The sequence below is a fragment of the Leucopleurus acutus genome, assembly GCF_964270905.1.
Source record: "Leucopleurus acutus genome assembly, chromosome: 16".
Lineage (NCBI taxonomy): Eukaryota > Metazoa > Chordata > Mammalia > Artiodactyla > Delphinidae > Leucopleurus > Leucopleurus acutus.
The window spans coordinates 5,236,731-5,380,909 of NC_139158.1; the positions used below are offsets into that span (position 1 = coordinate 5,236,731).

Consider the following 144,179-nt stretch of genomic DNA (forward strand, 5'->3'; position numbering starts at 1 on the left):
AAGCCAGTGATAGGCACTGTCCCAGCTGCCTGACCCTCACCCAGTTATGCAAAGTCATGTAAACACAGCCAAGTCAAGCGTTCATTTGACAGACATTTTAGGAGTGCTTACTATGTGGTAGGCTCCGTGCAGGCACTGTTGGGAGTTCAGACTGGTCAAGAGTCCTTTTCACCTGGAGCTGAAAAGGTCCAAGAGGGGAGAGAGAAATACCTTAGAAGGCAGGAAAGACTGTAACCCGTAACGTTTTTTTTGAGTTGTGTGTATAAAGGCAATTAATTAGGGGTTAAGCAGGAGAAACTGATAAGGTCGGGGGTAAAGTACAAGGGTCAGGAGTAGACCAAAAGAAGACCCAGGGTAATGTGCTTAGCATAAGCTGTGCGCCAGGAAGCAAAATAAAACTTGTACTCATACATTCAATCCCTAGTGTTTATATACCTGTAGGTCTCTGTATTTATCTGTTATCTGCCAGAAGCTTCTTAGGATCCACCTTCCGCTCGCTTTATGTGTTACCCTGCGCTACGCCACATGACGGCTACTGGTCGACAGCAGTTTGAGGAGCTTCTAATGGCACTAAACTCGCACCGAACGTTCAAAACCAGACCACCAGGGGCTTCCCTGGTGGCGCAGTGGATAAGAATCCTCCTGCCAATGCAGGCGACACGGGTTCGAGCCCTGGTCCGCGAAGATCCCACATGCCGCGGAACAGCTGAGCCCATGAGCCACAACTACTGAGCCCGTGTGCCACAACTACTGAAGCCCGCGCGCCTAGAGCCTGTGCTCTGCAACAAGACAAGCCTGCGCACCGCAATGAAGAGTAGCCCCTGCTCGTCGCAGCTGGAGAAAGCCCGCATGCAGTAACAAAGACCCAACACAGCCAAAAATAAATAAATAAATTTATATTAAAAAAAAAACAGTCGTCCTGTAGACCCATTCAGTGGCAGGGCTGAGACTGATGCCCAGGGCTATGTACATGAATTTTACTGTCCCTTCCATCATGCTTTGGACCCGGGGGATGGGACAGGTGGTGAACACTGGTCACCAGTGGCAGCATTCTCACCCCCTTGCATGGTTGCTGGTCTCAGATCCCACATGAACAGAGAGCTCACCCTGCCTGGACTGGAGACCCCTTGCAGGAAGCTCCTGAGGTCCCCTTACAAGAATAAGTCCCAGCAGCAGCTCTTCAGTTACTTTCAAGCCAATAAATGTGCAGGTGCAGAGAGGAAAAACTCCAGGCTCCTGCTCTAAAGAGCTTGCTGCCTACCCTCCTAAAACACCAGCTGGATCTTACTGCTACCGCGAATGCCTTTCATGTGAAATTCCCGAATTCCTCTTTCTGGTCCCCCATTGTATTTCCAAGTATATGTTTTAGGGGTCAAGTACTCTGTGTGAAACCTCTTTTCCAATTTATGTTTTACAGTTATGGTCACGCCTCTTTCTCCCCAAGTGATAAAGCTCATCTATTAAAGGAAGCTTTAGGAATGCGAGTTTCGGGATTGTTTGACAAGCTACTTCACTGCCTGGTATAGTTCTTTGGGCATCATGGTAAGTACTTGACAGATACTAGTGAACGGCGAGAGGTGGGGCAGCAGGTCGTGGAGAGAGAGGATGAATCTGATTTAGGTATCGAGAGGCTTCCATAGGTTACCTAAGATAAATGTCTCCTGATCCGAAGGAAGTCAAATTAAGGGAAACTTCATAAAGGAAATTCCTCCAGAAAGTGGAAAGGACCAGCAAGGGGTCAGGAGCAGCATGGGATCCCCAACCAGGGCCTCTGACCACCAGGAAGGCAGGCGAGCTTGCCCTGAACCCACACAAGGAGCCACTTTCATCCCAGGTAGAAAGGAGTCAGTTGGATAACTGTGTATGTGGGCCAGGGGTCTATGAGAGCCCAGACCCCCGTCCGCACTTGACCAAGGACGACCCTCGGGCTCAGGGTGGGAGGTCACATGGTGGGTCCAGAGGCAGCTGGGGTTCACCCTTCAGAGCCTGGCTCCTGACCCCTACACTGCTGCCTCTCTGAGCGGTTTTCTGATTTCTCTGATGGGGCGACAGTTTAGCAGAGGCTGGAATACAGTAAAGGAACGAGGATGTGGCTCACTCAGGGGAGAGGGAAGTGGACAGAGGGAATGTCAAGTGCAAAGGCCTGGGACCAGCAGGCAGGCCAGGTGGTGGGAGACCCGGCACAGGACACGTTGAGGGAGACGGCCTCTGGGTCTGCGGCAAAGCCACAAGCTCATAGTGAAACTCCAAAGGGAACCGTTACTATGATGTGTGCACAAAGGTAGTTGTAACTGCAGAAGATGGGGGAGAGCGGCCCCCGAGATCTCGACCCCCCATATAGCCCCCTCCCTTGAATGGGGGCTGACCCGTGACATCCTTCTAGCTGGCAGAACACTGCAAAGAGAAAGGGATTTTGCAGGTGTAATTAAGGTGCCCAATTAGTTGATTCTGAGTTAATCGAAATGAAGATTATCCTGGTCGAGCTTGGCTTAATTAGGGAAAAGTCCTTTGAAGAGAGACTTGGCTCTTTGAGGCTAGGAAATTTCTCTCCTGCTGGCCTTACAGAAGCAAACAGCCAGGCTGTGAACAGCCTCCGGGGACCGGGGGCAGCCTCTAGATCCCAGGGCAGCCAACAAGAAGCCAGGACCCTCAGTCGTCAGCTGCGAGGAAATGAATCCTGTAAGCACCTTGCATGCGCCTGGCAGCGGATTCTCCTCACTGAGACCTCCAGGTAAGAATGCAGCCCGGTCGACCCCTTGATAGCAGCCTTGTGAGACCCTGAGCAGAAGACCAGCTAAGCTGAGCCCAGACTCCTGGCCCACGGAGACTGTGAGATAATTAATGGGCATTGTTTTCAGCTGCTAAACCTGTGGTCCTCTCTTGTGTAGCACAGAAAACTAATACATTGGGCGGCTGCTAATGTATAGGTATGCTGTCCACCCCCCGCCCTGCCCCGATTATAGTGATGCTGTGCATTTGTTTCTGTCTGTGTAAGTAGAAACGGGTAAATGCATGGACCAAGGGACAAAGCTAGTGGCTCCCAAAAAGCAGGAAGTGTCCACACTGGTGGTCGCTCATGAGAGCCAGGAGGGGTCTGCCCCAGCACTCACACACGGAAGCCAGGTAACGGGCAGGCTCAGCAGGGTGTTCCCAGATCCTGCACTCCCCAGGTGTCCTGAAGAGAAAACTTAACCACGAAGATTCAACCCTTCATTTCTGGGCGATGGAATTTCTAGATGGCCTTGCTAATTTTAATGCAATACTAATAAGACACACATAACTCTTTAATAATGCTAAACAGATAAGTCACTAATTCATAATGACAGGACCAGGTTAGTTGATCAGAAAAACCCAAAGATGGATTACATAATACTGTATTACCAAGCAAGACTTTACAAATGCATCGTTTTAGGGGAAACACGGGGCGGCAAGGAATTAAAACCTATGCGAAGGGTTTGAGCTTTCAAATCTGATCGATGTAGCAAATGGCATTTACTTATAAACAGCAACTTTCAACTGATGGCCTTGGGAAGAACCATCTAGATCCAGCCCCATCCAGGAATTACTCCATCTATAACCAAAATGCCTTAACTCGGCTGATTAGAGATGGTATTCTTCTTCCCTGGGGCCGTCAATCCTGGAAGAATATCAGAGTAAAGATAGCTGTAACCCGAAAAAGGTATTTGAAAAAGAAATAAAGGAAATAACGAAGATGTTAGTTAAACCCATGATGTTGATATTTGGAGTAAGAAATTGGTTTTGTAGTCATCACATTAATACAAGCTTTATTTGCTGTCTGAGGTGTTTGCAGTATTCGAAAGAATCAACCATGCCATACTTACAACTGCAGGTTACATCGTTTAAGAGAATTACTTTAATGTACTTGTAATCGTTGTTTAGATGTGCGAAACAAAGGAAGATGTGTAAAATTTGGTTCATTGGACATGAGCGTTACATTGAGCGTTAAGCAAAGTGCAGGGAGCGTGGATGCTCCTGGGACAACCGGGAGCCCCAGCAGCAAGCGCAAGGGGTCTGGGTGTGGGATCCCAACTGGGGGCCTGGCCTTCCGACGAGAGGGACACACACCGATCAGACAGAGGACAGAGATCATGGGTATCGCAGAGGAGGAGCAAAGGTCTCCAAGTGGAAAACACAAATTACACAAGACAGAACATGTCCCCACGTGGGGAAAAGGCAACCCTAGTATTACGTATGCATGTAACTGACAGGAAAGATGACAAGATCCACTCACACCATCCACCAGGATTGCTGGGTGGGGGGCAGCAGGGGGACGGTCAGGCCCCACCGACTGTCAGTGCCTGATGTGCCACTGCCCTGTGCAGGGGCCCCAGGCAGCAGCCGGTGCTCAGAGGCAGTAACCACGCTTGGCTGATGGCCGCTCACTTGGTGCCGCGTGCCGTGTCCTGGACCTCTCACAAAGGTCGGGTGAGTGCGTGCTATTAATGCCTCATTTTACAGTTGAGGAAACTGAGTCACGAGTCGGCTCCTCCTTAGCAGGCTATGGAGACGGAGTAGCGGATCCCAGACGGCCCGGCCTCCTGGCGCCTGCGTGCTGAGTGTGGAGGCTCTCAGGCATGGTGTGAGGGGCGCCTGGAGAGATGGGAGGCCTGCAGGTGACAGAGGCCAGGACCCGCAGCCCCGAGATGGAAAAGCAGGCTGTGTCGCCTTTAAAAGAAAGACCACACGATTACACCTCCAACAGGCTACAGGTAGGAAGACAGGAAGGAGACCTGTTTTCAGTAAAGGCCACTCCTCCTAAATGAAAGGGATAAGGGTTACGTAGTGGGTAGCGCCAAAGACCAAAACTTACGCTACAGCACCCAGCTCTGCTTGCTGTAAGGATGTGAACTGCAGGTAACAGCTCGGTTTGCCAACGGGTTCCTTGGGCAAGGCGGTTCGTGGTAAGCATCTGGGAACCCTCCCACACAGCACACCTGTTACCGCTTTCCACCTGCAGCAGCTGAAAGTACGGGCAGCCCAGGGAGCACGGGACATGCCCTGAACAGAGTGCACGCCTCCGGGGTCCTCCCACCAGCTCCCCGCACAGACCCCGGGTACCCGCTCCTCCTGGCGGAGGTGCACGACACCACTCCCCTTTCCTTGGGTCTTTGTCAAAACTGCAGAAGGAACTTGTCCACAGAAAGTAAAGGGAGGAACCGGTGAAAGCAGACGAATGAACAGTGGCCCCGTCTGAGGGGGGCGTGGCTCCTGGAATTCCAGGGGTTATTCGTGTCAACATTCCCCGCCCCTCCAGTCCCTGCGGACACTTTCTAGGGACACAGGAAAAACCCTGACGCTGGGCCTTTGTCTTTGGTGCCGGTCACATTTTGTCACCTGAGTGGCTTTCCCGCCCCTACAGACCATAAGTCATGGTTTTCATCAAGGATCCCCTGGGCAGTGCTCTTAAACGGGCTTCTCACCGAACCCTCCCAGCTCCCAGAGGTGAAATCTGGTTGGTGGCACCTCGAGCCTCTTCCTAGTGGCGGGACTCCAGGCTCAGAACCTGAGAATCTTGGATTGTGAGCCAGCATTCTGTCCCCCCAGAGACCCGGCCCTTCCTGCGATGGCCCCACCCCCGTGGCCTTCTCCATTACCCATTCATGACGGCCCCTGCCCACCTTCTGCTGGAGCGTAAGCGGACTCTTCCTGGCTCCCGCCCTCAGGCTCCCGCCCACCGCCTGGGGGCATCTCACTGAAGCCAGCCATGTCCACCGTGCAGGGAGCAGGTAGGAGCCACCGAACAGGGCTGGAGAGGGGACCCAGGGTGGGCCTGGCCAGAGGAGGGTACGGGGCAGAGGGGCCCTCACGGCAGAGGCGGCCTCTCCTTCCTGAGGACCCCTGCCCTCTGCAGTCTTCCAGGCCGCTTGTTTTACAAAGCCAGGGCCCCATGACGACATGGTTTCTTCTGCTTCCCTTTGCCGCCTACAGGAAAACTGAGGTATGTGGCAGAATAGACTAATGACCGAGACAGCAGGAGACCAAGACTCTCCCAGGCCCCGCAGGGCCCCTTAAAAATGACTGACGATGAGGGGAGGCGTATGGGTGACCCACAGAGGTCCCGCCCTGACCTAAGGAAGTGACCTCTCCCCTCAGCTTGGGAGTGGTCATTTGCTTGCCCCCAACCAAAGAAGATGCCTGCTGTCACCAACTTCAGTGCTCTGGTAAATGGGAACGAGTCCACTTGGCGGCAGATTTCAAAGGGAAGTACTTGCTGTAAAGCTGAGTAACTTTCACTGATGCCTGGCAGGGGGTAGAAAATTTGAGCGGTCCATCATTTCCCCTGAATGATACTCTGTAATCACAAAACACCGAGTGAGTCCCAAAGAGCCGTCATCGGCTTAACGAGTGTCTCTCCTACTACCTGGGCACTCTTGATTTTATAAAACCAGGAATGGCCTTCTGGAATGGTCCAGACCTATTTCTAGCCTGAAGCGGGGGTGGGGGTGGGGTGGGGGACACACCTCACAGTCTCTGGGCTGGAGCTCAGTCTGGAGGCAGAAGGACCTAGGTTTGAACCCTCACCTGGGCAAGTGACCCTGAGTTCCTCCATTAGACATTCATTGAGCACCTACTACGTTCCAGGCACTGGGGATGCAGAGATAAGTTACAAGGCGTTCAGTGGACCCAGCTCAGTGGGGAGGTGGCCTCTTTCCTCCAAGTTGGGGGTGATACCTGAGTAGCACGGCCTTGATACGAAGTATGAGTCCCTACAGCGTCCAACGCATAGCAGGAGCGGGATACACGTTGGTTTCTCTCTTGAAGTTCCATTTAGAATTGACGATTCTGTCATTCTGGAAGGTGATGGGGTAAAACTGCCCCCCACAGAAGAGACGTTGTTGTATTTCTGAAAGGATGGTGGGTATCTTCGTGTAAGGAAGCCTGGCTCCCAGAGGTGAAGTGACTTGTCCGAGTCACATAGGGAGTTTGTAGAACCGTCAGGATGGGGACCACATGCCGCCTCAGCATCCAAATGTGGCTGCAGTTTTCTTGGACCCCCCCCCCTGCCCTCAGTCAAGAAGTCCTGGAGAAGCACCCTGTTCTGTTACTCTGAATGTGGCAGATGAAAAAGGCGTTCAGTTCGTCTTGCGCGTGGTTGCCATAAATGTGTGGACTTTTGTGTTTTAGCTCATCGTTAGTCCAGATACATCACTGACATCTATTGATACTGCAGTGTTTTCAGAGGTTTTGAGTACAGCTGCTTGGTAACTTATTTAGCTGGAAACTTTCTATTCAGAACTTACTCTCTGTTCTTGCGAGAATTGCTAGAAAATGTTGACTTAAGGAGATGCTTCTGTGTTTCATTGCACAAGTAAGTGTGTTCTACTGGGCAGGATTATGCAGTGAGGACCACCTCTTAGAGACTGAAGGGCGTAGTATGGATTTAAATATAGTAAAACATCCAGGCAGACCTCGGAGGTATTTTGGGTTTGGTTCCAGACCACCGCAATAAAGCGGGTCACACAATTTTTTTCTTTTCCCAGTGCATAGAAAAGTTATGTTTACAGCACACTGTAGTCTGTTAAGTGTGCAAGAGCATTAGGTCTAAAAAAAAATGTGCATACCTTAATTAAAAAATAATTTATTGATAATACTAATCCTCATCTTAGCCTTCAGTGAGTCGTAGTAGTAACATTACAGATCGCTGGTCATAGATCACCATCACAAAGATAATAATGAAAAAGCTTGAAACATTGGGACAATTACCAAAATGTACCACGGAGACATGAAGTGAGCAAATGCTGTTGGAAAAGTGGCGCCGACAGACTTCCCACGGGCCTTCAACTTGTAAAAAATGCAGGTCTGCAAAGTGCAGTAAAGCAAGGTGCACTAAAACGAGGTCTGCCCGTGTATTGTACTTGCGATAAGACAGACCTTGTGATTTGCATGAAATTGTCGTTTGTGTTGTGTAAAAACATCTGTGCTTAATTTCTAAAATATTTAGAAAGATTTTCCTGGTAGAACTGTAAGGCTTGCCATCAAATGGAAAACTCGGTGTTCATCTAAGATAAACATTTAGCAAATATTTGGCAAGGGCTTTCTCCAAGCCAGGCACTTGTAATCAGTTACAGCCTTGAATTTGGAAATGATATTTGCTTCCTTTTTAAAAATTTTACCTTATTTTTGCCACAATCCCAACCCCGTGAGGTGCTAGCTTCTCAGATGCGCAAGCAGCCCATGTGACGGGTTATCAGCACTTCTCAAAGCCTGCCAGAAAGGGCGCAGTCCCGGTTTTGGTTTCCTTTGGCTATACCTGAGGACAGTCCTTGGTGACAGTCAAGGTCTGGAGGACAGTGGCACCTTCCCTGGCCCCCTGGCCAGGGGCCAGCACGTCCCCTACCCGACAAGGTCCCCTGCTGAATGCTCCCAGCAAAAACATGTACGGATAGCAGTTAAAATCATATTCTCATTTCTGTGGAACTGGCAATGCTAAAAAAATTCTTCTGTTAATGTATGCATGATATAAAAGTGGATTGGGAGGAGGATTTCAGAGACCTGAAAAATACGCACAGAGGAAGGTATGTTTCCAAGCCTTCTTCAAGAAGGAAGTGTTTCTGTTAAAATCAGCACACAGCAGCTGGCTTTCCTCTCATGCATTTGCCATGGAGGCCACGTGCCGGGATCGTTAGGGTCACCTGTGCTGGATCAGGGATCCAGAGATCCACCTTCTGTGGCCGGGAGACGGCGGAAAAGTCACGGAACCTCTGTGTGCCTGGGTTTCCTCGTCAAGCGATTGGGGGCTGTTGGTGACTACTTCTCAGGATGGCCCCAAGGATGAACTGAGATAGGAAGTAGCTTGGAGGTGAGGTTACTCCCGGAGGCTGGACTTGCTTCCTGTTTCATATAGAAAACAAGCAATCGAAGCCAGCGTCCCCTCCCTCCTCCTGCCCACCTGCCCGAGTGCCCACATGCTCCACCTTCTCCCGCTTCTGTGAGTGGCTCGTCTGGGACTCTGCCAGGGACCCCACATCCTTTTTCCTCCTCCCCCCCTCTTTCTCCCACACCCCCCTCGTCTGCATCCAATTGTTCCCACCAACTTACAAACTGTGCTGTTACTTCCCCTTTCCCTTAAAACACCAGCAAACTGGCAAACACGCAAAAGCTGGTCCTCCCGGCCTCCTCACGGCTGGCTCTCCGACCTCCTTCCAGACTCTGCCCACCTACTGGACCAGCCCCTCTGAACAGCAAAGCAAAATCACACACCACTCACTGCACCGCCTTGCCTGCCTCACTCCCTATGCCCTTGACCTGCTCATTCTGCACCCCCCACCCCCGCCGACTTTGCAGCACCGGCCCCACCCCATTGGAGTATCAGCTCCACAAGGCAGGATGTCGCCAGTTTTGTTGCCTCCTGGGGCAGAGTGTCTGCTCCAAAATACTTGTGGGTGAACTGCCACTGAGACGGCGCAGGTCTTTACCCGAAGGCTAGTGCTTCGGGGATGCATACGCTTTCCTTTGGTTAAGTGTTGCTTCAGGATGTGCGCGTTCTGGGTCCACCCGGGCCGCTCAGCCTCCCCGCCCGCCCCGTCCCCTCCTGTTGGCTCCTCCCGATCCGCATCCAGGTCCTGGCACCACTGTCACCTGAGCCCGAGACCCTAGCGTCCTGAGTCTCCCATATCCAGCCAGGCGGTCGCCAGGCCTTAGCGGGCTCTCCACCTCACGCACCTGGCCTCTGCTCCCTGTCCCTGCAGCTGTCCCTCCTCGTTGATCCCCCTGCGCCTCTCACCCTTCACGCTGCTGCCGAAGTCATTTTTCTAATAGGAGATCTGATGCTCCTACTTCTGTTTCAACTCCCAGCGGTTCAGCCCCCTCGCAGGGCTCCGGCCGCACCAGGTGACCTAGAATCTCGGCAGGTAGTGGGCTGCTGCTCTCTGGGACCGCAGTTCACTCTGCCTGGAATGCTCGTCCCCTGGTCCCTCGGGACCAGTCACTGCTGGCCATACTTTCAGGTGGGGGCACTCCTGGGGCACCCAGCGTTCAGAGGCACCTCCAACTCTCCCCCCTCAAGCCTCGATTGCTGCACTGCTGTAGTGAGGCTTCCTACTGGACCGCTCCTTTTCCGTGGCCAGTTATCTTTGTTCCCCTCAGGCCTTGCTTGGGGGAAGCTTGGCGAGCCGGTCACCCTCGGCTCAATGAAGGAATGACAGGGAGGGGCCTGCTTTGTTGGGAAGTCCCACATCCTGTCATTCACTGAGACATTTCCAAGCGGGGGGGGGGGTAACTGCTGGGGGCGAAAATCTATTATTGGACGAGAAGGGAGCCTGAGGCTATGGGTTCTTCGGAGTTTGATCTGTAAACACAGACACGTGAGGAGGGGAAAATTAACCATGAAATTGAACACATCTGCCAACTTAACTTGAGTCAGATAGGAAAGGCTGAGGGGTAGGCGGGGAAGGATGGGGTCCCGCAGGAGTGTCCACAGCTGACGAATCTTAGGAGGCCTGCCCCGAGCCCGCTTTTCCTCGCTCCTTGGTGAGGCTTGGGGCCGTGCCCCAGTTTCCCCTGGGGCGGGGGGGCGGGGGGGGGGCGCGGTCTTGATTTGGGCTGCTCTCACCCTGTGGTTGGTCAGAGCTCACGGCTGCCCCTTGGAGCGCAGGGCCTCCCCACCGCAGACAGGACCTCTGCTGGCCGGAAGTCCTTGGCCACTCGGGGCCAGCCTCCATTCTGGACCTGGCTCTCCCCCATCAGTGCCAGCCAGGCCCTTACCCGGCCGCCCCTCCTCCCTTCCCACCGGATTGTTGGGCTACACTTGCGATAAAGAATCTCGATGGGCTCTTAAGAGAAGTTAAAAATGAGGCGGGGTCTGAGAGTTGTCCCCGAGCTAGATCAAAGTGCGGGTCACGTGAGAAAGGCTGGGAAACCCCAAACGCTGCAGAAGGCCCGGGAGGGGTGCAGGGCCTGAAGCTCACACATCTGTCTGTTTAAAGTTTTATTACAAAACCATTAAGCTCTTAGCATGTGACATAGTGCTTCCGTGAGGGCGTGGGACTGAGCGGCCTTGGTGGTACAGCCTAGGTCACTCCCCTCTTCGGAGCCGTCTCCGGACTGTGGACCAGGGGTCAGTACTTCCTTGGGTTGCCGTGAAGATTACCGAACCGAGGAGCAACAGTGGGACAGAACCTGCCACACAGCGGTGCCCGATATTTAGGGTTTGTTCCCAACAGGGGAGTTAATTTGTAATCAGTGGCCACAACCCCTATAAATTACCGAATTTAGTTTGTCAAAAAGAAAACCGAGGAATTGAACACCAACTGAGCACGAGCAGGCACGATTCACAGGGTCGCTCAGAATGCGGAGGCCCCGGCCCCTCTGTCCGGGGCGGTGACAACCAGGGGGCGGCCTGGGGACTCGTCCGGCCAAGCGCCTCCTCCGGGCCGCCCCTGCCCCCCAGGCCTCAGCCCTCCTCAGTGGTGGGTGGGCTCGGGCCCCCGAGGCCCAGCGGGCCAGGAGCGCCGGGAGGGACAGGTCTACAGGCCATAAGGTCACGCCCCTAGTGCGGCGTCTCTGGGTCGGCGTGGGGGCGGGGGCTCTCCTCGCTGTGTGAGGTCTGGGGTCGCGGATGCAGGGTGGGGACGCCCGGACTGGAGGCCCGCGGGGCGGCTGAGAGCGGGCGCGGCTCCTTTAAGACGCCGCCGGCCCCGCCCCACCCCGCCCCACCCCCCCGCGGGAGCCGCGCCACGTGACCCGGGTCTTGTGACCGGCGGGGGGAGGCGCGGGGGGAAGCCCGCGGCACCCGCCTCCAGGGGGCCCAGCCCCACCGCCGCCACCGCCGCCGCCGCCGCCCGCGAGGAGCGGGGCCCGCCGCCGGGCGTCCGGGCGTCCCCGCGAGTCCGAGTCGGAGCGGAGTCAGAGCGCGAGCGGGAGCCGGGCCGGGCGCGGTGGGCGCCGCCCGCCATGGACCACAAGCCCCTGCTGCAGGAGCGGCCGCCCGCCTACAACCTGGAGGCCGGCCAGGGCGACTTCGCGTGCGGCCCGCACGGCTACGGCGCCATCCCCGCCGCCGCCCCGCCGCCGCCCTACCCCTACCTCGTCACAGGTGGGCCCGGGGCCCGGGGAGCGGGTTGGGGGTCGTCCCGGGACTGGAGCTGGCCGAGCGGGCGGGGCCCGGGGCCCCGGGAGCAAACTTTGGGCGGAGTTCTGTGGCGACCTTTAACCCCGAAACCAACTTTTCTCCGGACGCGGCAGGGGCGCGGCCGAGGGGAGACCCGGTGGTGGGCAGTCTCCGCTCGGCGAACCTGATGTCGGGACCCCGAGTCTGGGTGTCGCCCGAGGGCCCTCAGCCCACCTGCGCGGTCGCGCGCGCCCGGCTCGCCCTTCCCGGGAAGCATCATTATCTCCCTGCAAATTAACTTTATTAACGAGATGCTGTCTGCAAGTTAACACCTGATAAAGCCCATAGTAGGCACTTAGTGGACGCTGTTGTCTTGATTTTGAAAAGGATGCGAGTTTTTGGTGGGGAGTGGGGAAGGGCAGGAGAAGTAGATCTCTGACTCCCCGCGTTTTCCTGCCTGCCCCCTTCTGATGTGCTTTCCTGCCCACAGGGTTACCCACGCACCACCCCAGGGTCTACAGCATCCACAGCCGAAATGTCACCCGGTACCCTGCCAATTCCATCGTTGTCGTTGGAGGCTGCCCTGTCTGCAGGTATGTCACGGGCCTGGGGGCCCCAGAAACCTCTAAGAACACACTTACTGAAACTCATAAAACCAGGATCGTTTGGAGACACGGTCAGTCTTGGGACAGGCTGCTCACTGGGGTATGGGAGAGAATGGGTTTAGTGGTCCTTGGGTCCACGCACCTTTCATGGGGCAGAGGGAGCTGGGTTCTCTTTCCTGGGGGAGTTACGTGCTTTGGTGGCCATTGAGTCCCGAGTGGGTGGGATGAAGAAATGGTAGCAGTTCGACTGGCAGCCTCTTATCTCCGATTCTGGGAGCTGCAAGTTTGCTCTGCGGTTGGTTCTTGAAGGTGGCAGAAGGTTCTCTTCTCCTGGGAGGGTCAGTTTGACGTGCGTGGGCAGGAGAGCCCTGACTCAGGTGGCCCATGTTGGAGGAGCTGGAAGGCCAGGGGGCCAGGGGAGCGGCCGCTGTCAGGGCTGCTTCATGCCATCAGGGCCCTTAACCTGCATAAGGGCAGCAACGCCGAGGTTCTTTGGGGTGGGAGCGATATTTCAGATTCTCAACCTTGAGCCTCCAGAATTTTCTGTTTTTGTAGGGCCTGAGAAGCAGCTAGTATATGCTTGTTCTGTGTGGGTCTTGAGGATTCAAATTCAGATAAGATTTGGTTCTTGCCCTTGGTGAATTCGACTGCATGGACAATTTAGAAAGTCAGGGCAGACTTGGCAAGGACTGGGCTTTCAGCCTGGGTGGGGAGGTGGGTGGCGGAGGAAGTTGGAGTTCGTGAGATGGAACTGAGAAGCCGTGGCTTACACTTAGGCTTAATTTCAAAAGCGTATCAGGGATGCCCAGAGTGGAGTCGAAGGGAAGTTAACAGTTTGAGTCACAAGGGTCAATTGTGTGGGGAGACAAGGGCCTGGGAAGAGGGGGAACGTCCGGAAGTGGGGGCAGGAGGCTGGACCCGTGAAACCAACTGTGAGTTTACTAAAGGGGTTGTGGGCAGGGGAGAGTCCTCTGGGTTGCGTGCCGGCCAGGTGGACCTTGATATGCAAACCCTAAGCAGGTGTCTTTTCGGACACATCTGGTGATACTCTAGCCTTTGGAGAATGTGAAGGGGGAGGGGAGACAACTGGCTGCCTCCGGAGAGGAGCGCTCTGCACCCTGCACTGGGCACCTGTGGGCGGCAGAGTTCTTGGGGTTGGGGGCATGTGGGTGGGCTTGGAGATGGGGGGCACGGTCTGGGAGGCTGGTCCCTTGCAGAGAGAGCCATTGGGAATCCTTTTGGAAAGTTGCACAGAGAGGTGGGCGACGGGAAACCCGCTGTGCTTGGCTTTGAGGCTGGTTCAGGGTGCCCAGAGCCTTGCTGTGTGCACGGCCCTTCTGTCCCCAAGGAGCCTAGCTGGGCGATTCCAAGGGCCTGTTTCTGGGCGGGAGGGGTTCCGAGCAATATCCTAAGTGTAAGGAGGGGTTTCAGGCTGGCAGCTGAGGAGGCGCCGCACCTGGAGCAGAGCCCTCTGGCTGGGGTTTCAGCGTCTCCCCGCAGGGCCCAGCCTGCCAGACGAGCTGGGCTCAGATCCTGGCCTTGCCAGCTGCCAGCTGGGCCCGTTTCCCCATCTGGGAGATGGGGTGTCTGATGGGATGGTCCAAGGCTCTTGCTGGCCCAAGGCCCTGAGCGTGGGGGGAGGGGAGACCAGCAGTGGAGTTTACGGGCACGGATCCCCGAGGGTTGTGAGCTTCCAGGCTGCTGCAGGACGGGGAGCATTTCCCCTGATCCCTCCCTTTCCCGGGGGTGGGAGCGGTCACAGTGGAGGCCCCGGCTTCTGCCCTCAGCCCCCAAAGTGCAGAATGTGGGTCACCATCTCTGTGCTCTTCGGAGGAGGGGCTTGGGCTCAGGGCTGCTCTAAGGCTGAGGGAGGGCGCCTGCACCGGAACAAGTTTCTTCCCTTCTGTCGGGATCGCTGGCCTCCCGGCCTCTGGGTGGTGGGCGCAGCAATGGGGAGCAGGTGCTCTGAGAACAAGTTTGGGGGCCCGGGTTGGGAGCACACACTCTGACGCCCTCCAAGGCGTGTCCTCCATGGGCCCTTCTGTCAGCTTGAGGACAGATGCCGGCGGTTAGGGCCCTCCCGGCGCTTGGGCTCTTACACAGGGGTGTCCCGGTCCCCTGCCTGCAGTGCCCTCTGCTGCCGGAGTGGGCCGGGGGCCCGGGGAGGTGGGCAGCAGGGGAAGGCCGGGTGCTTCCAAGGAAGCTCCGCGGTGGTTTGGGGAGAGGGTGCCTAGTCCCTGGGGACAGCCGGTGTGGCCCCTGTCCAGCGTCATAGGGTTGGGAGACAGGCGGCTTCTCATGTGACCACACTTCCTTCCTTCCCAGCCAGCCTGCCAGGCTCCGTCCCTCCCTGGGAGCTTGGCAGGAGTTTGCCGAAGTCACACGTCTGTGATTCCCTCTGAGTGAGGCCTGGCGTCAGAGGCCTGTGCCACTTGTCACTTTGCCACCGTCTGAGCTTTCCCTTAAGCAGCCTGACCGCATCTTCTCTGTTTAGGCGCTATGAGAGCATTTCTTTCTACCCTTGCAGACAGCATGAGCCTCACCCCACCCCTGCCCACCCGCGGCCCCTGTGGACTGAGCACCGCCTTGGCTGGTGGGGCTTCGGCCAGGCCTTGGGCCTCTCTGAAGCTGTCCTCCTCTGGGGCGTGGGCTGTCCCTGGATGAGGCCACCTCGAGTCTGGGGGCCCGGGGCTGCAGTGGGAGGGCCTGTGCAGAGGGCGCTGGGCAGCGCGGGTCGGAGGCTGGAAGGCACGTCGAGGCGTGGGGCCTGGCTGCACCCGGCTCCCAGCTGGGCGTCCGGTCTTGGGGGTGACCAAAGAGGTAGGAGGGAATCCAGGAACGGCTGGGGTCTTGGAAGCCAAGACGGGCTCAAGGAACAGCTGTGGAGGTCAGGTGCTGCGCAGAGGTCAGGACAGTGATGAGGCTGGGGCTCCGGCCTCGCCCCGGGAGCGGGCTCTCCCCGGCCCAAGCACTGATGAGCCGGCCCCGGCTCCCGGGCTGCCGCGGGCAGGGCATGCCGACCGTGGGGGCCTGGGAGTGCTCGGGGCCTCTCTGTCCAGCTGTGCCTGGACTGAGCCTGGGGTCCGGGGAGCCCCGGGAGCCCCAGGCAGGCCTTGCCACCTTGCAGGCCCTCCCTCAGCATTTGTTCTGCTTGGGGAGGCTCTGGGCTACCCGGCCGCAGGCTTGCTCAGAAGCGCCCCTGGAGTGGCCGGCGGCTCCCTGCCCCCGTGGGACCCTGGGACAGCTGGGGGCGAGGTATGACCTGGTCTCTGGAGGGGGCTGGCCAGGTGCTGTGGGGCACCATGCCCCACCCCCGCCTGTCCGCAGGCTCGTGGCCACCTGCACGAAGCCCTCTGCTCCCCTCTCCCGGCTTGTCTGGGGTGGTTCTGCGGCAGATCCTGACCTGAGGCCTTGTGCTGGGAGCAGTGGTGGCACTAACCGGGGGGGCTCAGAGGGTAGGGAGGCCCTGGGCTGGGGTCTGGATTGTTCCCAGCCAGGCCACTCGCTGCCTGAACAAGGCTCCAGGCTCCAGCTTCGTGTAAGGGGGACGCGATGGGACGGGGAGGACGCTGTGAGGAAACGGGGGGTGGTGAGGATGGGATGGGACGTGTGTGTTGCAGGGTCTCCGCCGCGCTCGTCCTGGGGCCCCACCCAGCCCAGCTCCCTGAGCAGATGGGTGTCAGTGGAATCGAGTGACCACTCTCCCCGTAAGGTCACAGTCCCTTAAGGAAGTGTTTTCAGAATCAGTTCCCAGGTTTCTGCAGCCTCCGCATCCTCCCCACCCCCGTTTCTCAGGAATGGGGGAGGGGCCTTTTAACCTGCCGCCGAGGCCGCTTGCTCAGTTTGGACTCTGAGCCAGTGGATGAGGAGATGAAGCTCACTCTGAAACGGTGAGGGCTTCTGAGGGGCCTGGAGAGAAGGAGAGGCTGGCAGGACGGGCAGGGGGTCCCCTCCCTCCTACGTGGCCCCAGAGGGACAGGTTTGCTCTGCAGCCTGCTGTTGCTGCGTCAGGACTGGCCTAGAGACCAGGTTGTGTTCTCAGTTCAGAAGATTTTGGATTTTTAAAAACAGTAAACCATGCTAGCACTGCTTTTGAGGTTTGGGCAGTACCCATGGTCAAATATTAACATTTCTGCAGCAAGACACAAATATTCCCATTAAGGGGACACATTAAGACTATAAATGGCCACACTTCAGTTCAGGTCACGTGTGGCTGCCAGCTGGGTTTGTTACAAACTTACAAAAAAGTTCTGCGTTCAGAGCTTTTGGCATTTGGAATTGTGGGTAAGAGGTGTGGACTGCGATGCGGGTAGCAGGTCCCTTGGGCTGGGAAGCCACGTTGGCGGGTCGGGCCGTGGTTCTTCATGGAAGGTCTGAGTGTGGAGCAGACCTGCTAGCAGGGCCCGGATTCTGCCCACCTCCCTGGCTGCTGAAGGGAAACGGCCTGGCTCTGCCGCCTTCTTGGGGTGGGCTGGAGGTGAACGGGGGAGAGGGCGTGGGGTCTCATCCCATCAAACCTGGACTCCTGACTGAGGGTGTTGGAAAGGTGTTGGAAAGGGGAGGCCCAAGCTGCCTGCTTTGCTCTGGCTTGAGTGAGTGATGGATCTGGACAGAAAGCACTGCAGGTTTGTGGAATGAGGGAGCGTGTTCCTCCTGCCTGGGGTGCCGGGCCTCCCCCGGCTGGTCTGACTGCTGCTGGGAAGCTGTGCTTACGCGGGGCCAGTCCACTGGCCTCATGGTGGGGAGGGCCCGGATGAGGGTGACCAGCCCTCCTGGGCTTCCTCTAGCTTTAGACAGTGTTGACCAGGGTCTGGGTGGAGAATTAGGGAAGAGGCAGATGGGGGGCTGTTGCTGTTTGACCCCTGACCCCAGAGGACAGGAACAAGTCGCAGACGGGCCAGTTCACATGGGCGTGGGCACCAGGCAGCCCAGGGCAAGCCCCGCTCCTCCACTGTGGGGAGATGGCCACCACTCGGAGGGCTTCTCCAGCCAGGGGGCACTGGGTGCCCTCGCAGCAGGGCAGGACCCACCCCGCCTGGCCCTAGCCTCCTCCTGGAGCCTTTGAGTGGACACCCTGGGTTCTAAGCTCTGCCTCTGAACAGCCTTGATCCTTAAGTGAGAGAGTATGGAGCATCTGGTAGTCACTCTTCTCGGGCCTCAGTGGCCCCTGGAGGGGACACGAGGCACCCTGGTGGCTCAGAAGGTTCTCAGCTGGTGCAGGTGACACAGCTGTGAGGCCTAGTTCAACTCTGTCCTGTGCTTCTCCTCCCTTGGACGTTCTAACCGAACGTACAAACCGGTGTGAGTCTGGGGATTTCAGCTGTAGGTGGAACCTGGTTCGGTGCCTGGAGGAAGCAGGGAGTTGGGGCCATGGCTCCCCGAGTGGTCCCAGGCCGTCTGGCCGCCTCCAGTTATTCTCAGGTGGCCTGATTAGTACCAGTAGGTGTAGGAGCTGTCAGCAGCGACTGCACAGAACAAGCGTGTTCTGGGCCCGGGGCAGCCTGTCACGGCCTCCTTTGTGTGGAGCCACGGGTGGTGGTTCAGGGCCTTCTGGAAGCCCCCGCTCCCTACTTCGGCCGCGTGGCCTCGGGTGCTCTCTCAGCACGTTCTTCTGCCACCCAGTCTGAGAGGGCCTCGAAGCTGGGGCAGGTGGGGTCTGGACGGGCACGGGGCACAGCGTGGTGACCCGACAGCCTGTGTTGTACTGTCTGTGCCGGAAATGGCGGCCCTGCTGACAGATGCTGGCCAGCTGATGCGCTTTCCGTTGGGGCGGGCCTGGCCTGTGGGCGGCGTCCGTGAGCCTGGGCTCAGCAGGTGTCTCCGCTGCAGGGCTGCTCAGAGCCTTTCCTCAACTAACTCGGGGCGTGAGGCAGGTCCCCAAGACCCCCCCGCCCTTGGTCTCTCTGCAGTGTTCCCAGGGCTTCCAGTGGCCAGGCCCGCTGGGAGGTGCTGCGGGAGTGGTGTGTCCACCACGTGCTCTTCTCTGGGGCAGGGCTTGGAGTCGGTGTCCCGGCTGAGCTGCCCCTCGCTGGGCCCCCACAGCCCTGTTCGCCCGCCCCCCCACCGCCGCCCACGCTTGTTGGTTGGGCTGAACCTTCCTCTCCACACAGGCAGCCAGAGGAGGGTCGTGGGCATAAAGGATCCTTACTGTGTTTGAGGACAATAAGGTGGCTTCAGGAAGCCCAAGGACCTTGGTGTGTGCGTTGGGGGACAGGCTGGGGTCCCGAGGGCGGGGCACTGGTTCTGCACTGCAGCTGGCGCGGGGCTGGGCCTGCGGGGCCCGAGAGACACGCTTCTTGGGGGGGCGGGCATCATGGGCGTCACCCGAGGAGCTGAGCACATGGCTCCTTCTTCCCCCCTTCGGGGCCTTTGAAAAGGACCTGACCCGGGGTGGAGCCCTTGTGGGCACACAGTGCGGGGATGACCCCTAGCGGTCCCAGGGATTATGTACTGTGCACGTTGAAGGTTATCATGACTTCTTCCGAAGAGGAAGCTTTGAGATTAAATTTCTCAAGATAAGTGACATGGTGTGAACATAGTGTGAACACGGCTGCTTTTAGTCTTTCACTAGAATCTGCTCCCCCCACCGAAACCAATAAAAATCACACAAAATCCAAACTCTGTCGCTATTTTCGGAAGTTCCCTGTAGGGAATGGGAAAATAAGTCTAAAGCTTTGCAGCGTTGGGAAAATACCCCAAAGTGATTTGGATTTCTTGGTTTTGTTCTCAGACATAAGAATTTTTATAGAAACCAGCATTTGTCTCTTGTTCCTCATTTTGTAAGAGAAAACATGTGGCAGGTTATATGGCAGCCGGATGTTCTTGCCTTTATCAGTAGGTGCTGGTGCCTCCCAAGCGGCTCTTCTCTCCTCTTCACGTTTTCTGTGCAGCCACCGGTGGCAGCTGGCCGTCCCCTCCACGACCAGCGCCCCAGCTCTGGAGGCGCCTAGGCTTGCGGACGTGGGTGGAGGGCGCCTTGGGGACAGGGGTCCGCTGGGCTGGCAGGCCTTGGGTCTGCGAGGGCCCTAACCCGCGTGCCCCCTCTCTCTCCGCAGGGTCGGGGTTCTGGAGGACTCCTTCACCTTCCTGGGCATCTTCTTGGCCATCGTCTTGTTCCCCTTTGGGTTCATCTGCTGTTTTGCCTTGAGGAAGCGAAGATGCCCCAACTGTGGAGCAAACTTTACTTAAAGGGAACAGCACACCTGGCTTCCCCACACCCAGCTCTCTTTTTCTAATGTAAATGTCGTGTACAATAGCTTCATGGGATTCAGCTTCAGGACTGTTTTGTAAAGGGAGGTGGGTGGACTGGGCGCGGGAGCCACAGGGAGTGTGGCCGCGCACGGCTCCCAGGTCAACGACAGCTCAGTAAGGCACTGCTTTTATTTTTTGCAGTCTTCAGTTTGGGAAAGGTGAGACATACTGCTTTAAATAAATGAGATCCATACCGTTGTTCACCTGGTTTCGCTTATTCAGTGCACACTGCCACTTACAGAAATCTGCCACTTACAGAAATCAAGTTTTGTTATGAAAATTTCAAACATATACAAAATAGAGAAGAGCGTTACCTCTCCTAACTCAGCTTCAACATTATCCAGTTCACACCGACCTTCTGTTATTCCTCATTAGGCATTTACAGCTCAAAAACTGTGCTTGTTTTCAAGTTTGTATTATTATAATGAAACCTAATACCTTGACATTTACAGAGCACGCACCCCAGTGCCCAGGACCTAAGGCAAGGCCTCCCGTGCTGTGTGAGTGACGCAGGTAAGTGACGGCTGTCGTCCCTTCTGTGGAGGTGTAGAGGGTCTGGGTGAGCCAGGTGGGCCTGCAAGTGGCGTCTGATAATCCCAGGACCTGTGCCATCCCTGTAACCAGAAGACCCCCAGCAGCAGAGCTCTGGGGGCCGGGGCCACGGTGTGACACCCCCTGCCCTTTTTCCCTTAATTAACAAGTCTCTACACCTCACTCCCTCCACACTGTTGAAAATAAAGGGCTTCTGAACCCTACTCTTATTAAAGGGTGAGAGGAGCAATGGGCCATGTGACTAATTTGATTGTGTTTTCTTGGCTGGTGGAAGGGTCTGCTCTCAAAAGACAAGTGTGCTGCTTGACAGAGGCCCTTAGCCTGCGGGTCCTGGGAGCCCTCACACAGTCCCAGACCCCCACCACCAAGCGGTCATAGCCGACCAGCCAGGAGGAGGACAGGACCAAGAACCCAAAGCGTCACACGCTTACACTGGTTTACCTGCATTTGACCTTGACCAATTTCAAGCTTATAGAAAAATAATATTCATGGCAAAGCCAAAAGCGGTGGTCAGCAACAAGCCCCCCTCCCCTGCCCCCATACAGTGGATGGCCTGTGGTGTGAGTTTTCATCACCACTCCCCACTCCTCCAAATTGGGCGTAGTCCCTGACAGCCAGAGATAAACCCTGCCACTGGCTCTGCCTTGCCGCGCCGCTGCAGAAGCCCAGGTTCCGGGTATGCCGGCGTGGGGCTCAGCCGAGGTGCAGCCTCCCGCTACCCTCCCCCGGCTCCCAGAGGTCCTCCTGGCTTCAGCAGTGCTGTTTGCAGTTTCAGCACCTGACTGAAAAGTGGAGAAACTTGCACCCCAACAGGTTTCAGAGTAAATCAGTGATGGAGGCAGCTTTGGTCAACTAGCTTAGTGAGAGGAGCCTGGGTTTCTACGTGTGGAGTCCCCAGATGCATGTGTTATTACCCTGTGAGCCAGGCCCGCATGTGGCATGGCCTGGCATGTTTTCATTGGTATCCCAGTTGGTAACTCAGAACGCCGAATTCAAATTCAGTACCTCTTAGAAAAAAGTATTCAAGTGCTAATATCATGGCTGTGATAGGAGAATTCTCAGTGCTCTTAGCGCTGTGTCTAAATCACGAGAACTTGCGGGATGCTTCATCTTGGGTAGGGCTGCATTTGACTTAAGCAAACATTTAGAAGTTTTGAAGTTAAAAAGTTAAATTTTATACAGTATTCTCATAATTTATATTGCTTAAGGTTATTTGCATGCTGGGATGCAAATCTACACAGTGATTTCTTTAAACATCGTAATGCTATTTAAGAGCACATGCTTTATAAAATAAAACTGTGATCTTATCTGCGTTCAGGTGCAGAAAGCCAGTCACAGAAGCATCAACTATCCCTTATTCTGGCTATTAAAAAAAAAAATCATAGAATATTAAAAGAAAATGATACAATAGGATTGGAACCAAATTTACAGTTCTTGAAAATTTACAGTTCTTGAACAGAATAGGAAGAAAATACTTTAAATGATTGAGTTGTATCTAAACTATGATGTAGTTACCTTGAAGACAGAAATATGTAAACCCAGCTATGTTAAATTAGAAAATGCACTGATTTGCTCGAGTGGAATACATGTAAAATCAGGCACCCTCCGGTGAAGCTTTACAACAGGACAGCACTTATCACAAACGTATACCTATCATTTCCCAAGCGAGAACCGAACGGGGAACCAGAAGAATCTGGGGCCACCTTTTCATCGAATGACTGGTGCTGAGCGATCATTTGTCACTGTTGGTCGGAGTTTCACAGTAGCAAAGGGATTTTCTCTGCTGGGGAGGCGGGGGGAGAAAAAAATTGTAAGACAGGGATTTGGTTCAGAAAAAGAGCTAATAACTCTTGCTCTTGTTCTGTAAAATTATATAGCTTATATAAATCCCAGACATTTTCTGAACATGAAAGTTTTGTTCTGTGACAGTTCTCTCCATGCGCCCATTATAAGCTGCTAATTGTTTCGTTTTGGCTGCAGTGAGAAAGGCCTCAGGCCTGGGGGTCCTCTGGAAGCGGGGCCTGGAGGGCCTGCCCAGCATCTGCCCTGATCCAGAAGGGAGTTCCCCTGGCCTCATGTTGCATTTGGCACTTAATAATGCAGCCGCTGTCCTAGAAGGCTCTCCCACCACCACCTTCCCACCCCACACAGGACTGCAGAGAGGTACGCTGCCCTCTGTCTGAAATGTTTAAAGCTCTGGACAGTTCTGTAATGGGCGGTGGGCTTCCCTGCCGGTCCAGTGGTTAGCACTCCACGCTTTCATTGCTGAGGGCCTCGGTTCTGTCCCTGGTCGGGGAACTGAGATCCTGCAAGCCCAGTTCTCCTAGGCTGAGCAAGGGGGAGGGCCCTGGTGGAGGAAAGTAACATACCTGAGAAAAGGAGGCTTTGCAAACCCATTTGCATCATTCTGTGGGAAAGAAAAAGAAGTTTATGGAAGGCTCATGAAATTAGGACATTTTTAATAAGACCTGAAGGTAAAGACATCTAAAGCATAAGGGACTGCTTAAAGCTATGCATGTTTCAAAGTGCCTTGGAGTCTCAATTCATTTGTCTCATTTATCTAAATTCACTCGGAAGCGTAAGGGCAAGAACAGAAGACATTCTGAAACACAGTGAGGGACCCTTACAAATGCTGGAACATCTTAGAGGGAAACGCAAGGTCTGCTGCTCCCTGCCTGTGGCCTGAATTCACGTGCAAAACTGTAGTGATTAAGGTTGGCTTTTTGCGAGCCCGATCCTGAACGATGCCATGAGAAACAGTAAAAAGAAAACCTTGCTGGGTTTCGGTGCCGTAGACTGGTGCCAGCTGCCAAGCAGAGATCTGATCTTGCAGAAGTTCCGTAATTGCGGGAGAGAGAGGACAGAACAGTGCAGGCACTGTCTTTGCCTTCAGGAATTGCCAGAGCCCTCTCGGAGCCCCGGCCTCTGGCTCCCAGGGGTTCGGGGTCTCCCAGTGTGGCCGGGGACCAGGTGATTGTGTGTCCTCTCCTTCATTCCACAAAGAATCTGCTTTAAATCTGCTCTGGCTGTTGTAAGAAATCACTGGCCCAAGCTGGCGGGCTTATTCAGATGGCTGCCCAGGAGAGGGCAGTGTCATGCCATCTGACCAGGGCCACCAGGCCAGCTCCGAGGATGCCCCATGGTCTCAGGGCTTGCAGGCCTCTGAGCTGCTCTCACTTCCCGTTGCCAGTTGCCAGCCTGGGGCTGAAGGCCACGCCTGGAGTAAAAGCCAGGCCAGGGCTCCCTTGGGATGGCCTCTCCTGGGTGCTGGATGTACAGACTCAAGGCAGAAGGGGGCTGGGGGCACCAGGGCTACTTCGCAGACCTGCGCCTGCTGTCTCCGGGCCTCTGGGGACCTCACACCTTGACCTTGAACCTGGGGCCAGTAAGGTCATCCCGAGGGGGAGCCCCAGCACCAGGGGCAGCCAGCCCGATGTCCGGATTCAATGTCTCCCTCTCAGGATTGAAGCACAAAGCAGCTGCCCTGCTCGTTAGCACACCCTAAAAGGGCCTGTCCCCGCAGGGCTGCCGGGCTTGCTCAGCAGGCCTCGGAGTGAGCAGTTTCTGGTGTAACATTCATGTTACAGGATGAGTAAGGGCTAACTTAGATTTATTTTAAAAATACCCCAGAATGCCTGTCGTGCAGTCCCACACATGCTCAGGGTGCTGGCATTAACCTGCTGCCCAGAGCAGGTGCCCCCAGGCTGGGGAGGCTGAGTCCAGGCTGTGACTGTGGCTCAGGGGGAGGCCGGCTGCATCCTCCTGGCCTGGAAGGCCCACGTCCTGCCAAGCTGGACTCCCCGGATGCGGCCTCTGCAGGGCATGTAAGAGAAACCACCTTCCTGCCTGTCCTTGGGGCAGGACACTGTCCCCCTCTCCTGTGTGTCCTCAACTTGAGGAGTGCCCCCACTGCCTTCAAGGCAGAAACCTTGGAGCCTGACTAAACTCTGAAACGAGCTTAGCCATGGTTTCACAGGCTGTGTTATCTGGGTGACACGACATGGTGAGAGAAACAAACACTGGAGGAGATGCGCTGAAGTCCAGCCCTGGCGGTAAAGTGGCAAGAAGTAACAACTTGTGCTATGAGGAAAGAGAGCAAAATGACTCCTAAGATGGCAGCCCGAAGCTACCGGGCCCTGGCACATGCCCCAGCGAGCCCACTCCTGGTTGGTACAAGCAGCATGCGTGCACATTAGCACTGAGACACCCGCACACAGGAGAGATGTCAGGCAAAACGTTCTCTGACATAAATCGTAGCAATGTTTTCTTAGGTCAGTTTCCCAAGGGAATAGAAATAAAAGCAAACATAAACAAATGGGACCTAATCAAACTTACAAGCTTTTGCACGGCAAAGGAAACCATAAACAAAACGAAAAGACAACCTACAGACTGGGAGAAAATCTTGGCAAACTATGTGACCGACAAAGGCTTAGTTTCCAAAATATACGAATAGCTCATACAGCACAATAACAAAAAAACATTCCAATCCAAAAATGGACAGAAGGCTTAGACATTTCTCCAAAGAAGACATACAGATGGGCAACAGGCACATAAAAAGATGCTCAGCATTGCTAATTATTAGAAAAATGCAAATCAAAACAACAGTGAGGTTCCACCCTCACACTGGTTAGAATGGCCATTATTAAAAAGTCCACAAATGCTGGAGAGGGTGGGGAGAAAAGGGAGCCCTCCTACACTGTTGGTGGGAATGTAAATTGGTGCAGCCACTATGGAGAACAGCATGGAGGTTCCTTAAAAAACTAAAAATAGAATTGCCATATGAATCAGCAATTCCACTCCTGGGCAGATATCTGGACAAAGCTCTAATTCAAAAAGATAAATGCACCCCAACGTTCATAGCAGCACTATTTACAATAACCAATATACAGAAACAACCTAAAGTGTCCATCAACAGATGAATGGATAAAGAAGATGGGGTACATATATACAATGGAAAGAGTGAAATAATGTCATTTGCAGCAACATGGATGGACCTATGGATTATTGTACTAAAAGAAGGAAGTCAAAAAGAGAAAGACAAAACCAATATGATATCACTTATATGTGGAATCTAAAATATGACATAGGGACTTTCCTGGTGGTCCAGTGGGTAAGATGCCACGCTCCCAATGCAGGGGGCCCGGGTTCGATCCCTGGTTGGGGAACTAGATCCCACATGCATGCAGCAACTAAGATCCCACGTGCCACAACTAAACATGCCACAAAGATCCCACGTACTGCAACTAAGATCTGGTGCAGCCAAAATAAATATTTTAAAGAAATAGAATATGACACAAATAACTTATTTACGAAACAAATAGATTCACAGACAGAAAACAAACATGGTTACCAAAGGGGAACACGGGGAGGGATAAATTAGAAGTTTGGGATTAACAGATACACACTACTATACATAAAATAGGTAAACAAGGTTCTACTGTATAGCACAGGGAACTGTATTCAGTGTCATGTAATGTACTGTAATGAAAAAGAATAGGTTTAAAAATGCATACATATGTATAACTGAATCACTGTGCTGTACACCTGAAACTAATGCAACGTTGTAAATCAGTTATTCTAACAGGAGGTATGACAGCCTCTGTTCAGACACCAGTGGAACCACAGGAGGACACAGTTCTGTCTACGCAGGGCCAGACCAGACAGGCACCCAGCGTCCAGAGGAGGGCAGTCTGGACTGTGAGATGGGACAGTTGGGGGGACTCCTGGAGGGCCGGTAATGCTCCAGTTCCTGATTGGGTGTTGGTTATATGGAGTCACTTTGTGAAAAGTGACTTTTCTTGCACTTTTCTGTATATGGTATTCAATATTTACCAAAAAAAAAAAAAATAGGACCTTTTCAGAAAGGTGTCCTCTTTAACACACCTGCCAGCGAGCTTATTGCCACGGCCGCCCTCCTCCCAGCTCCCTTCTCCGCGAAGGCACATCGTTTGCCCAGCGAGGAGCTCAGGATCCGCTGGCCTCAGACCCGCCCGCACGGCCCACCCCCCGCCGCTGAGCCGGGAGCCGCCTGTCCCTCTACTGCCTCCCCGAGCCTACTGCCCTCCCCGGTGAGGGGTTCGGGGTCTCCCCCCACACCCCATCTTGCCCTCCTCCGTCGCCTGGCACACGTTGCCCTGTCCAGGAGCACCGAGGGCTCTGGAGGCCCTTCTTGGTCGTTCTGTGACCCATCTCGGCACAGCTCCTGGCGTGCCCGGGGCACCTCCTCTGTCGCAGTGTGGGCCACACAGCATGCGCTCGGAAGAGCCCCGCCCCGCCCGCCGTCGGGGAGACACTGGTCCTCACCTCTCGGGTTCTGCTCGAGTTCGCAGCACGCGTCCCGCCCCCACTTCGCTCAGGCTTCACAGAGCACGACTCCCAGGTGCTGGTCCCTCTGCTTGGCTGTACCCGTGGCCACGGCCTGTCGCGTGTTCTGTGTCCCCTCTTGGCAGCCAGCATGCTTCCCTCCCCACGAGTGGCCAGGCTGCCAGGGGACAGCGGGGCCGGGGAGGCCTGGGGACTGGATGGCGAGACAGCCCACAGGTGGGAACAGGCATGGGACATGCCTGGTGACTTCTCCCGAAAAACCCCAAACCCCAGTCCACCTGGAGGTGGCCCTTGCTGGCTGTCACGGTGTCCGCATCGCGCCCCCTCCCCGCCACCCCGGAGTTCTGCCTGGGTGTCTCCTGCGTGCCCGTGTGCCTTGAAGATGACGCGGTCCCAGCCTACAGGTCAGCTCAGACCCGCAGCCACAGGGAGACGCACAGAGGTGATGGGACCCGCGGCCCGGCCAAGGCTCTGTTGAGAAGCCTCGCGGGGAGTCCTCCACGCCCCTGGGGACCGAGCCATCCTGCAGACAGCAGGGCCTGAGGGACGGGCCCTAGGGCTTCCTTGGTGCCTGCCCTCCTGCACGGATGCTTCCTCGGACAGAATGTCCCTTCCTCTCCACCGCCAGCTGGAGAGCAGCTTCGCGTGGCCCGCGGTGTGAGCAGCCCTGAGTGACACTGCTTTACGTGTTAACAACTAACTCAGTCCTCAGCTGCAGGCTGGACTCTCCCAGTTCACAATCTCTGACCCAGTTCAACCCCTTTATTATTTTTTTTAATTTATTTTTGGCTGCATTGGGTCTTAATTGCTGCACACAGGCTTTCTCTAGTTGTGGAGAGCGGAGGCTACTCTTCGTTGCGGTGTGCGGGCTTCTCATTGCAGTGGCTTCTCTTGTTGCGGAGCACGGGCTCTAGGTGCGCGGGCTTCAGCAGTGGCGGCACGCGGGCTCTAGAGTGCAGGCTCAGTAGTTGTGGCACACGGGCTTAGTTGCTCCGCGGCATGTGGGATCTTCCCAGACCAGGGCTCGAACCCGTGTCCCCTGCATTGGCAAGTGGATTCTTAACCACTGCACCATCAGGGAAGCCCAACCCGTTTATTCTTAAATGGGGAACTGAAGCCCAGACGGGGAAAGCCAACTGCTCTGGTCATGGAGCTCTTTTCTGAAACCAACGTGCCCACTCGGTGAGGCGGGGGGTAGGGGTGGGGGGTGGAGGCAGCACCCACTCAGCGCAGCTCCTACAGGTCGCCAGATGCGCTTTGAAATCAAAGTGTGTGGGTTTGAGGGCTTGGTTTCTCAATAGCTATTTAAAGCCCAGTTATCGGATTACTTAAAAGCTACTGCCACTAAGGCAGAGAGCACGTGACCGACCCCCAGCCCCTCGGTACTGAAAAGACGGCATCTCATCTCTTGAGATGGGACGTCCCAGGGCAGCTGGGTCCACCTCACTGGGTTCAGGAACATTCTCTGGTGGGTGGCTCCCAGGTATACCCTAGGTATCCTGGTGTTTAAACAAAACTCGACGTGTAACTGACAGTATTCTGATGGTTGTGTGTGTGTAAAAACTACATATAAAAGTGTTGGGGGGGCCTCCCTGGTGGCGCACTGATTGAGAGTCCGCCTGCCAATGCAGGGGACACGGGTTTGTGCCCTGGTCCGGGAAGATCCCATGTGCCGCGGAGCGGCTAGGCCCGTGAGCCATGGCCACTGAGCCTGCACGTCCGGAGCCTGTGCTCCGCAAGGGAGAGGCCACAACAGTGAGAGGCCCGCGTACCACAACAACAATAAAAAAAAGTGTTAGGCTGCTTTACCAGCTCCCACGGACCCCAGAGTCTGGCTGAGACAGAACATACTTTTCTCCAGTGTTATCAGCTGGTGTAAACAGTTTAGGAAAGATAAATGACCAGCCCAGTTGGGCGTAAGAACCTCTGAGATACGAAATTCCAGGGCTGTGTCTCCAGCCCTCAGGGAGGTCCTGGAAGGGCCTCATCGTGGTACCTGCTTCTCGACCATCACCCTCTGGATCAGGTTTCTAAATGAAATCTCGTTCTCTCTTGTGTGATCTGTACCTGGCCGATTGATACAGCAGCCGCTCACTGTATGACTAGATGAAAATACAAATTTAAAATTAAAAACTCAGCTCCTTACAGTTGCACTCTCCACTTTTCAAGTGCTCAGCAGCCCGTGTCCAGTGGCCACTCTGCTGGGCCGCCCAGTTCCGGAACATTTCTGCCTGATCCATAATCTCTCCGGGTTTGTTTACCGACGCACAGATGTTGGATCCTGTGTCTGCTGCCTTTGCAAGAGGCCACGACGACTAGGTGGCCTATTAAAAACAGGCCTTTTCACCTGCTCCCCAGGGGCTCTCTTTGGGGCAGAGCTGGTCCTTCTGTCCGCTCTGCTGTGCTCTTGGACTCCCACTCTGACTTGGTAGCGATGAAACGCGGTAGCTTGTCTAACGGACAGGTTGTAGGCAGCGGAGGCATCTGAGGGTGTACACCGCTGACAGTTGCAGCTTTTTCTTTGGCACTTTGCAGAGGATACTGAAATATTACTTCAAAAGATGAAGCGATAGAAATGGAATACGAATCAGTCATTATACCTCATGATGCGTCTGTGAACGCCCTGTACTTACTTTTGGGTTATTACCGTCTTCAGCCCAAGGTTAGATGCACGTTTACAGACATGGAAAACTGAACATCCAGAAGAGTCAGGGTGACTGGGTGAGAGGCTCTGAAATGACGGATGGCAGCGCCTCGTTCAGGAAGTGCACGAACCTTGTGGCCTTTGATGATTTTTAAAAGCCAATTAATATTTTCTTGTGGCCTTTATTAATTAGCATTTTCCATTATTCTCCAGATCAGAACATAGTAACCTATTGGTACGTCTTAAACAGCACACAGGTGACGGTGGTACTTGTCTCATCAACGGAGTTCTGATGGAGGGACACCTACATGCTGCTGATCCGTGAGGATGAGAGGGGCGCAGAGGTGCTATTCATGGGCTCACAGGGTTCCTGCCACAGGCCTGCAGCTCATCACAGCCCAGGCAGCAGTGCTGGGGCTCGTTAGAAGCATAAGTGCTTCTAAGGTGATATGAGAAAATGCTATGATCCCACCATGAGGTTGGGTGCTGGGGAGGGAGGGGAAAATATCTATATATCTAAATATATCAATATTTATCTATATCTCAAAGGAAATATAATGAAATGTTAACAGGAGTTATCCTAGAAGTGAGATTATAAATAGAATTTTCTTTTTAATACTGTTGTATGTTTCCCAAATTTTCTACCCAAACAAAAATTCTCTGGATTATTTTTATGAACAGTGTTATTTTTAGAAGTAGTATTTAAAATGAGATGTAATGATTAGATGTTTTAATTTTTACAAGGAGACCCTGACCAAACTTGGACTTTGCTGTTTAGCCAAAACCTGTAGCTTCGACTGCCCGCCGGATTTAAAAGGAAACCTAATTTCAGCATATGTTTAATGTACCCAGCAAATGGCAACATTTGAGGTGAAAAAATATTAAAACATACTTTTGTTTACTTAAAGCATGGGATGGATAAATATTAATTTAAGAGTTCATCCTTATTTCTGTCTCAAGAGTGGGATAATTTATCAGTTTGATTATTTGCAAAGTAGAATTTTAGATAAAAATTTTACCATAAAGCCATTCCTTAATATAGTAGTCAAATCATAAAATATATAAATACCTCCATGAAAGGCAACTTTTATCTGTTTTTTAATCAAAAGTGGGAAGGGGGTGGTTTCTCAAATTGTAGGTACTTTAACAAACCATAAGTAACTTCGTCTTTAATTAATACAATCATACTTATGGGACGCTGATTATTTTTAATTATTCAGAACCTCCAAAATAAATATTTATATTTTTCTAGTAGTTAAATGTGTAAGAATGTTTTTTCTTTCTAATGCTGGCATGTTAAAGATCTAATGTATGTGCTCGTTATATAAATTATCCAAAAAAAAAAGGCTCCAAATATGTAAACATGAGTAAACCAGACCTGCTCCCAGAGTTGAGACAGAACAGCACTCTCTCCCGTGTAGGTACCAGCAGTTAGTCACTAGCTCTATCAGTTCTTCCCCTTAAGTACTGACAGATCCTGTCGCCCCATCCCCAGCAGTGGACGGGACTCCTACCGTCCCCTCCCTGGATGAACGAATGCCGCCCGGAAGGATGGGAAAGGACGCGGTACAGCTCAGGCGGCCCGGCTCGGGGAGCGTCACCCCTGGCCTGCCCATCCCGCCGCTTCTCCGCCGTTGCCCCAACCGCGCCCAGCCACGCAGACCCCACGACACCGTCTGAAGGCTTTGGGTTTCATCAGAGCTCTTCCTTCAGGACTCGGCTCAAATGCTTGCCTCCAAGAAGCCACTTCTGATGCTTCCCAGGAGCCTGAGCCAGGGCCTTCCCCGCCTCCTGTCACCTTGCACCTTTTCCACAGCCCCAATAAACAGCGCTCACTGGACTCAGTTCCGGGGTTGATTCCTATTTGTTACCCTAGAGCCTAGCCCAGGGCCTGGACTGTAATAAGCTCGTCAATAAATGTTCCATGGACGAGTTCCAGTGCGACCCGCAGATGCCCTCTACAAAGTGTACCTTCACGTGCCATGTGATTGGGTTTAAAAAAGTTTCGTTGGTCACAGTAGTCTGATACCATAGAAATGTTTGTTGCCAACGTTATAAATGTGACCTCACTGTAACTATCGACTCTATACCTGTTCCCTTTTACTGCAAGGTTTCACTTATTATTAAGAAAAGTGTTCGTCAGCATTCATTATTCTGACATTTGCAAAATCAACGCCAACTAATCGCCATTGGAATCACAGAAGGAGGGCGTTTTCATTACATATTTAGAGCTTTTTTTTTTTTTTTTTTTTTGTGGTACGCGGGCCTCTCACTGTTGTGGCCTCTCCCGTTGCGGAGCACAGGCTCCGGACGCGCAGGCTCAGCGGCCATGGCTCACGGGCCCAGCCGCTCCACGGCATATGGGATCTTCCCGGACCGGGGCACGAACCCTTGTCCCCTGCATCGGCAGGCGGACTCTCAACCACTGTGCCACCAGGGAAGCCCTGTTTGTAGATTTTTTGACGATAGGCCCCCTATTTCTGTCTTGCAGGCTGGAAGGCCTTTTTCAGTCTTTCATTTTAGTGGCCTTTATTTTTTTATTTCATATAAGAATATTTAAAAGCTCTAGGGCTCCCCTGGTGGTGCAGTGGTTGAGAGTCCGCCTGCTGATGCAGGGGACACGGGTTCGTGCCCCGGTCCGGGAAGATCCCACATGCCACAGAGCGGCTGGGCCCGTGGGCCATGGCCGCTGAGCCTGCGTGTACGCTGTGCTCTGCAACAGGAGAGGCCACAACAGTGACAGGCCTGCGTACCAAAAAAAAAAAAAAATCTACAAACAATAAATGCTGGAGAGGGTGTGGAGAAAAGGGAACCCTCTTGCACTGTTGGTGGGAATGTAAATTGATACAGCCACTATGGAGAACAGTACGGCGGTTCCTTAAAAAACTAAAAATAGAACTACCACACAACCCAGCAATCCCACTACTGGGCCTATACCCTGAGAAAACCATAATTCAAAAAGAGTCATGTACCACAATGTTCATTGCAGCTCTATTTACAATATCCAGGACATGGAAGCAACCTAACTGTCCATCGACAGATGAATGCTTAAAGAAGGTGTGGCACATATATACAATGGAATATTACTCAGCCATAAAAAGAAACGAAATTGAGTTATTTGTAGTGAGGTGGATGGACCTAGAGTCTGTCATACAGAGTGAAGTAAGTCAGAAAGAGAAAGACAAATACCGTATGCTAACACATATATATGGAATCTTAAAAAAAAAAAAAGGTTCTGAAGAACCTAGTGGCAGGACAGGAATAAAGACTCAGACACAGAGAATGCACTTGAGGACACGGGGAGGGGGAAGGGTAAGCTGGGATGAAGTGAGAGAGTGGCATGGACATATATACACTACCAAATGTAAAACAGATAGCTAGTGGGAAGCAGCCGCATAGCACAGGGAGATCAGCTCGGTGCTTTGTGACCACCTAGAAGGGTGGGATAGGGAGGGCGGGAGGGAGACGCAAGAGGGAGGGGATATGGGGATATATGTGTACGTATAGCTGATTCATTTTGTATACAGCAGCAACTAACACAACATTGTAAAGCAATTATACTCCAATAAAGATGTTAAAAAAAAAGAAATAGGGGGCCTGACCGGAGTGTCAGGGCAATGCTGGCCTCACAGAATGAGTTGGGAATTCTCTCCTCTCCACTTTTAAGGAAAGTCTGAGTAGGATTGGTATTCTTTAGACGTTTGATAGAATTCACCAGTGAAGCCATCGGGTTTTGGGCTTTGTCAGGAGACCTTAAGTTACCGGTTCGGTGGGGAGGGTCTTCGGGCGTGGAGCTCTGCCTGGAGGCAGCCCTGGGACCTCGCAGACCAGGATCCCCAGGGTGTGAGCTGAGGACCCCTGCACCTGATCCGGGGGGCAGGGCAGCAGCTTCCACGAGGGCCTGCCACAGAGGAGGCGGCCCCAGGGCAGCCAGGCCACCCTGGGCCTCGGGAGAAACCAGTGTGCTTGAAGCTCTGCTGCCCAGCAAGTGGGAAGGGATAAAAAGGTAGGCACTGCGTGCGGTGCTGCTGCCTAGCTGGTCTCCATGCTTTTCAAGACAGCCTCCCGATACTGACAGTCTATTATGATCCAGCCAACAGAGAGGTTTAAAAATAAAGTTAGAGCTCATTTAAACTGCCAAATGCTTAATAATGAATATCATTACTGACTATATTGATATCTAAAACCAGGATTTTTCAATCTATCCATCCAGTGTGGTAAGAAGTACACCAATGCTTTCTTCATTGAGCTTTATCCACGTGGTAAAAATACTGAAAATTAAAACATGTTATTTTCTAAAATCGGTGCTGTTAGCTAAAATGTGTTTTCATTTGTAATTCCAGTGCTAGCTATGATTTGGGGGCAAGATCCTTCTACCCTAAAAGGCACTATACAGGCAGACCTCATTTTATTGCATTTCACTTGACTGTGCTTCACAGATGCTGCTCTTTTTTTTTTCCTTACAAATTGAAGGTCGTGGCAAGGCTATAGGCATCATTTTTCCAACGGCATTTGCTCACTTCATGTCTGCACCACATTTTGGTAATTCTTGCAATATTTCAAGCTTTTCATTATTATTATAGTCACAGTTATCTGTGATCAGTGGTCTTTGGTGTCACTACTACGACTCACTGAAGGCTCCGATGATGGTTAGCATTTTTTATCAATAAAGTATTTTTAAATTGAGGCTTTTTGAGACATAATGCTATTACACACTCAACAGACTACAGTATAGTGTAAACATAACTTTTATATGCACTGGGAAATGGAAAAGTTCCTGTGACTTGCGCTGTCGAGATGGTCTGGAACCAAACCTGCAACATCTCTGAGGCCTGCCTGTACAACCTACATCCATGGAGCCGGGCGGTCATTATCAATGGCTGCTGACATCACGGAAGGAAACAAGCAGACGCCTATACCCACCACCACCGCTGATGAAATGCTCTACGAAACAAAACAGGCAAACTAACAAAACAACAACAGACTCTGATCAAGGCGGGAAATACAGAACAAAGGGGAACTCAGTAAAGGACACCATGTGCATGCAACCAGCAAAAATCCAGACTGGGGACACCCTCCAGGACCAGTAACCTGGGTTTTCTACAGAGAGATTACAAGGAAAAAGAGACAGGGGAGACCTCTAGATATGGAAAGACTCATCACGAGACTGAACCACCAATTACAATGTAGGGAGCTAGCCTGGGTCCAGATTCGAACAACTGTACTGTCAAGAAATGTTTAATGAGACAATCAGAAATTTGAAGTGACCAGGTGATGATATTCAGGAATTATTGTCAATTTTAAAAGATATGATAATTGGCATTGTGGTCATGTGAGAGAAAAAAAGAGGATCTTTAATATATTTACAGATGAAATGATATGTTGTCGGTCATTAGCTTCAAATTGATCTCGGAGTGGGTGGGGGAGAGATGAAACAAGATTTATAAATGAATTGTTGAAGCTAACCTGGGGGACCAGGTCATTAGATTATTCTGTCCATTTTTATGTTCGCATTTTTCCATAAGAAAAAGTTGCAAATCAAAGCCAGGAGAAGGCACTACAGAGGGACAGGTCCCACCGGAACAACGGGCCTCATGTGCCTGGATTCTGAGCTTTGTGACGTGCAAATTGCAAAGTTTCTTTTTCCCCAGCAAAAGGAATTGTTATGCTTTCAGAAATGCCTTAAGATCATTTCCAAAGAGTTTGAATACTGTTTTAAAATATACTGGGACCTTTAATAAAATAGCATTTCACATGTGCCCTTCCCAAGCAGTTTGTCCAGTTTTGACATCTACTGCTAACAAAATGGAAAAGCTCCATTTTCTTCTGAAAATAATTTTTGGAGTTAGTTGGGGTGATCTGCAAACAATCATGCAGCATGCTTATTTAAGAGGAGAAGCCAAAGGCATTTTTGAATGAGATTTCAGAACAGTGCATTTCCTGGACCAAAACACGTGCTTCGGCCTGTGAGGGGGCCGGCACGGTCCCCGACACCTGCGCTCGCACTGTAGCAACGATGGGCCCATCGTTGGGAGCACTCCCATCTCCTGTAAGCGACCCCGCCCCCGCCCCGCTCAGAGCTGAACAGAGGCCCCCACTAGGGGTGACAACACACCCCATGGGAGGCATGGCTTCTGCACGCACCACAGGAAGGAGCACACGATAACGAAGGGTAACGGAAAACAAGCAGAAACATCGGCCCAGGCTTACTGCACCGACGGCTCGTATCCCACTCCTCTCCGGAGCACGCTCACTTTCTCACTCTGCAAAACACCTCTGGCACCAATTCTCTTCTTTTGAACTTGTTCAGCACCTCCCTGCCTGCCCCGTCCGCTGGTGATCCGTCCTTCGGCACTGACAGACGTCCCCCAACACAGCCCTTGAGTCTGTCCTCCCAGCTGCACCCGGGCCCCGGCCCTCGGCCTTCCCGTCGGCACAGTGGACCCGCATCCCTGCCCCGGCCAGCCGGCTCCTCCCCGTGTGCTCTTCTTCCTTCTCAGTCAGCCCCTTTCCTCCATCCTTTCCCCCTTTCTCTACTGTATAATCTACACTGAAAATAAAATTTAAAAAAAGATGAGAACCCCTCTGGAGGCTCCGCCACCCTGGAATCCTCACCTCCCTCCTCTGCTCCCTGAGGGTGCCGAGTCCACCACCCTCAGGGCTTTTAAACTTTCTGCTCCTTCTATCTGGGAAGCTCCTCCCCTTGACCCCTGGGTCTCAGATGTCACCCCCCAGAGAAATGCTTCGTTGCAGGCTCTGTCATGTGCTGCCCAGATCCCCTTCAGGACTGGGACTGATTCTGGCTGTGGGGAGATGGCCCTCGGCTGGCAGCGCTCCTCGGAAATCGCTCTGGCTAAGACCCCGGCCCCCAGATGCTGCCCCAAATCCAGGCAGCTCCAAGGGCCGTCCCAGCCCAGAGGTCTCGGCGGGGACAGTGGAGGCTCCGGGCCAGCCTCTCCCTTCCATACGGGGCCCGGGCGGCTCTCATCAGCACCCGCACTCGCTCTCAGAGTCAGCTTCCCAGAACACCCAAACCCTGACCTCCATCCAAGAGGTCACCCGTTCCCTCATCACCTCACCTTGCTACATTCCTCCATGTAGCTTCTAGCATTGATATTTGTGTTAACTTCTCATCGTCTGCTTCTTATCACTAGAACCTAAGTTCCAGCAGAGCCAGGGGCTGGTCTTGTTTATCTTTGCGTCTCCAGAGCCCACACCGGGGCCTGGCCCAGAAGACAGAGTTGTCAGAGGAACAGACGAAGTGACTCACAGCCTCTGTGCCTCTTACCCGCTTGTTTAGGATTACAGGTAACATACACACAGGGTTTACACAGCACACTTTCTGAAGGTGTAATGATCAGATCACTATGTTCAACCTTAAGTCTTCCTTCAGAAAACAATATGAAAACTGAAGAAAATGCAGAAAAAGGTCACTACAGGTCTAAAGGACTGCAGCCATGAACAAAAGCAAGGAGAGCTTAAAACCTGATACAGTCTGGCAAACGATGGGCCTACTGTGTGTAAACTGTCATTTACAGATAAACTAAAAACAAAAGGGGGACTGAAGGTAAGGAAGCTGAAAGGCTGTGTGGCAGGGGAATCTGCAGGCCCTGGGAGGGAGTCTCCACCCCGCCTGGGGGTCAGCACCTTCCTGTGTGGAGGGAAAAGCACCCCGCGTCACCAGAGCCTGCTGTTCAGGATCGTGGTACACTGGGCCTTACTCACAGGAGACGTGGTTTCTGGTTTGGACACTGGTGCTTTAAAGGTAGAAGCGTTTTGGAAAACCGCTCCTTTCTTTTCTGCAGCTGCCCCCATGGACGAACATTCTAAGTAATCCGGTGGGGGGATGACGACGCTGCTTTTCTCAGATAAGTTCATCGTGCTCACGCTCCGTACTGATACCGAGCTAGCGAACAAGAACCAGAGGATACAAGTTAGATGAGACCTGGCCCCTGCACCCCAAACATCCCCAATCTCCTATGGCCAGAACTGCGGTGGATTAATAATCTAATACGGTGAGGGAGGAGGAGATTACCCCCCCACACACACACACACTGTATATGACACTGCAGTGTTTCTGCTGACTTATAAATGTACACTCAAAAGAAATCCTTTAAAAGACATGACAAAAGAAAAGGAGAGGAAAACTGGCTCAATTAGGGGCTGGCTCTTAATTCAAGGAGTTCAATAAGAAAATACAGCAAATGCCTTAAGCAAAAGCATCGAGCACTTCGGACTAAAAAGTCTCAGAATTTTAACATCCTAAAGATATTTAGGGGTGTCCCTGGTGGCGCAGTGGTTGGGAGTCCGCCTGCCGATGCGGGGGACACGGGTTCGTGCCCCGGTCCGGGAAGATCCCACATGCCACAGAGCAGCTGGGCCCGTGAGCCATGGCCGCTGAGTCTGCGTGTCTGGAGCCTGTGCTCCACAACAGGAGAGGCCACAACGGTGAGAGGCCCGTGTACCGCCAAAAAAAAACAAAAACAAAAACAAAAACATATATATATATATATTTAGTTTCATTCCTTGGCCACTGGCAGCTGAGCTATTCTGCAAGGGACAGAAACACACAGATGGCTCGGAGCAAGTATAATGGAAGGACTTGGGGGGGGCATCAGGTGCGGCATCCGCGGTCTGCTGGGGACAGAGGGATGGGTCAGGACGGTTGCTCTGACATGGGAAACACTGTGGCCAAGGTGGTTTGTGGTCAAGACGATGCCACGTTCAGTTTGGACATGTTTCTGAGGACCCACACCACATACAAACATTCACGTCTTGGCTGGGAGAGACCTGCCTGAGTTAGTCTAGTCTTGGGTCCACCACTTCCAGCTTCCTGAGCAAGTTATTACACCTTTCCGTGCCCCCATCTTCTCAATTTTCAAGCAGGGACCTATCTCACAAGGTTGTATGACGATTCAATGACCTGGTCAGTGTAAGGCACTTTGGACAGTTCCTAAGTGATGGTGATAATGATCATTATCTGGATGGGATACAGACGTGAGGGGGTGGTGTTGGCACAGAGGTGCTGAGTGAAGCCCGTTGATGTAATTCAAGCTTAGGGGGCAGACACGGTGGCCCAGGAAGCACCGAAAAGGAAAAAGGGACTGAGGGCAGATCCCGAGGACACCTATGTCTAAGCACAAGGCAGAGGAGAGATCTGAAAGGGTACTGAAGATGGATGGGTGGTGAGGTGGAGGGAAAATAGAGTGCAAGGTCAAGAGAACATTCCAGATAAAGTGTTCATCAGTGTTAAAGGCTGCTGAGTAAGACCAAGACAGAGCACAAGGGCCTTGGATTCAGCTGCAGTAGGAGGTGGGAAGAGTGCTTCTGAGGCTAAAGGGGGGTTCTGGGGCGCGTCTCTTTCCAGCAGATGGTCAGTGAAGCGCGTGGGCAACAGAAGTCAGGAAGGAAGCAATCACGGAGCAGCAATCCCCCGCAACCCCCCACTACTCCACACCATCTGCGGCTTCCCCGTGGGCTCTGCTACACATCCAGATTAATTCCGACACGCCTGAGAACACGAGGTCGAGGTGCGTTTGCTGCCCCTGGGCCATCTGAGCCACAGGCAGGTCCTACCTTGGTCCGGGCACGCTCACGGTCTCCTTCTCGTTTTCCTCCAGCAACTTTGTGTATGACGACGGGAACCAACCCCTCCTGCAGGTGAAGAGTGGGGAGAAAAAGACCTTGCTGGGATGCTCCCAGCAGACAAGCAAAGCATAAACACACCCAGGAACGCTCGGTCACAGCGCAGGGGCCGGAACGGCTCGGTCACGGCGCAGGGGCCGGCCGGGCCACTCTCATCGCAGTCTCTCATATACAGAATTACTCTTATTTGGATTCCCTTTTTGTCTTTGGTTTCCATATTGGTTTTACTTAATACCTGAATAATCTACACAGAAACTTGATTTAACTTACTTCCTGTAAAGCTTATGCACGTCCAGTTGAAATGATGACACTGGCATTTAAACTATTCACATGCTAAATCTTAACAAAGTATATCTTGAGAAATCTGAAGTCACGTGAAAAAAACATGTAAAACTACTTTCAGAAGTGACTCCTATTTACTTACGCATCAAATTCATCTATATACGCACACACACACAGAGAACAGTTGGGGAATGACTGGGAATAGAACAACTGCAGTTAACTGTAACTGTCACTAAACTATGAACCTAACTGTGGTGAAAATGCTAATCTGCCCACAAGGAAGACCTGCTACGAGGAGAGACAGCAGCCCTCTCGGCGTGGGACCACTGGACCCCGTGCGGAGGCCCCTCCCGAGACCTACACTTTGGTGTCCTCATGCTCTCCATACAGCCAGCCGTCCTTCTCCTCGGAGATGAGCAGCGTGATGACATCTCCCTGCGCGAAGCTAAGTAAGGTCTGGTTCGTGCCGGCCGTGTGCGGAAAGATGGTTTTCACTTTCTGCTTTTTTACCCTGTTCAGTCCAGTGGCAACAGAAACCGATCGCTGTAAACTGGGGTCATCTGAAGAACCTGTCAAAAATGAACCGAGCAGTGATGGCTTTTCAAGGAAGGATGATCAGGCAAGTTCAAAGGAGCCAAGCCCAGGAAACCACCCGCCCCCATCTCTCCAGCACACTCATTCCACTGAGACACCAATCGGATTATATTTCCACACCTCCACCCATGTCTGGATGGACAGGGACAGCAAGGGACAGCAGCAGAGCCATGGCCCGAGGCCTCTCAGAGGAGGATCCCTGTGGCTAAAGGCTCTTTTCCAGACCGAGAGGATAAAGTAGTGTAGCCAAGCTTCATCTGCACTGATTCAATCAGGACGGCTCTTAAAGAGGCAAAGTTCTCCACCACCAAGGGGCCCACTGCTTTCCTCGCTGCACTCCCCCAGAACAAATCACAAGGCCTGTGCCACAAAAAAGAGAAACTGGAAATGTAGACGTTCTTGCTGCCATGGCTGCTCACCTGCGAGCGTGGCAGGGATGTAGTGAGGGTGAGTCACGTGTATTGACCCCTCCCCCTAGGTGCCCGTGGCAGAAGCAGGAACCAGATGGAACCAGATGCGGGCGGCCTGGCTCCACGGCCTAACGCTGCACTCCGTCATGTCTCAGCTCAACGCAGGCTGATATCTACCGGCACTACCCGCCGCCACCCCAAAATTGGAATGGAAAAATTTTTTTCCATATTTCTTTTCCACTCAAACTTTGCTAACCCACTATTTACTATAAAATAATGCAAAATCTCTTTCTGCATCATTCTCACAAATTCTTAATAAGTACAATGTAAACTTTGCTATCTCTTCAACATGCCGCATAGTCTAATTACCTCGGCTGTATTGAATTCAATGATTTTCATTTAGCTTTTACCAATAAGAACCAAAGAATCATTTGAATGATTGGGCGGCACACAGCACTGTATATTTTAACTTTATATTATATATAACTTATAGTTCTTCAAAGGCAAATGGCTACAGAGTATCATCTTTCCAGCTGATGGGATTCTGAAAATCCCATCTCTTCCCCAAGAGCTGCACGTGCTAGACAGCCCGTGGGCTCTCGCGAGCAACACACTGTGTGACTGCCACGACTTCACACCCAAGGGGCCCGTGAGTCCCCCCCAAAAGAGACGGGTCTGGCGCCACGACAGTCTCGAGGTCCTGGGTGCCAAAGACTCTGTGTAGGCAGAGTGGAGCCTAACCAAAGCCACCTGAAATGCCTGCAAACAATAACTGGTCCCAGTCTACTGAAATAGAGTCAACCGGGTTAAGAAATGTAAGCAGTTAGAACCTAAGCCCCCAGAAACCATGAAGTGCTCTGTTAGAGACGATGAAAACACTGATTATAATTTAAACGAAGCTTACTGGTAAGACTGATAACCATTAATTTTGTCATGTGAACTTCTACAGTTTGTTTCATTGAAAAAAAAAGAAATTTTAGTCCAATTGCCACAAATACGTAACACAGCGTGAGGCTCTGTAAGTTATATCCCATTTCTTTTAAAATATAACACCTTTCAATAGGAATGTTCACTGTATGTAAACATCAATCTGTATATAGAATTGGCATGTGTCAAAGCAACGTGTCTTATGGTTTCAGAATAAACCTAGACCCCATCACAAGGTGTGAGTTCCTCCAAGCCAGTGTGGAGGGGGTGCTACCATACATGTGTATTTACCTCTATCTCAAGGCACACTTATCCTAAATATTTAAAAAATTTTAAAGGTACTTTAAAAGAAATCCAACTAAGTATCTTACCTGTTGAATTATTTTTTCTTTCTGAATTCTGTGCGACTGTGGCTGGGTTATTAAACATATCAATCAAAGGGCTGGTTAACGCTCTGGCTGAAGGAGCGGAGGGGATCTTTGGTGAATATTTAGAAAGGGTGTCATAATCTCGCCCAACCTGTGAAAAATTCGTTAGTAGTTTAACATTAGTGTAACACAGCAATGGCATTAGACAGATCCCCGGACTGTTTTGCATTACATGCTTTAAATTCCATTTTTCCCCCAAATTTTTTGTAGGGCAATGCTCCTTTTTGAATTATTTCAAGAACACCATGTCCTTTTTCCCATTTTTGTCTTTTTTTTTTTTTTAAAGCAGTTACTCCCCATTTTCCCCACCCCTTGAAAAGCACTCATCTCCTTCCTGTCTATATGGATTTTTAGGCTCCCTTTTAAGTGCTGCTTGGCTAAAGTCATCTACTTTTAAAATTATTTTTCCACAGAATTTTGAGTGCATTACTCCATTACTTTCTAACATCTTGTTTTCCAGTATCAGTGGGATTCTCTTTTCTTTGTGAGTAATCTATTTTTGCCCTCCCTGAAAGTTTTCAGAATCCTCTCTTTATCGCTAGCATTCTGCCATCTGTTGAGGTTCTGGTCTTTTCCATTCAGCCAGGATCACCCTGCCTGCTGTGTTAAAGCCCAGGCTACCGCGGTCATCTCTGCCGGACCTCGGTTAGAGCAGGGTGGGGGTAGAAGTGGTGGGAAACAACAGCGTGTACCCACGGGCTAGCCGTGGCCTAAGAGAGGGAGAGGGTCGATGTCCGGTGTCCGCGCTGCTGGAAGGATGGAGTCGCCATTTACTGGACGGGAAAGACTGAGGAGAAGCGGGGTTAGAGTGAGAGAGCCTCAGGTATGTGGTTTTGGACACGCTGAGCGGGAAGATCCCCACTAGACATGCGGGCGGTGAGGCCCCAGGCGGCAGCTGGACGTACCTCCCACGTTTCAACCCAGCTAACATTGATAACCTCTTTGATTTTTTTTTTTTTTAAATCCTGTTTTTGCACTGTATTTTGGGAGAGTTCTTTGGCTTAATTTCCCAAGCTGATTCATTCTGCTAAGGAGCCCAGCTCTTGTTTTGGGGTGTTTTTGGAGGGGACGAGGGGGAAATGAAAAACTTTAATTTTAGAAAAATTTGGAACAGGTACAAAAGTAGAGAAAACAGCACAATGAATCTCCATGTACCCAACACCTAGCTTCGACAATTACCAATCCACGGACATTCTCGTTTCCTGTATGCCCCATCCATCTTCCTCCACAACTGGATTATTTTGAAGCGAATCTCAGACATACCATTTTAACTAGAAATAATAATCCTTTTAAATTTCCAAGACAGCTGACTCTTCTCTGTGGTTGTAATAGCCTTTCACCTCTTTTCTCCTCTGCCCTGTTGGCTCTGTTGCCCCCTTTACTCGTCATTCCAGTTTTTACTTTGGTGCGTCTTTTTATGACACTGGTTTCCCCCACCTGTTCAGTGACCGCTGGTTGTCTGTCCATCTTTGTACCCCATTCTTTTTACTGTACACGACAGTCTGTGTTTTCCCTGTGCTCCTGATCGCATGCAACGTGGGGAAGAGGCAAGACACACCCCCAGGAGTGGGCCCCACCCTTCGGTCCACACATGCTGTTTCAGTTCACAGACGAAAGCCCGGGCTGCCTGTGATTTAGCACAGGTGGGACAAGCGGAGGGACCAAGCAGCCTGGACAGTCTGAACCAGCTCCCCAGCCGACAACACTCAGGACACCCCAGCTTCTTCCCCGCTTCTTGGATCCACTGGCTCTGAACTGACGGCTCCACCCTCTGCAGGAACCTTGCCCTGCACATCTCCCCTGGGGCTGACATGTCCTTCTATTTTCATAGAAAATATTTCTATTTTCTCCACACGCTGACCTTGCCTTTCTCGCTCTGGAGACTCCTTCAGTGTTTCTGGTCCATTGACAGCACCTGCTCTTTATTTTCCCATGCGGCTATGGATCTATTAGGCAGGTTGATGGCAGGTCATTAATATCTTTGCTGTCATTTCAGAGGGCTTTATATGGACAGGGAGGGTGGACTGACACATGTGTTCAAACTACCTGCTGGATTTGAATCTCCTCACGTGTTTGTGAAAAAATAATAAAGCCCATATTCAAAGAACAGTGAACTACGATGCTTGACTTCATTACCTGGAATACTGGGGTGATTATTTTTTTCCTCAGGTGCCTTATGTAGTGATGAATGGCACCAGAGTTTTGCTAATCTGTGTTCTAAGACACTACGCTTCCTTCAATGGGAATAAACTTATAAAGTTGGAATCATTACAATTAAAAACAGAATCAGTAAAAAAATCTCCAAAACAAAGATTACAGTGCTAACACAGTGTGAAACATTTTCACATCTAGTTTCAAATCTGAAGGTAAGGGGATAAAAGGAAAGGCAGGCCCTAGAAGTAGTACAGGAGAACCTGTGATTTCCACTAACAAAGAAGGCCTTGGTCTGTCGTGCAAATATGGCTGAAATCTTATTTAGCAAACACACAACCAAAATCTTGAGGAGACAACCAGCTCTTACCATGCTTCTTCTCTCGATCATGGGTGAAGGCAGAGGCGTTCCAGACATTGGGGTGGAGATTGGGGTCTTAATTTCTTCGATCATATTCATGATTTTCTCTGGTACTTTGGTGGCATCACCACATGTTTCTTGCCACTTAGGCAGTTTGGAATTGATCAATTCTGCAGACTATAAATTCAAAAGAAACAAAACCAAAGAGAAACGTGTACTGTTGGAAGGACTGACACAAATTACAACTACTACTAATGTATTCCTGGCTTACCACTGGAAGTGTGGGAGCTATGAGTTCAATTCAGTGAGGAGCTTAAGCACCTATGGGGATCTGCTGTGTCTTATTTGCTGAGGATGTAGGCTCCTGTTCTAAAGGAATTTACATCTCCCTCAGGGTGAATACAGAGTTCAAGACTAATACAAGGATTGTACATGATTCAGAAGAAGTTCAAAAACTAAAAGGGAAGGCGGATCAATCCGTCTTAATCCCCATGTTTCCCCGCGGTCCCAGAACTGCCAATCCCCGCTGTCTTCCTCCCACAAGAAGTACCTCTGACCGAGCGACAGGACCAAGAGTGGACTCTGTTTGTGTGTGTACGTTCGTGTGCACTAAACACTGTCCTAAGTACTTCATCCTTGTTAATTCACTGCATCTGCCCCACAATCCTAAAGTAGGTACCATTCTCATCCCCATTTCACAGATGAGGAAACTGAGAACTTTGAGAGGCTAAGTAACTGGTTAACACAGCCTTCCGTGGTAGATCCAGGACCCTGAGGTTTCAACTACTGGGACCTCAGGGAAACCGGACTGGCGTGTTAGAGGAGTGAATCAGACCTGCCCTGAGAAGTTCCTCTACGGGGACAGAGGGACTAGAAGCAGAGCGTGGTGGGTCTCCAGAGTCGGGGGCAGTGTTGAGGGGAAGCCCCGCCCACAGGCCGGCTGGGGCTCTGGGGCAGGCAGACCATGGGCTTTGCAGAAAAGCTGGATTGCAGAACAGAGAGATGCAGAAGTACAGCGACGAGACCCCTTAGCCCCAGAGGCAGAGGCATCTGTCCTGGTTCCCACAGCCTGGCTCTTCCTCCAACTGGACTCCCAGACTCCCCGGAGCCTTTCCGAGAACCCCTTTTTCCAGGGCGGCAATCTAGTTGGAAAAGGGAAGCAGGGGATCTTTTTTGAAACTATTTTCATAACAACCACACTGTTTTTCATCTAGGCTCTGTGTCCATCAGAAGTGGGCTGGGGGAGTTGGTGTAAATCCTAAGCCCCGCCCCTCACACCACCCTGTCCCCTGCCTGTGACGCAGACACACCGTGGACCAACTACTAAGCCTGCTTCATCCAGGACTGGGATCAGGGAAGGCACAAAAACGGTTTCAGAGACTTGAAGAGACTTCTGCTAGGGAAAGGAGATCTGGCTTGCGTCACACTAAAAAACGTAATAGAGACTCAAGGTTAAGTGTAAGAAAGACTGTCAACAACTAGAGCTCTCTGGAAATAGGCCATGTTGCCTCACGACACAGCAAGGACCCCATTGCTGGGGGGTGGTGTCACCACAGAGAGCTTCAAGGTTGCTTCTGTGCCCCTCCGGCCCACGACCCTGCCCCAATAGGACAGTGTCACCATGGAAACATTAGTACGTATGCACTGGTGACAAAAGCGATCATCTAATGCAGCATATTTTTCTTTCCTGTAACAACCTGAGACCTTAGGTATTTAGATTTGGTAGCTGAATATTCCTTAAAGTTGCAAAAACTTTATGGAATATGTAACCTGTGATATATGCATACGTACAAGTCCAAGTTTTCTTTCCCCCTGAAAAGAGGAAGTTGCACTATATTCAAGCTCTTACAAAGCTTCTCATATCACGGAGTGCTCTCTAAATTACTTTATTATGAATAACAATGAATATTTGACTTCAGTCAATGCTAGTTCTGGATGCTTACATAAGCCCAATAGAATTCATAATTTAAAAAACAAAAAAAGAGAGGAAAGGAAATTTAACACACGGTTTGTAATGATTCCTGGAAATATAACCTCACAACTGCATGCGATGAGGGAGAGGGATAAATCCAGTCACGCAGCTGATGCGACCTTGAATAGACACACAACCTGAGGAGGAGTGAAAAAGGGAGCCCCGACCAGCTGTCCTGAGGCTGTGAATGGGGTCTGTGGCCTGGGATAGAATTTCCAGCAACACCATCTACATGGACCTCCAAGGTGAGCATCTCAGGCCACCCAGGTGGGCTGGACCTGGGGCCTGCTGGGACTCACCCCGTGGTTCTGGGGAAGACACTGATGTTGAAGATGCATCAGAAAGAGTCTGAGAAAAGCTGACTCATGGGTGAGAAAAGGAAAAAAGTGCCATTTCTCAGTTATTCAATAAGTATGAATGTGTTACTAAATTAAACATTATAAACAAGCATTTGACCATTTCATCTATATTTCTAAAAGTTTACACATTCAAGTTGGTCAAAAATTATTTCCTTGGGGAACTTCCCTGGTGGTCCAGTGATTAGGAATCCACCTTCCAATGCAGGGGACGTGGGTTCAATCTCTGGTCAGGGAACTAAAATCCCACATACCATGGGACAACTAAACCCACGCGTTCTAGAGCCCGCGCACTGCGATGAAAGATCCCGCATGCCACAGCTAAGATATCCCGTGTGCCGCAACTAAGACTCAATGCAGCCAGATAAATAAATAAATAACTATCATAAAAAATCTATTTCCTTGTAATCTTCTCCCTGGCAAAATAAGCCTTTCGCTTTATATCTGGGCACTTATGGAAGGTGAAGCATTTCAAGGGCATTTAAATATGAATAAAATTAGTCCTCACAACGCAATTTGCCACCACACCCACCTGTAAGTGATACTGATGAATGTGATTTGCGAAGCTGCAGTGTTTGTCAACTAGGAAGCAGAAGCGCCTTTTCTCTTCAAGTAGAGCTTCTTTGCAACCATCTGCAATAAATTTCTGGATTTCATTCTGGCGAGAAGTGATGGTTTCTACATACTAGGAAAATAAATAGTAATTATACAAGTATGACATGAGGAATCAAATAGTTACACAGCCTGACACTTATCTTCTCCCATCTTTATGCTTGGTTTATTTTGATAATGGAGTAAGTGCTAAATGCAGATAAACGTTAGACAAAACGACGTACTTGTAACCTGATCTGAGCAGATGGCAAATTCTCATTAAGATCCCTGACTCATGCTTGGAGAGAAGTTGCCAAAGGCCTTACATTCCACTGGGTAATTTGCACAAAATATTACTTTGTAATCCAGGGATATGATTATGTTTTACTGGAAAATCGTGGGACCAAAAAGTTCAGAACCAGAAAGTTCAAGTTCAAATCCCAGTTCCAAGTGCCAACCATGTGACTTAACCTAACCCTCACTTTCCCCATCTGTAAAATGGAGATAGTAATGCTTATACTGGGGAGTCCCTGACCCTCCCTGAGTTGGGAGAAAATGCCAATGCTCTTGACTAATTATTAACTTAACTCCGGGCAACTCTGCGGCCTTCAGCTCCTACCAAGTCGAAATGCTTATTTTTAACTTTCAACAGCAGAACAGTGACGGATGAAGTATAGACTGACTGAGGTGAGCACGCTTCCCCGTTAACTGTACAAATCATCAACCCCAAAATAAAGTAAAATAGTGCTGAAAAGTTCACCTCCATCTCCTTGTGTTCATATTTGAGTGCATTTCGTCCTCCTTGACTTTTTCTTCTGATCTTCTTCAATTCAGCTTGAGATTTCTCCAAAGAATCTAATTTATTCCTGTGTTCTGCTTGGTATCTTTTGAGAGTCGCCTGTAAGTTAAACATTGCACTTATTTTTACTGCAGCACCAGGCAGTGTCAGGCGGTTACTCTTGCTGCGTTTCCACTGGGCGTGGTGGCAAAAGGCCCACGCTTCGTGCTGCCCTGCCTGGCTGCAGGTATCCCCACTTCACACCACCCCACTCCGCTCCTTCGACTTCAATGTCCTGTCCTAAAGTTCCCCGTTTGTATGATGAGCCCCTGACCAGAAGGGCAGCTTCTCGGAGGAAAACAATGTCGTTTCTTTCTTTTATTCCTTTTTTCTCCAAGGTTTTTGGACACTGGGTGGCCTGTAAGTGCTTTGGTGAATAAATGAACAATATCAACTCACACACTCCTGACTGTTTTATGACTTAACGATTTCAAGAAACAGAATGAACAAGAGCCATCACTTCCGGTGATTCTGAGGGCTGTGAAACAGAGTGTTCTGGAGCCTCACAGACCTGGGTTAGAATTCTGGCTTCATCCCTCATTTCCTGTGTGATCTCAGCAATTACTTAATTTTTCTGAAATCCATGCTTACCCTCTAATCTGTACAGTGGGGATATAGTAAGAGTACCTATGTTACAGAGTTTCTGTGGGGATAAAAATCAGACAATGCACGTAAAGGGCTTGGTATTACATCCTCCGGGCCACAGAGCACGTGCACGCAGGGCAGCAGGACGACTTCAGGGTGACCCCCACCGCTTAGTGCCATGCGGGGCTTGTGAAGAAGGGGAGCTTCGGGCGGCCAAGGAAGCAGCTACTGTGCAGCAGAAAGGCGAGGCGGAAGGAGCAAACTGCTGGAATCGACACTGCCGTAGGGCAACAGGGGAGAGACACCACGATGGGACCGGGGCCCCAGGGAGCTCCAGACGGCGTCCTCCCACACGGCTCACGTCCACAAGTGTCGGTTTGTGAAAGCAACAGCTGCACTAACGCAGATGCAGGTGTCATCCACATATGCATGTTCCTTGAAAACAATGTTTTCCAGAAGTGTATGATTCCCTGCAGGATTTCCTGCTATGCTTTTTAGTAAAGATCCCAAGTGTTAGCACTTGGCCCACTCAGCCCAAAGGGACCTTGTCGGTGTTATGCGGCTGTGTACACACTCGACGGCCAGCTCCATCATACCTGCTGCTGCCGAGTCAGCAGTGGGGGAAGTTGTCCTCGAGCTCAGCCATCAGGCAAGTGCAGCCTTCGCGAGAGCTGGGCCCCCGGCCCCGGGCCACCTCCACCTACGGGAGGTGGAGCAGGACTAGGTACTCACGTTCATATATTTTACATCAAGCTCTGTCTTCTTCTCCAGCTCATGGATAATCTCCTTATGGAATTTTCTGAACTGTTAACACAAGGAAATGAAAAATTCAGACCAGGTTTGAGACTTGAAGTGAAATAAAATTTAAAAATAAGTATATTTGGTAAATATAAAAACAGTTCACATACATTTTCATCAAGCCTCTCGTTGAGTTTCTTGTGGATACTCGAAATCTCTATGAGAACGTGGCCTGTGGACAAAACCAGGTACGTAAGGGCAAAAAGCCACTGCGTGGTTTTTGTAAAGATATGAAGGGAAGTAAAGTGGTGGATGAAGCCCAGTCCCTGGCTGCTCCCAGAGCAGGTGGGCACCAGCCCCGTGGCACTGGGAACACCGGCTGCGTCCTGACAGCGGGGGTGGGTCAGATGGACACAGCTGACAGCAAACTTACTCCACAACATCGTTCATCAAAAGCTCGCCAACTTTTGTCTTTAAACTCACGTTGTTCTCTTGCCATTTACTCATTCCCTAAGCTGAATCCTATTTATCTGGTTTAATTGTTAAATTCTCTTACAAGAGATTATTTTGGTCATTATAGTACTAACTATAGGAACAAATGACTTATTTTCATCTAATCCTGGGTAATCTGATTATCTGTCAGGCATAAAAGACAGAGGTTATTTTCTCTTCCTCACATTAGTTCTCGTATCATTCTGGAAAATCTCAACACCACGGGAAACTGCAGCAGGGACAGTGTTCTGCCTCGCGTCTCCTGGGGCTACACCGTTCTCTGAAATGACTGCACAGAAGAGAATGTTCTGGGACAAAGGAGTGTTGCTCCAAAAAAGCAGTGAGATGACCACTTGATTTGCAAAGCACATGTCCTGCGGCTCGCGTCAGGGCGCTGCCTCCCCGCTTCTAAAGGTGAACAAGAGCCCCCCTGCCAACTTCTCTACAGGAACCAAATGGGTCTGATACCCAAAAACTGGGAGCGAAAGAGTTATTTGGAACCACCACCAAATCATCCCAAACCACAAAACATGCCGAGCGGACCATCCTACGGTTCGGTGGGCAGATAAAAAGGAGTTCTTTGGGCAAACTGAAAGGCTGTGGATGAGGGGGAATGAAAAGGACGAGTATGGTAGACACAGGGGAAGAGGAAAAGATTACTGATTAGACTCTGGCTTCAGCGAGCACCTCTATGCAAATGACTTTAGTAGGCCCAGTTCTGGAAACACCTGAAGACATCTGACTCTAAGGGGGCAGCCCAGGCTCTCCCCCATCTTCTGACTCAGAAATTCTGCCCGTCCTGAACATGTCCACCTGGATGTCCCACTAGTCGCCCCGTATTCAGCAGGCCTACGAGTGAATCCCACCCCGCCTTCATTGTCTCTAATACCAGCTCTTGGCTGCCAGCCAGCCAGTCATGAGGGGTCGACACCCCGCCTACGCCCAATGACAGACTCATTCCCCCGTGCCATCACTTGGGCACCTCCGGCATGGAACCATGCCTCTTACTCATCCTGCTTCCTTGGGCAACAAATGTGCCAGCCCTCCCCTACCCAGGAGAGAAGGCACGTGGGGATGACGTGAAGTCGATGTTCACTCGATGACCTGTTCTAGGAGAGGTGGGCAGGGGTCTCCCCAGGCCCTCTGCCCCACATGTTTACACCTGCCAGTTGGACCTCTTAGGAGGCGCCCTCCTCCTTCAAGCTCTTATTTCTCATGACTCCCAGCTTGTTCTCTTCTGGATCTCCTCCCTCACAGGTGCCAGGGATCTTTCCAAATCTACATGTAAAATGTCACTCCCTCCCATGGGGTCCCAGATAAAACAACTCCTTGGCCTGAAGCCCACCATGAGCAGTGTTGCTTAAAATAACCATCGTGGGTGGTGGGGACAGAGAATCTCCTGGAAGGATATAACCATGTTAATAGGTTATAGGTACATGTAAGTCCCTAAGCACCATGTGATTCTAGGAACATCTGCTGGATAAGCATGAGAGCGAGGGCAGACACGTCCCCAGCACTGATGGTCCACGTGCCAGGGTATCAAGGTACCCACTCTACACCCTCAGTGACACTGACTCCATTTATCCCATAATTCAGTTCTCCTAAAGCTCAACATGAAACAAATAAACCAGAGTTCTTCACAAAGGAAGCCTTTATATGACCAAGAATATAATTACATTAATATGTCATTTCATATATTAAAATAATCTGAGTTACCTTCACATCTATTTTAAACCCGTAACTCTGAGTTGGAGATGAAAAATAAACAACAACAACAAAAACTTCAATTAATTGAAAATCAAGCACTCTATCCTGGGCAAATCAGATCTACTTAAAAAAGAAAAAGGTCTAAAAATAATTTTGCTTAAATCATTCAGAGTGATTCAGGCTAGTAGCAAAGTGTTCACATTTTTTTTTTCATGTTGTCATGAACTTAATTTTTACAACCTTATATAACATGGACCTCTGAGAAGCGTGTCAAAAGTATGTGCTTGTGCAGTGCCCTCGGGAACGCCAGCGCTGCTAAAGCCGCCAGCGCTGCTAAAGCCGGCGCTCTGGCCTGAGGGCCCCGGCCACCCGAGCCCTCTACTCACTCTCCCCCTCCCGTCCACAGTCTCTCCCCGCCCCGCAGGCGCCCAGTGAAAAGGCCCAGTGAAACAGCCCATTCACTCTGCGGGCAGAGACGGAACACCTGACCTTCCCCCCTGTTATTCCTGTCCCTCACAGTTCGTGGAATTTAAATGCCAACCTCATAGCAGCAGCCACTGAGTCCTCAGTCATAGAAAGGATTAAAAAACATCTTTACTGTGATTTTGCAAGCTGCCAAAAGAGTATCTTGAAACAGAAAATGAAAACAGCCTTTATGTTCAATCTACAGAAGTTTATTCTTAACATAGCAAGTGTTACTTTATGTCTGAAATGTGGTATCGCACGTTTTACTCTTAGCCCTGTAACCTACTTTTTCATAAATTACATTTGGGAAGAAAAAAAATTTTTGAAACGAGAGGGTGCAGTCGAGAAAGCACGGCCCAGATTCTAATGGAGCAGAACTAAGTAAACGTCTAAACAGGAATCAGAGTGTTGATCCCAGAAATTACAGCACCGTATGTACTGGATCAACCATTTCCTTTTTTCCCTTTTAGGTCCTGAGTCAATATTTTGGGAAGAAACTCATAGTAAGTACAGTAATGTAATTCGGTCTGAATAAATTATTTTCTTAAATAACAATATTAAGGGAATTTAAAAATATACAAATTTTTCAAAATCATGAACTTGATACAACTAAAAGTCAATGTCTACCATCAATTTTTCTCTAAAATTCATACAAATAATAGCTCCTCATGGTATCACTCTAATTTTAGGAACTATGAACAAATATGTCCAACATTTTGGACAATACTGTATGAAGATACACATTTAGCCAATAGGCAGTAGGGACTTTAAAAGTTAAACAAAAATTAAAAAATATTACTAGTATGAACACAAAGAAAGTTTTCATCTGAAATATAGGTTAGTCATTGGACTATTAATATATTTTCAACTAGATAATTCTTCATCAATTCACAGTATAAATTTAGAGGAACCAGATGGACACTACTAACAGACGTGAGTAGCACAGAACGTGTAGGCATAAATATTCTTTTTCATTTATATTTGATTGTGGATAATCAGAACATTTATTATTTCCAGATAGCACACAGCAGTGACAGGCGCACACTACTTCCTCCGTGTGACTTTGAGTGGAACCAGACAATAAAACGACAAGATGGAAGCCAACCCACTACTGGCCTAAAGTTACACTGTATGGATGAAAGGAAAACTGATAGAAAAAATGTCACTGGAAAAAGGATATACTTTTTCTGAGAGTTTTTCAAATACCCAGTGTGATGCAGAGAAAATATAATGAAAGTAAAAGCAAATTACACATAGATGGGATACGTTAAAAAACACAAGTATGTACTCAGGGTCACCAACACTGTTAGCAGAGTCGGAGTAGTACCCACCAACATGTGACCCAGCGAGGTGCTCTTCTCTCATCAGTATTGAAATTGTGCAAATAAACAATGTGCACATAGGCACAATGCCAAGTCAGTGATAGGGTGAGCATTTCATCCAACGTTCCTCCAAAGTCTAGCTTTTGACTTACCCAATCATAGTTCTACAGTTCTAATTAACACCTTGCATGGAGACTATAATTATTCTACCATTGATCATGATTTATCCCATCTGATGAAAACAAGTGAGACAAACTGAAGTTATACAACAGAATTATATAGTGTTCCAAAGTTCTTTCATTGTCAGAAATGAAAGTAAAGTGCCAAGTAACAACTGACTTTGATAAGAAAAGATGCATGGTGAAATCTCCAGGGTAGCCACTAAAAGAATAAAGTTCATATAACTATCAAGCTAACAGAGAGGAGAAAAAATAGTCAAAAAGAGGACTAGAGAAGAAATTAACATAGGACAGAGAGTAGAAAGCAAAAGTAATTACACTGGAGGTAAATGGAGTATACAGTTTAATTAAAAGACAAAGATTGTTAGGATTAAAAAAACAACACCCGGGGCTTCCCTGGTGGCCCAGTGGTTTAGAGTCCACCTGCCGATGCAGGGGACACGGGTTCGTGCCCCAGTCCGGGAAGATCCCACATGCCGTGGAGCAGCTGGGCCTGTGAGCCATGGCCGCTGAGCCTGCGCGTCTGGAGCCTGTGCTCCGCAACAGGAGAGGCCACGACAGTGCGAGGCCCGCGTACCGCAAAAAAAAAACAAACCAACACCCCACTATATTCTGCTTACAAGAAACACACTTAAATACAGAAAGGTTGAGAGTAAAAGGATGGAATCAGATACATGGCAAACACTAACCAAAAGAAAGCTGATGCCGGTACATTAAGACCAAACAAAGAAGACAAAATAGTCAAAGAAGGCAAGAAGCATTATTAGAGATAAAGCAGTCATTTCATAATGGCAAAAGGTTCAATTCATCCGGAAGATAGAAAAATTTTGTATTTGTGTGCATCTCAATGTAGTCTCAATGTTTCTAAACCAAAACTGAATTATAAAAAAGAAACAGATAAATCAATAGCCATCATAGGAGATTGTAATATATCTCTCTTAGTAAACTGATAGAACAAGCAGACAAAAAAATCAGTACAGATACAAATGACTGAATAATGCAATAAAGAAACTTGATCTAGTGAACATATTAATACTATATAATACATATAAAGAATACATTATCTAAAGCAGAAACTAACACACCATTGTAAAGCAATTATACTCCAATAAAGATGTAAAAAAAAAAAAAGAATACATTACCTCTATATACCCTACATGTAAAGCTTATCCAATAACTTCATTTTAAAGCAAACACAAAATACTAAAAAGGGGGCTTCCCTGGTGGCGCAGTGGTTGAAAGTCTGCCTGCCGATGCAGGGGACACGGGTTCGTGACACGGGTTCGTGCCCCGGTCCGGGAAGATCCCACATGCCGCAGAGCGGCTGGGCCCGTGAGCCATGGCCGCTGAGCCTGCGCGTCTGGAGCCTGTGCTCCGCAACGGGAGAGGCCACAACAGTGAAAGGCCCGTGTACCAAAAAAAAAAAAAAAAAATACTAAAAAGGAACCACAAGAAAGCCTCCTGGTATTTCAGAAAAACTGAAATTATACTTAGAATGTTCTTTAAATGCACCACAATTAAGCTAGAAATCATTAACAAAAAGGTAACTAAAAAATGTCCATATATTGGAAATGAAACAGACTTCTAAATAACCTGTAAGTCAAAGAAGAGAGCACAATGGAAGTTAAAATGATTTTGAAATGAAATGATAAAAGAAAATACAGCATATAATACACGTAAGATGCAACTAAAGCTGTGGTTACAGGTAATTTTATAGCCTCAAAATGCATATATTAGAAAAAAATGAGTGAAAAATCAATGCTCTAAGCACCCATTTCAAGAATTTAATGAAATAATACCCAATAATAAAAAGAAATGAACTAGACATAAAAATATGGATGAATTTCAAACACATTATGCTCAATGAAAGCTACATACTGTATGATTCCATTTATAAAACATTCCAGAAAAGGCAAAACTGACAGTTATCTGATAAACAAATCTGCTTACCCTATTACCCAGCAATTCTACTCCTAGATATTTTTCCCAAATGAGTGCATTTGTTCACCAAGACATGTACAAGAATGTTCACAGCAGTTTTATTCATCATATCTCCAAGTTAAAAACAACCCAAATATCCATCAACATAAGAATGGATAAATCGTGGAATACTCACTCACACAATGGAGGAGCAGGGAGACCTCAAACTGTATGTAAATTCCCCTCAAATCCTTGACTAACACTTAAATTGCACATGCTCAGGGTGAGACTAGGAAATGCAGCAAAAGCAACAGTTGGAAGGTTGGAAAGCTTAGCGGATGTTCTCAGGATACACAGTGTTGGGCATATAGAGTTTGAAATTCAAGGTCTGGTAAACACCACAGGCTTCCCACTGAAACTGAGAAGGGCTATACCTTAGGAATGAGGACTGAGTCACAGGACTACGGGCAAAACCAAAATAGATTCACCAGAAAAAAGTCCAAAATTAAGCCTCCACAAAGTCAGGTGATTCATCAGTAATTTAACTGTCTGCTAGAATAAAACTCCACACTCTTAAGAGGAGGGTAACACAATCCAAAGTCTCTACAATATTTTACCACAATATACAGAATAGGAAAAAAAAAAAAAAAAAATCAGTAGACAGGGTGAATGGTAAAACTACAAACAAACTCTGAACTCTTTTTCCCAAGAGTTAGTATGGTCATTTTTTGGTATTTAAAATATATTTCATAACTCTAATAATAGTTAAGTTTATTTATAACTTATAACAAATATATTAACATATAAATTTATAATATAAAATTATAAATTTATAAAATTTCTAATAATTCCAAAGCTATTTTAGATGTATTATAGGATTGAGAAAGTGTGTAAATATGTTGATGTTACCGGGAGCCAGGGTTCTCAAACATTTCCAAAATACGTAAGTGTAAGTGCATTTGCTCATTTATTTGTGTATGAATATATGTGTGTATACATATATACACATGTCTATTTTTGTGTATGTACACAATATAAGCTATACACATGTATATATTTCCTAGTGCTGTTGGCTGAAAGGACCCCAATGACATCTCAATAGCAATGAGCACACCTAGTACCCAAATCTTGGTTTCTAAAATCATTCCCCACTAAGGGGAAGCAACACTCCTCAGAAAAATGGCTGTGGATTCTGCAGCTGAGGCGTAAAAGGACAAGATGAGCCCAGAACACACTGTTACGCAAAAGAGTAAGGAAGTGCACAGGAATGAATGAACGAATGAATGAGTAAAAGAGTCAGCTCAAAAGAGCTCCTACAGGCCAAACATGGGACAGTTTGAGCACCAAAATAAGGACAGTAATATATTATAAATCATTGAAAAATTCATAGAATCCATGAGACCATAGCAATAATAAATAGATAAATTTAAAAAGAAAGAAATGAGGGAGAAGGGAGGGCTCCTGCTAAAAGTGGAATGCCAAGTGCCAACTGGTCGGTATGAAGGGAATGTTAGAGCTGGAAAATCATCACAGTAGAGTTTGCAACCATCACAGTAAAGACTGGTTCGGGCAAAAATCATTAATAGGTGTTAAATTTAGGATACAAATGTTGATGAGGAATAAGATATTTACATAGTCTGAAAGTAGCAACAGAAAAAAAAGCAACTGTACATTGGAGAAATCAGACAACACCTTCACTGGACAGTCAAAAATAATGCCACAAATGAGAGGCAGGTAACACTGTGTGTCCAAATTGATACTCTGAGCACAAATTGCCTTAGATAGCATTAATATAACCTGAATCTAATCATGAAGACCTGGCATTTGAGAGTTATTATCTTGCGTTCCTGACTATTCATCCCCTTTTAGGGTTTCTGATACAGGGCTATCTCATGCTAGTTCTTTATTGCCAACATTAAATTTATTTGCTTATTGTTGGAGAAGAATAAAATGATTTCATCCTTCTCTGATGGTACATCCACTACTAGCTGATAAAGGTAAGGAAGAGATGAAGAGGTCTGTTGACAGGAGAAATAACATCAATGTTCTACTTATTTAATAGTAAGACCTCTGAAAACCTCGATTTTAGAAAATAGTAGAAATGGCCAAAGATCTGGAAGTGACAAGTCCTCTGAGCCAAACAAAAGCTGTAACCACAAACCTAAACACCACCCCTGCCCCCGACCCCACCAGAGTGGAGTCCCTTTTAGATACAGAACGAACAGAACTTACTTTTATATAAAAGTCTACAAGAGATTGCCTAAAGGATGTTGGTTTTTCATAATAAGAGGCCAGCAGCTACTGCTGATCTCTTAGTGATAGAGCACAAGATCTATAGGAAGAAGAGCTCATGAAGAAGATGAAAGGCTGGTAAAGGAGGCTGGAAAGGGCCGGGGTACTGTGAAAGCTAAAAGATTGAAGCATCTTCAGAAAGTGGGGTCCTCTGGGCTGTCATCACCCACAGAGAACTCAAGGGACACGAAGACTGGGCAAAGGTCAGAGTCTGCCAGAAGTTACAATGATGCCAGACAAGCCTCTTAGCTGTGCACACCTGGGAAGTTACTTAACCTCTCTCCAGGTAATCTCACCTGTATGGTGGTAACTAGAATACTTACTTCACAGGCTTGGGGGAGTGTGATACTTTCTTGTGAGTTGAAGAGAAATACTGGCTGATAAGGTGTGTGCGTCCAGACAGAAGTAGCAAATTAGTTCAATAATGCATGATATATGCCAACAGCATGGGGCCCACACTCCTCAACACGCCATTTTCTGGGTGAGTACTTGTTTTCTAGAAATAAAATCCACATACTAGGTTGCCAACTTGTAACTAGTCACCGTGTTTCATTATTTTTTGCTCCTTATACATATACATCTACATATTCTTTAGTATGCTTTATTGTACTATGTTTAAAATGCTTCGGAATAACTCTTAAAACTTACAGAATGAGAGAAACAGACACCGACCTCTCCTAAACTCATCTCCTCCCTCCCCACCCCCGATTCCCAGGGTCCCCAAAGGAAAAACTGTTACTCTCCTATTATCAAACAGAACACAGTTAGAGAATACACTCTGCTTTCCTCCACCTCACAGCCTTTACAGTACTGTAGTTAAACAGTATCTATCAGGATTGATCCATGATGAGAAGAGATACATCTGACCACTGCGGGTTAGAACAAATTGCAAGGGCACTTCTGGTTTTGCTCCAACGTGTAAAAAGCCTGGAAGTCGTCACTCCCTTACTTACAACAAGAAACAAGCTAAACAAACTGAAAAACAACTCTTAGATTCATCAGAGAATTAAGTTCACAGACGGATGTGGAAAATCAGAGTTTACCAGGAGCAGAGACTGATGCTGGAGCCATGGCTGCCAGGAACCCAAACGGTAACTGAGGATTTGCCGGAGGCTCAGTGTGGACCAGCTTGAGAGTTAAAAACAACAGGCAGCTCACATTTTCATGAGTTTTATCTGTAGCAGGCATCCTTGCCACCAGGTTTTTATTGTTAGGAATGGAGAAAATTCCTCTGGGGCTTCTGGCAGGGGGAGGGAGAAAACGACCGTTTTGAAAAATCTGCCCAGAGTTGTTCTGTTCTTGTTCTGTTCTGTGTAAGGAAGGCTAGCCCTCCAGGGAAACACTTTTCCTCAGCTTTATCTGATCTGGGGAAGGACAACTAGGTACCTGCAGCCCCTCTAGCCTTCCTGTCTCAATTAAGGGGAGGGGAAAAAAGGCTAAGAAACTCTTCCTAAGGTCACATCCCAGATACTGTGGCCCACTGTAAAAACCAAAAATACCCAACAAAACAAAACAGAACAATGGAGATTTAAACGTGAGATTATAGAATGGTCCCCCTCTCCAATATTTTACCACCACATCACCCATCAACAGGACTCCGGGATAATAACAGTGGATTACAACTGACACTCCATTTAGAAGGATTTTCAAAAGAAACCCAAAGACAACAGGGGAGACAAAGACAATGGAGAAAGGATAGTCCTTTCAACAAAGGATGCTAAACAACTAGACACCCACTTGCAATGAATCTAGACACTGACCTTATACTTTTCACAAAAAGCAACTCAAAATGGAGCATACACCTAAATGTAAAATGCAAAACTATGAAACTTTTAGAAGATAACACCAGAGAAAATACACGACTTTGGTTTAGCAATGAGTTTTTAGATATAATGCCAAAAGCATGATCCATGAAATAAAAAAACTGGTTAAGTTGGACTTCGTTAAAATTACAAACTTATGCTCTACAAAAAACACTGTTAATAGAATGAAAAGAAAAGCCACAGATTGGGAGAAAATATTTGCAACACACATATCTGATAAAGGAAGGACTTCTATCCAAAATACATGTAAAAAATATATAAAGACTGCTTAAAGCTCAACCATAAGAAAACAAACTCAGTTAAAATGTAAGATATACAGATGGCCAATAAGCATATGAAAAGATGATCCATATCATATGATTAGGAAACTGCAAATTAAAACAACAAGATACCACCATACACCTATCAGAATGGCTATAATCCAGAAATCTAACAACACCAAATGCTGAAGTGGAGCAAGAGGAACGGGTGGGAATGCAAAATGGTACAGTCACTTCTCAAGATAGCCTGGCAATTTCTTACAAAGGTAAACAGTCTTATTTGATCTAGCAATTGTGCTCCTAGGTGTTTACCCAAATGACTAGAAATATTATACCTATGGAAAAACCTGTACAGTATATGAATGCCTATAGCAGCTTTATTTATATTGCCAAACCCTGGAAACAACCCAGATGAGTGGATAAACAAACTGTGGTACATCTGTACAACTGAATATTATTCAGGGATTAAAAAGAAACCAGCTATTAAACCATAAAAAGACATGAAGGGAGTTTAAATGTATGTCGTTTAGTGAAAGAAGTCAGTCTGAAAAGGCTGCATAGTACACAATTCCAACTAAATGACATTCTGGAGAAGGCAAAACTACAAAAACAGTAAAAAGATCGGTGACTACCAAGGACTGGTGGGGGGGTGGCTGTTTATACATCTGTCAACCTCATAGAACCCCAATATAACCTATGATCTTTAGTTAATAGTAATGTACCAATACTGGTTCATCGTTTGTAACAAATGCACCACACCAATGCAAGATGTTAAAAACAGGGGAAATAGTGAGTGGGGGAGAGAGTGTGTGTGAGAACTGTGTGAGATCTATTCAATTTTGTATAAACCTAAAACTGCTCTAAAAACTAAAGTCTATTAATTAAAAATAAATTCACAGCAGTCATCTGGAACCTGCAGTGATTAGGAACCAGCACCCTGCTTGGAGGAACACACACGTAGTGAGTGTCTGAATGTTTCTGGCAGTTACACACGGAAGAGAACTTGATCTTCTGATTCCGTTACCTTTGTGCCCCCAAGTGCCTGCCTGGAACACACCGGCCTTAAAAGTCTGGTTGTTAATGAATATACTGACCAAACAAATGAAAGGGTGACTGCCGTGAAGCATGGAAGTTCAGTGATAGCAGGAGAAGAAAACCAGCAAAAGCTGGACCTATCAGAAAGTGGCATCTGTAGTGTTTGATTTTATTGGTATAAATATATTGATTACAGAAATGCCTACAGGGAAAGTGACTTTCGCGGAACTCAAATGCCTGGTCCCTAACGTGTGAGCGCTGGGCATCCATCTGCAGCCACAGCAGAGCCGGCTGGCTCCAGGTGGGGCTGTTTCCATCCTCAGGGCTCCAGGAGCAAGTTCCTGTCATCTTTTGTTTCCTATCACCAAGATTTAGTAACACTGAGGTCCAGTCTCAGAGGCTTCTGAGTCACAAACAAAATAATTTTTTTTTTAAAAAAAAACAAGAGACATATTTGTTTATAAAATTTTCATTTTGCCAAGCAAGAAGCTACAATCCCAGACTCTGTGGGTTCAGTGCTGGACACCTGGCAACCCGAGTTGTGAGGATTAAGTGCCTAACAAGCGGAATGTGCTAAGAGCAAGACACACACTAGACACTCAGTGTTTGATTCCTTCCAGCTTCCTGATAAAAAGTGGGAGAGGAAGGGAGAGACGAGGGAGAAGGGAGGAAGCTGGTATAAACTACTTATTTTGGAAGTTTGGCAATAGAAGAAAAGTGAATTTAGAAGGTAGCTAGAAAAAGAAACATTAAAACATTTTTTTCTTTTTAAGAAACATTTTCTTTTTCTAAATAAGGTCTGCAGAAAGAAAAAATGGAAACTAATAAACCCCGTATGACTGACACACTGAATTAAATTTAAGCTTATGTAAGAATGCTTTTTAAAATAAAATATTACTATTATCCTAACAATAGGACTTAAATCTCAATGGAAATTATCACTAGAAAACCTTCTGGATATTTTAAAATCAAGTCTTTTCAGTTAGGTATAAAGCAAATGCAATCCCACAATATCAGAGATCTAGTCTTCTCAATACCTAAGGTAATACCTAGTAGAGATGTCCCCTCAGAAAATTATAACCAAGTATTATGTCAAGGAGGGTGGAGATTCAGGGCTTAGGTGATAATTCTGTCATTAGATTGATTCAGGAAGCAAACTGAATGTTTATTATCCACTTCATTTTTGATTAGCAATTAAACTAATTTAGCCTACCTGCTGCACATAAGTGCTGTCAAGTTAAACAAAGTACAGCATTTGCAATGAAAATATTTCCCAAGTTGGATTTTAATGTACTACTCTTCTTTTACCTAAAAGAACAATGTGAATTTGTTCAAGTGTATCAATTATATCACACAAATAATTTATCAATTTTGCATCCATATACAGATTATAAGCAGTTGTCTTCTTTACACTGAATGTAAAATACAGCATTAGAAGTTTTCCATAAGTTATTACACCAAGTGAGGTAAATTAACATTAATTATTTATTCTCCTTTTTCATCGATTAGTAGATTAAGGTTAAAATACAACCATTTTGATGCCAACAAAAATGAGAGCAGGTGTGCATTATCAATAATGAATGAAGCTGACAACCAGTTAGTCTTAGGAACCACTAATTGACTGCAGGCATTTTCATTGAAGCTTGAAAAATGCTACATCTGAAAAAATTTTAGGTTCTTTAAAATTATTAAAACAGGACCCCCAAAAACAAAGATGAGGACAATACACAGGTAGAGGAGGCACCAAGAGACAGTTTCCATCCAGTATTACTGAGTAAAACCATCTTAAATTTTTAAGTGAAGAAATTTTTCAAAAGACTATGGTTTTTTATTGTTTTCTTTTAAGGCAACCAGTTCTAATTAGGCAAGTTTAAAAACACAAAATAAAACTGGGCTACTGCTCCCAACTTTTGGATGGAAAGACATTAATCTAAAACCATACTCCCCACGTGGATGTTGGTCAGTCCTATTATGACGTGAATTTAAGGGAGATTCCACAAAATCCAGAATCTATTTTATTATATCTCTTACTCCAAAGGGACAACTGAGCAAACAAGATAACTTGGTGCTTTCACAGTTCAAAAGTATTCCTCACCTTCTTCTACTTCAGACGGCAAGATGACAACTGTATGATCCTCATGGACAGCTTACAGGTGTCAAGTCCTTCCCTTGTGCCAAGCACGGTGCTAGCTGCCTTACAGAAATGGCCTCATTTAGTCCTCACAGCCCAAGAAGAAGTAGCTCTATTACCTCACGGTACAGAAGGGGAAGCTGAGACTTTGAGAGGTTAGATGATTTTCCCCCAAATTACAAAAGTACTAAAGGTGGTGGGGCTGGAATTTGAACTCATGTCCGACCCTGAGCCTGTGCTCTCAACTACTTTGCATCCTCACTCAAATATGCAAAAGGAATTAGATTTTCCCTACCGGGTACCCTAGGACAGAATGATGCCCAGTATGTGTGAATTACAGGGACAGGCATGTGTACCCAACATCCACCAGAACACTTTAATTATTAGGGCTGTTTTAAAATGGAACAGGCTACCTCTGGGGGGGCAGTATCACAGAGGCACGGACGCACTGGGTGAGGGCCGGCCTGGTTGCTTGAAGCCATTTCAGCTCAATGTTTGGTTTGTGCAGGAAGTAAAACCAAAGTAGAGGACTGAATCCCCAAGGCAGCCCATGACAATCAGCCTCCCCACACCTGTCACAGCCCAAACACACCACACACACAGGCCCTAACTCCAAGTCAAACAGAGCGGTCGATGGCCACCTTGCCTGATGCACCTAAACTTTTGAAACAAACTTAAAAAATGCTTTAGGAAAGGAACTAGGGAGGCATAAAAAGATGATGAGCCACTGCAAACGGCAGGGAACCCCACAGCCGGCAGTACAGCTACACTGGGGAAGAACGCTCAGAAAAGGGCTGGGCTGCCAGCCCGACTGGCACGTTACTGTGGCTGTGAGGCTTTATGTGGGGTGGGGAGGGCTGGTCCCTGCATCCCTGGTTCATCTGTATGACGGACATGTAAACAAACAGCCCCCGATACGACCTGGCAAGAATCAAATGAGAACACAGAGGTAAAGCATCTGACTCGCTGTGATGCTTATAACTGTTGGTTTCCTTGCGACTGAGGGAAGCCACAGGGCACATTGCGAGAGCGAAAGAGGGCCCGTCTTGCCCACAGGGATAAAAAGCTACTCGTTCAATGAACTCCGGACCTACGTTTCCAGCTGCTGCCTCAACATTTCCGCTTGGTCTAACAGGCATCCCAAACCTAAGACATCTACGAACAAACCCTGACCCCTCATCCACCACACCCTCTCACAGCTGGCGGCCAGTGCACAGCAAGCCCACTGCCTCTCCCTTCAATCCTAGGCCGACCCAGCATTCTAGCTCACCTGCACTGGGACAACAGCCTCCCAGCCCGTGTCCCTGCTCCCACCCTTCTACAGCCTATTCTTTGAGCAGAGCCAGGAAGAACCTTGCCACTCCGGAGTCCAAAGCCTTCAGAGGCCCCTCACCCTCACCTCAGGTCAAAAGGCAACCTTCTTACCATGACCCACAAGGCCCCACAGGGCCTGGTCCCACCCGCGCAGCCCACCTCCAGCCCTCATCCCCTCCCTCCCCCCATCCTGAACTGCACCTCAACTGACCGGCTTCCCAACTGGGACCCAAGCTCACCAGGCCTCAGGAACGCTGCACTTGCCGGCCTCCACGGAACGGTCTCCTGGGACTGCTCTCCCTCCTGACTGCATGTCCCTGACGCCCCACCCAAACCAGCTGCGCTCACCCCTTTCCTCCATCAGCGGCCCTTCGCCTCATTACTGCCCAGCAAATTAGACCTGTTTACCACCCACTAGAACGCAAGTTCCCAAGAGCAGGGACTTGTACGTACTGATTTATCCCTAAGTGATCAGAACAACGCCTAGCAGAGATGCTCACTGAATTGAGTATACTGTTATTTAAATGAGGAAAGAAAAACTACTGTAGTCCCTTGATTACTGAATATTTGGTTTTATGTGCTTTTCAGAAAACCATAGAAGGACTTTTTTGTTTAGTTAAAGGACAATTTTTCACAAGAGCAAAGAAGAACAAACCCTGTAGTCATCCCACTACCACAATGCTCACCCTCCTCCCCAGCACTGGGACTCCACCTCCGTGCCAACAGAGGAAAATTTAAAGAAGTGAAATGTAGGCAGCCATCAAAATGATGAGTAAATGGATTACTTATGAATTCAAAGAAATATGTGTGGAATGTTAAGTTAAAAAAGCAGTGCCCCCTCAACGTTCATAGCAGCACTCTTTACAATAGCCAAGACATGGAAACAACCTAAGTGTCCATTGACAGATGAATGGATAAAGAAGATGTGGTATATATCAATATATACAATGGAATATTACTCCACCATAAGAAAAAGGAATGAAACAATGCCATTTGCAGCAACACGGATGAACCTAGAGATTATCATACTAAGTGAAGTAAGTCAGACAAAGACAAATATCATACGATGTCACTTATATGTAGAATCTAAAAAAATGATACAAATGAATTTATTTAAGAAACAGAAATAAGACTACAGACATAGAAAACAAATCTATGGTTACCAAAGGGGAAAGCAGGGAGAGGGATAAACTAGTAGTCTAGGATTAGCAGATACAAACTACTATATATAAAATATAGGTACTACTGTATACAGCACACCGAACTACATTCAATATCTTGTAATAAACTATAATGGAAAAGAATCTGAAAAAGAATATATATATATATATATATGACTGAATCACTTTGCTGTACGCCACAAAGTCATGCAACATTATAAATCAACTATACTTTGATTAAAAAAAAAAAGCAGTGCCCAAGATAGTTTATATAGCCACGGGTTTTAATTATTTTAAAACAGACATTTTAAAATAATAAGGAAAGAAACTGTTTCTTAGGTTCATTTTTCAGTAAAAGCATTAATTTTTTAAAAGCTTGAAGTGTATTTTAATACTCATTATAAAACAAGTTCTAAACTTCCTACAGGATTCATAAGTTGTTTTAAAATATTAATATGACGTGGAAAGTTGGGCAGGATTGAGTAGAGAATAAAAGTGAGATATTAAAACATTTAATCATATATATATGAAGAGAAAAAAGAAACCTTAGTATGTCACAAGTTTCTACTGTTATAAAAATGGAAGCTGCTATCAGCTATGGCTTTGAGTTATAAATACCCGAGACATATACACATATTAGCTTCACTGCACTCAAGAGTTACAGGAATAGACTTATTCTGGACACTAAGAGTCCAGTTTTTAGTTGTAAAGAGCATGCCATTTAATTTGCCTTTTTAGTCATCTCATAATTTTTATCTTTGAACTCATGCTCCTAAAATATTAGTCAGCTTTTAATAATGCAAAACTTTTTAGTCCTAATAATATTCTTACTTCAATTTGAAATGAGACATACAAACACAGAATCTGTAGCCTATCACTCAAAGTAATAAGGCTCCAATTCTAACCTACACTCACAATCCTCTCCATGAACCCTGAATCCCAGGCAAACTGAAATATCCCCCGTCCCCTCCACCTGCTCCCTCCACCAGAAACCAACCCCTTCCTACTCAGGATTACAGCATCCCCTGACTCAGTCTGTCTCTACCTCCTCCACCTGCATGTGGGTGTGATTGCCTCCTCCCATGAAGTCCGGTAGCCTTTGTACCTTTTACTCTTGCACTGGGTCCTGTATTAAAGCTATGTATGTATATATTTTCATAATCTCTCTTACTAAGCTGTAGATACCCTGAAGGTGGGGACCAAGCTTATTAATGCTGTAAATGACAGTCATGGTTTCAAGAAAGCCCAGAAAAACCTGATTCATAGAGTTAGAATGCAAAGAGCCCAACACCCTTATCTGATACACTCATTTAGTCCATCAACAAACATTTCTAAGCTCATCCTAGAGCTTACTTCTCACTGAAAGTTTCACTGAGCAGGGCAGTGGTGGCACATTTGTTGTAACTGCTGCCATCTCCCCCTCTGGAACCTCCCTAGAGCAGACACTGCTAAAGGACCATCAGGATACCTCCCCCAGCCTCAGAATCCTTCTCGAGACATTGCTGCAAGCACAGCAGTTCATAGCTCCTTTGCAGGTTTTACAGGAGGACTTGTCCCAAGGTCATTTTCTATACTGAACCAAATGCCGGCTTCCTGTCACTTCCTCTCACTGGATTTCAGGAACAATACACGAGTGACTACACCCTTCTGTTGCACACCCTGTCTTCCAGATTTTAAAGACTACTTTTGTAATTTGTTCCCTGTGTAGAAATCCAACTTTTGTGGAGTCCTCTTTAAGGAGTACAAAATCACAAATTCAAAATTAAGTACAAGGTTTTAAAAGATGTCGTGAAACTGAGAGGCCTTAAAGCTTAAACTCGGAGTCTGTGGGAAACCCTGCACTCACCATGCAATCAACCAACTGGAATTTAACCCCCAGCTTCACTCCTAACTACTTGTGTGAAGTTAGGCAAGTTATTCAACCTAAGTTTTCGTTTTCTTGTTTATAAAATGGGAATGATATCTCCTTCCTCAGAGGACTGCTGTGAGAATTACATGAGGCTCTTGAATTTCCATTAACGCCAACAAAATTCATTAAAGTTTTTTTATATTGAAGTATAATTAACATATCATATTGTATTAGTTTCAGGTGTACAAAATGATACAATGTTTGTATACACTGCAAAACAATCACCACAAGAAGTCGTTACCACCTGTTACTATACAACATTACCAAAACATTTTGTGTGTGTGTGATGAGAATTTTTAAGTTATACTCTCTTGGCAACTTTCAAATATGCACTACCATATTATCGACTATAGTCATCATGCTGTACATTACATCCCAATGACTTATTTTATAACTGGAAGTGTGCACCTCAAAATTCATTTACTGTGTAATTCATTCACTGTGTAATTCATTCTGAGCCGGGCGGGGCCAACTAAAACCCTTCACAGGGGCTGGGAAATGTGTACCACTAGCCTCTTGAATCATTACAGTGTCTATTATATTGTTTTTAGTATAAATTAATTAGGATAGCCCATATATTGGGGCTTCTCAGAAGTGGCATACTTATTTTGGGGGTTTGGCGGTAGAATACACATAACCTAAATTTACCAATAGTGACATTTAGTACATTCACAGTGTTGCACAACCATCCACACTATCCAGTTCATTTCACTACCTGAAAAGGAAACCCTGTACCCATCAAGTAGTTATTCCCCATTCTCCCCTCTCCCCAGCCCCCGGCAATCACCAATCTGCTTTTTGTCTCTTACGAATTTGCTCTAGAACTTTTGTATGAATGGAATCTTACAATACGTGGCCTTTTAATCTGGCTTCTGTCACTTGGCATGTTTTCAAGGTTCATCCATGTTGTAGCATGTGTCAGTACTTCATTCTTTATGACTGAGTAACACCCTACGGTATGGATATACCATATTTTGTTTATCAATTCATCAGCTGCTGGACATTTGGGTTGTCTCCACCCTGTGCCTGCTGGGAATAACGCTAAGATTTTGTATGAGCGTACGTTTCATTTCTCTTGAGGAGACATCTAAGGAATGGAATTGCCGGGTCATAAGGTAAACTCTGTATTTTGAGGAACTGACAGACTCTTTTCCAATGCAGCTGCTCCATTTTACATTCCCACCAGCAATGCACAAGGGTCCCCATTTCTCTACATCTCTGCCAACACATACTATTGTCTCTTTGATTACAGCTGCTGTGGGGTGTGAAGTGGTATCTCATGTGGTTATGATGTGCAAATCCCTAATGGCTAATGGTGTTGACCATCTTTTCATGTGCTCCTTTGTCATCCTTACTTTTTTTTTTCCTTCAATTGAGGGATAGCTGATTTACACTGGCATCCTTACTTTTAATAATTTTAAGGCATCCAGACCAGGAAAGAGTACCTAAGGAAGTGCATTTACTTCCAAGTGGCTGAAGACCAAAAACATTCAGAACCCCACGTGCGCTAACAAGGAATCTACCACGTCCCCCCCGCCAAGGCTATCACTCTCCTCCGCAGCATGCCCACGTGCTTAGGAACATGTGGCCGGCAGGGTCAAGGCAGGCCTCACCCGCACCACGGTTCTAACTACACCTGTCTCCACCGTGTCCCTCTCCCTTTAACTTCGTTGTCCTCCCCCCTCAACCTACTGCAGGGGCCATACCCTTTGCTGTGTCTGGTGCCTCTGACCAGAGCCGCTCTTTCTTGCTGTGAAGTCCCTTCCCCTATTTGTGTGTTAGAACTTTGTGTTTTTGTTTGACCCCTAATTTCAAGCCCAGCATAGTGCCACGAATAGAGTAAGACACCCGTGGGCATTAGTGAGAGGATGCGGTGGCTCTCGTGACTGACACGAATGACGAAAGAAGCAGTCATGAGGCAGAGCCCTCAGGCCCCTGCCTCGTGGAGACCTGGACAGTTGCTGCGGCCCCCTGACCGCTGTTCTTTGGCCACAGCTGAGAGCCTGAGAATAAGGAGTCCTAGCCTCTCCCTATCCGGAGTTGACAGGACACATGATATCCTTTGAGGAGAAAAAGACCAATTTAAATAATTGTGAAAACTGGGTTTAAACAAGATAATTTTCCCTTCACACACTTTAAAATTCAAAGATTTAAGAGAACGGGCAAGTATCATAAAGTGCATTGAAAAATAGGTAATGACATTCAGACTGACATTCAGGATGTGCCCATCATGCCGTCAGGAAGCATTAAATGTTAAAATGACTCATCTTGATTTGACATCTTAGCTTTTATACCTGTAGTTTTTAGTAATTATAATACATCATCTGCACATATGGTTACTTCAAAGCTGGAAGAAGGAATGCTTTTCTTATAATAACTTCTGTAGGGAGGTACAATTTACAACACAGAACATCCTCTCTCAGTTTTAGAAATTTATATATACTTATACCAATATGCCTAGATGATATATGGACTTATATGGTATGTGCTTATATAGATGTTATAAATTATACATTTATAAATTATAAGCCTGTCTTTTTCTACAGTTAGATCTTTTTTTGCTCCCAACGAGGTGCCACCTGAAAACTGAAATGGCAAGTCATTTGCAAAGTTGGAATAAATGGTCATGTAATAAATGCTCCTAATACAAAATACAAACTCTTGATTATATCTGATAAAAGCACAAAATACAGAATCATACTCACATGATGAATCAGTTTCAGACTATATGATGGTTCACTATTTAACACAACCTTTTATCTGCTGAACTATAATGGACAGGACAATCTGACTGCCATAAAATAAATCACATCAGAAAAAGCCCATCTTTTCGACATGTAGAAAATTAAATCAGCGTAACAGGCCACACAGCTGGCAGACTACCTGAGCTCAAATTAACCAGCCGTTAACCAGCTGGGTGACTTTGGCAAGTTATTTAACTCTCTTTGAAACCCAGTTTCCTCATCTGTAAAATGAAAATAATAATAATAATAGTACCCACACTTCAGAGAGCTATCACGATGAGTACAGGAGTTAATATGCATACGTCAGGTACAATGCTAACCAAATAAAATAAATTCCCTACTAACTGTTTCCTATATTTGCGGAAAGGATTTTAATCTCTTTAAAGTGAGCCTCGGGCTTCCCTGGTGGCGCAGTGGTTGAGAGTCCGCCTGCCGATGCAGGGGACACGGGTTTGTGCCCCGGTCCAGGAAGATCCCGCATGCCGCGGAGCGGCTGGGCTCGTGAGCCATGGCTGCTGAGCCTGCGCGTCCGGAGCCTGTGCTCCGCAACAGCAGAGGCCACAACAGTGAGAGGCCTGCGTACCGCAAAAAAAAAAAAAAGTGAGCCTCACCTGCAACTAAAAGATAAATGGTTTTGGTCAACAACAATTGTTTTGACTCAACTTAGCTCTCTCATTGACTCTGGCATGAATTCTTTTATTTTATCTAGACCTTAGGAATCTATTTATGATATTTCTCTGAATGAATAACATTTAAAAAAATTTTCACGTATTGTTTTCTGCTCTTTTTTTTTTTGCGGTGCGCAGGCATCTCTCTGTTGCGGCCTCTCCTGTTGCGGAGCACAGGCTCCGGACGCGCAGGCTCAGCAGCCACGGCTCACGGGCCCAGCCGCTCCGCGGCATGCGGGATCCTCCCGGACCGGGGCACGAACCCGTGTCCCCTGCATCGGCAGGTGGACTCTCAACCACTGCGCCACCAGGGAAGTCCCTTCTGCTCTTATTTTTAAGACCCAAGACTGTCAGGTTGGATTTTGAGTGTCAACAAGACAAAACTGTAATAAATATATATTGTTTAATTGCATGACCAATGAACACTCTATCAATAACAAAAGAAAATCTATGATTTTCTAGGTTCCCTGATGGTGAGGAGATAAAATCTTCTGTTTTGTGATCAATTTAAGAAACTGGCCCAAACAATTTAACAGATGATTCAAAATAATGTGGGCTTCCCTGGTGGTGCAGTGGTTAAGAATCCACCTGCCAATGCAGGGGACACGGGTTCAAGCTCTGGTCCGAGAAGATCCTACATGCCACGGAGCAGTTAAGCCCGTGTGCCACAATTACTGAGCCTGTGCTCTAGAGCCTGCATGCAACAACTACTGAGCCCACGTGCTGCAACTACTGAAGCCCGCGCACCTAGAGCCCGTGCTCTGCAACAGGAGAAGCCACCACAATGAGAAGCCGACGCACCACAAGGAAGAGTAGCCCCCGCTCGATGCAACTAAAGAAAGCCTGGGCACCACAACGAAGACCCAATGCAGCCATACATACATGCATACATACATAAATAATGTAATAGCTGGCTGAACTGGAACATAATAACACAGTCTAAATTTATGTAATGCTGAGGTCCTTATACCTCACAGGAAATTTGTCAACTCCCTGAAGAAAGTCCCCTGTTATTCCTTGAGAAATAAGTGAGAACAAGCTTTATTTTTCTATGGTTTAAAGATGAAAAAACTGGTTCAAAGTTTCTTTTGAATATTTTGCCAAAATATTTTCCCCTGACCATTTCTGTTTTCCCTTTCCACCATTTCCATATTTCCTAAGTCTTCAAAAATAAACGTCATTTGATTTAGGGACAAAACTGGAAGCTTTAGACAAATTTCAGTTTCCTCTTTTAAATGAGCACTGTTCCTTGAGTTGAACTGTGTATCTGTGATAAGGATTTATGTGCACAGCTACAGGTACACACCCTGACGACCTGAGTCACATGAATTATTATTCATATGACTTACTATTTAACAAACACAGTGGATTAAAATATTTTACCTGCCAAATCCTGACTACAGAGCTCTGGTCTTTGGCTTTGCATTTGTCTGTTCATTCGTTTCTCCCAACAGGGCAAGGCGGCGTCGCCTCAGAGCTGCTTACATGCTGTGGTTATTGGGATCATGCTGTTAATGTGTGTTAAACCCAAGCACTTAGTAACAGACTACAGGAATGATCCTGGCAAGTATAGTCTTAATTAAACCCACCCAAGCACTTAGATCGCAGATGGTAAGGAGCTGCTTTTTCTTTGGAGAAAAGGATATCAAATCCCTCACACAATGGCTCCATCCTGAGTGGCTTAAGCAACTGGATGACCCTAAAGGCCTTCTGCTGTCAAGTAAGGGCCTGCAAGGGGCCGGGTTGTAAACAGTTCAGGTCTCCTCTGTTGCAACCGCTTAGCTCTGCCAGTGTAGCTGCAGACAACACATGAACAAGTGGGCACGGCCGTGGCCCAATAAAATTTTAGTTTCAAATCGGTGCTGGCCAGCCCCTTGGCTCTTGTTTGCTCAGTTAAGGTACAACTGATAAAAGGTGATGCTTTAACAAAGCGAATTTGAAGGCTACTTCAAAATATATGCTAATTCTTACTGTAATCTTCTAGTGGTTCAGCGCATTTAGCATAAAAATGACTAAAATTTGGCAATTCTCTTGAATCATTAGAATTTTCCTATTACTTTCAATTATAGTTGAGAAAAAGCAATGACACATTTCCTCAATAGTCTCTATAATAGGAGAACAGACTCTATTCATAAAGGACCTTTTGTTTTCAAGAGCAAACCATTAGAAATGACTCCTGGGAGAAGGATGTGTATCTTGCCTATTTATAGAAAATTAAAAACTGCCATTATTTAAGTTTTAGATAATTAGAAGAGCTTACAAATTTTAGACATTTAAAGATATTTTCCATAAAGTCTGAGTCACTTTCCCTGCAAAACTGGCAGAATACCTTTGTTAGTATGGATATGACAGAAAATAAAGGAGCATTTCATTTGCACATTCTAAATATTTTACAAGAATTTTATCAAATGGTAAGTCATATTCCATTAACTATTTTTATTTTCTAAGAATTAAACATATTTAAATGAGAGAAGCTCCACCATTGCTTGGCATTTCTACTTTTCATTTCTTGGTGACTTCCAATGGCAAAACCTTTATACCTCCATAGGTGACCCCAACGTGGAAGAGAACAATGAGATGACAATAAAACCCAGACAGAAATATTTCCACATGAATGAGAATCAAGAGGCACAATAAAGCATCAGCAGAATTAGACTGTCAAGAACTTCAAACTGGGACTTCCCTGGTGGCACGTTGGTTAAGAATGCCTGCCAAGGGCTTCCCTGGTGGCGCAGTGGTTGAGAGTCCACCTGCCGATGCAGGGGACACGGGTTCATGCCCTGGTCCAGGAAGATCCCACATGCCGCGGAGCGGCTGGGCCCGTGAGCCATGGCCGCTGGGCCTGCACGTCCGGAGCCTGTGCTCCGCAACGGGAGAGGCCACAACAGTGAGAGGCCCGCGTACCGCAAAAAAAAAAAAAAAAAAAAAAAAGAATGCCTACCAATGCAGGGGATACGGGTTCGAGCCCTGGACCTGGAAGATCCCACATGCCACAGAGCAACTAAGCCCACATGCCACAACTACTGAGCCTGTGCTCTAGAGCCCACGAGCCACAACTACTAAGCCCGCATGCCACTACTACTGCAGCCTGCGTGCCTAGAGCCCATCCTCTGCAACAAAGAGAAGCCACTGCAATGAGAAGCCCGCATACCACAACAAAGAGTAGCCCCCACTTGCCGCAACTAGAGAAAGCCCACGCACAGCAATGAAGACCCAACGCAGCCAATAAAGAAAGAACTTCAAACTGCATTGATAATAAAAAGAATCAAAAGAGAAAAACAAAACTTTATTAAAAGTTGATTGGCAAACTCTATAATAAAAAGACAACCCAAGTAAAAATGGGCAAAGGATCTGAATAGACATTTCTCCAAAGATGATATGCAATGACCAGTAAGAACATGAAAAGATACTCGACATCAACCACTAGGGAAATGTAAATCAAAACTCAAATGAGGTAGTACCTCACACTCACTAGGATGGCTATAATCAAAAAGACAGACAATAACAAGTGTTAGCAAGGACTTAAAGAAGTTGGAACCCTCATACACTGCTGGTGGGAATGTAAAATGGTGCATTCACTTTGAAAAATACTCTGGCAGTTCCTCAAAGGGTTAAATTTAGAGTTAACATATGAGCCAGCAATTCTACTCCTAAGTATATACCCAAGAGACAGAAAAACGTATGTACATACAAAATTTGTACATGAATGTTCATAGCAGCAGTATGTTTTAATAGCTAAAAGGTAGAAGCAACCTAAATATCTATCAACTGATAAAACAGATAAACAAAATGTGGTATATCTATACAATAGGATATTATCCATCCATAAAAAGAAAGGAAGTACTGCTACATGTTACAATGTGAATGACCCTTGAAATCATTGTGCTAAGTGAAAGAAACCAGTGACAAAAGATCACATATTGTATGATTCCATTTATGTGAAAAGTCCAGCAAAACCAACTCTATAGGAGACAAAATATATTAATGGTTAAATACGACTGGAGTTGGGGGTGAATGGGAGGTGACTGCTAATGGGTATGTGATTTCTTTCTGGAGTGAGGAAAATGTTCTAAAGTTGACTGTGGTGATAATTTAAAACTTTGTGAATATACTAAAAACCACTGAACTATACGCTTTAAACGGGGCAATTGTACTATATGTTAATCAGATCTCGATAAAGTTATTAAAATGATAAAAATTAATTCACAGATTTCAAAAGAACTAAATAGAACTTATAGTAATGAAAAAGAATGACAAATTGAAATCTCAACAGAATAAAAAAAGTAGAAAATAAAAAAATTTAAAATGCCATTTACAATAGGACAAAAATGTTATAAGTATCTAAAAATGCATGTATAAAAATGTGCAAGACTTCTACAATGAAAATTACAAAATGGTGCTAACAGAAATTAAAGAAGTCTCAAGTAATTAAAAGGATATACCATCTTCATGGATTAGAAGATTGAGTCAGTTCTCTCTAAATTCATCTATAGATTCAATCTATAGTCAAAAATCCGAGATTTTTTTTTTAGTGAGAATTGACAAGCTGATTCTAAAGAATGTGTACATGCAGAAGTCCTATAATAGCTAAGACAATCTCGAATAAGATCTACTTACTTTACTTGATATCTCCTACTAGATATCAAGATTTATCATAAAGTTACAGTAATTAAGACAGTGTGGTGTTGCTGCAAGGACTGCAGATAGAGCACACAGACAGCAAAGTGTGTAGGTGTGTTGCCTCCCTGTTTCCCAGTGACAAACCCATGTGATGTGTTACAAATATGAATAACTGAAAGAGGAAGTACAGCAAAGACATTAAAAGTGGTAACAATGACTGTAAATGGAGTTACAGAAGAAATACCTGCCTGTGGGAACGTCAACACTGCTACTGTTTGAGAAACCCTGTATGTACAGCCACAAGAATGGAGTGAAGCCCAGAATCATCAACATAATTGAGGAAAGCGGTTGTGGTGAAAAGGATGAAGGTGTTTCCGAGAAAGTGATACCAGCCCAAAAAACTTCACATTAAAGGAACTCTCAAGGCTATCTCACAACATTGAAATCACCGAGGATAAAATGCTGGAAGCTGATCCAAGCTTAAAAGGAGCATGACAATTTGCGAAAGCATATTGTATCTTAAGTTATACAGGAAGGCGACAAGAGTTGTTGAAACGACTCGAGTTTTTTACAAATAAATAAAAATGCTTTAACTATCAGTGTTTCTAATACTTTAAAGTACTGTGTACTAAATAAATATCAGTTTTATTTTTTCCATTTCCTTACACATTTATAACTGAAAGTGAGAGAGTTTTTAATGTTTCTGGCAAACATTTTTAAAGGTCACAGGACAATCATAATTTTCCCCATTGATTATTAAGATGGCTTTGCATGGTTTTAACTTGTATGGTCATCTTTGTGGTCCTACCTGTATTTAAAATTAATGAGTTAAATGTATCATTTCAGAAATTAGAAAAAGAACAGCAGAATAATCCCAAAGATAGTACAAGGAAGAAAACAAGGGTAAGAGTAGACATTAATGAAATAGAAAATGAAGATACAATGGAAAGAACTGAAATAATTTGTTCTTGAATAATCAAGCAAAAATGTATATTCTTACAAACGTATCACCTACTTTATGGAAGAGAATAATGTCAATGAAAAAAATTGGTACTGATTTTTGAATTCTCAAATACTTGTGAACATATGAAGCGGCAACAGAGAGGCATCTTTCTGGTCTGTGAAACTTTAGAAAACACAAGGCACATTATCTCATTTCATCTTCAAACAACCCAGAACGTGTTGCTGTCCTCTCCCTTAGTCCTGCCAACCACTCATAAGGTGACGTGTTGCCCAGGGTGGTGTAAGTTGACAGCGGCACTGTAACAACACAAGCTTTACTGAGCATCTCTCAGGTGTTGGGCAGTCTCAGGGGAAAATAAGACCTGGCCTGGCCTCCCTGTCCTGGGTCACAGGATCGTCCCCAAGCAGCACCAATGCCGCCTACCATCCTCTCGCAGAGGTCACGACCTCCACAGCCCTTGCTCTGCCTTGCTTGGCTGCAGAGCACATGGCTAAGGACACAGGACCCAATGTGGTTGCCCATGGAGGTTATCTCACCACCATGCAGAAGGCTGTGACTGCCAAGTTTACCCTATGGTCTACCAGCCTCCCCAGGGAAACGCGGGGTGAGCATCCACTCTGCAGACCTCAGAGGAAACATCTATCCACGAGGCTCCTGAGGAGGAGATGAGGCAACACACGAAGGACCCGGCACACAGCACACACTTAGTGAGACCTGAGTTTCTATGTGAAGCACAGCTGTACAAAAGTCAAGCAATACGTGTAAGAAGGCATACATATGTAAGTAAAACTTCTGTTAGTTCCATCTTCCTCAACCCTGTAACACCTGGTGTTTATGGTCAGGACCCTAGTGAAGCCACCATTTCTGAGGGGGCCAGTGAGCTCCAATCACCACACCTGCCAGCCCCTCCCCAGTCTTCGGCTGCTCTGACACCAACGATTCCCTCTCATCTCCTTCTTGAAAAGGTCCCCGTCGTGGGCTTCCTGTTTTCTTCCTCTTCAGCAACCCGTGATTGGCTGCCTCTTTCCTTTCCCTTCGCCTCAGTGAAGTGCAGTAAGTGCAGAGGTGAAGAGCTGAGATCCTCAAGTCGGACCACCTGCTAACTGTGTGACCCAGGCACACACTTCACCTCTGGGTCTTACGTGGAAAACGGAGACAGTGGAAGCGCCTGCACCCAGATCTGTGCAGGACGGCTCTGAGGACTAAATGAGACGCTGAACTAAAGGCCCTGTCAGGCACTGGGTCCTGCGCCCGAGGAGAGTAAGCACTCAATGTTGGCTCTTAGGCACAAACTCACCGGAAGAAAAGCCTGGAAAGAAATATGGCAGTGATGAAAGAGCCTGTGAGACCGTGCAGGTACGTCAGCAGAGAGGAAGATGAGAGGAGGAAAGAAAGGAGAGAGAAGCGGAGGCAGGGAAGATGCCCCAAGAGTTTGTGATGAAAAGATACCCAAAAGCTTGAGAAGAAAAGCAAAAGGACAGAAAAACAAAAACTACCCCACATCCCTAATTCATCTTCTGTGCTTGGGAGTCCCACTTCCCAAATAGGAATAGACTGGGAAGGACGGCTGTGGTCTACTGGAGAAACAACAATCATAAATAGTGTGTGAAGTACACACACGATAGTAAAACCACACAACCCATGTGGGAGAAAAACACTATCCCAATCAGAGACACAAGCAAAACGCAGCAGCACTTTGCAGCTCACAGCACAGCTAAAGCAGTAACGCGTGTTAAGTCCTTTCCTTTCACTGAAAGCCATTGAAACAAGACCTCTGATAACCAGAGCTGGCTGACTGGTGGCACCATCGGGTGTCCTCCTAACAGCTGTACCCTCTCCCCCTCGATGTATCCCTTGGCCAACCGTGCCTGGGAATAGTGCCGCTGGGTCATGGGCGTGTGATCCAAATCAGGCCAGAGAGAACAAGAGGGTGTGTGCTGGGGCTCCTGGGAAAAGGTTTCCTCCTCTGTAAAGCGCGCTCCTTCCTGCTTCTGGACATAGTGGGAAGAGGGAGGGTGTGATGCCTGAGACTAGCAATGGCAGGGCAGCCACCCTGGTACCATGAGGAGCTGGGCTTTAGGACGAGAAGAAAGAGAGAAATAACCAGAGTCCTTAGTAATGATTAACCAAGAACCCCCTGTTTCTGGCCTTCTTATGTGGGATAATAAACATCCTTATTGCTTACACCACTGTTAGTTGGGTATTTTGTTACTCGTGGGCAAGAGCATCTTAAATGATTCACACAGCACTGGGTGAGCTGATGCCGAAAGAGGGATATCAAAATGAAAACACCCATAGCTAGAAGTCAGAAATGGTACTGCTGCAGCCCTGTGCTACTAACAGAGGCCAACCCAGAAGACAAAAAGTAAAAGGCTAATCAACACCCACACACACACACCTTTTCTTTCCTCTAAAGTGAGAAGAGACTGAAATGCTTAGCTTTGCCACCCTGATTTACATTAATAATATATTTGGCCAAGTTTTCCAAGTTGAATCCTCACTACAAATTTCTATGAATTAAGTAAATATTTTTAGCCAGAGGGTATTTTCCTCCCAAAGCAAAAATTTTAAACGGAAAATTGTATAACTATAGGATTTTTTTTTGCGGGGGTGGGGCGTGGGAAAAGAAAGGATTTTCAGAGATAATACTCTTCAGGAATGAAAATTTTGAAATGATTCACAATCTTCACGTATGTAATACCCCTTCAGTTTTTAACAAATGGAATTTATAACATAAGTTTCATAATAAAGTATGAAGGCCAATACCAAAATGTCAGTAACTAGATCAGAAAATCTTCTTGAAAAACAAGAAAGGTACAATCAACTTTAGGTCTCTCTTTTTTCTATGAATTGTCCAGTGCTCTTCCATACAGGTATTTAAACAGATATAGGGTAGTATTTTAGTCTAAACTTTAACAACAAAATAAAAAACTAAGCAAATCAAAAGAAGTAAATGTTAGGCCTCCAAAAGCAACTCCTACTAGGATTGCACTTTATCATGGAATGGCTGCAAATGAGTAGGAAATTAACTACATGATAGAGTGAATATAAGCAAAAGGACAACTTGGAACAAAAATGGCAGCAAGTAATTTCCATTCCCTCTGAATGAAATACAAACACATGAAAGAAACTGCACCATAGCAACATATTTTCCTTATTGAAACCGAAATTTTAAGCTCGTGTTTGTAACAACACGGTTGCTGTGGAAACAGCTGATTCAATATTATGAACTCACAGCTGAATCAAATAAGGTGTGGAACAGAAGTCTTATTTAAACAGTGACAAGAATCATAAAACATTAAAAAGGCAAACTGAATGACGGTGAGTCAAAGCGCCGTATGTTTTAACATAAGGGTCATACTTTTTTTTCCCCTGATGCCTGACACAAATAGGCTGTTTCTTTTTAATTTAGTTCTATTTTTGGAACCCTATAATCACCCCAATCATCCCTCAAATGTCCTAAATTTTACTATCTGCTTCTGCCTACATAACACAGTGTGTATTTTATTAAACTGATCCACTTTGGACAGAGTTACTATAGTTCAGACCTTGCCAGAACAACAGCATACAAGTCAGCGCTTTGAAAATTTTCTACTCGTAACTGATTCTATTCAGTATCGCAGTACTGACTTATTCATCACCCAGCATCACTTCAGGCTTAGCTTTTGCCTACAGGTTTCAAGACTATGAACTCTTCCGGTACAAAAGCTGTCAGAGAATGTTAACGAGCGCCCAGATCCACTGCAGACGCAGCAGCCCAGCCCCCAACCCCAGAACCATCATCACACCTTGAATTTGTTCCTTGGCTTTTATGGGTCAGTTAGGAGTTTTCCAAGCAATCCTGAAAACCCTCAAGACACTTAACATACGAATGGTGTGAATTATTTGAACCTTAAACATATGCGCCTTTGCCCCTCTGCTTCCCTTTCCACGTTTTAATTGGAGAGGAACACACATTTCTTTAAACACACACTTTACCAATCCTTTCCTCTGGTTTTCTGAACCTTTCAAATTCTGACAAACATTTAAAACTCTGAAATGTTACCCTCTGTCAAGTAAAACATATTTAACAAGTTATTAAAATGATGGTTATGTGTGGGACTATTAAAAAAAAAAAATCCACCTTTCCCCGCTTCGGAGATGGTACAGTGAACCGGGTCTGTAAATAGAAGCCTTGGTGCTGCCGAGGGTGCGGCTGCCCTCGCCCTCCGCGTGTGCACAGGGGATCGATTCATACCAGCAAAACCGGAAAAATCACAACCGAGAGCAACTGTGGAAGCAGCGACAGCCAAGAGCAGAACGTAAAGGGGCTGGACTCTCTGCAAGGTGAGTCACAGGAAACGCTCTGCCAGAGGCCGGAGGCTGCGTGCACATCCCCTTCAGTTAAAAATGTGGCTCAAGGCTCCCCCGGCTTCACGCTTCAGGGATCAGCAGGGAACTAGGGCCCAAACCTCAGAGGCAGAAGCCCAGTTCCTAGTGGCCTGCCCTTAACTAAGCCTCCACTTTGGACAGACCACGGAGGAGTCAATCACCGCAGAGGTGAACAAACCCGAGTGCTGGGCTAGCCCTCTTTTCCATTCTGGATCCGGGCCACTTTGTATGTTCTCATCAGGGCTCGCACGACAAAGGCTCTGGAACCGCGCTCAAGTTGGGTGTATATGTAACGGACGGTCAGCTCACCCAGCTCTGTCGACACAGGGGACCCGCTGGCAATCTCACCGATCTTGGCCACTCCATCGTAGTAGGCTTTTCCCGCCAGAATCATAGCTAGACAGGGAAGGTGACACACACAATCATCACTTACACATGGCAAGGAGGAAACGACACAGAGGTTTTCTTCCAAACACCCCGGAGTCCCTCGCAGCTGAGGCAAGCGTGGCTCTCAGGGGGCAGGGCTTGAGCTTGCGAGCTGTGCCAGGGGCAGAGGTCCCTCCACTGCACTCCTGCAGGCCCCCCACCCACCGGAAAGCCCTCACGGGATCCTCGCCTCCGACCAGCCCTGGGGAACCTTCAGCAGCGGCAGAGGCTGGGGGTCCGGAGAAGGTTCTGCCTGCTCCTCAGGCCAGCTCCAGAGGGGATATGTTCCTAACACGGAATTGGGGCTGGAACACATCCACTGCAGCAAGCTGGTCATTCTACAGCAATACAGGTCTGCAATACTGTTAGCTAGAGGGGCTGGTGTGGGCTTGTTTAGGCCCCTGGGCCTTCTATGGCATTTTTACTTTTTCTATTGAAAAAGATATTCTGAGACACAAGCAACTACCATACTTGTTGCCAGGAGAGAAATCTATGAAATCTGAAATACATTATCATTTCAAAAAAAATGAAATTACCTGAAAAATAACTGAATGCTCTGCTTTTCTTTCTGCTCTTTTTTGGCAGAGACAGGAAAACTCTTACTGCTATACAAGCTGGATTCTAATTATCTTAAAAATCACATTTCTCCTTTCAAACTGATTCTGAAAACTACATTATAAGGTACAGAAATATGCTTCTGATTTGTTTTTCTTTTCCTTTTTTTTCCCCTTTCCTTTTTCTTTTTTGGAGGGTGCGGGGAGGTTGTAGGTGGGAGTCAGGAGCAAGACAAATCTGGGTTTGAATTCTACTGTTACTTCCAACAACATGACCTTCTTGGACAAGTTAGTTATCCTTTTTGAAACAAAGGATTTGAATCTATAAAATGCCCTAACAGTGTGAGTATCGGACAAACTAATGGAAGCTGCTAATACCCATTCCTTCTGTCACTTTACACAGGCTGGGTTTCAGGAGACTGAAGGTGTACAACAAGCAAGCTTTTCAATAAGATCTAGCCTATTTAGTGTGACTTTGGAGAAAATATTTTATCTTGCTCAAAGGTCAGCTTCATACACAGACATCACTTTGCCTGGTAGCTTTGGAGACCACAGGATTTGGGAGATAAAAGAGCCCTAAGCAACCCCTCTCAGGCTCCTTTCCTCTCACTGAGAAGAAAACCTGAGGCCACACCAGTTTATAATGGGTATTGTTTTTATTTTTATTTTTTTATTTTTATTTTTTTGCAGTACGTGGACCTCTCACTGTTATGGCCTCTCCCGCTGCGGAGCACAAGCTCCGGACGCGCAGGCTCAGCAGCCACGGCTCACGGGCCCAGCCGCTCCGCGGCATGTGGGATCTTCCCGAACCAGGGCACGAACCTGCGTCCCCTGCATCGGCAGGCGGACTCCCAACCACTGCACCACCAAGGAAGCCCATGGGTATTGTTTTTAAAAGATGAATTTTAAAAGGTATGTCAAGTTTTAAAAAGGTGGGGGAGGAGGTCACAGAATGAATTAATGCCCAAGTCCCGCTGAAGATACTGCAGGCCAAAAAAAGTAGTATTTTCAAGGCAAATTAATCTATTTTTGCATGTCTTGTAGAATTAAAAAAATTATGAAACTTACAGCTTTTACTACATATATATACAAGTTCATGAAATCTAATGCTCTACTATACTATTGTTTCATAAGACTAAGGATAACTGTAAAGCGTAATTATAAAAAAGAGCAGTAACAAATAGCATTTATGTAAACTTTCCAAATCATTACTTAAATTAATTAATCTACCACACTACATTAAGACATAGGGTGATGATGTTATCACCCCGTTTCACGAAGTGGAGCACAGAAGAGATATTCTGGGACATGCCCAAGGTCAATGGCGAAGCAGAGGCAGTGCACACAACCCCGGCAGTTCTAAATCATGGTGCTTTTTGACTCTTTGGTCTCAGCTAGCACTGAAAAAGAGATGACTCCACCGAAAAACAAGGTTTATAGCCAGTAAACTGTCAAGTTAATATATGTAATATTTTAGTGGGAAGATTTAAAATTGCAAGGTGCTGATAAGCTGAAAAGCAAATTAACGGGGGAGAATGGTAATACAGGATTACACGACACTTAAATAAAATTTTTGGTTTGCATCCACACATTGAAATTTTTCCATTAACTGCTGACTTATGTTTAAAACTATTTAACCTTCTTAGTCTAGTAAAATATCCTGCTTTTATGATAAAGCTGCATTAACTTAAAAATTGTAATTTATCCAGAAAAATAAACTAATATTTTCATAATTCTGTCCCCTTTTGTGGATATATTAGAGATTTTCTACCACTTACTGTTTTAAGGAATGAAGCTTTATTAATTTTTAGTGGTTGATCAACTACTTCATCAATCTAAACTACACATTTCTACCAGAAAAACTTTCCTTAAAATATCAATATGATTTCAATAGGTTACAGTTCTGCTCAAAAGCCTTCAATGGCCTCCCACTGGCCACAGGGTAAGCCTGTCACACTCCACAGAGTTCATCGTAGATTTTTACAGTCATGGCCTTCAATGAATCACACCTCCCGGAATTCCCAGGTGGTATAATTGTCTAGGATGCTGACAGGCTGTTTGGTCATGTGACTTGCTTTGGCCAATGGGGTACGAGCAGGCATAACTCCCACGGGGCTTGTACTCTTGGGACAGCCAGCTATGCCTGAGAGAGGAAGTGAGCTCAGCCCCAGTCCACTGCAACTGCAGAGTCCCAGGGGTACAGACAACTGCACTGCCTTTACAGGACGACTGAAAATAATGAACTATTGTTGTCTTAAGCCACCAAGCTTAGAGGCAGTTTGTTATGCGGCAACAGGTAACAGATGCTGCATCCAAATGCATTCATAGTACGACCTTATTCCACCTTATGTTTTACTGTTCCCTCACAGCTTCTCACCCATGCTAGCGTGGACCCCTGGTCTCGGCTTGGATGCTGTCTTTTCTGCCTGAAGCACTAGTAAGCAGCGTCTGCCTACTGAAACCTAACGTCTGTCAGCTGGCTCAGCTCCTACACGGCCTCTGCCTGCTCCATACTCCACCGGCCTCCTCTCAAAACTCCTGTGCCGCTGCTCGGCCTGTGCTCTTCATCAGCTGTGCTGCTGCGCTGGGCTATAATCTAACTGTTGAATGCACATCTGGCATCCTCGACTATACTACAGATTCTTACCAACGACTTTACACATTTTATTGAAGTTTCTCAATGGCTTCAGCCAAAAACAGATGGCCTGCAGAAATCCTGGAACACATTATGAAACGCAGAATAGGCCCCAGGAGGTGTTAAAGTGGTAGAGGCTGCTGGGGAGAAGCCCTGTTAGCAGGAGGCTAAGCTGTGGGCTCTTCACTGCGTCACCTTGTAAAACTCTGCCTCAGAGAGGCAGCTCGTGCTAGAAAGAAAAAAATCACTGCAGGTCAGAGTGATTTCCTTCCCGGGGATGGATAAAGCGATGACTTTGTGGTCTTGTGACTAGGTAATCATCAGGAGAGAGTCAGCTTCCAAAACAAGGCTCCAGTTCTTTGAAGGAGGGAGGGGGCACCCACAGAAGTCACTGGTACGGCTAGAGGGAGAGGGAGGGAAATCTCAGGCCTGCTGCATTTCCTGACACTGAACACGTCTGGCCAAGAGCACAGAGATCCAGAAGGAAGTCAATAAGCAGTTTACTTTTGCAGTGACTGAAACGATAGTTCGTCCGTAATCCAAAGTCCTGAGTCTTGCCAGCACCTCCCCTTTCCTGGAGCAGGCTTACTGAGGGTGTGAGGGCGCAGGTTTATTTTCAAAACATCATCAGGGAGCAGCCAAAGGTGGGGTATCGTGAAAGAGAGAAAGAAGAGGGGAAAAAAAGACACAAAGCTTGGTCTGAAGCTTTCTTCAAATCTCAAACCGCTGGAAACTAAATTTTCTACTTATGTTACGTGCTGGTCTTAGTGAACCAGGGTAGATGGTGAAACTGGGGTCTGAATATTTTGGGGGTGACACTTGCTACATATGGAGAATTGTTCTGACCATGTTAGAATTTGGTGATTGTTAGCATCTTGAGTTCTCAAGGTGATCACTGATAAGGGACTTCCCTGACGGTCCAGTGGTTAAGACTTCACCTTCCAATGCAGGGGGTGTGGGTTCGATCCCTGGTTGGGGAGCTAAGATCCCACATGCCTCGGGGCCAGAAAACCAAAACATAAAACAGATGCAATACAGTAACAAATTCAATAAAGACTTTAAAAAAATGGTCCACATCAAGGTGATCACTGATAACATTCCCCTTTTGTGAGGGGAATGCATGTGTAGATGCACATTGGCTTCCTCAGATGAAATCTGTTCAAACCGGCAAACAACTCTGGTTCACAGAGAGACAAAAGCCAATGCCTGAGTTCATTTTAAATTAAGCACTCATTTTGAAATGAGAATCTAAGTTCAACCTTTAATTTAGATGTCTTTCCATTCAGGCTAAACATTTTATTTCTCATATTTCTATCATAAGTGATACACCCAAAGACAAGAAATTCTTCTACATAAATAGAAAGGAGAATAATTCCTATGCTTCAGGATCTTAAAATTTTAAGTACACTTTTTATATATGTTATTAGTTTACAAAGAATTTGGTGTAAAAAGTAGAAAACATGTTTATGTCAATGATATAAAAGATTAAGCAGTGTCAAAAAGCAAAATCTGATATTTAAGATATGTCACTTTTGGTAGCCTATTATTCAACTTACTCATTTCAAGTATACTAATATCCTATCATTGCAAAGTTCTACAGATTAATTATAAATGGTTTCTACCAATTTAAAGATATTTTAAAAATTCAGTAGCATTTAAAAATAATTAAGTAAAATATTTAATGAATGGCTTTCATATGCATTCTATATTTATAAATTTAGAAAACAGACTTACCATTAACAGCTTTTTCGTAATTTTTTCCTAGGTTTATTAAATTTCGTAGCCCAGGATTGAACTGTTCCATAACATTCTGACAAACAAACAAAAAAAACAAATTAATAAAATAAGCGAACAGCAGACCAAGCAATCTTTAGATGGTGTCACTGCGTAGCCTAGGATCCGCACGTGTGCCTGATGGTACCGTCCACAAAGTCATGATTTGAAAGGAGTGAAGAGCGCTTCCATCCTAACTGATGGAGTAGTGAGGTGCATGTGACCCTGGCAGTTCCCTGCCTGCCCAGGAGCTGCCTAGAATTTACTGTAAATGAAGCAGGTAGCAGACATTCCATCTCTACAAAGTACACCCTGTGGGGGCCATGAGTCCAGAAGCTGATGCTCCCTTTTGGGTTTAGGTAAGTTAATGGCTGTCATGATAGTGCTAAGAAACAGGGGCGCATGATAGGAACTTAATTATATGGGCAGTGTTTTGGCTATCAGTAGAACAGGAATTTCCAAGAGATGTTGTTTTTGCTCTGCCTAATTACTGGGGAAGGGATGGGGGTGGGTGTTGCTGACGGCCCTAAGACATAGGCCAGCCTAGAACTTTCTTTCTAGGTGGTCACTGGCATTTTTTTCCCCAGACATCAGTTCATTCATTATTCATGGAGTGTGCGGTAGGTCCTGTGCTCACAGCAGTGGAGGGGGAGACGTGGTTTCCCATTATGGACTTCATGATGCTCTATCTCTGCAGATGTCATGGTTTTCATTTTTAAAAGTGTCATTTCTATATCACTAGAAGGTCATAAACATAGAGAGAAGTGCTGTGACAAGTATAAAACAGGCAACTATTGAGAACATTGGCCTAAATTTAAAATGCTACCCTAAATCTGAAGTACAGACAAGAAATCATTCCTATGGGTCTCTGGCTTCGTGACCCAGAACACATGGTGACAGTACATCTGTCACACCTACAAACCATAAGGTTCACAATATGAATCATTCCAGATAGACCAGCCAGATCCCTTTACCCCCCTCCCAAAATGTGTACCTTGTTTGTAGAGGACCAAGCAACAAAAAGAATAAAAAACCATACAACATCCAAAGCGGCAGATACTTGACACATTACTCTTCGGGATAAAAAGGTCCTCCTTTACGAGTTAGTAGAAAAAGACTATAATAACTTTATTAGACAGTATAAAGGCTTATCGTGAAAAAGAACCCCTGCCCCAACCCTTCCCCACCCCTGGCCTTACACCCACATAACAGCTTGCTTGCAAGTGCTCTTTTGTATTTGCTGCCATAGTTTTGATGAATATTCTTGGCTTCTCAATTTTGGACAATAAGTACTGGATTTCTGCTACGGTAGACAACCCTACTTTCCCTTTCCCAGTCTCTCCTATATAATTAAATAACAGTTTCCTGGTAAATCAACAGTCAAGGTTTATTACGACTTTGTAAATACTGGTCACTACAATGCAAGGAATGTAAAAGAATTATGCTTCCTTTCTTGATATACTCTTTTTGTTTCTCCTGGGATTAATAATTGTCTCATTCCCACCCCCGTCTTAGATTTTTCTATGTATCTACCTTAAATGTTTCCACACGCTCCATCGGATCTCATAGGAGCCTATCACTGTTTTTCAAATGTACAAAGCTGTCAGCTAATCTTCCATTCCATTTTTTCCCCCAGAACTTCCTCCAAGGACTCTCCGTCCTCTTACTCAGTCTGGCCTGACCGTTCCTGCCACACTGTTGCCCTTGCATGTCCCTTTCTGGTCCCCTGTGTGACAGTCTCATTAGCTGGATTCCACATCTTCCTCCTTCATTTATTTTTTTTATTTTTATTTTTTTTTGCGGTACGTGGGCCTCTCACTGTTGGGGCCTCTCCCTTTGCGGAGCACAGGCTCCGGACGCGCAGGCTCAGCGGCCACGGCTCATGGGCCTAGCCGCTCCGCAGCACGTGGGATCCTCCCGGACCGGGGCACGAACCCGTGTCCCCTGCATTGGCAGGCGGACTCTCGACCACTGCGCCACCTGGGAAGCCCCCTCCTCCTTCATGTATTGCTATCTGCTGGAGATCATTCTCCAAGAGTGACCTAAGAAATGGCGCAGGAGGTAAATTTGAGCCCCCACATGTCTGAAATTATCTTCACTTTGACATGTAACTGGTATCTCGCTGGGCTGTGTATCACAGGTTGAAAGTGATTTTCCTTTAGGATTTTAAAGATGTTGCTCCAGTCTTCAATATCCAGTTTTGCTACTGAGAAGTCGGCTGTCATTTGTATACGACTTTTTTTTTTTGGTGGGGGGCAGGTGGTGGGAAGGGGCTTGTTTATTTCTGGAACCCTCTTCTTTATCCCTGTGCTCTGAAACTACCCAGTGGTCTGTCTCAGTGTGGGTACTTTTTTCATTTATTTTACTGGGCACTCAACAGACCCTACCCATAGAGAAAATTATGTCCTTCAGGTCTGAAAAGTGTTCCTGTTTTGATTCTTGCCTCTTCATTCTCTGGAACTCTGAGGAGGATTTTATATGACCTGGATTTATTCTCTAATCATCTTACCCTTTTTCTCTGATTTTCCACTTTTTGTTCTATCTCTGACAGATATCCTCAACTGTACATTCTAACTCCTCTGATGCTTTTCAAACTTTTGATATCATATTTTTAATTTGGGCTCTTTCAGGTTTTTTTGGTTATTCCTTTTTAAAAGCAACCTGTTGTTTTACGGATGCAGTATCATCTCTTATCTGAATAAACTGTAATTTGGGGGATATTTTCTGCCAGTTCCCCATACTGTCTGGGTATTTCTTCTCATTGTTTGGTATCCAACTGTCTTTTGTGTTGGAGGCTTTCCCCAAATGTCTGGTGATCCTTTACTGTCAGTTTGTATTTAGGAGTAAAGCCCTAAAATGTTGGCTAGAAGTGTGTGCGCGTGCATACAGGGTGGCTACTGACCAGTAGGCTTCATTCAGAGTGACTGGACAGCAAGTCAGCTGTAAAGAAACTGGCCAAGTGACAGTAACCAGGGGCCACTGGGTCTCTCCAGAGAAGTTTCTAATTTCCTATCACTGGGTGGGGGAAGGGGCAATCACCAGGTGGTCAGCTTTCCCAGGTCTGGAAGGGGGTTGGGAATCCCACAGGTTTCCTGTGCTGATTTTTCCTGAATTCCAGTACCTCAGCTGGTGTTTCCAAGTCAAGAGTGCCTCTGATTCAACACATCCTGAGACTGAATCTCCAGGCTGCCACGCCCAGGGAGCAGCTGTAATAGTGGTGGCTGGGGCAGGAAAGGGGACCTGGCAGTTTAACCACCTGTGTAACTCCTATTCTAGCCCTGCGTGTCCCCTCCATCTCTACCTTCTGTGGGGCCTGTTCCCCAGCCTTGGGGGTTCTCTGGGGTGAAGGGCTCAGCTCTCACTGGTACTCATCTCTGCAGTTTCTTTCAGTTCTCTTAAGGCAGTTTACCACACCTCCGTCCATTTCTAACAACCCAAATTTCTTTAGGCCTTTTGTCAACTGATATTTCCTTTTTCAGGTCTCTACACTATGGATTTACAGGCGCTTTCTTTAAGTTCCTTTGCCATCATTTTAATGTATTCTCAAAAGGAAGAGAAGAAAAAGACTTGAGGTCAATAGGCCATGCTTAACTGGAAGTCCACTCAGCTTGTTTTCCTGGAGCCAGTCAGCTGTTTGAGCCTCATTCACAACCAGTAGCCATGAAGCTCCAGAGCCGATGCTGACCCCTCACCAGTCCCTCTGCAAGATGGTCAGCCTCAGTCCCGATCACGGGGACCTGTCGCCACAGCTGCTATTTCTATTATCTTTCCTCAAGTTCTTTGTTTTGTTTTTAAGCTTTTAATTTTGAAATAGTTTAAGAGTCACAAGAAGTTATAAAAACTGTACAAAGAGTTCCCATGTATGCTTCCTCCAATGGTAACTTATATGGCCATAGTACATCGTCAAAACCAGGAAACCAACATTGGTACAACACTATTAAACTATAGACCTTATTTGGATTTACCAGTTTTCATGTCTCTAATCTGCACGGTGTGTGCTTTGTTTCTATGAAACCTTATCACACGTATAGATTTGTATAACAGTCACCATCACCCCAGTTATTATACAGAACTGTTCCATTAGCACAAAGATCTCCCTGATGCCACCCCTTTACAGCCACACCCTCCCCACCAATCCTAAGCCCTGGCAACCGCTGATCTCAGTCACAATAGTTTTGTCATTGTGAGGATGTAATATAAGTGGGTCACCGTATGTGACCTTTTAAGATTTACTTTTTCACTCAGCACAATGCCCTTAAGAACCATCCCAGTTGCTGGGCGTATCAAGTTTGTTCCCTTTCTTTGCTATCAGTGGTCCAGAGAATGAATGTATCACAGTTTATCCATTTAACTGTTGACCATTTGGGTTGTTTCCAGTTTTTGGCAATTACAAATAAACCTGATATGGACAATCATGTACAGGTTTTTGTGTGAACATGAGTGTTCATATCTCTAGAATAAACACCTGGGAGTTCAACTGCTGCGTCACATGGTAGGTGTACATTTAACTTCTTAAGAAACTGTCACACTGTTTTCCAGAGTTGGCTGTACTATTTTACATTCTCATCGGCAATGTACGAGATTTCAGTAATTTTTAAAATCTAATAACTTCATTAGAAAATGGTTGCTTTCTAATAAAGAAAACTATTTTTCAAATACCTCATCTACAATCCTTAAAATAATCTTACAACACCGAGTCTGGATGGTAAGAATATAAGTTCTAATAAAAAGATAAAACTATTTTTAAAACATCATTTAAAATTCTTAAAATAATCTCACGTGGCTGAGTCTAGATGGTAATACATATAAGGAAATCAACAGAGCAAGCTCCGTTCTCTAGCAGGTAAGCAGTTACAAAGAGAAGCTAAGATCTGTGTTTTTTCTTAAGATTATTCTTTGTTCAGCGTATTCAAATAATGGGAAAGTATAATTTGATTTCTTGAGATAATTCTTGAAATGTTTACATATAACTCCCATCTTAAAATTTCAAAAACAATGAAATAATGAGAACTTCCAAAGTTAATACCAAGCATAAACCACTATCCAAATGATTCAACAGGAAAAAAGTTCAACTAAGACATGAGACTACAATCAGCTTCAGAGAAAGTATAAGAATTTTTAAGCTTGTAAGTTCAACTTACACTTCAATTCTTTATTTTAGGTTTAGCTACAGAAATGTTTCTCCTGGAAATTCTGGCCTCTCTGAACAGTGGAAAATCCATTTCGACACTGGCTGTTGGCCATTAATCTAGTTATTTTAGCTGAAGTACATGTTATTTTTAAACCCAGGAACAAAAAAGCAGTGCGCTGTCATATTCCACAATCCATAAAATTTTTACAGTGCATGTCCTTGTGAATTGGATGGGTCCTACATTTTGGAGGGAGGGCAGCAGCTGGGTCAAAGGTCATGCTGTGTCAAGGCCTGGCAAGACCTGAATTGTTTATAGAGCCTCAAATGTAGAGAGAATCACCAGCAGTAATGAACAAATCCATTTTAAGTTTGGCGCTAGGAATAAAAGGTTTAAGATTCCAAGTACAGAAACAAAATAAATTATAAAAGGCATTATCGGGCCAAGAAGCACTATTTTGTTACCATCTATAACAAAAGCTTAGTATGTATCCCAACAGTTACTGCTTGGCAAGGAGGATAATGTGGCAAACCACTTTGAACCAGAATGAGTTTCATCTTCATTCAGGGAAGAATATGGACCATCTAGGCTAAAATAAGATGACTGGCAACATCACTGTTGTACCTGTGCTGTGTCTCATAATGAAGAGGGTTGGTCCTATCACAAGAGCTCCGCAGCACTGGAGAATCAGTGCTCAGCTATTTCCAAAACTGCTGAGGTACAGGCCACTCGGACCCTACAGGCACTTTCCACCAGATTTCTAGTTGGTCCATTTATCTGATACATTTCCTCTGCCTCCTGTACCATTACAGATCATAATTTTAAAATGAATTATACAATCTTACGATGGTTTTTAACTTTCTCACCATTTAGATTTTTCTTTCATTACTGAAAAATTATTACCTTTACCAGTATGAAACTATAGACCAGGAAGCATAAATACAATTATGACTAGCTAGCTAGTTAAACTGAGCTGATTTTAAATTCCTAAGAATTAGTTTCTCTTTCCATTTCTTTTTCCAGTTCTCTACAAGACCAAGGACAACTTATTTGATATTTCAGTGCTTAATTTTCTCAGTTGAAAAGTGTGGGTATTTACACTGGAATAAACTTTAAAAGTGATTTAAGAATCTCTAATACAGGGTTTTTTAATAACTTGATTCAGGTACTGTATGTCTCTGAAAATTTCGATATTTTATTCTAAATAATCTCATACAAATTAATCTAGCAATGTCACAAATGCTTAAACTAATCAAGGCACATTTTAATTTCATGTGACAAGAATACCTGTTCATAAGGGCTAACTGAGAATACTTCTAGATAGAAGTCATTTGTAAAAAATCTCACTTCCTCTTGCATGTGTTGTCGGAAGCTGCTGTTCCTAGACTAACATCATCAGTATGTAATTATGTCCCCTGCCTTTAGGGAAAGTACTGACGAGTAAATTTGGTAAAAAGGCAGATGCCTGTGGGCTAACTGATGGTCAGAAGAGCCATGTTTTTCATACCCATCTTGAATGGGGAGCAGAAGCCAAGTAAAGGAAAGTTAGACAACTAAGATGTTTTTTGTCTGAAATATTGAGCTAGAGCAAAAATACTCATATTCGAAGATATAAATACACAAAAAATGCTTCCCATCAGTCAAATGTGAACAATGTTTTGGCCCCCTAGTCTGTATGATCTATCTAGGCTACCAGCTAGCAACTTGTATTATGTATCAATTTGTATCATTTATAATTTGTAACATGCCACCCTAGTAGCAATGAACCTGAGGGGTGGGGGAATATTGCATAAAAAATACTTTGGCCTTGAGTCCTCAGGCAAATCGCATCCCTCCGTGCTGAGCCTCAGTCTCCTCCTCTATATGGGAAAACCTCTATTTCCACCTCATGAGGGGTACGAGAATTCACTGAAATAACAACTAATATTTATGGAGCACCTATTGTGTGTTCTTCAAGGCACCTGACAGTGCACTGAATCAACTGTAGTAATTAACGTTGCAAGACAGAAGATAGAAAATATTAGTCAACTCTTCAGATGGATGAGCATTCCTATTTACACAGAAGTCTCCAGGCACTACCGCTTCCTTTCTGTAACATGAAAACAAACGATCCGGGCTCTCCTGCCTCAAAGCGTCACGTCAGGATGAGAGAGACCGTGAACGCAAAAACCTCCAGAAGTCTGCAGTACAAAGGAAACTGGAGGTGTAATTATTATCTGCTTTATTCAGTTCAAAACTCTTTATTCTTTTTTTCCTTTTGAGATACATTTTGACACTCTGCAGCCTACATTTCAGGCTCTGTGCCTAGCACTTCACACGGGTTTGCTCATTAGATCCCAACAAGGCGATGGTTATCCTCCCCATTTTACAGATGAGACGTGAAGCTCTGAGATGTTAAATGTAAAAACCTCGCCGAAGGGCTTCCCTGGTGGCGCAGTGGTTGGGAGTCCGCCTGCCGATGCAGGGGACGTGGGTTTGTGCCCTGGTCCGGGAGGATCCCACGTGCCGCGGAGCGGCTGGGCCCGTGAGCCATGGCCGCTGAGCCTGCGCGTCCGGAGCCTGTGCTCCGCGGCGGGGGAGGCCACAGCGGTGAGAGGCCCGCGAACCGCAAAAAAACAAAACAAAACAAAAACCTCGCCGAAGATCCCACAGGCAGTGAGAGGCAGAGTCAGGCCTGGGCACTAACCTTTGCGCGCACCACTCAGGCCTCCAGACAAGTTCCTTGAGAATTGTGCAATAAAGTGGGATGAAAACGCTTTTATGACAGAGAGCACTATTTTAGGGTGAGAAATTATGGGAGTCTCTACAATATTTTTTCTTTTTGGATGCCTTCTTGTAATCTTACTCCTGATTTTAGATGAATATAATTAATCTTCCAATAGCATCACAATATGGACCAATTCTACATGGGCAAGTATTTCTGATCTTCTCCTTTTCTTTCCCTTAAAAAAAGGAGGGAGTGGGGGAGAAAAAGAAGATTCTCCAACTACCTGCAGTCCTCCCAAGAATTCATAATGGTTAACACTGTCATATTAATTTCCTTTGCTGAAAAGAAATCAAAACGTTACAGAACGACACTGCAAAACCACAAGGTGTTTCGGCCACCCTATCCAAGTCTCATATCCCTTTTTCTTCTCCCCAGAGAACCACTAGTTAAGACTGTAAACTTTCTAACTCATATTTATACACACAGTCAGGATTGATAAATAATTTTGCTTTGTACATTTAATAAAATAAACAGTATCATGTAATACATTTTACATCCTTTTTAAAATTCAGTGTTATGCTTCTGAGACCTGTCTACCTTGATATGTATTAACTGGGTTTATTCCGATTTAACTTCTGTATGGTATCCCTTTGTGGGCTAATTTTATGTGTCTGCTACAGTACCTAGTCAATTGAATACTAATTTCGGTGCGGCCGGGTAGGAATTGTCAATGTGGCTAACTACTAGTAGACTTTAAGAGATTACCCTCAGAAATCTGAGTGGGTTTCCTTCAGTCGGCTGAAAGGCTCTAAGAATGAAACTGGGGTTCCCTGAGGAAAAAGACCTTCCACTCGTAGGCTCCAGGCTGCCGGGCTGCCCCACAATTTCACACCTTCCAGGCCGCACAGCAGCGTGAGCTGGTTTCTGGACTTCCTCTACCGAGAGACATTTAGGTGGCTTCCAGGTTTTTGCTAACACCAACTGTGTGGCAAGAAGCTGTCGATGTCTCCTTGTGCACGTGGGTGAGAACTCTCCTAGAAACACAACTGCTGGGGCATGGGGTGCGTGAAGATTTTTCGGGTTTGTTGGCTACTGCCGAATACTTTCTCCGAAGTGGCTGCTGCAATCTGTGCTCCTACAACCGCTGTGCTATTTTACCACAATCACCAACACTTGGTGTCATACTTTTTTTGCCCAATGGGTGAAAAACAGTACTTTTTTTTTTTTTTTAAGTACAGTAAACCGTTTCCCTTGTCAGCATTAAAAAAAGGACACAGGACTGGAACTATCTAAGCAGGGGAAGAGAAACAATGAAAGGTGGTTTTTATCCTCAGCTCTCAAGTCTATCATGGAATAAAGTCATTAGTGACTTTTGTCCTTTTCACCACAGGGTAAGAAGAGGCACCAAAAGCATGGACCATGCCTGCAATCAAGCCAGTCTGGGCTGTGGCCTCCCCTCCCTACCCCCATCTCTGTGCTCCAGGCCAATGGCCTCTGGGCTGTGCTCGGAACAGGCCAAACCAATTCCACCACAGGGATCCTGCACCTGCTCTCCTGCCTGGAGGCCCTTCTCCTGGATACCCGCCCACCTGGGTCTCAGAGACAGCTTCCTCCACCCTCCTCCTCCCGCCCTCTCTCCAGCTGTTTCTTGCTTCTCTTTCATCAAAAGGTTTGTCACTACCTTACAGGATATTACCTGTTTACTCTGTCTCCTTAGTAGAAACTAAGGAAATTAAGTAAATTAAGGCCAAGGACCACTGCACCTCCAGCACCAAGAACAGTACCTGGACTATCTAATGCCCAAGGTATACTCGCAGCAGCAGTTTTTGAATTCTTTTAAAATTATATGAGATGTATGTGCTCGTGGACGAATCAGCTGCATCACGTGCCTTCAGCTCATCTGAACACACAGACACAATAACCCGGGGGGGCTGATTAGCCACAGCGAGGATTGTGGAGTGAGGTAATGCACTGCTCGCAGATTCATTAGCTCAACGTAACAGCTCCAACAGAGGCTCATAGAAGCTGCAAGATTCTGCCCTCTACCTGCTAAGTCATAACAGGCTTACAAAATCTCCAAGTGCCACATCTTTCCTTGTGAACTTTGCTCCCCAACCCTATGTTTTTCCAAGTTGACATTTAAATTACTTTTTAAGTATTAGGCAATAACACAGTCCTTAAAAAAATACGTTGCTGGAAACAACCCAAATGTCCATTAACTGGTGAATAGATGAAAAAACTATAATTTTATAGTTTATAAGTTACACCTCAATAAAGCTATTAAAAAAAAACAGCAGCAACAACAACAATCCAGCAACAACAAAAACTCTGCTCTTCTCGACACCCCAGGCTGCTAAGGGTTCAGGCTCTAAATCCTCAATGCTGAGAAATGCCACAAAGCTGTGGTTTCTAACTAGCCTGCCCACAGAAGACCCAGATGTGCTGAGATGCAGGTCATCCACTGTCCTCTGTGAACACTAGTCCAGGACCAGACAGAACAATGCTCCTGGTCTGCAGAGCATGTATGCCCATGTAGCTGTTAGCAGCAACTTCCGCTGCTCAATCAGTTAGATCCATTAGTAGAAAAAGATAACCCAGCTATTTTGAGACCAATCTCCTGCTTGGCAGTTATCTTTCCAGCCATGATTGGGGAAGGAGTTTGGCAAAAATGTTTCTCCATTTTCTTTTTCTCTGGCAAAAAATCATTACCGTGTCCCTCTAGAAGGACAGTTTCATAGGAAATCTTCAGCCCACAGAGGAAACCCCATTCCATGAAACTTTCACTATGACTTAAACACTGTTTTGCCTTCCTTCTTCCTTTCCTTTCTTTATTCATAACCAGGCTTTGGTTTGTAGATAATTATTTCTGCAAAAGTGGTCCTTCATTCAGAGGGCAAAGGGCATGCCAGAAATGAAGCCACGAGGTGCCAAGGGTTCCATGGCTCCCCCCCAGCAACATGACCTCTGCACCAGAAGCCACTGGGCTAGTGGCCAGTAAAGAACAGGGCCACCTCTTTGGGCTTTGCCTCTCCTAGAACATTCTGAGAGAGTTCTGAGAGCATCTGGTAGATCCCAAGCTCCTTGAAGAACCAACCAAGTGATGAGAACTAGTGTGATCAGAACCAGAAAGGTACGTCTTGCTGCTTCTTAAGATCCGTTACTAGAAGCAATTACATCTCCAGGACCTTTTATTTCATTGGTTAAAGAAACAGATTTCTGTGACAAAACTCCACCTTCCCTACTCATTTAGGCAGCAAGAACTGCTCTGAAGCCAAAGCACAATTAAGCAAAACAAAAAGGTCCCAACATACTGGTGTGAGAAAGAAGTGTGTTCTATAACTGTTCAAACGTTTTGGAAGAAATTATCAAACATGTCAAGAAAATGAGGTCCCAGAGCTATCCCACCCAGTAAACTAGTGTACTAGTTTTCAATTGTTATTTTTAAAGAAAATTGTGGAGGGAGAACCATGTTATAGGTAATCAGTGTTCATGATCATCTGATAACATAACTTGGGGGAAAAAAATGGCCTGAACCCTATTCAACACTTTCATTGAAAGAAAGTTTCATTTTACTTTAAACACTAGACAAAAGTTTCACACGTGTCTATGAGGGGAATCATTTGAAACCACGTTTCCTTGTAGTTTTTTTTTTTTTAATTTATTTTTGGCTGCATTAGGTCTTCGTTGCTGCGCGCGGGCTTTCTCTAGTTGTGGCGAGTGGGGGTTACTCTTCGCTGTGGTGCGCGGGCTTCTCATTGCGGTGGCTTCTCTTGTTGAGGAGCATGAGCTCTAGGCGCATGGGCTTCAGTAGTTGTGCCACACGGGCTCAGTAGTTGTGGCTCGTGGGCTCTAGAGCACAGGCTCAGTAGTTGTGGCACACGGGCTCAGTAGTTGTGGCATGAAGGCTCTAGAGTGCAGACTCAGTAGTTGTGGCACACAGGCTTAGCTGCTCTGCAGCATGTGGGATCTTCCCAGACCGGGGCTCGAACCCGTGTTCCCTGCATTGGCTGGTGGATTCTTAACCACTGCGCCAGCAGGGAAGCCCTTCCTTGTAATTTTAAGTATAGATGATTACACTGGGTCCAAGGTCCAGCAGGTGCTATAACTCCATATAGCTGCACGTATTTCCTGGCAGCACTAAAAACCCTTTCCAGGCTGAGAGTAGGCAATCCTAGCTTACTAACTGCCAATGCTATCAGACATGGTAGCAATGTCTGGCCCACACTGGCCTCCATCAGCAAGAGGATTTGGGGACCCTACCCCAGATTTCAAGCAACTTTTGGACCTTGAACTTCAGAGGAAGTAGTACCTATGAGACTAAAGTAAAAAATCACTTCTTGGGCTTCCCTGGTGGCGCAGCGGTTGAGGGTCCGCCTGCCAATGCAGGGGACACGGGTTCGTGTCCCGGTCCGGGAAGATCCCACATGCCGCGGAGCGGCTGGGCCCATGAGCCATGGCTGCTGAGCCTGCACGTCCGGAGCCTGTGCTCCGCAACAGGAGAGGCCACAACAGTGAGAGGCCCGCGTACGGTTAAAAAAAAAAAAAAAAAAAAATCACTTCTTGAAACTCCAGCTATGATAATATTAGCATTCATTTTTGCTTGGTTCCTACAGGTCCACGTTCTTATTTGAAAGAATGGAAATAATCCTTCCTATAAGCCACAGTGCTAGGACAACTCTTACATAACTTTCAATCAGAATCTGGAAATTTGCTTCTTTCCTGGTATTTGCACGCGCGCGTGTGTGTGTGTGTGTGTGTGTGAGAGGGTGAGAGGGAGAGAGGGTGAGAGGGAGAGAGGGAGGGAGGGAGGGAGGGAGGGAGGGAGGGAGGGAGGGAGGGAGATCATGGCAAGTATTAGAGAACACGTACTTATGTATCACTCCACTAACTTGTAAAGTCCTCACGTTTGGGCCTTTGAAACAACTACACACTTGTTCACTCTTTATTACACACATACAGTGAGCCTAACCTTATGTTGGATGTACAGAACCCAAAGATGAATGAGGTAAGAGTTCCAGCCCTTGAAAATGCATGGTCGGGACTTCCCTGGCAGTCCAGTGGTTAAGACTTCGCCTTCCAGTGCAGGGGATGCAGGTTTGATCCCTGGTCGGGGAGCTAAGATCACACATGCCTCACAGCCAAAAAGCCAAAACATAAAACAGAAGCAATATTGTAACAAATTCAATAAAGACTTTAAAAATGGTACACATAAAAAAAAAAATCTTTAAAAAAAAAAAGAAAAGAAAATGCATGGTCTAAGGGAGACAGGTATGAAAAAATACCCAGGCAATCTAGATTGACATGGTGAAAATAAGAAATGCAAAACACCTTTAATATAACTTGAAAATCATTTAGAAATATATAACTTTACCACAGATAGATGGCATGTATTAAGGAAACAGTAACTGATTAGTTACTGGGTTTAAAATAGCTGTTGACAGACATACACTTTGAAGGCTACAGGGCGCGCTAGACCATTTGGTTAAGTGTTCTTGCCTGCCTGGTTATTATTAATTTTAAAAGGTGTGTCATGGAATAAAAAGCAAGCAATGAATTTACAGGAAAGAATGTCTCATGTGCTCAGTTGCATTTGTTTAGAAAGTCCCCAAGTACTTAACGAGCAACAGGAACTTTACCAGATCAAAGTATAGTTGACTCTTGAACAATATGAGGCGTAGGGGTGCCCATGTTCCCCAGTTGAAAATCTGAGTATAGATGGCCCTCCGTATCCACAGATTCAATCAATGCGATGGTGCAATACTGTAGTATTTACTATTGAGAAAAATCCAAGTATAAGCAAACCTGTACAAATTCAAACCCGTGTTGTTCAAGCGTCAGCAGTAAACTGCTGATTTCATATCGCAAGCGACATTCCTTTTTTTAGTTCACTAGTTCTTTCCAAACACCACTCTTACATAATATCTGGAATAATTCTAATGAACTGCCCTCAATAAGATCCTGTGAGACAGGTCGTTCTGCTTTGCATTAAAATCCCAGCCCTTGGGACTTCCCTGGTGGTGCAGCGGACAAGACTCCATGCTCCCAACGCAGGGGGCCCAAGTTTGATCCCTGGTCAGGGAACCAGATCCCACATGCATGCTGCAACTAAGAGTTAGCATGCCACAACTAAGGAACTGACAAGCCTCAACTAAGGAGCCTGCCTACCACAGCTAAGACTCGGCGCAAACAAATAAATTAAAAAAAAAAAAAAATCCCAGCCCTTGCAATCTGAGAAATATTGTTCAAAAACCCAAAATAATGTAAAAATAGTTCAAGTTTGTTAAATACAGTTCTGATACCAGCAAGGGGAATCAAAACTTCTAAAACTTTTGTTGTTTTGTTTTCATCTACTTCTCTCATATAGCCAACTTTCCAAAGACTTCTTACAAACTGCCTAAGAAACTCTTCTTGACCTTAACCTGCTCATACATCACTCTTTTCCTCCTTTCTTCCAATCCTGGCACAAAGCAAACAAAGTCTGAAGAACGGAACTGGTAAAGGCAGGACGCCTCTGGTACTGCTGGAGGTGGGGGGGGGAAGGAGCAAGGACGCAGAATTGATGATCCCGGGCAGGCCAAGGCGGAGGGGAAAGGCTGGCATTGTTGTCCTGTCATAAACTATAAACTTTAGAAAAGCACAGGCTGTTTCTTCTCTAGGGTGGTTTCCAGTGGTGACCACAGTGCTTGGTACAGCCTGGGGCACAAGAAGAGAGCTGAAGAAGGAATAAATGTAGGTGGGAAGCTTAGTTAGTGCATCCCTAACAGATGCTCAGAACACGGTAGCTGTGATTGTTAGTGCCATCTCAGTCTCACTGGCCATGGAGCAGGTGAGGATTTAGTTACAACTGTGAGATAAGCATACATCCGTACTTATTCAACAAATATTTCTGAGTTCTTACCATGCCATCAGCACAATGAGAGATTTCAAAAAATCCTCAAGGAATGTACAGCTCGTCGATTGAGAGACAAATTTGTGCCAATAATATTAATACTATTCTTTTACCTGCCTATGTGTCAGTCACTCTACTAGATGCTGAGGATAAGCAGTAAACAAAACACATGAAAATCAATGCACGTAGGGTGGTATGGTCCAGCAAACACAAGCTACTACTGCTCGCAGCCAACACACTGTTCTAAGAGCTTTAGTTCATTATTATATTTAATCTTCACAACAACCATATGAGGTGGGTACTATCCTCACCCTTGTTCACAGATGTGAAAATTGAAGGCAAGGTCAAATGGAGGAATATGGCATTATCAAGTACATACCAGAATGTGGGGTAACACAAAGGATGGACTGTTTTGCTGAAGAAGTCATCTGTCTCAGGGGCACAACAGTTGGACTGTCATGTAAGAACAGCGTTTTGCATGTTTAAAGTGTTTACACACTTAGAAATATATTGTACCATCAGACATAGTTACGGCCGGCACCTCAAGCTGCTCCCAGTGTAAGATGAAGCCCGCAAAAAATATACCATTTGGTCAATTGAAACCATTAAAAAAGTTTTTTTTAAACTGCAGCACTTAAATATAAGGAATTATCATTGCGATTTTCCTGATTCTCTTCTGTCACTTGAGTTTTTGCATCCAGAAATGGATTGGTCTGTTAGCTTAGGTCTCAGGCATCCGAATCCAAGAGGTGACCAGGGTTGTCTCTGGTCCTCCTCTCCCTTCCCCCAGCCCCCCCCCCCTGGACTGGAGCTTCTCTTCTCCTAACTCAGGAGGAGGCTGCTCCATCCGGAAGGTCAAAGGGAAGCACTTAGGGTGGCTAGTAGCTGGACTTGTCATCTGAGATCTGTCCTGACCCACACCCAGGTCTTTTTCATGTTTATTATAGGCAATATGTTCTTATCATCTGAACTTTTATCCCTTCTTACTTTGGCAGGTTGTTAACACCAATTTTGTACCTTTTCTGGTCCAGCTTACTGCTTTTGTACAGTTCAAGGATACAGCTGCACTCGAAGTGGATCAGCTGCCTGCAACATCAGGAGTAAGGCTTTGAAAAGATAGTTGTAAGAACTAGAATTTGGTTCTCAGTTTTGTTGAATTTTTCTTCTGTTGCACTCACAGTCTCAGGTTAGTAAAAGTTAAAAATGTACCCGCATAAGTAAAAATTAAGAGAAAATGGTAAGATTTTAAATTAGGTTTACCCTCAGAAGGTTAATTTGCGAAACAGGTAGAAAGTGGCACACTTTACCTTAGTTTTTAAAACTTTTTATCCATTAAAATGGAATAGATTTATCAATTTCTAGGGGGGTTTTTTTGGCTTAAGTATTATAAAAGTAACCCGCTCACATAAAATGTAAACACCCCAGAAGGTAGACTGTAAGTAAGAAGTAAAAGCCCCTTGCCCCCTGCCCTAGAGCTAACCACAGCTAGCCGTTAATATTTTTATTGGAGGAATTGCTACTGTTTAGGGACTTTTAACCTCCAAATTACCATATAAATAAAACCAGTTTAAGCAACAAACCCAGAAGTATCTTCACCCACTGGCTGTTCTCTCTCAGAACACAGCTCTAGAAGGCCCTGAGCAATCCCTTACATCTCTGAGGGGTGCTTATTTATTTTGCTTCCTAGATTGGGAACACATTCTGGTAATATTTTTCATTTATTTTGGAACGAGAGAGAAACCAGTAACATTTCATCTCATTTCCACAACTCTTACCTTTAACCATAAAGATCTGAGTTACAACCAGAACACAGTCCTTAAAATAATGATAAACCAGAAAGACCGACTCAAGGTCTGGAAAACAAAAAGAGAAGTATAAAATCAAGGCTGAGGAAAGTAAGAACAGAAACATACAGGCCTCAGGGGCCACAGAGCTGTAATTACTCTGGACACATCTACAAGTACAAAGTTTATAGGGGAAATTATACCCGGTAGTGCTAGACATGAAATCTAGGGTGTTCTCCCAGCCAATGTCCACAAGCTACTCTATGTTATAGGTATACATGTTCTACTACTTTTTTTTTAAACCCTCTAAAGGTTATAAAAAGAAAAAAAGGAAGCAGTTTTAAAAGACCTACTTAATTGGTTGAGGTTCAGGAAAGGTACATTCTCACAGGATCAGATTACAGCATAAATTGGGGCAAGTTTTCTGGAGGGCATTTTACAATGTATCACAAATATGCTCTACAATGTTGACTACCCTTTGACCCACAACTCCTGCTGGGGATTTAGCTTAAGGAAAAGATCCCAGATTTGTGCAAAGCTTTACCTGCAAGGATGTTCAGTGCAGTACTTTAATAGCAAAGTATTGGCAACCATCTTACATCCAAGAAAAGGGGAGTGGATCAATAAATTCTGATGAAGAATGGAGAGTCATCAAAGTGATGAAGCACACGATACTGACTGACATGGAAAGATGTACTGAAAGATACTGGAAAGAGTGACAGTAAGAGTTAACAGTGTGGGATTCTGGGTGACTTTTACTTTTGGTGTAAATATTCATAGAAATTTTGGAAATTCTCTGGTATCAGAAAAAAATATAGTTTTAAAGAGCCTCTGAGGTTAAAACCAACACACACATGTAAATTAATAAAACATGAATGACTGTGGGAAATGCTGAGAAGTATAATCTGGGGGACTTGTTCACAAACATGTACAATCTAAGTGGGGAGAAGACCCAAATTAAAAATAACAGGGACTTCCCTGGTGGTCCAGTGGCTGGGACTCCGCGCTCCCAGTGCAGGGGGTCCAGGTTCGATCCCTGGTCGGGTAACTAGATCCCGCATGCACGGGGGATCTACTAACTACAGTGGAGTTAGATCTACTAACTACAACTACTACAGTGATATGGATGAATCCAACAGACACACTGGGTGAAAGAAAGGCAGACAAAATAAGCCAAACTAATTAGCGCTGCTAGAAGTCAGGAGAGCAGTTATCTTGGAGGGGACACAGTGACTGGCAGGGGCCATGAGAGGGACTCTGGGGGCTGGTCGTGGTCTACTTCTTGATCTGGGTGCTGGTTACACACGTGGGTTCAGTTTGTGACAATTTAGTGAGCTCTATACACCTAAGCAAACCTTTCAGTGTGCATATTAAAGTTCAATAAAAAGTTTTAGAAATAAGAATGGATGGGCTTCCCTGGTGGCGCAGTGATTGAGAATCTGCCTGCCGATGCAGGGGATGCGGGTTCGAGCCCTGGTCTGGGAAGATCCCACATGCCACGGAGCAACTAGGCCCGTGAGCCACAACTACTGAGCCTGTGCGTCTGGAGCCTGTGCTCCACAACAAGAGAGGCCGTGATAGTGAAAGGCCCGTGCACTGCGATGAAGGGTGGACCCCGCTTGCCGCAACTAGAGAAAGCCCTCGCACAGAAATGAAGACCCAACACAGCTAAAAATAAATAATATTTAAAAAAAAAAAAAAAGAATGGATAAGCAACAAGGTCCTGCTGTATAGCACAGGGAACTATTAAACCAGAATGGAAAAGGATTTTTAAAAGAATGTACATATATGTATAACTGAATCACTGTGCTGCTGTACAGCAGAAGTTAACACAGCATTGTAAATCAACTATACTTCAATAAAAATAAAAGTTTTAGAATTAAAAATATATACATTTGCAAATGTTAACAGATAAGTTAAATGAATATTTGTGCTGCTTTTATAATGATTTTTACTTTTGAAGTGCAGAATAAATACCTGTGTGGAATGTTGAGGGGAAAAAAATCCAACTGGTTGCAATTGCACAGACATTAGGTTTCCCCTGCAGGTCTGCCTGCAGCTCATTACGATAAAAGTGCAAGGCAAGAATTAATGCCTAATCCTGGAATAATGTCACAAGTGTAAACTCAAAAGCAACCTGAAACTCGGTGTCACAAGTCCAAGTGGCCCCAGCCTTCATTAAAAAGGACATTGCTCTGTCTGCTAAGCAGTGTTATTGTAGTTCTAAAACCTCTTTCCAATCAAGAAAAATGTTATGACAAGAAAGGACATTCAGTGTTTGGCTTTGTGTTTTCATTTTACCATACAAAAAGCTACAATACTGGGCTGTGCGGTTTAATATTCGATACCTGGCAACGCTTTCTGCCGCTACCTGGCACCTGATTCTTACAATCCCCTTTTTTAGTCATCATGGAGCCAAGAGCAAGCTGTCTGGTCTTCTGCAAGTCCCATTTTATCTTCAGCATACCCGAAGAAAGTAGTGTTATGGCGGGAACACATGAAGATATCAAGTAGCCTACACAACAACAACAATAAACATAAACAGCAACTGAAAGCTTCAAAAGCTAGACCTATATGCCACAGTCCACACTGGAAGCCAACCAGGCAGGGACTTTCACTTACACGTCCCCACTTAAACCCAAGTCGAGAAAATAAACCACCCTTACACAAACAAAACCTAGCACATAGGCCTAGACTGCTCGCTTTACCCAGTGAAAGAACAAAAGTACCTCATTTTCTTATTTAAAGAAAGGTTTGTTCAAAACATGTCAATGATGATGAGTTAACGATGACAAACTTCTGCGTGACATCTTAGATGACTGAAGTATGAAAATGTATTTGGTTTGTGCATTTGTTGGCCACTACAAGCTAAATTTCTATACAAAAAAGGAGAGGGATGGAGGCTGGCAGGGGAACTGGCATGTGGGCACTGGTCTCTCACAGACTTTGGGCCTCACCTTCTCAATGGTATACGAGATCTATGTCCACCTAGACGGCTGATGTACACTTCGAATGAAACACAGTGTCAAGGGAGGGAGAGGGGAGACTGGCACAGGACAGGTGCTAACGAAATTAATTAAATGTTCATTTATTCAACAAATATGTACACCTACTAGGTGCCAGGAATTGTTCTAATTGCTCAGAACACAACCAAACAAAGCTTCTTTCCTTTGGGAGCTCACATTCTAGGTGGAGTAGGAATAAACATATATGATAAGTAAATATATATTACATGCTAAGCTCATAAGCACTGTGGGGAGTGGGGGAAGGTAAAGTAGGCTTAGGTGGGACTGGGAGATGGATGGCATCATCTGGGATTTTAAAGCTGTGTGAGTGGGACTCTGAGAAGGTGGCATTTAAACAAAGACCTCTGTGTCCCCTTCCCCATCACTGCTGCTTTAGCAAGATTAATGTAGGGGTGACATCCCTGGATGACATCACATCCAGCCCTCCTCAACTTCCTAAGACCAACAGTTCTAACTTCTAGGAAGGTTGTGGTTACTTTTTTGCGTGTGTGTGGTTACTTTTAATTAAGGGTTTTTTTTGAACGTTACTTCTTCCTTGTACCACTAAAGCATGTACTCATTAGAAAACCATGCAAAATCACAAGCAAGCTGCTGTGGGAAAATTATGGGCATAGTATAGGCTGAAGAGTGGGGAGGGAGAGGGATCTTTGGCTTAATTCTAATTAGCAACAGTGACACTACCTGACATTTTGGGACTTACTACCATGCCATTTGTTTGTGACGCCATAAAATACACATCTTCCCGGGATTTAGCATGGCTCTCCAGTAATCATTTGTCTAAGTATACATTTTAGAAAACTCAGCAAATGTTTAAATAAATATTTAAAGGTATTTGATACTGCATACAGAGGATCACACCACTTTATAATTCCTCCTTTTCTCTAAAGTATTCCTTTTTTTCAAAGTTAGAAAAATTTGAGTATTAAAAAAAAAAATCTAAAACCCATGTAAGTCATAAAATCTCATTTGCAGGTGGCTTTTGTAAACACACCTGGTTAGGTTGTGTTTCTATTAGTAAAATATTCTAGTTTGCCAGGTAACATAAAGGAGACCTCTTTTCTAGGTTCATCAACACTGCAGGGAGATTTTTACCATATTAAACTTAAATTGTTTTCAGCTTTCGTCTTTGTGGGGTGGGGTGGGGGAGGGGAAGAACCCAAAGAGGAGGTGGTGAAAGGATGGTGGGCTTTCAGTCAGACCTGTGAGCGTAAAATTTCACTGTGCATTTCCATCACAGTCAAAGCGTGAGCTAGCAGCATCCACTTCATAGATTACATATAAACTTGTTATCTGGAGCTGCAAATTATTATCCCACCATCCCAACCTAAAGATGACCCCAAACATTAACGAGGAAATGGTGATTAAAGTCAGTCAATAAACATCTGTGAGCTTTTTGTATCTTTTAAGACACCTGGGAGTAGAAAGCAATAAGGTACTGGTCTCTAATCTTCAGTGTATTATAGCCTTTCAAAATATGAAAATGATTTACAATGCTTTATGTCTATAAATACACATAACCAAAACTATAAAATCCACACTTTTTCCCTCCTGCCTCAGTTCTTTGAGTAATGCGACATTGGCATTTGTGGCACTGTAATTCACTTGAGTACAGTCCCTCCACTGAGTCACCACTAAAAGTGAAAGTCAGGAAGAATTGGGAGAAAAAGCAGAGAAGAGTGACTTCAGGATTGCATGCCAGATTCGGTATCTCAGGTTGGAAAGATATATGTGTCTGTGTTTTGGAGGCAGGAGGAGCACAACTCCACTCAAATTTGCAATGATCTGCATTCCTCACAAAAGTACAGTTTTACCGTCCTTAATTGGACAGTCATCAGAGTAGCCACTACTCCCAAGTCCAAGAGTAAAAATGTTATATTTACACACTTTATCAACATGCCCCACTTCCTACCCCACCATCTTCAGGATCATTTAAATATTAAACAATCTCAACCCAAAGGTACAACTTTAACATTCAAATTTCTGTGATTTCTAAAAACTGCCCCCTATTAAGGAAACATGAACAAGGAACGGATTTTGGTCACATTTACTTACTGAGCCCCAAATACCATGACAACTGTACCTACTGTATCTACCTATGCAGTATAATCTACATATGACAGTATTTGTGTATCCAGATGAAGGGAACCACTCTTTTAAACTTCGAAGGATTATGAAACTATTTTCATGCTTTTATTCTTAGCCAACAAAAGTCAATAAACTCTGATTTCAGGAATTCACTCAGACCTTGCAAAACTAGAAACTAAATTTTAGGATTAAAAAAAAAAAACTATAAAAAAATGACCCAACTGTGGGTCTTAAAAATGGCTACAAATGAATTTAGAGAACTTGAGTTCCATGAGCCTAAGCCGAATTAAAACAAAAGTTGTTTTGTATTCTATTAATATCAGATGATTAAACACGTATCTTATTTCAACTGGAATTCATTTATAAGTACTTAAACTTACTAAACTGGCCACTAATCCTAAAACTGTTCGTTTCTGGAAACATTCGCTCGTAATAAGTGAAAGTTAAGAGAATGACCATCGACGCATTCCTTGAGGTTAGGTCTATTTTATTCAAACCTCGGGCGTTCTTTGACTCCCATAACCTCACAAAATAATCGACGTCTAAAAAGCCAAGCTGAACTTAAAGCTGCGCGAGGCAGGGTCTCAGAGGGAGCGCCCCCCGGAGGCCCCCGCGCCGAGCTCAGCTCACCTGGCGCTTGTTAATTACCTGGGAGTTTCCCCCCTACATTCTCAGAGGAAACTCGAGCTTGGCTCTTTGCTCTCCGAGAGCTTAATCGCCGCAGCCACGCCGGCGCGGTCACCGACCCCAAGGAGAAGCTGGGGAGGAGGACGCGCCCCAGGGGCGACACAAGACGCCCCCGCCCCCAACTCTCCCCACAGACGTTTGCTTGTGAAATGTGTAATCTGTTGGGCGTCTCCAGCGCTGGGAGGGGAGAGGAGGGGGAGGGGAGAAGGGGAGAGGATGGGGGAGGGAAGGACATTCCCGCGTAAAGTCCCCTCCTCACCCCGAAGGTGAAAAATCCCGACCGTCTCCCCCGGCGAGGACTGCCGGCCGCCGGCGGGGCCTCCCCGCTTCCCCGGCCTCGAACCCCCGTGCCTCCACTGTCCCCGGGACTCCCGCCCTCGAACCCCGAACCCCGGCACTCCCAGGGTCCTGGGCCGCCCCCGGCCAGCTTACCCGGTAGGTGCTCTCCGTGAGCCGGTTCACCTCCTCCGGCCCCCGCGACATGGCTGCAGCCGCCGGGCTGGCGAGCGCGGGAGAACGCGGCCGGGCCTCGTGGCCGCCCGACCCTGGGCGGCGGGAGCGCCGGGGCGCGGCTGAGGGGCCCTCGAGGGTCAGCCGCCTCCACAGCCGTCGGCCGGGGAGTGCAGGCGCGCGCCTCCGCGTCCGAAACGTCAAAACTTGCAGCGCTACCGCCACCGCCGCAGCCGCCCTGGAGGAACTGAGGAGAAGCGGCCCAACCCTTCTGGAGCGAGCAGGGCTGGCCAAGCGGCCCCACCTGAGGCGGGCGGGGTGGGCGGGGCGGCCCGAGTGGGCGGGACTACCCCACCTGAGGCGGCAGGGGCAGTGGGAAGGAGGCGGGCCGAGCGGGCGACCCGTGGTGGGCGGGTCAGTGAGGCCCGTGTGGGCGGGGCAGAGGCGCGCTGAGCCAAGTGAGCCGAGCAACTCTTCTTGAGGCGGTGGGTGGGCGGAGTGTAGCGGCCCCCATGTGGGCGGGGCGAAGGTGAGCTGGGTCAACCGTCCCCACCTGAGGCGCACTGGGCCGCTGGGGCGCTGGGGCCCGGACCCCGCGAGGCTGTTCTGCTTGGAGCCCATACCGAAGTCCGTCAGGCCTTTGTGGTCCTAGAGCCCTGTAGTGCCCCTCTCAGTACGGGCGACGAATGCCCTGACACCCACGCTCTCCGCGGGCGCTACCCCCAGCTGCCTTTTGGGGACTCGGAAAGAGGGTCCCACGTCCCCCAGTTGTATTGATTTCCCTGCTTGACCCCTTCCTGCGCACCCGTGTCCCTGACCTCAAAGATCTGCGGGACCCCAGGACATAGGCTCTCATAGGTGGAGGAAAGGGGCTGCCACTTGCAGCCCTTTTTGGAAGCTCCTGATATATGAAAAAATTAATAAATGCCACGATCTGGTTACAGAAATAGCAGTACGTTTTTAAACTTTGCTCTAAGAAGGACCTTTAATTCAATGCGATGTAACCGTGCTATTCACAAGATCGTGCTATTCACAAGATCGAGATTTAGAAGACCGTGATGAGTGCAGGTGTTGTGGAGTAACTCCCCGTTCTGTCTCCATCCCAGCCCCAGCCCAGACCCTGAGGATCCAGAAAAGTTTCCCGTTTTCCGAGCGGGAAGCACGGCTTCGTATCTGAGACACTCACCCAACAGGGCAGGAGATCTTATGCTGGATTTTAAAAATTTCTATCTGGGTGCAATTTCATCTTTCATGGGCTTGTTAGGTCATGAGGCTTCTAAACTGCTCCTGTTATAAAATTCACTGGGAAATGTACACAAAGAAAGCACTGTTTGACCTAGGTGGGAACACCAGAGCATGAGATGCAGCTGGACTTAGAACCAACAACTTGGACTCTGGGACAATGTTATCAGGTTTTGCAAGCTATAAAGCATATCATGCTTGGGAACCAAAAGGTTATGTGTCCTTGGGTGTTGGGGGAAATAACACAACAGCCCTAGGCTTCAGGCAGTGGAAGCAGCTGCCTCTTTCCTAACAGGTTTCTAGCATTTGACTCATAAGATTTGCCAGGTGGGTTTTATTTGCCATATTGAGTGAACTGATGACCGTATCATTATCACCGTTACCTATTGGGCTCTTCAAGGATGTCTGTCGGTTTTTATTTAAACTTGAAAATCGCTGCCTTAACTTTGCAGGTCAGGTTGGTTACCTTTTGTTTTAGAACCTCCCTCTGTGCCTTCTGATGAATGGGGTCATTTCACCCTTTGCTGCAAGGCAGTCAGCCGAGGAGCCGGAAAGAGAGCAGAGGCTTAACCTTTAACACCCCACAGCTCAGCATTGTGGTTTGGGGCAATTAATAAACCACCATAAAACCAGCACATACCTCAGATGGCCCAGTTTGATTTCCAAGGTTGGAATTTGATTGAAGGACCAGGTTCACAGTTGTATGCAAATCTTCAAACAGATATTTAACTGTCATATTGAACTCTTTAGAAGTCTTAGAGGATGGTCAGCTCTTGGTCTCTACCGACATCAGGACTAGGGCCACTCAGTCCCAAATAACAGGAGAGTATTGATTATCTGCTCTGTGCCAGGGGCTCTTCTGGGGGCAGGAGTGCAGAGCGTACTGGCCTTGACCCAAGCCTTTCATACATGTGCAGGAGGTAGAATTTAAGGAGGACTGCAATGAAAGCTGTAGTAGAGGTACAGTCAAATGTGCTATAGGTTTAAAAAGATGGGAGCACTCTCCAAAGGCCATTTGTATTAGGCTCTTCAGGTGTGTGGTTTCATGCAAACTTGAAAACCCTCAGTCTTAGTTGTTCTGAGATTTCATGATGCTCAGCGTGAAGTAAAGTGAATCAATAGAAAGGAATGACTCAGGAGAAGGTGAGAGGCAGATTCTGCCTGCTGAGAAAGCACTGCAGCTGCTCTCCAACTGCCCGGAACCCCGGCCCGAAGCGCTGACCTGGCCTCAGAGGAGATCAGCTCCACACCTTCAGGGGCAGGCAACCAAGCTTTCCTCTCTTAGCTCCTGCTTGCGTTTAAATAACCAAAAATCCTGTTTATGTTAACAAAAGTTGTAAGATGCAATTGCCAGTGACAACATCAATAAGATTTTGAAAGCCCCACTCCAAACTGTCTCTTGCTTTGAGGTTTATGCCTTTTTGTTTTTGGCCGTGTCGTGCAGCTTGTAGGATCTTAGTTCCCCGACTGGTGCCCCTTGCATTGGGAGCACAGTCTTAAATTAACCACTGGACCACCAAGGAAGTCCAAGGTTTATGCCTTCTTCTGAACTTACTGTGGGGCCTGCCAATGGGCTCTCTGCCTTGATGGGTGCCCTGGGATGTCCACAAGAATTCCACTATGTTTTGTGACCGAAGGGGTCCAAGCCGATAATAGTAATTTGGGGCAAATTACCATTTAAAGACCCAGAGATTAGATGTGGCTTTAAGTGTTCCTATTCTGAAAAAGCAAATGTAAATTGAAAACTCACTTGCCTTTCTGTAACTTCCTTCCAATCCAAGCAACACTAACTTCTCCAGCATGCCAAATTTATTTCTGCTGTAGAGTTGTTTTTTTTTTTTCCCCTAAGTTCCCCAACCAGGGATTGAGCCATGCCCTCGGCAATGAAAGCACAGAGTCCTAACCACTGGACTGCCAGGGAATTTCCCTGCTGTAGAGCTTTTCACTAGCTGTTCCCTCTGCCTAGAATGTTCTCCCCACTACAGTATTTCCCTGTAATGTGGATTTCAGCCTACAGGGACCTTCCTTCACAACCACTACATCTGCTTTCTGTCTCAGTAAATTTGCCTATTATGAACATTTCATATAAATGGAATCATACCATATATGGTTGTTACAATTGGTTTCTTTCACTTAGTACAGAGTTTTCAAGGTTCATCCTTGTTGTAGCATCTAACACTACATCATTCCTTTTGATTGCCAAATAATATTCCATTGTATGGATAAACCACATTTGTTTATGCATTCATCCATTGATGGACATTCAGGTTGTTTCCACTTTTGGCTATTGTGAATAATACTGCTGTGACCATTTGTGTATAAGTTTTTGTGTGGATGTATATTTTCACTTCTTTTATGTACATGCATGGGAGTAGATTTGCTGGGTCGTAAGGTCATTGTGTGCTTAACATTTTTAAGAATCACCAAACTGTTTTTCAAAGTGGCTGCATCATTTTACATTTCCACCAGCAATGTATGAGCATTCCACATCTTTGCCAACACTTGTTATTGTCTTTCTTTTTGATTATAGCCATCCTACAGGGTTTGAATTGTGGCTTTCATTTGCATTTCCCTAGTGGCTAATGATGTTGAGCGTTTTTCATGTACTTCTTGTATATCATCTTTGGAGAAATGTCTATTCAGATCCTTGGCCCTTTTTTAAAGTGTTATTTTATCTTCTTATTGAGTCATCAGAGTTCTTTATTTATTCTGGATACAAGTCCCTTATCAGATACATAGATTCACAAATATTTTCTCCTTTTCTATGGGTTGTCCTTTGAAGCACAAAAACATTTTAAGTCCTATTTATCTATTTTTTTCCTTTTGTTGCTTTTGATTTTGGTGTCATATCTAAAAAACCATTGCCTAACCCAAGGTCACAAAGATTTACCCCTATATTTTCTTCTAATAGTTTTAGGTCTATGATTCATTTTGAGTTAATTTTGGGGTGTAGTATAAGAAGAGGTCCAATTTCATCCTTTAGCCTGTGGATATCCAGTTGTTCTAGCACCATTTGTTGAAAAGATGATTCTTTTCCCCATTGAATTGTCTTGGCACTCTTATAAAAAGCCACTTGAGGGCTTCCCTGGTGGCGCAGTGGTTGAGAGTCCGTCTGCCGATGCAGGGGACACGGGTTCGTGCCCTGGTCCGGGAAGATCCCACATGCCACAGAGCGGCTGGGCCCATGAGCTATGGCTGCTGAGCCTGTGCGTCCGGAGCCTGTGCTCCACAACGGGAGAGGCCACAACGGTGAGAGGCCCACGTACCGCAAAAAAAAAAAAAAAAAGCCACTTGACCGTAAATGTAAGGGTTTATTTCTTGACTTTCAATTCTGCTCAATTGATCTATACATCTATCCTACCACGACACTGCCATACTGTCTTCATTACTGTAGCTTTGTAGTAAGTTTTGAAATTGGGAAGTGTGAGTCCTCCAACTTTGTCTTTTTGTTTGTTTGTTTTTTGTCTTTTTCAAGATTGTTTTGGCTACCCTGGGTGCCTTGTACTTCCAAATCAGTTTTAGGATTTGCTTGTTAGTTTATGCAGGAAAAGCATCAGGAATTTTGATAAGGATTTTATTAAATCTGTAGATCAGTTTGGGAAGTATTATTATCTTAACCATATTATACCTTCTGATCTATGAACACAGAATGTCCTTCCTTTTATTTAGGTCTTCCTTCATTTCTTTAAACAACGTTTTATAGTTTTCAGAGTACAACTTTTATACTTTTGCTCAATTTATTCCTAAGTATTTTATCTTTTGGATGCTATTATAAGTGAAATTGTTTTCTTATTTTCATTTTCAGACTGTTCATTGCAAGTGTACAGAAATATAATTGATTCTTGTAACCTGCGATATTGCTGAACTTGTTCATTAGTTCTAGTAGTTAGACTGAGGAAATTCCCTTCTATTCCTAGTTTATGGAGAGTTATTATCATGAAAGAGTGTTGGATTTTGTCAAATGCTTTTTCTTTGTCTATTGAGATGATCATGTGTTTTTTGACCTTTATTCTGTGGATTTGGTGTATTACAATGACTGATTTTTATGTGTTGAATCCACCCTGCATTCCTGGGATAAATTCCACTTAGTCATGGTATATAATACTTTTATCGTTGCTGGATTCAGTTTGCTAGTATTTTGTTGATGACTCGTGTCTGCATTCATAGGGGATATTGGTGTATTGTTTTCTTGTGATGGCTTTGAATGGTTTTTATATTAGGGTAATACCAGCTCTATAGAAGGAGTTGGGAAGTGTTCCCTCATCTTCTATTTTTTGGAGGAGTTTACGAAGAATTGGTATTTATTTTTCTTTAAACGTTTAGTAGAATTCATCAGTGAAACCATCTAGGTCTGAACTTTGCTTTGTGAGAAATTTCAAAATTACTAATCCAATCTCTTGCTATGGATCTTTCAGTTTATTTTTTAGAGTGTTATTTCCTTAGGTTTCTATTCCTTCATGTCTTTCATCATTTATGATATTACTTTATAGTCTCTACCAGATAATTCTGTGTGGTTTTTGTTTGTTTGTTTAATCTTGCCGGGTTTGGTTGTTTATTGTTTCTTTCATCCATGGTTGTATCTGCTGATTCTCTGGCATGGTGGATCCATCATTTCCTTACCTATTTTGGTAATTTTTAATTATGAGGTCATCTTTTGTAGTGATCCGTTTGTCATTAGGAACCCCATGTGACCTGAATTGTAAAGTATTCTTCCAGAAGTGTTTTGTATTTGTTCCTGCCAGGTACTCCAAGGAGCTCCCCCAGGAGACTGTAAAATTCAGACTCTGCACCTGCCCCATATCACAGGCTTGGGCTGTTAATTTCTCTTGGGATATATATATTTTTTCTGTTCAAGACCCCAGTTAAGTCAAATTCCCATGTCCTCCCCCTGGGCCAAAAGTATTTAAGTATTTTTGAGTGCCCCTCTTATTGACACGTCGTCTTTTGAGGGTCCCACTGTGTGAATGGGTCTTAGTGTGTGCTCTCCTTTTTACACAGTCCTTATGTAGGTAAAACACCTAACATTCAAAACACCTGAACATTTGGGTCCATTTCCAGCTCCCATACATACTCCCATCCACACCCCTAAGAGCTGCCATATCCTCTGTTCCAGGGCTTGGTTTTCTTCCCTTTGTGTTTTTGGTATCTGTTTTCCTTGCAAACTCAGCTATGTATTAACATATTTTTGCTACGTTTAACCTATAATTTAAAGTATTTGTAGCTGGAGAAATTCTGGGTCAGTCAGCCAGAAACCTAAAAGGGCCTTTGTAGTTTCCTTGTGAGACTGCTTCTGGAGTGATAAAGGCTGGGCGAGCAGGAAGGATCGTGTACCAGTCTGTCTCTATCTGTATGTGGGCCTGGGCAAGGCATTTTTCACTTCTTGGTCTCAGTTTTTTTCACCTCTGTAATAGGGTAGTTGGTCTTCAAGTTACTTTTAGTTCTAAAATTGTCTGTTTTTTTTTTGTTTGTTTTTTTAACTTCTGTCCACAGTGCTGATTCTGAAGTCTTTCTTTTTCTCTAGGTGCAGGTTGGCCTCTGTAAAGAGAGGCTCTTTGCCAGAGGCCAAGATAACCTGAGCATTCTTTATTTTTCCAAGGGCAGAAAGGGAGACGCTGGTCTGTTGTCCTGAAAACGCCACAGTGAGTTGGCTTCACGGGGAAATGGCCAGTCTGTGGAAGTGGGTCTGCCTGGCCTATCTTCTTCTGCCTTGTCTTGATTTTTCCTGGGAAAGCATCAGCAGAGAGAGCTCCAGACTTTCTTTTCCTAAGCAGATTTGTTTTCTGTGTTTAGCAAACTCCAAACATCGACCACATCAGCAAGTTTCCTCCTTGTAGGACTTAAATCGTTGCTGGGTATGCCCAATATTTTCCCTTGATAAACAAGCGCAGTAAGTTCTGGAACAATTTTACCTTCACTTGGGAATTTTTCTGAGAGAGAAGACTTGGGGAAAGATGCTCTGAAGTGCTTTTACAGAAATCTATTGAGCCAGATAAGCAATTCTCATTTCCTTCCCTGTCCCTGCTGTGAAGCCACAAGGAAAACACCTGGATTGTCAAGCAGTTCCACAACGTGAACAGCAGGGGGCGCTGAGGGGGTGGAATATAAGGGAATATTCTTTTCCACTAGGATGATCTGTCTTTCAATGTTTCAATTCTCTTTCAGGGAGAGCAGAAGCCTGTCTCTGATGAACTTTTTTTTTTTTGTCTGCAAGCCCACTTATCACACACCCGTCTTTGTATCCATGTGCCTGCTGGGTACCACCTCATCACATGGGGCCCCTTCAACTTTGGGCCCTGGCATTTCCAGTGAATTTGTTTCCAGACCAGCTCAGACCTCTGTAACCTTTCTTTCTGTCTACACGATGCCTCTGCTCTGACTCTGAATTTCCGTGGATCTATGAGAGCAATAAACGATGAGAGAATGCAACCTTTTACTAAAAGGGGAAGTATTATCCCCGTGGATCTTGAAATTCAGCACAAAGTGAAAATTTCCATTAGGCAAATGCATACAATTATAAATAATTAAGCAAAGGCCTTGAGTAGTAATTTATGTGTTTCTTTAAAAAAGTCCCCAACCTACTGACATTGACCAGGAAGTACGAGAAATCTTGAGAATCAATGGAAACTCTGCTGAGTGCTAAAGGCAGACTTTGCCACGTAAGCCGGTTTGTAATGTCCCATTAGTATCCAATGACTATAAAACTTTTAGGATGCGTTTGGCTATGGTGTCAGGCGGTACCTGGAGCCCAGAAGTAGGAGTCACAGATTCATGGTAGAAAGAGCTTTGCTATTTTAATACTCTCAATAGGATGCACTTAACAATGAAAAGCATGCATTCTAGGTAGGCTTCATCTGTTGTGTTTACAGATATTGAAAGTCTATAGTTGCTATAACCTTGGTAAGGCAACAAGCAGGCACATAACGGCAAGTTTTCTACTGTGTGGGCTGGAGTTGGGAATGGCAGAATAGACACAGTTCTGGCCAAAGAGATGAAGTAAACAAAGATCTGCTGAGGGGGAAAAAGCAAAAGAGTTGGGGGTTCAGGCAGCCGTTTGCTTGGCTCCCTAATAGCTTCCCAGAAAGCAGATGTGACTTCGGTGCTGCCATCTTCCAAGCTCGAATTAGCAGACGAGACTGACATCAACAAACTGAGATTGGCAAGTGGAGAGAGAGAGAAAAGGAGGGCCTGACAGTATCAGTGAGCACAGAGTTTTCTGTTCTTTGTTGCTGAAAGCATTCCTAAAGCGACGTACATTGTCATTAAAATTTGGGAGAATTTGAGATTGTGTTGAAGTCAACAAACACAAATGAATCTTCAAATGAAAAATCCAAATGGTGAAAAAGAGCTTCTTGAAACTTTAAATATATTTACATTTCTTCATCTGGGGGATGACCATCTTTTGGAGAGAAAACAAAAAAGACCCATGGACTGTCAAATAAGAACGTGATTATAGAGACTAAAGGGGGAGAATGTTATTAAAATTGGGACTCTCTTGGAAAATCCCCTATTGTGAGTTTATATCCTTAGGCCACTTTCCAAGAGCACTTTTATTTTACTTAAATTGAAGAACACAATTTTACACCCACTTTTCCAAGAGACACATTTCTGAATCATTTTTCAAAGTTGGCAAATAAAAACCGTGTAGAGATAAATTACCTGCTTTGCTTAAATCACCTGCTTTGCTTTTGAGTCAGCCATTGTTCCCATCAAACAACAACGATGACAATATCCCCAGGGGCCCTGAGTAGAAAAGTCTTCATGCATTATTGTTAACTAAAATAATAGCACCATCTCTAGGGCTGTAATTGAGTTCATAATTCTTGGAAGATTTTTCCCATAGTAGCAGCTTTCTTCTAAACGCGAAAGGAGATGAGATTTTGGCACAGAATATCAGAGCCTCTGAGGTCACGAAACATTTGGATCTTTGATATTAAGCAGACAAAAATATTTGGGTGTATTTCCTTTCCTTCTGACTGAGCTAGATGTTGGGTTATCGGGTTGACCCTTGGGTGTAGACTCAACGGATTCTTCCTCCATGTAGAAACAGCAGCTGGGAAAAAGGAACAGCGTTTGTGCCTTGTAATGTTGCCAGGCTGTTGTCAGCCTGACTCGACATCGGGGTAGCCCTAGGCTCCTGAGGCCTGTCCCCACTGTGACTTGGTGACAGGGGTCTCCTGCTGCCACTGAAATGGGACAGGGCACCAGGATGGTGTGCCTGACATGGCGGGAAGGGAGTTGGATGGTAGGCCTGGTGAATTTCATTTCTGTTTAGTGATAACAGTCCCTATGTGACTTGGAGCAAGTCACATCCTGTCCCTGGGCCTCCATGTCCTGGTAGATCGGAATGAGGGTGGACAGTCCTGCAGATGACCCCGAGGGCAGCGAGAGGCCTCTTTTGTGGCATTTCTCTAGAGACGCAGCTACCCGGCCAGGCTCCCTCTCAGAATACACAGGAGCGAGAAGCAGCTGTGTAGGCCAGCCGGTCACCCTGTCCTGGGACTGCTGGCTGAAGGGAGGTCACGGGTTCACATTCTGAGGCTGCAGCCTGCCCCTTCCCTCCCCTGCCAGGCTGCCTTTGCTCTCTAGATCACTTCACTCCACCGTCAACAGAGATTGCAGCTCACGCTGAGATCTGCGGGGGGCCAGTTCTTTCCCCCTCACCTTCAGGCCCTGAGCCTGTTGGTCGAGGCACATGGAATTTCCACACCCCTCATAGGTTGTGCAACTACTGTACAGATGCATTTTAAGTTTAATTATTGTTATCATTACTTTGTGCAGAGTGAACACTTGTTGATTTATTATGTTTTTCGATGGCCCACCCATCTGAATCACCGATCTTTAGCAATCGTCATGGGAGAGAAAGGGCCAGGTGACCAGGCTGAAAGCAACCATTCCTGGGTAACCGTCTGGAGAAGACTGCTTTGGAAGAAGCCAGGAACCTGCTGGAATTTGAACCCACATGTAAGAGATCTCCATTCCCTGATAGATTTGTTCTAACCTGGTTTGCCTGCCTCTCTGTGGAATACCTCTCTACCCTTTCTGCCTTTTGAAATCATTTCTCCTGGCCTGATTTTGCTGCCTCTGCACCAGTGAGTAAGCAAACCCTCCGGTCACCTGCTTGCTGTGTGTCTTTGGGCAGGATACTTCCCCACTCTGAGCCTTTTTTTTCTCATTTGAAACATGGGAATGAGCTGCTGTGAGCTTTACACACAGGGCACTGATGGAGGCTGCCACAAGGTGCTGAGTGAGGGGTGGGCATTCTGAGACGCCCCTTCGTCGACCTTCCTTATGTCAGCGGCCATGTCTCATCTGTAGGGTTTCATTCCAGCTGGGTCACTGCAGGGAGCCACATACTTCCTTGTTTGGGTGGGTCACAGTATGACTCACCTTGACCAGCAGCTCACCCTTGAGTCACCAGGAAGCCCGGGATGGATGTGACATCATCGGTAAACACAGCCAGTCATGGATATGGGGGCAGCTCTGTTTGTCTTGGAGATAAACGCCACCACTCTGGCTGGTGCTCAGTGGAGGAGATGAAGGACGGCAGGCCCTGGGCATTAACTTGGTGTGATGACGTGTCTGTGGAGGGACCCCAGCATCTCAGGGTGGGAGACATCCTCAGGGGTCACCCTGTCACTTTGCTACAGGAATCGAGAAGGGGGAAGCTGTGTCCTCAGCTGTGCAGGGAAAGGGTGCCCAGAGGCAGCCGTTCCTGTTGCCTGGTTTGCTGCTCTGAAGCTGGGCTCTAGTCTCCCCTGGGGTTGCTGTTATTTAAAGTCCAGGCAGAGAATCCCCTAATGCCCTGCTCCTGTCCTTATGTGTCTCAGCTCGACTATGGTGGCTCCCTTGAGGGCAGGGTGGGCTCCGAGCTCAGTGCCTGTGTCCACCACGGCAGAGAACGTATGGAGACCAATCTTCTTCCCCGGGTAAACGGAATACCCATTGGGACTGGAGTTGGCCATTTTCTTCAGGGCCATATCATTCTTGGTGATGACATGCTTCTGGACCCCAGGCTCTGGCCCAGCCCGGCCCCCGGCTGACGTGGCAGGTGCCCCTGGCTCCCTCCAGGGCTCTCCTGGGGCCAGGCTGGTGAGGCATAGGGCCTGTAACATGCCCCGTGAACCCTACTGGAATCTGAGGTGGATGGAAAGGTCAGGAAAATGAGCCCATCTTTCTTTGAGGATTTGCTGTTTTGTTCATCATAGTTTTTTTTTTTTTTTTTTGCAGTAATTTTGATTTTCTAAAATGCCGCATTAAGATATCTTGCTCACCGAGTCAATTCTGTGCTGAGTCAACTGTCACCCTCACCTCACCTGTCTAGTCCTGTTCTTCCTGAATGCCCTCTTGTTGCTGTCCGTGAATCAGAGAGGTGTGGATGGACAGAAGGAGATGATCGCCCTGGGCCGCCCAGCCCTGGAGTTCCAGCTTGCCCTGCAGGGAAGGTGAAAAGGACTGTCTTGCTCTGGGGCTTGCATAGACTTGGAGCCTCTTAAACCTTCCTGAGCACCAGCTGCCTCCCAGGGTCCAGGAGGGCCTGGTGTGTGCCCGCTGCCCTGACTGCCCGCTCTGCCCACTAGATGGCGCGCTGGTTGCACGGGTGAGCACGGGGCCCCCTCCACCCCTGCCGCACCACCCCAGCTTTTGTGAATTGCTGGCCAGTTTGGAGAACACCTGTCCAGTTGATCCCCACCGCGGGCCCAAAGCATAGACGAGACTGAGGCACGGAGAGGCGAGCTGAGGTGACACACCTGATGCCTTTAACATATTAACATTGGCTGTGGGGTCTGGCATTGTACCTGCCATAGCCAAACTCCCCTTCCTCCTGGATCACTTTTTCTTGGTCTGTTTTAGAGGCACCTGTGCCAACCTGGTGAGAGCCATTGGACCCCTCCTTGGAAAAAGTTTGAAAATAATTTCCTGGGCTTCCAGAACAGCCCAGGAATAGATGAAGCACCTCTTTCCTGTTTGCAGTATATGCGTTTGATTTGGGGTTTAGAGTTAACTCCTAACATTCTGTTTCAGATACGAATTTAACCATGTAATCCATCCATTCCTTGAAGAAATATTTATTGAGCACCTACAATGTGCAAACCACTAGAGATACTTGCCTTTGTGGAGCTCATGTTCTGGGGAGTTGGGGGTGGCAAATGATAAAAACAGGCAAAATTATAGTAGTTATTAATGCTCTAAATAGTCTCAGTTCTCCCTTTTCTGGGCGCATGGTAGGATTTTACTCCCTGGTCTTGTGATTGCGTGAAACCATGTGGCCAGTTCTGTCCAATGAATTGAGAAATGATGTTACTTCCAGGTCAAAGCATTTAATTGCTGATGAGAGACCCTCTAGAGCCTTCCCTCTGCCCCTGGACGTGGAAACTAGAAACATTTCAGATGGAGGCTGTGCAGTCAGCCTAGGTCCCTGAGCCTTGTAGCACAAGTGAGAAATCAACATTTGTTTCTTTAAGTCACTGAGATTTTGAGGGTGTTTGTTATTGCAACAACAAAAGAAATCTTAAATAATTATTCAGAAGTAATTTGGGGGCTTCCCTGGTGGCGCAGTGGTTGAGAGTCCGCCTGCCGATGCAGGGGACACAGGTTCGTGCCCCGGTCCGGGAAGATCCCACATGCCGCGGAGCAGCTGGGCCCGTGAGCCATGGCCGCTGAGCCTGCGCGTCCGGAGCCTGTGCTCTGCAACGGGAGAGGCCACAACAGTGAGAGGCCCGCGTACCACAAAAAAAAAAAAAAAAAAAAAAAGTAATTTGGCTAACTTCTCTTCATTTATTTTATATTTATTAATATGTTACTTCTATGATGACAATAAAAATGATATTCTTAGGAAAAATAAATAAAATGTCTACTAGACCCCAAGTGGAGATGTGTGGGAGACACTGGATGATTGAGTCTGGAGTTAGGAGAATATAAATTTGGGAGTCTTTGACGGAAAGATGGTATCAATAGTTTAACGTCTCAAAACACTTTGGCTGGTTATAAAGAGAAACTTTGAAGTGCAGAGTTATAACCAGGGCCGATTCTAAGGGTTTAGATGAGGATTAGGGAAGACGATGTGGTGAGCTTACTGTCACCTTTGATGGTGTCAGGGAGGTTATTCTGTTCTCTTTGCTTTAGGAATGTCAAGGTCATAGTCCATTGCATCATGCAATGCTCCTCCATCCTAATAAATTTCATCTTTTGCTAAATCCTGGGAGAAGTTCTGCTTTCCCTGAGGAACTGACATGCTTCCTCTTTCCCCAAAATGAAAATCATGAAAAGATTGTGTGTCTCTTTTCTCTTCAGTTGCCAGGGAGCTCAAAGCCAAATTTGAAACTCAACTTTACTACATTAACCACTTGCACCTGTAAAGCCTGCATATTTGTGTTTTTACTTTCCCTCCCCCTGACTTCTTACTTTAAATTCACAGTCTTAATTTTTAAAATTTTTATTTTATCATGTGTTCTTGCTAGAGTCATCTCAAGTCTATATGGAATGAGGTGGAGTGTAAAATAAAGAAAGGAATGTAACTGAATAGAGTTGCAACTCATTTATAAATGAAAAAGATATTGAAAATTTGTCTCTAAGATAATTTCCTATATGCAGTCTTATATTCCAGCTGAATTTCATTATAAAATTGAAAATGTGTTCCTCAAGGAAAAAGAATCCTAGTTCTGAAATGTTATAAAAATCACACTTTTAAATTGCAGCAAATATGTAAATTCACATATCTTAAAGAAAGCAAGTTATTGTAAGATACTGAGAATAATATGCAAAATAAGTCATAGAATACAAATGCAAAAGAACTAGAGTTGTTTTGATGTTTTAGGACAAGGATTTAAAGCTTGTGGGAAAAAGAATGTGAGTGTTGCTAACAGGACATGCTGCTCTGTGAGACTCCACAGCCCATCTTTTTCCCGGAATTACTGAAGCAGGTTTCTCAGGGCTTAGTCAGCCTTGACTTTGCCACACACCTATAAGCACCTGATTTATTAGGCTGTCAATATCGGCTCTTCAAATCATTCATTTTTTAAACTTATTTAAAGAGGAACTGGTCTAAGTAATATACAGTAGGTGTGAATTCATGGATTTGCTGTTTTCTTAATGCACATTAAAATCAATGCATAGCTCTTAAACGAAAAAATGATATAGTGCGTTCCCCTAAAAGCACCTCTTTCATCACATGCCCCCCCCTGCAGCACGTGAGGGGTTCTGCTCCCAGCCTTTGGAAGTTGCCAGTGGGTCTTGAAAACAACTAGATAAACTAGGCTGAAGGGAGGAGGGGCCCTGGCATCAGCTGAGATACATGTGTAACTGATTCAGCAGAGGCGGGAGGCTCCCCCCCCCCCCGTTAAAGGGAAAATGAGGTGAAGTGCGGATATTCTTGCAGAACACACATGACAGAGTCCTGCAGAGTGAATGCTGAATAGAACCCTTGAGAAAGATCTTAAGAAAGCCAGCTGGGATGAGGACACCGCACTGCAATATGGTCACCACCCGCATCTAGTCCCCCTCCGGCTCTTGCCTGTTGCGATGCTCACCCATTTGGGCCAGCTGTACAAATACATCATTAGTTTCCAATAGTAAATCTTACTCTTGGCTTTTAGAACTGTGGTTCTCCAATGCCGTCCCTGGACCAGCAACAGCATCACCTGGGCACTTGTGAGAGATGCAGACTCTTGGGCCCCATCCTAGCCCTGCAGGGATTCCGATGGATGCTGACGTTTGAGGACCACTGTTGTACAGTCAACAGAAGGCCATTGGCAAGGAGACCTGGGTTCAATGTCCAGGTCTGTAGCCAACAAGCTGTGACCTAACGTCAAATCACTCACAGACTCAGTTTCCTCAACCCATAATGTGAGAAAACGCCTGGTTCTGAGCAGAGGTTCCCAGCCCAGAGGTCTATTAGAATTACCTGGCATCTTCTCAGATACGATGCTGCTACACCAGCTGCTGCAATACAGTCAGCCCTCCATATCCACGGCTTCCACATCTGTATTCAACCAACCTTGGAGATACATAGTATTTCCAACTATTTACATAGCATTTACATCGTATTTACAACTATTTACATAACATTTACATTGTATTACGTATTATAAGTAATCTAGAGATGACTTAAAGTATACTGGAGGAAGGGCAGTAGGTTTTATGCAAATACTACACCATTTCATATAAGGAACTTGAACATGCTTGGATTTTGGAATCCTCTGGGGTCCTAGAATCCCTCTTGGATACTGAGGGATGACTGTACTTTATGATTCTGTTTATATTAAGGTCTGAAACAGGCAAAAGCAAATCTGTAATGGGAACAATCAGAGCAGTGGTTGTCTAGGGAGACGGGAGGGGTGATTGGGAAGGGGCAGGAGGGAACTTTCTGGGCTGATGCTGCTATTCTGTCTCGATGGGAATATGGGTTACACAGGTGTATGCAGTTGTCAAGAATGTATTGAATGGTGCGCTGAAGATTTGTGCATTTTATTGCATGCATATTTTACCTCAAAAGAAAAACAAAAGGGCTGTAAACAAATATTGGACTCTAGTTAATAGCTTATGTGCCGAAGTGTTTAGGGATGAAATGCACTGACATCCCAATTCATTTTGAAATACATCAAATTATTAGACGGCTTGTTGACTGGACAGAGAAATGGCTAGTTGGATAGATATGTGATAAAGTAAGTATAATACTCAATAAGATGTTAGTTGCAGAATCCAGGTGGTGGGTATACGAGTAATCACTGCAAAGTTCTTTCAATTTTTCTTTAAGTTTGAAAACTTTTATCATAAAATGTTGGAGGGGAAAATTCTGATGCTGGTATTCCACACTCACGTCTATTAGCTCAGGATCCTTCCTACCATTGGAAGGAAGGAAACTTCTACCGTTGGAGGGAGGTACATTTCTTTCTACAAGGTAGCAGTTTTTAAGCCATTCGTGCAGACATTCTGGGGAGAGGTGACACATGGGGAGACTGTTGGTTTTTACTCCTGACAATGAATTTGTTGGGCTGGAATCGTCCAACAGGTAACGATAATGGGAAAGGCATAGGTGGTGCACCTGAGCTTCATTGCTGTTAGAGCCACCCCGCCCCTCAGCTGCAGGCATTTGGGGCCCCGGCTGCCACCTGTTCTCTGGGTGCAAGATTAGGGCTCCCCTCTGCAGAGCTTCTACTTGCCTCCGCCACCAAGGGGAGCTGTCACTCCAGCAGTTGCCTGAAGTGCCCACAATATTCAAACCCAGAGCTTGGAACGATTCTGATTCTGTGCCCCCTGAGGGGATTACAGGGCTCTTCCCATCATGCCTCGCTTCCCCTGTTAATCCATAACCCCGAAAAGGACCAAGCCTCCGAGCCATGGACCGTCTTTCCAGACCTGCATGTTCTCTGACTCAACGCACCTCCCCACCCCCATCCTTCCTCAAACTTGACTGATGGCACCGTGAGATCCATGGCCAGCAAACTCCCTTCTGGGTGTGTTCTCCTGGCTCTTACCTGGCTCGCCGCCTCGCCTGGTGCCCACTCATGGGTGCTCTTCTCTTACACCCCGCGCACTGCAGAATCCTGCAGGGGTCAGTATCCTCCGTGCTCCCGTGACATCTCCTTCTCGTTCAACACCCAGCCATATCACCTGCTGTCCGTCTGCTGGTCATCTCATTCACTGGGGACATGGTTCCTGGCTTACTGTTTCCTCCATCCTCCTGTCTTATTCTCGGACCCATGTGGATGGACCATCCTACCCCCTGGTCTCTCGCTACCTTGATTCCCTCACCTCCAGTGATCTTTCCAACACTCCGATCCAGCCACCCCTTCCTGTGGTCACACCCGGGCCCCTGACTTTATCTGGAAAAGAGATCCAAGCATCTCTCCTGCCCCCCACTCGCTCTAGCACTCCCGCCAGCCTCATCCGGAGCTCCCACCATCTCACGGAATGACTCCCTCCCTTACTCATCACCCCTCGTTTAATCACCTCCCTTGTCTCTCTCCTGCCGTCATCCCCCACTGAGCACACCCCAGCGTGGTTGACACACACACTGGCTGGCTCCTCTCCATCTTCTCCCAGCATCCCTGTGCTGCCCGGCAATCCCACTACTTTCCCTGTAGGTTGTTCTCCTACTCTCTGCAATGAGGACTTCGTACCTCCTCTTCTCTCCTCGGCTGCCCAAGCTCCTACCCAACCCCCTTCTGCTTAGCGGACGCCCCCATCTCTAACTTCATCCAGGAACGACAAGCCAGCAGAGTGAGCTCTCTCCTTCCTGCCACCGTCTGCCCGCCGCTTTCCATTCCCACTTCACAGCGGAAGAATCGTGCCTTCTCCTCCGTGAAGCCAGCTGCCCCCCTAGATCCGGTGCCCATCCCTTCTTGTTGCTCAGGCTTACCAGATCCCTGTTTCCTAGTCAACTGGAAACTTTCACTAGGGGGCGGAGAACTGGCTCTATAGTTGGGGACCCAAATGTCACTGAATTTTTCTAATTGCCACCTGGCTAAGGACAGGCCTGGGGGGGCGTCTGGTCTTGGTACAAGTCTTTCAGGTGACCCTGGTCTTTGGTCCACACATGTCCCTCTCGGGGTGGCTTCTGGGAATTAATGAGCTCTGACACAGAACAGCATCTCAAAGCTCTTCCAGACCTGCATGTCCTCATTCAATCCCCCCACCCTCACCCCGCCCGGTCCAGGCATTCTCACCCCCGGCAGGTGAGGAAAAGGACACCTCTGTGTCCACGGAGGACATACCTGAGATAGCACAGCCAGAGCTCCCAGCACTCAGAAGATGCTTGCTACCCCGGGATGGTCGTGCAGGGGTGTGTAGAGGGCATGTCAGAGGATGCTCCTCCACTATCACTGAGCCCGGGGAGGTGAAGGCGCTCTGGGTGTCCTCGCTCAGGGACGGGTCAGGCAAGGCGGTCAGAAACCCAGCAAAATATTGTGCAGCAGCCAGGGTAACGGGTTAGATGAACGCAAAGCAGCATTTTTAAAGCCGAGAGCTGCCTGGAAACGGAAGGACGATGAGGCCCACAGTGCTTGCATTTGTGGCCATTAAAATACCTGCACAAAAAACAACACAGGTGTTTCAGAGCACACATGAAAACAAGTGTACACGTGGAGCCCATCGGAATGGTTATCTGTGGAAGGGGGAGGTGGGGTAACAGACAGAGACAGGAGTGGGGTCTTGCATGGGGTCCTGCTGCCGTGGGCCATGGGCTGGACTGAGAGTGGGGTGCACTCGGTGTTCTCAGCTGAATTCCCCCCATCTAACGCAGCAAGGTGACCTCACCTGTGACTCTTACTCCAGTCTCCCCTGTGAAGTGTGGGTACAGCTCACAGACCCACACTTTCCTGGGCCTCACAGCCCCTCGGAAACAAGCTTCTGTTGGTAAAAGCCAAGAGGCCACTCCTTGCTGGGAACATAACTGAGGTCCCAACCATTAAAAAGCAAAAAGGTTCCAGTACCCACCACCTGCTGGTGCGTTTCCCTATTTCCAGTGACACTCAGCGCCCAGGTCTGGGCCTCGAACTCCTGGGGTCTGGTCGGCCCAGTCTTGGGGAGCCACGAGGGTTTGTGTGTTCAGTGGGGGTGGGTACTCCGCCGGGGGAAAGGTATCGGCACGCCTACCTGAGACGACGGGGCCCAAGGGGCTGGTCTCAGAGCCGGGGGTCCTGAAGTTAGTGAGCTGGGCCTGGAGGGGGCGTCCGGATCCCTGTTGTCTGCAGACCTGTGGTCTCACACCAAGGAGCTTCCCGGGAACAGCGTCTGATTCCAAGCTACCAAGGTGAGTGAGGAGTTGGGAAGAGTCGCACGTGGTCAGGGGGCTCTTGGGGGCCCGGAAGGGCCGCGCCACTGCCCATGCCCTGCCGATGGTGGCAGGAGGGGATGGAGCTCCAGAGGAGGAGCGAGGGGCAGCCGAGGGGCCATTGCCGCGCTGTGGTAGAGAGACCCTCACTTAAGCTAGACCTGTCTCCTCAGACCCTCACGAGGAAAGTGGAGGTTTGCTCTACTTTTATGTAGAAATCCATCCAGATTGGACATTCTCATGAGAATGTCACTTAAACAGAACAGACGTCAGTTTGCAGGTGAGAACTTCCGTGTTCATAGCCCTGGGACACACCCCCGACCTTTTCATGGAGGAAATCAGGAATTTGGAAAATCGCTGTCATTTTTTGTGCAAAGGAAACTCAAATGTTTCCCTCTATAGAAACTTGTAGTTAGAAAAGAAGGCAAGTTGCCAAGGGTGGGGGGGTTGCGGGGGGGAGGGAAGGACTGGGAGGTTGGGATGAGCAGATGCAAACTATTATGTAGAGAACGGATAAACAACAAGGGCCTACTGTAGAGCACAGGGAACTATCCTGTGACAAACCATAATGGAAAAGAATATAAGAAAAAGAATGTATATATATGTATAACTGAATCTCTGCTGTACAGAAGAAATTAATATAACATTGTAAATCAACTATACTTCAATAAAATGAAAAAAAAAACAAGGCAGAAGTCTGATCTCCTATTTCTTGCAGGTGAATTAATCGCTTCTCATCTTGTAATATTTACAGGATAGGGATGATGAGCTGAGGGGAAGGAGAGAAAAGAACCTCTTAAAAAAGAGGAATTTTTAGGCGCAAAAAGGAAACTGTATTAATCAAGGTTCTCCAGAGAACGGAACCTATATATATATCTATCTATCTATCTCCTGTGATCCAGCGAAGTTGATACATATAATTAACCACCACGGAAATCATACCTGTTAAGGAAGACAAGATGCTCCTTAAAAAGGAGGAGAGGGCTTCCCTGGTGGCTCAGTGGTTGAGAATCCGCCTGCCAAGGCAGGCGACACAGGTTCGAGCCCTGGTCCGGGAAGATCCCACATGCCACGGAGCAACTAAGCCCGTGCGCCGCAGCTACTGAGCCTGCGCTCTACAGCCCGTGAGCCACAACTACTGAGCCCATGTGCCACAACTACTGAAGCCCGTGTGCCTAGAGCCCGTGCTCCACAACAAGAGAAGCCACCACAATGAGAAGCTTGTGCACTGCAATGAAGAGGAGCCCGCGCTCGCCATAACTAGAGAAAGCCCGTGTGCAGCAATGAAGACCCAATGCAGCCAAAAACAAACAAACAAATAAATAAATTTATTAAAAAAGAAAAGGAGGAGACACAGATGATGAGGTTGGGTAGGAGCCTTGAGTGGCTGTATAGGAGGACTTCTGGGTGTAGACCAAGTGGGTCCTTCTAGAACCTTCTAGGAACTGTTCCTCTCATGTTATGGTCTAGCATGCCTTAGCATTGGAAAGCACAATTCCTGCTTTGCTGGGATTCCAATAGAATGGGGAAGCAGAAATGGCTGGTTTTCTTTAAGCTGAAATTTAAGATGTTTCCCAGGGTTCATTTACAAAGCAGTTCATTTAATAATAATAACTTTTAGCCACCAACGATATTATTGTTTTTCCAAAAGAAAAGAAACGTTTCTAATGGGCTGACCATGAGTTGCCAGCCTTGTGTTGGCTCATGGTGGAATAATCAGGCCAGGCCAAGCTGGGGGGCACCCACATTTTTGGGTTCTTCCTCCCATACAAGGTCCAATGCTGCCTAGACTGACCCCATGGAAGAAACTGCTTCTGAGGTTGGGGCAAAGCTCTCTCCCACTTCCCCCTTCTTCCTGTGGTCCCACGTCTCACAGGTGCCACAGCAGGACCCGGCCATCCTCTCTGGGCCCAATGACCCAAGTGGTGGGCTGCTTTGCAGACAGCGCTGGTGTGGGAGAGATGGCCAAGTGTCCACTAAGTCTTGCTCTCCATCTTAGAGTTTAGAGTTGGGCTGGTGCCCCACCAAATCCGTATGTTGAAACCCTAATCCCAAGGTGATGGTATCAGGAGGTAGGGCCTTTGGGAGATGATTAGGCCATGAGGGTGGAGCCCTGATGAATGAGATTAGTGCCCTTATAAAAGAGACCCCAGGGAGCTCCCCTGCACCTTCTGCCACATGAGGATACCGAGGAAAGATGTCACCTGTGAACCAGGAAGTGGGTGCTCACCAGACACAGAATCTGCTGATGCCTTGGTCCTTGACTTGCAGCCTCCAGAACCATGAGAAATAAACGTCTGTTGTTTACATGCCACCTGGTCTACGGTATTTCTGTTACGGCAGCCTGAACTGACTGAGAGGTGGGAAGGGGAGGCCCAGCCTGTCTCTGTTTTCCAGCAGCACCCATCGCTTCTCATGTTTTGGTGGGCTCATACATGGCAGGCTGTGTTTTCCCAAAAATGACATTGACACTGTGTCTGGTCTCATCTGTACTTGCTGCTCTCCCCTTGAGAGGTGGACCAGGGGTGGGTCTTTGTGACAGCCTCAACCAATAGAGTACGCAGATGTGATCTGTGGGACTTCCAAGCCAGGACTCAGAAGGTGATGCAGCTTCCGCCTGGCTCTCTTTTGTGACATGTGTCGTTTGGAGCCTGAGCCACTTCGCATGAGTTTGGCTGCCCTGGAGCTGCCATGCTGGAGAGACCACGGGGAGGTAAATGTGCACGAGGCCCCCGGTTGAGTCTTCCCGGCCCCCCTCCCCCCATGTGAGAGACCCTGAGCAAGAGCCACCCAGCTGAGCCCAGATCATCCAACATTTGTGAACCAAAAAATGTTTGGTCATTGTTTCAAGCCACTGCTTCAGTGTGGTTCATTACACAAAAACAGATCAGTGGAATACCATGTGGCCACATTCACCAATAGCATGTGAAGCAAAGTGAAGCGGGTTGTTTCCAGATCAAGGTGGTTATGAAGTAGGGAGATCATATATCCGAGTTTGCCCTTACTGAGTTTATTGTCTTGGTATAATTCTTAATAACACCCCCTTTCACTCTCGAAAGTGTCCTGGTTTGGGAGATATGCTATATAGTCACCCTTTAAGAACCAGATGTGTCTTATAACTCTCTTTCCTTCCCTTGGGTTGGTGCAGACAAGCATAGTAACCTTGGAGGAGCCACAAGATGGAAGGGACCTGGGTAACTGAGTCACTGCATAGAGGATGATTCCAGATCCCAACTCAGGACTCTAAATGAACAAGAAATAAACTTCCAAGGTGAGTGACTTTCTTTGAGCCCTGACGCAGTTTATTTGTTATAGCAGCTAGCATGACCCTTAAATTGGTTATGAGCAAAATTAGAAATCTCCATCTTGGCTTACAAAGCGAGAGTACAAGGTGTCAGTGTCAGGAATCTGAGCCTGTTCGTTTCACACCTTCAAACCCCTAAATTGTGTGGCTCCATAGCCAAGGTTGTGCGATTTTTGTGCACAAATAAATATATGTATATCTTCTAACGATTCATCACAAGCAAGAACAGTGTTTCCGTCAGTTTACTTCCCAGTTCTGTCTTTACCAGATCAGATGTGCTTGTGACCGTGGATTCTTCAGGTTGTAAAAGGAAGAAAAAATCATCTGTGTTCAAGATGACTGTGGGCTTTGGGAGTCAGGTGGGCTTCGTGTAAATTAGTGTGAAGATGTTCGCTAGCTGTGCTGCCAGGAAAACATCACTTAATCTGTGTCCCACGTTCCCTGAAATGACGATACTAATATTGACTTTCCTCTCCTTTTTCTCCTCTTCCCCTTCCTTCTTTCTCCCCTTCGTAACATCTTGACAAGTTCATCCATGCACACATATGAAATAAGAGGTCCCAAAGTGCATACGGTGAATGGTACGTCTGCCTGGGTGACTTTCAGTCTTCACCTTGAACTTGGAGTAAAGTGGTGCTACAGAGAGATGATGGGTCAGGACCCACGTCCTGGTGCAGCAGATGCTCTTGGCGCCTGTCCCACCCCCTGTCCCCACGTCCACCTCTGACGTCATCTGCAGCTCAATAGAAAGCTGGTGAGCTCAGGCCATGTGCAGGGGTGTCCCTGCCACCAGCGGGCCCCAGGGACAGCCTTCACCAGTGGAAGCAGGAGCTGGTGCACAGATGCCCCGGTCCGTGGTCTTGGAGGGACGAGTCTGAGTCACAGTCTCCTGGGTGCTCAGGTGTCCTGGGTGGATTGAGAGCCGGTGGCCTTCAGGGGAGGCAGCTCAATCACCGCTGATGAGCTTTTCCTTCTTCTCGCCTTACTAGATTCCTAGGGCTGCCACAACAAAGTGCCACAAACTGGGTGGCTTAAAGCAGCTGAAGTGTATTGGCTCACAGTTCTGGGACTAGGACTGCAGAGTCAAGGTGTTAGGGTCATGCTCCCCCTGAAAGCTGTAGGGGGTTCCTCCCTTTGGCGTCCCTGGGCTTGTGGCTGCATCACTCCAGGCTCTGCCTTTGTCATCACATGCTTTCCCTGTGTGTCTCTGTCTTCTTATAAGGACACCAGTCATCTTGGATTAGCAGTCCACCCTTCTCCAGTATCACCTCATCTCAACAAACTGCAACAACCCTATATCCAAATAAGGTTACGACCTGAGCCTCTGGGGGTCAGGACCTCCCATCTCTTTTGGAGGGATCTGTTTCATTCTCTTTGCTCCCTCCTTCCTCTTTCCCAGGATCACCTCCAGTACAACTACCTGACCCAGTCCTTGTCACAGGCTCCGCTTTTGGGGGAACCCAAACCCAAATACCTGGGGCCCGTCTCCCAGCTTCACGGTTCCCCAGCTCCGCGTCCTGACTTACTGTGTTGTGAGGTGTGTTAGTCTCTCCGTGCCCTGTCACGCTGGAGGTTTGTCACTCAGATCTCCGTGTGCTGCAGATCCGGGGGCTCTGCGGGGCGGCAAGCTGAGCGCTGATTCTGGAACTCCCGCTCCTTCCAATTCTAGATGATGCCGTCTTGAAACACGGCCTTCACAGCGAACGATGGAGGGGAAGAGAGAGGGTGGGAGGTTGACAGAGGCTTATATTCGGGTGTGGAAGCAGCATGCATGAGTCCTATGCATATTCTGTGTCCTAGAACCAGTCCACCGGGAAATGTCATCTGTGTGCCCAGGAGGAGAAGGTGGGCTGAGGGAGTATCTGGTCTGTTTTTGCCAAACTCGCCCTCTGAAATTGCAGTTTCCTTGTCTATAAAATGGGATTCACTTTTGCCCTGTATCCTTGAGTCTCAGCTCTGAGTTAGGAGAGCTGCTCATGACAGCCTGGCGGCACACAGTAGGCACAGACAAGTGAGACTCTGGTTTGTATTGCGGCCAGGTGGGGCAGCCGTTTGATTGTCACATCAGCTGCTCGTCCCTACGGGGCCATCCCTAAGGAAGGATTACAAGTCCCAACCCACTGACATCAGGCTTGGCCATGGGATGAAATGTGGGTGGAGCTCCTGGGGGTCAGGAAGGATCTGTTTCATTCTCTTTGCTCCCTCATCCGTCTTTCCCAGGATCCCCTCCCATTTTCTTGTCCTACATTACCCCTTCCCTCTGCTGAAAACCCAGAATGTGCCAGTAGAAGTGGCCCCTTTAGCCTTGGTCCTAGAATAAAGAGGACAGAGAGAAAAACCACAGTGGACCTGCAGCTAACAATGAAGATGATGAGAAACCAGCCTCTCTCCCTGTCTCCCTCCCTCTCTCTCTAGTTTTTCTTTCTTCCTTCTTCCCTCCCTCCCTTCCTTCTTTTCTCCCTCTCTTTTTCTTTGCCACTGAAATTTTGGGGGCTGTTTGTTACAGCAGCATAACCTAACTTTTCCTGACTGATACATCATCAATGCCCTCATCTGGCCTTGTCAATGTCCTCCTCCCTGACATGGTCCCTGAGTAAGGAAGTGTCTCTTGACTTGGGTCCCAAATCCTTTGTGATCCAAGCTGGATCCTATGGAGCCCCCTCTTTCCTAAGGTCCAGGAGTTTGGGACAAAAGACCAATTATTCATATCTGTCAGCCCCAGAAGATGCAATCAGAGAGAGGCAGAGAACAAGACAGACCATATCGGCCCCCAGACCCTAAGACCCATCTGGTCTGGACTGAGCACCTCGCTGCCTCATGAGAGAAGAGGGTGGGGGTGGCCAGCCCAGCCCTCTGTTACATCCGCATGGGAGGAGGAGGAGGGGGCCAGGGAGGAGGGTTGGCTGGGCCTGAGTCTCATCACTCCCTAGGTTCACCAGGATCACAAGTCAAAGGAGAGAGGTAAGTCCTAGGGACGTGTGAGTCCTTAGATAACAGTGACCTTCCCACTAGCGAACGGGCTCCAAAGTGGCCCTGGACCCAGACCCACCCATCGAGGCTACCCCCACTCCCTCGCTCACAGAGGGGGGCTGGGGTCATGTCAGGAAAGCTTCCCGAGTGAGTTTTCACCCTAGAAGACACGTGAAAGCCAGGTGAAAACATGTTTGCAAAACTGCTTTGTGAATAGTGAAGCGTAACGCATATGACGGATGTAATTTTAAGAGAGGTGGAGGAGAACTCTCATTTTAATCCAGGGAAGCTTCCTGAATCAGACCTCTCTTTCCCGGATCCTGATTGCTTGTGGAGGATGCTGATTAGAAGACGTGGGAAATACTTCTTTCAATCTAGAACAGGCAGGTGGATGTTTTGGTAGTAGGTTTTCCTACGGACCAGGCGGGTGGAAAACTATTTAGAAGTGCCTCCCGTTAGTGTGGCATCAGCGGCATCAGATGCCTCTGGAGACAGAGGCTGCTCGTGGCTGAGAGCTTGCTTTCAATTCCACCTCTCAGCCAGCAGGAAACAGAAGCTCCGAAGACCTTATAGGAAACCCAGGGGCAGCCGTAAACTCTGTTTACAGCCTTCTAGGGCCCGAGAGAACCGCTGAGGAAAAGGAGTTGTCTAAGGAACCAGATAGTTATTCTATTATGTTTTTTTTTTAACCTGAAAATAAAAACTCACCGCTGATCTATGAATCACGAACCGGGCTGACCACGAGGCCTCCAGCCGGAAGGGTCGCTGAGGCCCTGGAGGTGGCCGGCCGGGCCCTCGGGAGCAGTTTCTTCTCCTCTGGGGCTTGGGGTGAAAGCGTAATTTTCCTTTCTCTTCCTCACGTCCAGCCGTGCCCACCTCCAGTTTCTTCCCCGGGCGGCGCTCACATCCTCGTTTCCGATGATGCTTCCCTCCATTTCTCCCTCTCCTTTTTTTGAAAATTTATTTAATTTATTTATTGTTGGCTGCATTGGGTCTTCATTGCTGTGCGCAGGCTTTCTCTAGTTGCGGCGAGCGGGGGCTACTCTTTGTTGCGGTGTGCGGGCTTCTCATTGCGGTGGCTTCTCTTGTTGTGGAGCACGGCCTCTAGGCACGTGTAGGCTTCAGTAGTTGTGGCTCACAGGCTCTAGAGCACATGCTAAGTAGTTGTGGCACCCAGGCTTAGTTGTTCTGCAGCATGTGGGATCTTCCCAGACCAGGGCTTGAACCCGTGTACCCTGTATTGGCAGGCAGATTTTTAACCGCTGCGCCACCAGGGAAGCCCTCCCTCTCCTTTTTACAAAATGTATTTCTCACTTCCTTTCTGCTTCCTGGGAGTGATGACCAATACACCAAAGTGCTAATATCATATAAAACATGCCAGAAAGTGCCAGAGCACAGAGAAGAAGACACCCCCTTCTTCAGACACCCCCAGGCGCTGTGGCTGGAGGAAGGTGGACTACGGCCCAGGGCCCAGGCCCTGGATGACCCTTGGGGGCCTGGTTGCTGAAGCAGCTCCAGGACGTGGTGGGCTTGATCAGCTGGAGGCAGGGTCACAGAGCAGGGGTCACAGGGCACTGAGGGGCCGGTGCAGGAACTGCTGGTGAACGCTGGACTCCCGCAGGAGCTCAGGGCCCAGGTGGACAGGTAGCTGGGCAGAGGGCGCTTTGGAGAGATGTAGGTGAGAGGGGCGTGGGAACAGAGAGGAGCCTGACACCCTGGGAGGCATCCCATACCTGGGGGGCTAGAAGCTGTTCTAGAACCCTCCACAGTGCTGCTCTTTTCTCCCTCACTCACCCCTGAGCCTTAGTGGGAGCAGTGGGTGAGGTGCAGACACAGGTCCCTCTCCCTCCCTCCTGGTAGGTTACCGGTGAGGGGCTGGTGCTCACTCTTCAGGGGACATCCACCCATCCGGCAGACACTGACTGAAGTCTTCTGTGTCAAGCAGAGGCTTTAAGCTCATCGACTCTGGGTGCCTCCACCACTGACAAGCTGTGTGACCTTCGGCAAGTGACTTAAACTCTCTGTGCCTCGGTTTCCTCATCTGTAAAATATCTTATTCACGAAAGTTAAATGAGGTAACATTTGTAAAGCATTTGGCCGAGTGACTGGCATACAGTACACATGATATGTGTGTTTGTTCAATAAAAATAAGCTGGGAGACGAGGGATGTTCCTAACTCCATGGAGCCCGCACGTCAGGGGTGGAGACTAACAACAGACGTGAACCAATAAATGACAGAATTGCAGTGTCAAGAGGAAATTAAATCAGCAACAGGATAGAGGGTAGGTAGCAGGCAGGGGAGTGTTATTTTAATCAAGGAAGTTAATGAAGGCCTCCCAGAGGATGTGGTCTCTGCATGGAGACCGAAATGATGACCAGGACCAGCTGTGCAAAGATCAGAGGGGTGCAAGGACTTCCCTGGTGGTCCAGTGGCTAAGACTCCGTGCTCCCAATGCAGGGGGCCCAGGTTCAATCCCTGGTCAGGGAACTAGATCCCACGTGCCGCAACTAAGAGTTCGCATGCTTCAACTAAAGATCCTGCACACCGCAACGAAGATCCTGCATGTCGCAACTAAGACCTGATGCAGCCAAATAAGTAAATATTAAAAAAAAAAAGAAAGATCAGAGGGGTGGATGCCAGGCAGCGGGCACAGCATGCGCAAAGGGCCAGTGCGATGGAGGAAAAGTTAGGCAGGTGTGGCTGGAGCGTGGGGGCCAATGGGAGAAGTTGTGTGTGAAAGAGTTTGGAGAGAAGAAGGTCCCACGGGGGTTGGCGGTCGGGGGAAGGGATTGAGGTTCTTTTCTAATTTCAGTAAGGGACTGTGTTCATTTTCTAGGGCTGTGGCAACAAAGTACCACAAACTTGGTGATTTAAGACAGAAATGTATTTTCTCATAGCTCTGGAGGCCGGAAGTCCAAAATCAGGGTATTGGCCATGGTCCCTGCAAAGAATCTGGGTTGGGGGGAGCCTTCCCTGCCTCTCCCAGCTTCTGGTGGGCCCAGGTGCTCCTTGGCTGTTGCTATATCCCTCCAAAGTCTGTCTCCGTCTACACCTGCTATTCTCTGTGTGTGTGTCCTCTGTGCCCTCTTTTTTTCTTTTTTTAAAGAAAGAAATAGAAATTTAAAACGTTTTATTGAAGTATAGTTGATTTACAATGTTGTGTTAATTTCTGCTGTACAGCAAAGTGATTCAGTTATACTCTGTACCTTTTTTATATTAGGATACCAGTCATTGGATTTAGAACCTAAATCCAATATGATAGCATCTTGAGATCTTTAACTTAATTACAACTGCAAGGCCCTATTTCCAACTAAGTTAACATTCACAGATACTGGGGCTTAGGACTTGGACACAGTTCAACTCACTCAGAGACCACTGGAAGTTTAAGCAGAGGAGAGCTGTGATCTGCCTTATGATTTAACAGGATCACTCTGGCTGCTGTGTGGAGAAGAGAGAGCGTGAAGATGGGGAGGCAAGTGCGGGCTCTTGCAGGCAGCTGAGCCGGAGATGACGGGTGAGAAAGAGAAAAAGGCATTTTCCTGTTGGACACAAACAATTTCACGGATCACCAACCTCAGACAAAGCCACTCTGTGACCACGATGGGTTAAGACAGCAACAAGACTCTTCTGAAATCACGTCTGAACACAGACAAAACATGGACATCATCCAAACCGCAAAATCAACCAAACATCTCCCATCCTGGCTAACGTGACTCTTTTTTTCTTTTTAAACTTATCACAGTTCTAGCTTTGTCCCATCCTTCTTACCTTCTATATAAGAATTATTAAGATGCCCAATCATAGCACCATCCCTGATTCCTGATAGCATCTAACCCAGAGTGAAGGCTTGATTCCCTGAACCCTCCCCCAGATCATAGGACAGAAGCCCAAGTCCTGTAAGAGGTCCTGACTGAGATGCCCCAGGGTTCCCCATAGTGTGTGTTCACTCTTCCTGCATCAAATTAACAAGCCCAACTTTTTGTCGACAGCCGTGCTCCTGGTGGTCTCTGGTTGAGGGGCAGGGGGGGCTTTGTGGGTGTGGAACCAGTGCCCCGAGCTTGGTGTAATGCTGTGCTGCTGCCATAATGAAATTCTTAATAGTTTTTTTTTTTAATTAATTTATTTATTTAGTTTTGGCTGCTTTGGGTCTTCGTTGCTGCGTGCGGGCTTTCTCTAGTTGCATCGAGCGGGGGCTACTCTTTGTTTTGGTGCGCGGGCTTCTCACTGTGGTGGCTTCTCTTGTTGCGGAGCACGGGCTCTAGGCACGCAGGCTTTAGTAGTTGTGGCGCGTGGGCTCAGTAGTTGTGGTGCACGGGCTTAGTCGCTCCATGGCATGTGGGATCTTCCCTGACCAGGGCTTGAGCCCGTGTCCCCTGCATTGGCAGGTGGATTCTTAACCACTGAACTACGAGGGAAGTCCCTCTTAATAGTTTTTGAACACGGGGCTCTGTACGTTCATTTTTCACTGGGCCCTACAAATTCTTTAGCTGGTTCTGCTGAAGAGCGTTGACAGGGGCTAATGCCAGGGTCATTGTGGTCCAGAGAGTGACAAGTGGGTGGATTCAGGACTGTTTTGGCCCCCCACCAAAAAAAGTGAGAAAATGCAAGGAAGAGGGAGAGAAATCCTGAATGTGGGGCTGTGTACACTGTGCTCTTTATCAAAGTGGGAAATAATTGGGTGGTGAGGTCAAGTAGGTTTGGGAGTGGGAATGGGGAGACAAGAGCCTCCACTGGGTGAAAATATACTTCTTATCACACATTAGGAAATAGACATGGGATGTGACATTTTAAAAAATTGGTGACTCACTATTGTACTACTATTTTGCAAGATATTACCACAGGGGACAGGGGCAGGGGAGGAAGAATTGAGGAAGAATTGGGACTTGGGGATCTTTCTTAACTGCATGAGAATCTACAACTATTTCAAAATTAAAAGTTTAATTAAAAAGATTGGTGACCCAGAAAATCAGGACGTGAGTGGAACGCCAGGCAGCTCCGGGCTGGTGTTGCTCATCTGTATTCATCGGTTCTTGAATCTGCAAGGAGTTGGGGGGCAGCTGACACAGGCGGACTCAGCCCAGTGAAGGGCCGTGGTTGGGGTCTGCAGGGACAGTGGCAGCAGCTGTGGCACCTGAGCCTCCTTCCTGGTGTTCTCGAATCAGGGCTGATGGGGTGGAGAGCATCTCATCTCTCCGAGGTCCTGCCAAGCGCTGGGCATGGACTTGACAGAGGAAAGTTCCTTGAAGAAAGTGCCTTGGGCATTCAGCTCCTTTAGCCGTTTCAGGTCACTGCAGTAGGGGGGTCAGGCACGGGGAGCTTTGGGCTTGGGGACCGTGACTGGGAGCAGAGGTCAGAATGACTTCCGCTGGTCTCCACTTTCATGCTTCCGTTAGCAAGAACTCGTGTGGCCAGGGGTCAGGTGGGAGCATCTCATCTTGATATTTGCAGATTTATTCGTGGAACTCCCCACACATCTGGATGAGGATGTATGACTTGCCCCCTGGAGGAAATCGTTAAATGAATCGCTAAAGCACAAAACATTCCTGTAGAATTGCTTCCATATTTTATTAGACGCAGGTGAGCATGAATTATTGTGAAGTCAACAGGAGGGTTTGCAAATTCGGTTCTTGCCTTTCCACAAACAACTCTTCTATGTCTAGATTGTTATGGAAAGGCTTTAATGAATGTTGGCTTGTGATGGGACTGTTGAATAACTCACTCACTTATCTATCCATCCATCCAGCCAGCCAGCCAGCATTTATTGGGCACTCACTGTATGCCAGGTAATGCCAGCTAAGTTGCAGCTCAGGTATCATTCTCACTGACCTGCCTTCAAAAGACGCCATCAGATGTACAAGGTCCTTGTGAGATGAGCCAATTTGGGGCTTGATTGTCGTGGGAGGGACACCATGTTGGGGGAGCGGTCTTCCTTTCATGTATCGCAGGAGGCCACTGGTCACAGAGAAAAAGGCCCATTTCCATAGACCCCTCCACGGTTGGAAATGCAACTTACATTAAATTTCTCTTTCTTAGAATCTCCTCGTTTGTGTCAAGGTGTGAAATTTCTTGGGGGAAAAATGGACACAGTCATATAAAATTAGCCTTCAAGTTGAATGGATCTTATTAGTTTCTCACACTCCAGGTACTTCTGCCAAACTGATCCTGGCTGGGCACCCACGGGGTCTGGTTTCCACTCAGAATGCTCAGGATGGGGTCGGGAGATCTGGGGATGGGAGAATAAACGTCATTTGTTTCTCCTCTCCTATTTGGCAGTTAAGCATCACAGCATGGCTTGGAGGATCCCTGGAAACCCGAGGGATTGGGGACCCTTTCACCACGCTCCTTCTGCCTCCACAGAGAGGAGGTGGGGGACAGGAGTAGAGTTTACCTCTCAGAGCTGGGGATGGGAGCACGGCCACCAGTGACAGGGTCGGGCTCAGCAGTGGGTGGGGCTCACCCCACTGGGACCCTGGACTTGGAGGGTGCCAGTGGCACTGCAAGCTGACGTTCTGGGGGCGGGGCATGGAATCCGCCCCGAGGAGGGAGACTTCTTGAAGAAGAGCAAGGGGTGGGAAGGGCGCCCAGAGGCATGGTCTCTGCTGCACGGTTGATGTCTGGGGTTCTCACGGCAGCCTGTGGGACGCCTGAGCAAGGGAGTCCCTCCTGCCCCCGATTTGTGGTCAGAGAAATAGCTCAGCAAATCCAATAACATGTCCAAGATTACCCAGTGTGTTCTGGAGGCTGGATTGGAACTTACCATCCTTTCTCTACACCACGGCTTCCCGGACAGGAGCTCTGTGTTGACCCTGCCCCAAGGCAAAACAGTGCTGTAGAAAAACAATTGGGGGTGTCTGTGAGGAGGGCCCTGGGCAGGGAAGGGTGCCCTTCACTGCATCTGTCCTCAGGTGAGGTCAGTTGAGAATGACCCGGGAATGCCTAGAAGCATCACCTCCCCTCTGAAGACTACAGTTCATGATCAGGCCAGGCAGACACACATGCTCTCCTTTTCATTCCAAGTAGTGGGCACCTGGATTGCTTAGAAATTCAGGAAACAGAGTTGGTTAGAAACAGGAATTCAAATGAATTGCCCCTGAAATCCAAAGAGCCCAGGGAACCAGTGGGGGAGGAGGGGCATCTGGTTCTTAGGAATCAAGTGCTCATCAGCAGCCCTTTTGGTTCAAACTTTGAAATTCATACTGAAAAGGGGTGGATCCCTCCTTCCTCGGTCTTTTGTTCTATTCAGGCTTCAGTGGATTGGATGAGGCCCACTCACTTTGGGGAGGACCATCCCACTGATTCAAGTGCTAATCTCATCCAGAAACACCCAGAAAGAATGTTTAATCTGGGCATCCCATAGCCAGTCAAGTTGACACATTAAATTAACCATCACAGCTTGGAAAGTTTCTTCCTTTCTTTCATGAAACTGGAGGCATGGTCTTTGTAGCTCAACTTATTTCCTGGGGGAGGAGGGGAAACATTGAGAGTTACTGGGGCCCAGGTCAGGACTGAATTCTTTTATTTATTATTTACTTATTTGGCTGTGCCGGGTCTTAGTTGCAGCACACAGGATCTTGGTTACAGGATCTAGTTCCCTGACCAGGGATCGAACCCAGGCCCCCTGCAATGGGAACGTGGAGTCTTAACCACTGGACCACCCGGGAAGTCCCAGGGCTGAATTCTTGGAGTGGAGAGAGGAGCCTGGGCAGCTTTGGTGAGGAGGGTTTAAATGCCAAAGACAGGAAAAGGTATATGAAGAAGCATCCATGCGTGATATTCTTCGAGAGTCATAGATGGGATATAGATCAGAATATCTTTTGATAGTTTTTATCTAATGGCATTTCTTGGAAGGTGCTGCCACATGGGGCTGTGGGATTAACTCAGATACATTTAGAGGGTGGCCATCAGAATCTGAGAACTCAGGTGTTGTGTTCAGTTGCACCTCCTATTAAAAGAATCACTCAAGATCTGAGCTCTTGTGTAATAAAGAATGTGACTGGTTCCTGGGAGGGAGCTTCTAAGTCTTTGGAATTCCCTGAGTGATAGGAGTGCCTGTTATACATGGTGGACTCCTAGGCCCACAACTAAGTTTAGGTTATTGAGACGACTCAGGATGGGGGTGGCCACGCCATAGAGACCAACCACGTGACTAGCAGGCTGGGTCCTTGAGCCAGGTGATGTCAGCCTGCTACGATCTGAATGTTTTTGTCTCCCCCAGATTCACGTGCTGAAATTCTAACCCCCAATCTGATGGTATTTGGAGGTGGGCCCTTTGGGAGGTGATTAGGTCATGAGGGTGGAGCCCTCATGAATGGGACTGTGACCTTATAAAAGAGACCCCAGGGAGCTTCGTAGCCCCTTTGGCTATATGAGGACACAGTGAAAAGATGGCCATCTGTGAACCGGGAAGCAGGCTCTCACCAGACACTGAATCTGCTGGTGACATGATCCCACATTTCCCAGCCTCCAGAACTGTGAGAAATAAATGTTTGTTGTTTATAGCCACCCAGTCTATGGTGTTACAGACTGCTGTTTATAGCCACCCAGTCTATAACAAAATATAGACTATACCGTTTATACAGAGAGTCTATATTTTGTTATAGTAGCACGAATGGACTAAGAAACAAGCCAAACTTTGGGGGTAGGATAGGGTAGGAGGGGTAGAGATTGAGTTCAGTCACCTGGCCAGTGATTCAACTAGTCCCACCTACAGTGAAACCCCAATAAAAGCTCTGGGCCCTGACACTTGGTGGAGCTTCCCAACTGTTGAACACATGGGTATGCTGGAAGGTGGCACACCCAGACCTCACGAGGAGAGGGAACAGAAGATCCTCCCAGGCCTCGCCATGGGGCCTCTTCACTTGGCTGGATCCTTTATAATAAAACTGTAACCAGAAGGACAGCACTTACCTGAGCCCTGTGAGTCATTCTAGCAAATAGTTGAACCTGATGGGGGTTGTGAAAACCTTCCAGATTTGTGGCCACTTGGTCAGAATTGTGGGTGGCCTGGGGGCCTCCAAAGTGTGGCTGGTGTCTGAAGTGGGTGCAGTCTTGTTGGGGACTGTACCCTTGAACCTGTGAAACTTGTGCTAACTCCACAGGGGTAGAGTCAGAATTGCACTGCGGTAACTGCAGAGACAAGAGAACACCAGGCCTTACTGCATTTCTTTCAAGCGAGAAATATCTTTTGTGAGCTTATTTTGCGTCAGGCATGGCAGTGGGTGCCACACATCCCACCTAACTGTTGAATGTCATGTTACTAAAGGAATTCATGAAGCTTAGAATATCGCTAGTGTCAAAGGGGCGACACTGTGAAAAACACACTGAGATCGGAATTACTATTTTTAGGAGGATGCACAGATTTGGAGAACCAGATTTTCACATAAATTCATTAAACCAAGGAAGTCTAAACGCTTCATGAAGTTAAGGGCTGCAAAGTAATCTTCAGGCTTGCTTTAAGAGGTATTCTGTTTGTGAATAACTTGGAGTCGTTTCTGGCTAGAGAAAGGATGCTGGCGGCAGACATCCCTGCTCTGTCCTTAGGTCTCCTGGGATGTGCCAGTTGCACTGAGTTTGCTGACTACTAGGTTGGGGTAAACTGTTGGCAGGGACTTGGGGTGCGCCCAGGGCATAGTTTACTAAGAGGAGGAAGGGCTTGGGGACATCCTGACCCTCATGGGGATGGGTGGGCACGGGCAGAGAAGAACTGGTGGATGAGGGTCTGCAAGTTCCTTTACCGAGGTGTTCCTGGCCTGGAAGCCAGGCCCCCTGTTTCTGAGGTGGTCAGTCTCTGTCGTAGGGACACTCTCACTGGATTAGGGCACCTCGTGATTCAGTATGATCTCAACTCTAACCTTAATAATTACATCTGCAAAGAACCTGTTTCCAAATAAGGTCACCTTCTGAGGTTCTGGGTGGATATGAATTTTGGGGGACACACCATCCAACCCATTACACCCTCTAAGTGTCAGTCAATTGGCAGACAGACCAAGGGGACCAGAAGAGGCCCATTGTCAGCATTATCACAGTACAGCTGAGCTGGGAGTTTAT

At 46.7% G+C, this 144,179-nt stretch overlaps 2 protein-coding genes across 5 annotated transcripts; one reads left to right on the top strand and one right to left on the bottom strand.

Moving 5' to 3' along the window:
* Positions 1–11,725: 11,725 nt before the first annotated feature.
* BRI3 (brain protein I3) lies at positions 11,726–20,125 on the top strand. Its single transcript, XM_082857316.1, has 3 exons — positions 11,726–12,055; positions 12,561–12,663; positions 19,731–20,125. The coding sequence occupies exons 1-3, from the start codon at positions 11,914–11,916 to the stop codon at positions 19,861–19,863; spliced, it is 378 nt and encodes a 125-aa protein (XP_082713442.1). The 5' UTR covers positions 11,726–11,913; the 3' UTR covers positions 19,864–20,125.
* A 288-nt stretch (positions 20,126–20,413) lies between these two features.
* Positions 20,414–109,083, bottom strand: BAIAP2L1 (BAR/IMD domain containing adaptor protein 2 like 1). 4 transcript variants are annotated; one of them, XM_082857313.1, is made up of 14 exons: positions 108,828–109,083; positions 86,050–86,125; positions 81,010–81,096; positions 49,495–49,556; positions 49,319–49,390; positions 47,924–48,061; positions 47,105–47,257; positions 44,254–44,421; positions 41,676–41,823; positions 39,735–39,942; positions 39,023–39,100; positions 37,172–37,352; positions 22,848–22,885; positions 20,414–22,258 (listed from the first exon to the last, which is right to left on the bottom strand). In XM_082857313.1, the coding sequence occupies exons 1-14, from the start codon at positions 108,876–108,878 to the stop codon at positions 22,186–22,188; spliced, it is 1,533 nt and encodes a 510-aa protein (XP_082713439.1). In that variant the 5' UTR covers positions 108,879–109,083; the 3' UTR covers positions 20,414–22,185. The 4 variants fall into 4 exon arrangements, with proteins under 4 accessions (XP_082713439.1, XP_082713438.1, XP_082713441.1 ...); XM_082857312.1 differs by having other exon boundaries at positions 20,414–22,261; XM_082857315.1 differs by lacking the exon at positions 37,172–37,352.
* Between the last annotated feature and the right edge of the window lie 35,096 nt (positions 109,084–144,179).

Bases quoted from the DNA above. Each gene is read 5' to 3' on its own strand.
- BRI3 (XM_082857316.1), top strand. From the start codon at position 11,914: ATGGACCACAAGCCCCTGCTGCAGGAGCGGCCGCCCGCCTACAACCTG. The intron at 12,056-12,560 runs GTGGGCCCGGGG...TCCTGCCCACAG, and splicing joins CTACCCCTACCTCGTCACAG to GGTTACCCACGCACCACCCC. The intron at 12,664-19,730 runs GTATGTCACGGG...CTCTCTCCGCAG, and splicing joins GGAGGCTGCCCTGTCTGCAG to GGTCGGGGTTCTGGAGGACT.
- BAIAP2L1 (XM_082857312.1), bottom strand. From the start codon at position 108,878: ATGTCGCGGGGGCCGGAGGAGGTGAACCGGCTCACGGAGAGCACCTAC. The intron at 86,126-108,827 runs GTAAGCTGGCCG...TTTGTTTGTCAG, and splicing joins TCACGGAGAGCACCTACCGG to AATGTTATGGAACAGTTCAA. The intron at 48,062-49,318 runs GTGAGTACCTAG...TTTAACTTACAG, and splicing joins TTGATGTAAAATATATGAAC to GCGACTCTCAAAAGATACCA.